The sequence below is a fragment of the Gorilla gorilla genome, chromosome 7, assembly GCF_029281585.2.
Source record: "Gorilla gorilla gorilla isolate KB3781 chromosome 7, NHGRI_mGorGor1-v2.1_pri, whole genome shotgun sequence".
Classification (NCBI taxonomy): domain Eukaryota; kingdom Metazoa; phylum Chordata; class Mammalia; order Primates; family Hominidae; genus Gorilla; species Gorilla gorilla.
This window is the reverse complement of record NC_073231.2, coordinates 141,056,559-141,200,737: the sequence shown is the minus strand read 5'-3', so window position 1 is coordinate 141,200,737 and position 144,179 is coordinate 141,056,559. Positions and strand designations below refer to the sequence as shown.

At 42.2% G+C, this 144,179-nt stretch overlaps 1 long non-coding RNA gene across 3 annotated transcripts; it reads right to left on the bottom strand.

Annotated features, from left to right (window-relative positions):
* Positions 1-67,788: 67,788 nt before the first annotated feature.
* On the bottom strand, positions 67,789-133,075 carry LOC101154107 (uncharacterized). Of its 3 annotated transcripts, none has more exons than XR_002007023.4 (6): positions 132,692-133,075; positions 79,377-79,393; positions 76,141-76,317; positions 73,622-73,734; positions 70,743-70,998; positions 67,789-68,081 (listed from the first exon to the last, which is right to left on the bottom strand). It is a non-coding gene; the product is annotated as an uncharacterized lncRNA (long non-coding RNA). The 3 variants fall into 3 exon arrangements; XR_010134900.1 differs by having other exon boundaries at positions 73,622-73,698; XR_010134899.1 differs by lacking the exon at positions 79,377-79,393.
* Between the last annotated feature and the right edge of the window lie 11,104 nt (positions 133,076-144,179).

Genomic DNA, 144,179 nt, shown 5'->3' with positions numbered 1-144,179 from the left:
TTCTGACAGAATTGTTTTAATTAAACTAACTGTAGAGTATAATTAATCTATATTGTATTATTTTTAACGTTTTCCTTTGATCCTTTTCTTCTCATAGCTTACATGAGAGAAAACAATGCTTGATTAAGTCATACAAGCTTGCTGGGCCTGTTTGCTTATGTGAAAAAATGAAAGCTTGGGTATGTTAAGAAGGACTCTGGGGCTCAGTCTAGACAATGCAGGCCAGAAATGTCCGGTGTATGGCACAGGATGGGGTAATGGCAGCACACACCTGCCCTGGGTGATCTCCAAGGGCCTGTTCAGATTTCCCTCTGTGAAGACTATAGGATAACATCAGTGAGCCCTTGCAGGTTAGAGTAAAATCGATTTCTCTGCTGCTTATTGGCCATGTAAATAAATAGCAAAGGTGTTTTTAAGTGTGTTTCACCGCAATGCCTGTACCCTTGTTCTAAGGCGTATCTGGTCCTGGTTCTTGGATAAGCTACATTGACAGCCTGAGTAAATAACTGGCAGCTTTTTCATTAACTGGAATTTGTTTCTCATTTGGATTTAGATTTTTTCCTCTCTCTGAGATTAGGATCTCTCTTGTCACCAGGCTTCTATTTCTCGTGTTTGATCTTATGTGGCTTAGTTTATGTTTTCTAAACTAAAGTCGATAGTGTAACAAACAAACAGCCCTGAAACCTCTCACCCAACTCCCACTTAAACATGTTTCCTGAGTTATCTAAAAAATAAGTCAGTATTATCATTTCTGCATTCTTTGCAGTTTGCAAAGCATTTTCCTGTGCATTTGATCCTCATATATCAACCTCCAACAAAGGCAGGCAGAGGCAAGTCATTATTCCTGATCTATAGAGAGGTTTTGTGATTCTTCTGGGGTCACACAAATACCCTTTTAACCTGGGCGTGGGTCTGGCTGACTCCAACTTTGGGCTTTTTACAGAGCATAGCACTGTGTCTCAGGAAGTTGCTTCTAAGTAGGATGGTCCTGGCTGACTCAGCCCAGTAGTCTCCCCACTGTGTTCCTTATGAAGTTCAGAATCAGCCTGGGTCATACGCCATTGAACAGGCTCTGGCCTCATGTCTCCCACAGTCTTCCCTCATTGATTCAGAATTGGACGGGCATCTCCAAGGGGACTGCTTGCTCTCCATGCCCTCAGACTCCAGGAGCCTGGGAACTAGGGATTTCCCAGGATACGGGACTTTTCATTACTAAAACCAGGAAAGCCCTGGGCAGAGAGAGACAAGTTGGTCACCCTGCCAAAGAAGGACTATAGCATCTCATCCTTGAGAAGTGGGAAGAGGACGGAGATGGGATGGGACCAAAGGCACTCTCATTGCAGGTTACAGTGTGGCCAACTCCATGGGAGGAGTATCTCAGGTTCAGTTAGAGACCACTGAGTCCAACTCTCTTGTTTTGTTAGAGGCCCCTGAGGCTCTAAAAGAAGGGCTTTCCCCAGGGTGAACCAGCTTATTATGGCAGACAGAGCATCCAACACAGGCCTCCTGACACCCACTCTGGGCCTCTCCTTATAACCATGGAAGCTTTGGTATCATGTTGTCATTTGCTTACGCTGCCTCTTTTAAGTCTCCCACCCCTGTGAGACAGGTATCCCTTTCTCATTCACACTCAACTTATGAGACAACTAAGACACAGAGCGCTGAGATAATTTGCCCCAGGTCACACTGCTTGTAAGTGTCAGAGACCAGACTCTTAGTCTAGGGCTCATTCTGTTATCATCTCAATAGCTACAGTCTATACAATGCAGAATTTACTTTTTGCAGTCTTATATTATATGACTTACATTATTTCATGTAATACTATTAACAACCTTGAGGTAAAAGAACTGTCTGGCATGATTGAGAAATAAATAAATGGATGTTGTTTTAAACCATTCAATTGTGTGTGGTTTGTCATACAGCAAAACCTGATACTGGGCATTATCTAATTTGTTTCTAATAATAACTCAATGCTGGTTGTTATTAGACTCATTTGATAAATGAAGACTCTAAACTTATTATTGTTAAAGTGACTGCTGATGCGGTATGTCACAGAGCTGGCAAGTGACAGTGCTGGAATCAGAACCAATGTCCACATTACTCCAGAGCTAGTACTTTTAACCACTGTAATATGCTAGTATGCAAAAAAAAAAAAAAAAAAGGCTTTCAAAGATGTCCACATCCTAATCTCTAGAACATGCGAGTATGTTATTATACCTTACATGGCAACAGAGAATTAAGGTTCTAGATAGAATTAAGGTTACTAATCAGCCTGCCTTTAAATAGAGAAATTATCCTAGATTATCAGAGCAGGTTCAATGTAGCCATGAGAGTCCTGAAAAGTAGCAGAGAGAGGCAGGACAGGAGAATAGGAGAGGGTGCGGCTGCACTAGAAGGGCATAGAGAGCTGCAGCAGGGTTGCTGGGCTTGACTGTGGGATTTGGGTTCCCTCTAGAAGCTGGAATAGGCAGGGAAACAGATTGTCCCCTAGAGCCTCTGGAAAGGAACTCAACTCTGCTGACACCCTGATTTTAGCCCAGTTAGGCTTATGTCAGACTTCTAACCTCCATGTTTGAGTGTTTTTGTTTTGTTTTGTTTTTGAGACAGAGTCTTGCTTTGTCAGCCAGGCTGGAGTGCAGTGGCATGATCTTGGCTCACTGCAACCTCCATCTCTGGGGCTCAAGCAATTCTCCTGCCTCAGCCTCCCGAGTAGCTGGGATTACAGGTGTGTGCCACCACGCCCGGCTAGTTTTTGTATTTTTAGTAGAGATGGGGTTTCACCATGTTGGCCAGGCTGGTTTTGAACTCCTGACATCGTGATCCACCTGCCTCGGCCTCCCAAAGTGCTGGGATTACAGGCTTGAGCCACTGCGCCCAGCCAAGTTTGAGTGGTTTTAAGGCTCTGAGTGTGTGGTCACTTGTTACAGCAGCAACAAGAAATGGATACGACTGCAATGTGGCACAAACCTGCCACTTGCCTGCTCTCCCAGGGTCTCAGCCCTGTTCATGCTACAGCCCTTATGGTGCCACTCATATAGTGGGGGCTCAAAAAAGTACTAGAGTACTAATTATGACCATTTATTGAGTACATCCTGTGTTCCAGGCTCCAAGCTACGTGTTTTACAAAAATACTTCATCTAGCTACCATAATTACAGTATGGTTATTCATTTCACTATGTGAGGATTGAGGCATAGAGAGGTTGAGGTCACACAGCTGGAAGTAGAATAGCTAAGATTTGAACCCAGGCCTGTTAGCTCCAAAGTCTTCCCCTTTTCACTCTGCCATGCTGTCAGCAACACTGCAGTTTGTTGAATTAAAGTGGGAAAGGACTTGAAAATCCTATATGGAGAACTTTCATTAACTTGGAGAAATGGCACCTCAGGAACCAATGTCCCATCATTAACACCTCCCTCTGCTTCTTTTCCTCCATTTCCACTAATTTTTTTGCCCTCTCTCATCCTTCCACATACATTTACTGAACACCTGTCCTGGGATAGAAAGACAAATAAGACACAGCCCCTGTTCTGAGCTCACATTTAACAGAGGAATTAAGACACAGACACATACAGCATCCTTGAGAGGCAGATATGACCAGTGTCAGGAGAGGGAGATGAGAGAAGAAGAATGGAGGGTTTCCTCCTGCTCAGTCTGGGAATCAATAGGAGGAGAGAAATGAAATTTGAGTTCTGGCCCTGCTCTCTTCTAGCAGTGTAGCTTTGATGATACCAACAAATATAATAGTAGCTAACAATCTCCCTGTGTGCCAGGCAGTGTTCTAAGTTACCTCTTGTAACTTGATTAAATCTCTTTGCCTCTCTGAGCTCAATTAATAAAAAAATTTTCTATAAGAAACAGTGAGCAAGACAGATGCAATTCGTCAAACAGGTAAGACAAGCGTGAGGAATGTCACCAAACTGCTCTGTGAATCCCGAATCCGGAAAGCTGACCTCTCCTGGGATCAGCAAAGACTCTTTAAGATGTTCAAATATACTGAGACCTGAGGATCCATGTGGTCAGCTAGAGGCTGCACAGGGGGTGGAGTTAACAGTAGTCACAGAAGGTCAGGCCAGATAGAAGGCCTAGAAACAAAAGGAAATGGCGCATTCAAGGACAGAAAGAAGTTCTGTTTCTCAGGGGCTTAGAAAGTAGACATTTGTGAAATGGAGCTAATCACCCACCCCATAGAGCTACAGGATGATTATCTGAGATAATGTGTGAAAGAAAGAAACATAAGCTTTTCTGAAAACCTATACACACTATTATTTTAGCATTTATTGAGCACAATTTATATCATCATCTTTTTTCTCCCCATCTAGACTGAAATCTCCTAGAGGATGTACTAATTAAGTTAAAAGCATCAGCTGCTGTATCAAACAGACCTGATGGCATATGTCTTAAAGAACTATACCTCTGTTTCTCTCTCACATAGCAGTTCTGAGATGAGCAGCCCATGGATACAGGCAGCCTTTGCCCCCAGGTCGTTCAGGCACCCAGGTTCCTTTCATTCTGTGACTCTTTTTCTCCTAGCACATTGGCGTCATCTGAACGGCTGAAGCTTAATCACCAGGGGTCAACTAGTGGAAGGTAGCCAGGCACCAACCTTGGGGCAGAATTTGATTGCTAACAAATCAATAGTAGGGAAGTAGGGAAGAGAGACAGGGAAGGAAAGACAGGCAATACAGGTTGTGTTATCTATTCATCTACCACTATGCATAATGCAGTTATCCCTCTGGAGAACTCTGGAAGTCATGTTAAACATACGCACCTCAGAGTTATCTCACGCAAGTGCTGAGGGAGCTGGGGCATTGATACACCAGCTCCTGTCAGTCATTGGTCGACAACTCCCAGAGGCATGCCAATTCCCTGGTGCTTTTCCTGCCATGCCAGCAGCAAAATGGGTTCCGGGAGCAAGGAAAATCCCTCTGGAAAAGAGATGCAGATGCTGGCAGTTGGAAGTGAAGCTGACATGAACAGGAAAGATAAGCGGGATGAGATATGGGTGTGGCACTAACAGCATCTGCTACAGTGGGCAACTAGCAGTGCTTGCCAGAAAAGAAAAGCCAAAATTGTAGCCCTGTTTACATCCCTGAGCATCAGCCTAGATCACAATGAAGGCTCAATAAATGTTTAGAGAATGAATGAGTAAATGAGTGATTGATGAGTACATTAATATGTCTTTAAATGATTTACCTATTTCTATGGTGGAAGAAAACATTTATCTACATTTATGTCTATAGCCATAGCTGTTTATATTATATCTACAGCTATCTATCTGTATAAATAGGTAAACGAATAGAGGGATGGATGGATGGATGGATGGATGAATGGATGGATAGTGTATAGGCAGGTAGGTAGAGGGATAGATGGATGGATAAGCAGGTAGGTGGGTGGGTGGGTGGATGGATAGATGGATGGATGGATGGGCAAGTAGGTGGATGGATGGATGGATGGATGGATGGATGGATGGATGGGCAGGTAGGTAGATAGATAGATGGGTGAATGGTTGGATGGATAGATAGATAGGCAGATAGATAGATGGATGAAGAGATGGACAGATGACACAGAGAGAGATATGTGCATACATGTGCATCTCTGGAATTGTGCCAGGTACTCTACATCTATTACTTAGTTTAAGTTTCACAACAACATTGCGGAAAGTGAATTTACCTGCATTTACTGATGTGGAACCTGAGAAAATGAAAGGCTAAGTTACTTGCCCAAGGTCACACGGTTAGTTAGGAAACTGCAGAACAACCGCGGAACACAGCTTCACTGAACGATCAAGCATAGGCCCCTGTGGCTGCATCTTCCTTTTCCCCTTCTGCACTACCCAGCTGCATTAGCCAGTGCATCAAGCTGATTTGAGTTTTGAGGAATTCTCTTTGAAAGTCTTCACACATGGTATTTTTACAGAGACTTGGTGGAAAGGTTCTCACAATTGATCTGTCAACCTTGATAGATAGAGAGTATTTGCTGCAATCCCAGCTGAAAGCAAGAAAAATAAAATTTTAAAAGGAAAAAAAATTGGGATTTTATGTGCCTTCTAAAATTTCTAAGCAGGAATCTAATTAAAACAGGTTAACAACACAACTCTGGCTCAAGAATGCAGTATGAAAAGTGTCTCTACCTGAATGAATCAGGAATAAACAAAGGGAATGAAGATTTATGACAGAGAGAAAAAGAGAAAAATAGGAACTGTTAAAAGAAAGGGGCCCGGTGTTGGAGAGTTATTTGAAGCCATGGGTGTCTTCTGGCAGATTCATCTTAAAAGGTTTTGAGAATTAAAAAAAATAGTGCTATGTTTCCCTAAAGGTTGAAAGAGCAATAAAAGATAAAGCAATTTCTATTTGATAAAATAAAACTGCAAGATCCATTTCACACAAGACTCAGAGAAAGAAGAATCTGGTTTGTCACATAGTCCTGTTGGGTGTGTGTTGGAAATTGAATGCTATTCTTAACCCAAGAGCATCTTTCCCTAGCTGAAGCAGGTGGGGATGTACAAGCTATGAAAGGAGCATCATGGCAAGGGGATTTACCAAGGGTGTGTGTTCACACAACCCCTACCTACATGCCATGCAAGAAGATTCCCAGAGGCTAACTAGTATATACTGTTCAGCTTCTATTTTCCGCACCCTGTGCTAGATGCTTTCAAATGTATCACTCGATGTACTCATACCAGCAATCCTAACAGGTAAGCGTCATTATCCCAGTTTTAAGGAAACCGAAGCTCAGAGAGGTTCAGGTTGTAGTAGGCCCAGTGAAATCCAGGTCTAATCCCTGGAGCCTCTGATTGTTACCATACATGGCAAATGGGACTTTGAAAATGTAATTACAGATTTTGAGATGGGGAGATTATCCTGGATTATTTGGGCGGGTCCTAAATGTAATAATAAGTGTTCTTATAAGACAGAATCAGAAGAAAATGTGACCACAGAAGAAGCTGCCAATGGAACAACTGAAGCAAGATGGTACACTGACAACTTAGAAGGTAGAAGACGGGGCCAAGAGCCAAGGAATGTAAGGAATGAGGTTCTAGAGCTGGAAAAAGCAAAGAAACAGATTCTTCCCTGGCCTTGAGAAGGTGAGCAACCCTGCTGACATCTTGATCTCAGCCCAGTAAATGGTTTCACACTTCTGACCTCTAGAAATACAAGAAATAAAATGTATGTTCTCTTAAGCCACCGAATTTGTGCTAATTTGTTACAACAGACATTGGAAACTAATGAAAATGTCTTACTTAATGAAACACAGCCAGGAAATGGAAGAACTGGGACTTGAACCCAGGTCTTTTGACTCCAAATCTAGTATTATTTCTAAGGTAACCTGCTACTTCTTGCTGTGTGGTCTATCCCACTGTTACTGGTACTCCTCAGATGTCTATATAGCCTCTACCTCCTCACAGTGATTCCCAAAATGTGACTGCACATCAGATCTCCTGGGCCCTTTGAAATAAGATGTGACATCCTGGATCCCGAAGAAGAAAGACAGGACTAAAATTTCTTATTTTAAAATTCAATTTGGGAATCATCACTCTAGCACTTTTTTTCTCTCAAGATGGAGTTTTGCTCTTGTCACCTCGGCTGGAGTGCAATGGTGCGATCTCAGCTCACTGCAAACTCCGCCTCCCAGTTTCAAGTGATTCTCCCGCCTGAGCCTCCTAAGTAGCTGGGATTACAGACATGTGCCACCACACCCGGCTAATTTTGTATTTTTAGTAGAGACAGTGTTTCACCATGTTGTCCAGGCTGGTCTCGAACTCCTGACCTCAGGTGATCTGCCCACCTTGGACTCCCAAAGTGCTGGGATTACAGGCATGAGCCACCGCACCCAACTGCACTCTAGCACTTTTAATTTCTAAAATGTATTCTATATACATGTTAATAGAAAATAGAAGGTCAGTATTGTATCTTCCTTTTGAACACATGAACACTTGAAGAAGACGCAGATTTGGGGGAGGCTACTATGTGGGAGGCACTTGTACCTAACACGGCATCTACCTTCACAGCACTTGCCGTATTAGTTTCCAGGGGCTGCTGTAACAAAGCACTACAAACTGGGTGGCTTAAAACAACAGAAAGACTCTGCCTTTTAGGGACACCCATGGCCAGATCTTTGGTTATGCAAATATACCTTAGAGACCACAATAAGAAAGACACCTCTCTGAAATGCTCTGGTCCCAAGGAAAAAACTGCTGTATGAAAAAATGGAAAATCTTGTCTGTATATCATGCTCAGCTGCATTTTATTTTGTACCCTTGAGAGAGCTTTTATTTTCTGATAAATAAGGATTGGAATTGTAAAACAAAACAAAACAAACCAAACAACAACAACAACAACAACAACCACCCAGGAATTTATTGGCTCACAGTTCTGAAGGTGAGAAGTCTGAAATCAAAGTGTTAGGAGAGCTGTGCTCCCTCTGAAACCTATAAGGGAAAAGAATCCCTCCCTGCCTCTTCCTGTTTCCAGTGTCTGCCAGCAATCCCCGCGATTCCTTAGATTTTTAGATGCATCCCTCCAACTTCCACCTCTGCTGTCTACGGCCAACTTCTTCTTATGTGTCTCCATGTTTCTTCTTCATTTCTTGTAAGACCACTAGTCACATAGGTTAAAGCCCCGCCCTACTCCATTATTACCTCATCTTGATTTAACTAATTACATCTGCAATGACCCTATTTCCAAATAAAGTGGCACTCTAAAGTACTGGGAGTTCAGACTTCACTGCATCTTTTTTGGGGACTCAATTCAATCCATAACACTTGCCAAGGCCATTTAGCTAGTAAATGTCAGTGATGGGCTCAAATATAGATCTGGCTCTTTTCCATTCTCCAGACTTGATGGAGTCTGCATATAAGTAAGTGGGTACTTACTTACCAAAATGGGAATCACGGATCACAGCTTTTCTGTGCCTTCCTAAGTCCTTCCAGTAACTTCTTGGTGCCTGGAAGTATTCCAGGTAGCTTAACTTGGGAGCTCTGTTTTGCTCCACTGAGCTCAAATCAGAGAGAGCTCACATTTGCACCCCTTTTGTCCCTATTCCAAGTGGCTTAGCCACTTTATTTCCATTCTATTCGGCATGAAATTATTCTCCAATGTGCAGAAGAGGAGGCTTTATATTGAAATGAATCAGTTTCTATCCAGAAGCTGTTATGTCTATTGGCATTTTGGATAATCTCTGCTTTGAATTAACCATTCCTATCCTTGGCCCATTTTTTTTCCCTTTGATTTGTTGGCATTTCTTGTTAATTTGTAAGAGCTCTCTCTATTAACCTTTATCTATCATAGGAGTTGTAAATATTTCCCCCAATCTATCATTTGTCTTTTGACTTTGATTTATACTCTCTTGACATGCAAAATAATTTAATTCTTCTGTGGTCTATGCACATTCTTTTCCTTCCTTATAATTTCTGGGGCTGCTGTAACAAAGCACTACAAACTGGGTGGCTTAAAACTTGCTTAGAAAGTTCCCTCTGACTCCTTTATGATATTAATACATATGTCATCCTCAATTTCTAATTTTTGTTGTTTCTTTTAATTCTTTATACTATTATGCCTATATGGAATTGGCAAATAACTGGAATGTTGGTGAATCTACTAACAGCATTAATTGTGCTGAAGTCTGTTTAGTCTGTACAGTTCCACATAATTTCTGGATTTCAGTGAATGGATTCTTACCTCAGTGAATCCATAATATTGACCACTCAGATGTTATTGTAACTCTGGGTAAACTGAAGTGAAATGTGCTTGTACGGAAGAGAAGGACAATCCTCATTCTTCCCTTTTCTGCTCCTGCTTCCCTTTGCCAAAGCTTAGGATGAACTGTTGGACAAATCTAAACAATTAGATATATATACACATATGTATATGTATCCATGTACATGCCAGAGATTGCTATGTCTTCACCAAAACTCACATGCCTGTTGTAGGGGCAAAGAGATAATACCTTTTCCTCACAAGGGTCATGCCTGACAATCCTATAACAAAAGATAGTGTAGCAACAGAAAAGCATTGCAAATTTATTTAACAAAGTTTTGTGTGACACAGGAGCCTCCAGAAGTGAAGACCCAAAGAGCCAGGGAAAAATGATGTATTTTTATGCTAAATCTTAAGAAAGAAGTGGACAGTTGTGGAGAAACATGATTGGATAAGAAGGGTCTGATCTAATGTTAATGCACTTGGGAGGAGAGCCTAGCAAGGCCTGTTTGTTTAGGTTCTTTTTGGCCTCTTTGTGTAGCATTCCTTCCCCCTGTGTATTAGTCTGTTTTCATGCTGCTGATTAAGACATATCTGAGGCTGTGTAATTTGTAAAGAAAAAGAGGCTTAATGGACTCACAGTTCCACGTGGCTGGGGAGGCCTCACAATCATGGTGGAAGGTGAAATGCACATCTTACATGGTAGCAGACAAGAGAGAATAACAGAGCTTGTGCAGGGAATCCCCCGTTTATAAAACCATCGATTTCATGAGACTTACTCACTATGATGAGAATGATATGAGGGAAACTGCCCCCATGATTCCATTATCTCCCACCACGTCCCTCCCACAACACATGGGAATTGTGGGAGCTACAATTCAAGATCAGATTTGGGTGGGGACAGAGCCAAGCCATATCACCCTGGGTATGAGGCAGGACCCCCTATAATGAGGATCATATGACCCATTTTCAGGGGAGGTAGCTCAGAGGGTAAGCTTCTAGGCTATATGGCTTCCATTGGGGGACAGGAGGAATTCTGGTTTCTCTGATTCCCCTTGGGAGAAAAAAGGGTATGGAAGAAAGAAAGGAGGGTTGGAAGATCAGAGAAACCTTGTGCCTGAGGCCCTCCCAATAGCCTTCAGTTCAAAGTATTTAGCATGTCATAGTGCCATACTTTGGGGTATCATTTTCTGCACCCCTGACACTGTTAAAGGATGGAAGATAAACTCATGGGGAGTCTGGTGAATGCCACATCAGTGAAATTAGGTGTCTAATCATCTGGGGCATATCTGGACACGCCCTCCAAACCACAGGTCAAGTTATTGCACCTTGAGCTTCTTACAGATAAAAGATGGGCACAGTATTTAGTGGGCCTCTTTGAATTTCGAAGGTGCATGGACCATGTTTGGGAATACTGCTCCAACAGTTTATTGGATGCCTTGGAAGTCTGCCAGTTTTGATTAGGGCCAAAAGAAAGAGAGGGCTCTGCAACAGGTTCAGACTACAGTAAGTTTCTCTGCCATGAAGCCACGTAATATGGCAGATCTTATGATACCAGACCCATCCAAGGTAAATAAGGACACTGTGAGGGGAGTCTGACAAACTCAACAGGGTAATCTCAGAGTAGACATCTAGGTTTCTGGATCAAAGATGTGTTTCTATCATAGAGAATTATACACTCTTCAAAAAGCAGATCCTGCTATGTTACTGGATCTCAGTGAAGACTGAATATCTGATCATGGAACATCAAATAACCCTGCAGTTGGAGCTGCTCAGCAGAAGCTGGGTATTGTCAGATCTACCAGGTCATGAAGGTGGGCAGGTGTGCAACAATCATCCTGTGATGAAAACAGCCCATGCTGGTCAAGCTCAGGCAGGTCTGGAGGGCACAGATAAATTGCACGAACAGCTGACCCAGATCCTCTGTTGCAGCAGAATCTCTCCCACCTCTCACACCTGTGCTGTCCTATGGGGCTTTCTATGACCAGTAAAGGAGTAGGAAAATCCCAGTTCTAATTATTCGGCGGGCCACCTAGATTTGCTAGTATGCTGACTACAGTCTGCTGCCACACTCAGTCCCACTCAGGAGTGTCCGTGAAGATGGGGAGGGGACATCTCAGCATGCCTCCGCTTTGTGTAGAGGTAGAACTGGTCTGAGGAAAGGCTATACACAGGGGTGAATAGCGTCACTGGTTGGATGAAATCTAAAGACATATGATTGGAGGATTGAAGGCCAGGAAGTCTAGGGAAGACACATGTGGATAGACCCATGGAGTGGACATGAAGAGCATCGGTCATGTTGGCCTGTCACCATCACTCCCTGTAAATCTGTTTGGAAAATTTTTTACCTCCCAAACCCACAACTGTTTGCCCTGATGGACTAAAGGTCATATTTCCTAGGACAAGGATGTTTCTTCCAAGTAACACATTAATAATCCTATTAAGCCTAAGGTTATCGTTGCTTCCTGGTTATGTTGGACTCTTCATGCTGGTGGACCAGAAAGAAAAAATAAAAATAAAAACAGAGAGTTCCTGTACTTGCAAAGGTAAATGACTGATTATCAGGAAGAGCTGGGGCTGCTGGTTACAATAGGGGCAGAGAGGAGTAAGTGTGGAGTTCAACAGATTCACTGGCGTGTTTCTTGGTGCTTCCATGCCCGGTGGTCATAACTGTAAATGGGGAGTGCATCAGCCATGATGTGACAAGGACATTGCCACATTGTCATACTGTCAAGAGCTCCTAATCCTCAATGATGAAACTCTCAGTTCCCCACTGGAAAAACAACTTATACCAGCAGAAGTACCGGCCAACGCAGAGGACAATCCTGAATGAATGGTAGAGGAGGGAGATAAGGAATATCCAGTATTCCTTGCAGAGCCAGTGGGAAGACAAAGTGTTCTTAATGGGTGGCAAGAGTGGATCTGAGTGGTGCAAAGGGTGAACTGTAGCAGCCGCTTATATATCCTTAGCACTGAGATCACCACAGCCCTGTGGACGAGCCTTCCTACTCTAACATCCGTGTCCATCTCTGCCTGAAAGCATTTTCTGGTTACAGCAGCTTGCTAGGCTGAAGCTCAGTTGTAAATGCCAAAGAGGTAACCATGTTACACCCCACCACAAGTAACCATCAAGTCACGGTGAGCAGGAATCCATGAGGAATACTTTATGAAGTCTCCCAGAGGGTCTTCTGTACGCTGAGCCCCAGAAGCTAGTCTCAATAACCCCCTCAATTACATACCCTTTGCTTCGTTTCCTCCATCCCCTCACTGACCTTCCGCATAAACATCATGTGCCAAATCCTCACCTTAGTGTGCACTTTTGGGGGAATCTCAGCTGAGATACCTAGTCAGTAGGCAATAAATCCTGGTTCTTCTCCTATACATGTTAGAGACATTTATTCTAAGCTCATTTATGATTTAGAAAGAAGGAAAAGTTGATTACATTTCAGATGCTACCAAATTCCAAACAACAACAAACAGCAGAGAGACTAAAAGAACAGAGAAGAATGGGAACTTTTGGAAGCAAATGAGATGAGATTTAATATAGATAAGGGTAAGATAATGCACCTGGAAAAGTCCTAATCAGCATTAATTTAAAGTGGGAGCCTGCAATTTATGAAACAATCAGGCCGACAAAAAGCTGGGGCTAATAATGTATAATCAATCATGAATCAGGAAATGTGATGCTTATTAGAAAAACAAAGTTCACTATCTTACAGGGTATAGATTAAAATACGATCAGACATGGTCATATCATTCCAGGGTCCTTCTTAAAGGCAGCTGGAAACCAAGACTGGGGCAGTTAAGGTAGATGAGGAATGAGACATGGGAGACAACAGACTCGGGGAGGGGGTTTCCAGACTTACGGGCTTGAGATTAAAAGCTGTGGAGGAGTCCAACATCACACAGGGCGGGATGATTAAGATCAGAGGTCAGTGGCTCTCAGCCAGGCAGGCGGGCAGGGCAGCAGGCATCACATTGTTTCTGGAGACTGTGGTTCTGTGGTGGCTCTAACTTCACATTGGACACCTCAGTGACAGTACAGAAATGAATTCCAGGGAGATGTGGAGCCCTCCTTCTCCAAGGTGCACAGGTAAGTGAAGGCACATCTCATAAGGAAGGCAACTCATGGGTGTCCTGCATGGTGTGCAAAGTCGCTTCTCACTCTGCCACAGGTCAGTTGGGATTCTGTTTGGCTAAAAGTAAGAGAAAGCTGGACACAGTGGCTTACACAAGTATATGCCTTGTTTCTGTTATATAAAGAGACATCTGGAAGTTGCCTATTGCTCGTATTGGTTCAGCTGCTTGTCAATATCAGAATGAAAGTCTCTGAGCGTATCTTGGTCTTTCCTTTATGGCCACAGGATCGCTGCTGGAATGTGAGGCGCCGTGCTCTGTGTGAGTCAGGAAGGTTGAGGGAAGGGAAAACAGGGTTGCCATGGGCTAATTTCTTTCATTAGATAAAAAAGCCATGTGCTGAGTAGAAGGAATTCCATGAAGAAATGCACAGGAATAGGTAATAGAATGATATGTGTAGCAATCACTGTTAGCCACCTACCCAATATACATCATCTTTTTCTTCTTTGATGATCAAAGCCCACTCTCATTTGGAAGCAATGTGATCAGCTGAAATGAGATCCTTGCTTTCTCATCATCCATTGCAGCTGGGCAAAGCCAGGTCACACGTATTAATCTAAAAAAAATCAGAAATTTCTCCTCCGGTAATAATTGTTTTCTCATTAAAAATAAATAAGCACACGGCATCGCCTTTGTCCCTCCTCTACCCCTTCTTCCTGACTTGAACAGAGCACGATACCCCACATGCAGCAGCCATCCTGTGATCACGAAGAAAAGACCAAGACAAGCTCAGAGACACCACCCATCAGCTTTCGACTTTGGCGTCACTTGTTGATAAAGGTTTCCCTGACCACCTTCAAGTAGACTCGACCCCACTCTTCTTTATCTCTTCCTTTGTTTACTTCCTTCCTTGAAATTATTTCAAACAGCAATAGTTTTTATTTTTCAGTGTATTATTTTTGTTAATATTTTTCTAACTTTCATTAAAAAATAAGCAACTCCTTGAAGTTAGGCATGGGTCTAGGCACAGAGTAGCTGTTCAGTAAATATTAAATACTCGAATACATTTCCTAGAAGGCAAGAGTTCTCATTTCTAAGCTCGTCTTTTTCTGGTTTAGTGCCTTATCCCAGAGGCCAGGCTTTGAGAGCTGCCGCTGCCATTTCACAGCAGTAAGACCTTGATCAAATCATGCCTTCTCTCTCTCTGGACTTCAGGTTTCTATCTAGTCACTGAGGTGGTGGGATTCGACCATCTCCAAGGTCCGTTTTAATCACTGGTCTCTAACATTGCTAGGTTTTTCTTCTGATTGTAGAGATTTTAAGAGTTTTATGATCAAGAGCCTTCAGCAGTGCTAAATTTTATGTCACAATTCATTATGAGGAACTGTATTCTCTTACATTAAAAAAAAATGCCACCTTGTTTTCAGGACCTGTGATTGGATTGTGACCTGAAGTTTGAAGAACTCCTCTAAGCTATGGTATTTTGTCCCAAGCAACCGCTATTAAAATATATTTTCATTGTGAAAATATTTTTATTAATGATACATATATGACATTAGCATATTATAACATAATATATACTATGATATATAATAATAAAATACAATAATAAATTCAACATGTATACAGCTCTTTAGAGCATACAGAATACCATCACAGGGAGTATCCTATTATTTCATTGGATTAACTCTGTCATGGGAGTAAGCCCATTTTTCATATGAGAAAACTAGTTCAGCAGGCAATTAGTATGTGTAAGATTACTCTGCAAACTAGTGCCAGGACCAGGGCTCAAACCAGGATTTTAAATTCCTCAATAAATTCCAATTAAAGATGCAGACTATTTAGATGAATCATTTCCACAACTCTGGCTGTTGAGCCTCTCTGCTGTAGCACCTGCTCTAACTCAGCTCATTTCACTATAAGCTCTGGATGTCCAAACAGACCTGAAAGGTCAAGGAACAAGTGCAGATCTATTCCAGAAGATGGAAAAGACCTGAGAAAACCTTGTTGAAAAGATGGCAAACCAGGCTCTGTTCCATGGCCTTGAGCAGGTTATCTGACTTCTTTGAGTCTCGGTGTTCTCATCTGTACACTGGGGATGATTCTAATTGCTACTAACTGCAGGGGCTTGTGAAAATGCCTGCAGAGATTCTTGGGTAGTTTGAGGTCTCAGATTTTTACATGCACCTTTCTGCTACCAGGGATGTCTGCCCTTCTGCTTGGCACAAACTAGACATCCTTTAGACCCAATTCACATTCTTCATGGCAAGAATGGATCAGTCCTTTCTTGTGCTCCTGCCGAATGCAATTCTCACTTCTATTCTGGCTCTTTCCATGCTCCATTAATATATGCTTCCCATACGTAACATAGTGCCTGACATATAGTGGGTGGTCATTAATTTATTTACAAAGCAAGCATTTACTGGACTCTGTGTTCTATGCCTTGGCTATGCTCTGAATAGTTATTGAAAAGCAAGCTGAATTGCCCAGGATGATATCAGTAAGCTTCATCATCTGCCAGTTTTGTGAGAGGAATCAGAACACACATTCAATGGGGAAAGTGTTTCATAATGGGAGTTCTCCTAGTGGTTTAATAACTTTTGATGGGACCCATATGGATTGTAGCATCTATGGGAAATGTTACTCATCCCCGCACATTGCTACATAAGGAATGAGCTATAGCTACAAGAATGACTATGGGTAGAATTTTGTAGTCAGGTGGGCTGAAGACAGTGCAATGCCCAGTAGGATCATTGAAAGGGCAGGGTTTTTTATTTGTGTTCTGGCGAAGACCTGCAAAATGCAGAAATTGTTACTCTGATGCTGTATCTCCAGAAGCTAGAACCAGTTTGCGGTGAGCAAGCAGGGTTCCTTAGGAGATTCTACATCTCCTAAAGGGACAAGAGTGAGGGTTCTGGAGTCAGAATGGCCTGGGCTGGTCCATTCCATTCTCCTCCCTCTTCACTCCCCCAATATTCACCAAGTGCCTACTCAGTGCTGGTTAAAATTACAAAGCCCTTGAGCCTACTTGCTTCTAGTAGAAGACAGATAAGAATTATGTAAAACAATAAATATGGCAATTTCAGATAGTTGTAATTACTATGCATTAAGTAGGACAGGGTAATGGGATAGAGTAACTGGGCATACAAATGGGCTTTCTTCACTGGGGTGATCAGAGAAGTCCTCTCTGAGCAGTGGCCCTTGGGCCAATTCCTGAATGATGGGAAGAAGGGAACTATACACACACCTTGAGGAATAGCATTTTGGGATGAAACAATAGCAAGGAAAAAGGCCCTGCTGAGGGCATAAGCCTGGTGTGTTTGAAGAACAGCAAGGAGACCAGTGTCACTGGACCAGATGGAGCTAGATAGAGAGTGAAAAAAATGCCAACTTTCACGCTAGTGTGTAGACAGACCCAGCTACATGACTCATAGTGCCCAGTGCAAAATGAAAATGCAGGCCCCTTTGTTCAAATATTTTTAAGAATTCCAGGACAGTGACAGCAGAGCATTAAACCAAGGGGCCCTTCTGAGCATGGCTATATGGGTTGCACACCTGCAAAGCTGGCTGTGTACAGGGCTGGGTAAGCCAGTACTTACCATGCAGTCTCCTCAGTAAGAAGCCACTGGGGAGTAGAAATCAGAGGGTACAATGAGTAATTTCACTTAAATCACTGACTGCTCTGGAGGAGTGGGTTGGAGGGGCTGCGGTAGGGAGGGATGGAAGCAGGGAGACCAGCTTGGAGGGTGATGCTGTCCTCTGAGGAAGAGGCAATGGTGGCTTGGAAAGGGACCTAGTAGTGGGACAGTGAGTGGCCAGATCCGTATCATTATTTGGAGGTAAAGACATCAGGACTTGCTGATGGATGGGAAGGAGCTTGAGAAACAGAAAACCTGAGGCATCTTCTAAGTTTTTGTTGTTGTTGGGTGGATGCTGATGCCATTTACTGAAACAGGAGACTTGGGGAGAAACGGTTTGTGAAAGAAAACACTCCTGGAATCCATATTAAATTCAACATGTGTATTAGACATCCCAGTGAGGATGGTAGGTAGGCAGTGCGGAGCAGAGGGAGTGCAAAGGACCACAGATACAATTTGTTACAGTGTATGAATGGCATAAACAGGCACTATTCAATAAGGAATGTATAAACACACAAACACACAAAGCTATGCTGTTGTGTTGAGTTCCAGCTCTGCCACCTACCAGTCATGTGCCCTTGGACACATTTCTTCACCTCTTTGCAGACATACAGTAAGAACAAGCACATGCATCCCCTCCCCTACGGCAGTAGTGGAGATTAAATGGGACAATGTATATAATGCCTAGCACAGTGCCTGGCAAGTGGGACGGACCCTACCCATAGTTGTTATTATCAATATTAATGTGAATCAGTTTATCTGCAAGATGAGATCAGCTGTCCTGAGGATACTAGGCTTATGAAAGTTTAGTGTTCAAACAGAATAAATTAAGCTGTGCAGATAGGCAGGAAGTATTTAGGACTCTCTTCCTCCTTGCCCCTATTTGACTTCATTTAAAGGTAGAATAGGTTTAGGGGACCAGATACTTGCATAAAAACTTGCCTTTGTTTTCTCTTTTATCTTCCACAAAATTGCTATAGAACGCCTCTGTTGCACTTCCTCATTTTGTTTGTATATAGCCTTTTAAGGTCCTGGCTAAGAATCCAGTCTACCTGGTATATAAAAGTAAATAAAATAATATCCTTAAAAGCCAGAGGCAATCTTAGATCTATTAAGAGATGGCCAGAAATATCTGGGGTTTGGCGTGGAGGTGCTGATTATGTTTTAAATCTCAAAGATGAAACCCAAGAAAATGAGATATGGTGAACCAGGAGGAGAGGCCAAACCTCACTCCTTAGAAAAGGGTGGAGACCTCCTGTCCTAGCCAGCTGAGGACCAGTGGTTTCACTGGGTCCTCTCACTACCCAGGCGCTGACAGCCACACATGCAAGCATCTGCTCATCTTTAATTGCCTAAATTATAAAATTACACTAAAAAGTACAGCAAATGATAAACAAAAATTCTCCAATCAGATATTTTCTTCATATACTACTAAAAGGTAAAATAAATAAACATAAGTAAAATGGAAGCCCCTCCGTCCAGCTCTCATACCTGGTGGTAATCAGGTTCTAAAACTTGTACCCCTCCTATTGAACCATAGCTTCATGTTTTTACTATGTATGTGTGGTTCTGGAAGCAATAATAGTTTTGTATATGTTAAAATATTTACATATATATTTTTATGGTTTTATACTTATGGATCTTGCGATTTGCTTTTCTCATTCGATATCATGTTGATAGATGTATGTCTAGTTCATTAATGGCTAGGTATTGCATTTTACAACTGTATTCACAATTTATTCATTTCTCTACTGATAAATAAATAGGTTTCTTTTCTTTCTTTAGTCTTCCCTCACCTCCCCTCTCCTTCCTCCCCTCCCCTCCCTTTTCTTCCTATTTTCTTCCTTCTCTCCCCCAACTTTCCTTCTTTTTCACTTGTTACAGACAATGCTGGCTTTCCCATCCTGGGCATGACAGCTTGGGCACACCTGTGGTGTTTCCCCAGGGCACTGCTGGCACTGGAGTTACAGGACAGTGGAGCAGGCTTATTTCAACATCACCAGATATCATCTTTCTGCTTTCCTATGTGGTTTCCTAGTTTGCGTCACTGCCAGTGATGTATGAAAGTACTTTTTTCTCCACAGTCTCACAAATATTAGCTCTTTACTAGTCTTCTAAGTGAGAAAAATAGATTATTGTTGCTTTAATTTTATTTCTCTGCTGTCTAGTAGGATATACTTCTCTTCAGATGCTCATTTGGTTATGTCACCCTGGCTGGGTTCTTATTTCATGCAGCCAAACGTCAGCCCTAACAGAGGCTGGCATTTTGGACCAGTGTTAACTAGCTTTCCAGGAATTGCCTTGGGAGCTCAAAAAGAGAGAAAGGGGAGATGAAGATAAGAGGAGCAGGTGCCTTGAAGGACGAACTTAATCAGCTCCACAATTTTGCCCAGGGATGCTAACAAATCTTACAATCCCATTTCATAGTTAACTGTTCAAAAGCAAACCTAACAAAACTATGCTTCTCCAAATTTGGATCTGTTTTACTTCTGATACATGGATCCTTCCCACCACTCACCTCCAGGTGATAAACTTGGAGGAACTCTCTGAGCTCAGGCATCTTGCCCAAGACTTCTAGAGAGTCAGTCTAGACTTAACAGAAACCTTTATGCAGTTCAATCTTGAAGATATTTATTCGTTGACTGCTATGAACAATACACTGTGTTCTCCATGAGGAAAGACTCATTCCCTTCATGACCCAATTAGCGAAGTGATGAAAGAAAGGAACAGCTGTGTTCGGCCCACCTCTCTCTCCTCTGGAGCTCAGAACCTTAAGAAGTGACAGTTTCTTTTCAGATCCCCAGCCAGAGTTGACCCTACAGCCCTGAGTCACCAGGAAAGGGCCCAGACTCTTCAGACTTCTGTCTCTAACACCTGGCCATGTCATTGCCTGGGATCCCCCTCAGGTGTCATCCTGCCTGTCTCCGCATCTTCAGAAGAGCTCCTGCCGTCAACTTCAACCACATTTGGGTGTTAAAAAAACACAGAGGGCATTGTGGTTCCAAGCTAATTGCAGCATATTTATCTGATAAGCGATTCTCATTATGTGCTCATCAAACGATTATGGAAACAAGTAGTGGCTCCATCCTTGTGCCTGTCAGGTCTGGTTAATAAAAAATGAAAAAAAAAAAGAGAGGAAAATTGCTAAGCTAAGAGTGGTCTTGGGACCAGAAGGCAGGAGGTAAAAGAAAACAGCACTTCTAGGCAATTAGTTAGGATGGCTCTGGGCCCAACTCACTGTGCCTGACCAGAAAAGATTTATCTCTACCTGGGGCTTGAGGATCCCCAAACCCAGGAGGAGGAGCAGAGAAGAGCTGCCTGTCCAGTATCTGGCCTTTCTCCTCCTTGCACTTGACCCCCCTGACACTGTAGTGGTAGTGAATTTCCTCACATAGACTTTGCTTTTGTGCCTTGGCGCATTGTACATACTGTTGAAAGGCTTTTGCTTTTACTCTGGCTCCCATAGCTTCTTGGACTTCTCTAACATAGGACTCAATCTGGTCTAGGTGTTAAGAACATAGGCAGAAGACAGACCACACATGTTCAATCCCAGGTCCAACTGCAAGACCACCACTGATTAGCTGTTTCCTTACACTGATGGCCTGACCCTTCTGAGTCTCAGTTTGAACAATAATAAGACAAGAAATGATGGTAGCACTTGCTTTTGCACAGCTCTTGTGAGGTTGCAATGAAATGCTGCACGTAGGGCCCTTGGCACGGTGCCTGGCTTCACATAAGCTTTCAATCTATGTTGGTTTCATCACAGCCACAGCTGTGGAACCATTTACTCACTGCCTGCTCATTGCTTACCTTCTTTGCTGGCTGGTAAGCTCCATGAAAGCAGAGACACTCCACTCACAGACTATCCCAACACAGAGCACATATAGATGCTTAATGAACTTGTATTGAACAAGGAAACTGGTGAAAATCACCCCTGAGAACTGGAGACACCCTCAGATTGAGAGGATGGAGCCATGAGTGACCAGTGATTCTCAAGAGGGGAAGGATGGCAGGGTCGGGGGGTAGAATTTATAGTTTATAAAATCATACTAAATATTATCACATAACTTTACATTTATGAAGTTAACATAATTTGGGAGGGCAGTACAAGCCACAGCAAAAGCAAATCTGGATAAAGTTTTGTGATTGGTGGGGCAAGGGTTAAAAAATCATAAATTCTACCCACTTTCTTACTTTATAGATGAGGATACTCAGACTAGGAGAGGCCAACCACATTGAGCATTTCATGGCTAGTAACTGCTGGCTCCGAAACCCATCAGTTATTCATTCATCCAACAACTATTTTATTTTATTTTATTTTATGTTTTATTTTATTTTTATTTTATTTTTATTTTATTTTATTTTATTTTATTTTTATTTTTATTTTTATTTTTGAGATGGAGCCTCGCTCTGTCACCCAGGCTGGAGTGCAGTGGCGCAATCTCGGCTCACTGCAAGCTCCGCCTCTTGGGTTCATGCCATTCTCCTGCCTCAGCCTCCTGAGTAGCTGGGACTACAGGCGCCCACCACCACACTGGGCTAATTTTTGTATTTTTAGTAGAGATGGGGTTTCACCGTGTTAGCTAGGATGGTCTCGATCTCCTGACCTCGTGATTTGCCGGCCTCGGCCTCCCGAAGGGCTGGGATTACAGGTGTGAGCCACCATGCCCAGCCTCATCCAACAACTATTTAGCCACATGTGCTCCAGTTTCTGTCCTCAGGAAGCCCCCATGCTAGAGGGTTAAGACTGCAACTACATTACTCCATCAGGGGGAGTGGGTACAGCGTGTTCCTGGAGGGAGGCTCTGCTACCTGAACATGAAGGGTGAGTAGCCTCTGTCCACTGGTAGAGGAGGGAGAGCACAGCAGCAGAGATTCTCTGCACAGGCACAGAATCCTAAAACAGTTGGTATGTTTGTTGAGTGAGACTCCTACAGCATTTCCTTGTGCCCACACTCTCTGGATTGTTCTGTCATGCTGTGTTTGATGCTGTGTTAGGCCAGAAGTCCTGTGAGGGCTGGGCCAGGCTTTCCATTCCTGTTTCCCTCACTGGGATGGACTAGTGCTCACACTGTTGGTGCCTGACACCTGCTGACAGACAGAAGGCCCTAGCTCTGCCTAAGAGCTTTACTGTCATCTAGTAAACGGGGTAGGCAGGGACTGCCGAGGACAGCCTACCATGGCTCAGATGATGGATTTCAACCTTACAGAATCAGAGCTTCTATCTCCTTTGTTGTTTATTACTTTTATTTTAATATTTTCCATCGCAGCTTATTCCAAAAAGGACTTGAGACATCAATGCTTTCCCCCTAGGGTCCCACCGCAGCAGGTCAGATGATGGGATCAAAGCTTGGACCACCATTACAGATATAGATAGTTGATGCTATATTATCCTCCCTTCAATTCACTCTCATGGCCTAACCCACCCCTGGTACCCACCTTCAGCCCCTCTGAGTGTGGGACCTTAGCTTTGGGCTCTTTGGTTTCCTTTTACATCACCTTTCCCCTTTTTCCCCCAACTCCTTTTCTCCGTTCCCACCCCGTTTCTCATCCACCATCTCTGTCTGTGTTCTGAAAGGTCTCTCTCTGTTTAGCTTACCTTGAGATTAAAAATTGTCCTTCTGGGCTTCATGTTCATCCTCCTCTCCATTTAAGGCCAAGGTTTCTCCAGGCACATAGCAGTCCTGAAACTTTAAGGAAGCTTTCTAGTCCACTTCTGGATTCCCATCATCAGTTTTAGAGGTTATGATTAACTGGTGAAAGCCTTCACTTATGTATTTATTCATCAAATATTTCTCAATGATATTGTTAATTCTTCTCCAGATGGAAGCTTAGAAAACAAAGGCATTACTAATAATTAGGGGATTAAAGTCTCTGGACAAGCAGAAAGTTCACAGTGAGCATAAGAGAAAAATCAGAGGAGGAATTAACATCTAAATAGATCTAAAATGGTATCATTGACTGGATAAAGAAAATGTGGCACATACACATCATGGAATACTATGAAATACTAAAAAAGAATGAGATCATGTCCTTTGCAGGGACATGGATGAAGCTGGAAGCTATCGTTCTCAGCAAACTAACACAGGAACAGACAACGAAACACCGCATGTTCTTACTCAGAAGTGGGAGTTGAACACTGAGAACACATGGACACAGAGAGGGAAACAATGCACTCCGGGGCCTGTCAGGGGGTGGGGAGCAAGGGGAGGGAGAGTATTAGGACAAATACCTAATGCATGGGGGGCTTAAAACCTAGATGATGGGTTGATACGTACAGCAAACCACCAAGGCACATGTATGCCTATGTAACAAACCTGCGTGTTCTGCACATGTATCTCAGAATTTAAAGTAAAATAAAAATAAATAAATAAAAATAAAATGCTATCCTCCATGTAATTTAGTTATTAATACAATCAAAGTCTTATGGAAGCAGCACCTGATCTTTGGAGAGGATAAGTGACTCTTCCAGGATGAACAGCTACTCTAATTAGCAGGGGTGGGAACCCCGTATCTGTGCAGTTTTTCCATTAGAAGAGGTGTCTACAGTTGGAAAGGCGAGGGCCACTCATGGGCTAGAAGCAACTCATGTTGTCTTTTGAAATGGCAAAGCCATACAGGAGTGAAAGTAAACTATTTCCCTTTTGGCCTTTCCTTTTGCAGTAGGCAGAGTTCAGGGTAAACCACTACTTATAATCCTTCAACAATTTCTCACCCTTGTGTATTGATCTGACAAGGCTCTGGAGTACTTTGCCTCCCAAGGGCTCCAGGAACTGTTCTGAGCGTATCGATAAATGACGAAGCTGGCAACAGCCAGTTACAAACAGACCGGGAAAGGCAGGGAAATTTGCAGGCAAGGAAGGAGAGAGTGGCTGGAGACAGTCCTGAGAGCAGGGGGTTCCTGGGTTCATCCCCTCCCTGATAGCCCCCAAGGAATTCTGAGCCAGTGAGGCTGTTTGTCCTTCCCTTGTTCATATCTGTGAAAAAATGCTTCCTAGCTGCAGGAGAAGGAGTCCCAATCCCCTTGGGTGGGAGGCACCAGGGTCTGGTGGTCCTGTCTGGAAGGGTCTCTGTTTTGGGGAACCTGGCACTGTCAAGCACCTAGGTTCCCCAAGATTCCTGGCCCCTAGATTCCTGGCTTCCTTCTGTGGCACCACAGCTCAGCCCCGTTCTACTTCCTCCATCCCCTCCTGGCCCCTCCCCTCCTCAGTCCTGCTCTCTCTCAAGGTGGCACAGAGCGTTGGACTCCATCACTGTCCTATCCCTGCCACATTCAATGGCAGGGCTATGGGCCCTCCTGGTCCCAGGGGCCTTGCTTCCTGATGGAGAAACTGATGAGGGGGAAGAAGGAGTTCTCCAGAAAGTCCAGCCCATGGTTCTGCTTTGTGATGCTCTCCCCTACCAACTCTAATTCCATCTCTTCATCTGTTTATTTTTATTTTTATTTTATTTTATTATAATTATAAGTTTTAGGGTACATGTGCACATTGTGCAGGTTAGTTACATATGTATACATGTGCCATGCTGGTGTGCTGCACCCATTAACTCGTCATTTAGCATTAGGTATATCTCCTAATGCTATCCCTCCCCCCTCCCCCCACCCCACAACAGTCCCCAGAGTGTGATGTTCCCCTTCCTGTGTCCATGTGTTCTCATTGTTCAATTCCCACCTATGAGTGAGAATATGCGGTGTTTGGTTTTTTGTTCTTGTGATAGTTTACTGAGAATGATGATTTCCAATTTCATCCATGTCCCTACAAAGGACATGAACTCATCATTTTTTATGGCTGCATAGTATTCCATGGTGTATATGTGCCACATTTTCTTAATCCAGTCTATCATTGTTGGACATTTGGGTTGGTTCCAAGTCTTTGCTATTGTGAATAGTGCCACAATAAACATACATGTGCATGTGTCTTTATAGCAGCATGATTTATAGTCCTTTGGGTATATACCCAGTAATGGGATGGCTGGGTCAAATGGTATTTCTAGTTCTACATCCCTGAGGAATCGCCACACTGTCTTCCACAAGGGTTGAACTAGTTTACAGTCCCACCAACAGAGTAAAAGTGTTCCTATTTCTCCACATCCTCTCTAGCACTTGTTGTTTCCTGACTTTTTAATGATTGCCATTCTAACTGGTGTGAGATGGTGTATCATTGTGGTTTTGATTTGCATTTCTCTGATGGCCAGTGATGGTGAGCATTTTTTCATGTGTTTTTTGGCTGCATAAATGTCTTCTTTTGAGAAGTGTCTGTTCATGTCCTTTGCCCGCTTTTTGATGGGGTTGTTTGTTTTTTTCTTGTAAATTTGTTTGAGTTCATTGTAGATTCTGGATATTAGCCCTTTGTCAGATGAGTAGGTTGCAAAAATTTTCTCCCATTTTGTAGGTTGCATGTTCACTCTGATGGTAGTTTCTTTTGCTGTGCAGAAGCTCTTTAGTTTAATTAGATCCCATTTGTCAATTTTGGCTTTTGTTGCCATTGCTTTTGGTGTTTTAGACATGAAGTCCTTGCCCATGCCTATGTCCTGAATGGTAATGCCTAGGTTTTCTTCTAGGGTTTTTATGGTTTTAGGTCTAACGTTTAAGTCTTTAATCCATCTTGAATTAATTTTTGTCTAAGGTGTAAGGAAGGGATCCAGTTTCAGCTTTCTACATATGGCTAGCCAGTTTTCCCAGCACCATTTATTAAATAGGGAATCCTTTCCCCATTGCTTGTTTTTCTTGGGTTTGTCAAAGATCAGATAGTTGTAGATATGCGGCGTTATTTCTGAGGGCTCTGTTCTGTTCCATTGATCTATATCTCTGTTTTGGTACCAGTACCATGCTGTTTTGGTTACTGTAGCCTTGTAGTATAGTTTGAAGTCAGGTAGTGTGATGCCTCCAGCTTTGTTCTTTTGGCTTAGGATTGACTTGGTGATGCAGGCTCTTTTTTGGTTCCATATGAGCTTTAAAGTAGTTTTTTCCAATTCTGTGAAGAAAGTCACTGGTAGCTTGATGGCAATGGCATTGAATCTATAAATTACCTTGGGCAGTATGGCCATTTTCACGATATTGATTCTTCCTACCCATGAGCATGGAATGTTCTTCCATTTGTTTGTATGCTCTTTTATTTCCTTGAGCAGTGGTTTGTAGTTCTCCTTGAAGAGGTCCTTCATGTCCCTTGTAAGTTGGATTCCTAGGTATTTTATTCTCTTTGAAGCAATTGTGAATGGGAGTTCACTCATGATTTTGCTCTCTGTTTGTCTGTTATTGGTGTATAAGAATGCTTGTGATTTTTGTACATTGATTTTGTATCCTGAGACTTTGCTGAAGTTGCTCATCAGCTTAAGGAGATTTTGGGCTGAGACAATGGGGTTTTCTAGATATACAATCATGTCATCTGCAAACAGGGACAATTTGACTTCCTCTTTTCCTAATTGAATACCCTTTATTTCCTTCTCCTGCCTGATTACCCTGGCCAGAACTTCCAACACTATGTTGAATAGGAGTGGTGAGAGAGGGCATCCCTGTCTTGTGCCAGTTTTCAAAGGGAGTGCTTCCAGTTTTTGCCCATTCAGTATGATATTGGTTGTGGGTTTGTCATAAATAGCTCTTATTATTTTGAGATACGTCCCATCAATACCTAACTTATTGAGAGTTTTTAGCATGAAGGGTTGTTGAATTTTGTCAAAGGCCTTTTCTGCATCTATTGAGATAATCATGTGGTTTTTGTCTTTGGTTCTGTTTCTATGCTGGATTACATTTATTGATTTGCATGTATTGAATCAGCCTTGCAAACCAGGGATGAAGCCCACTTGATCATGGTGGATAAGCTTTTTGATGTGCTGCTGGATTCGGGGTTTGACAGTATTTTATTGAGGATTTTTGCATCAATGTTCATCAAGGATATTGGTCTAAAATTCTCTTTTTTGGTTGTGTGTCTGCCCAGCTTTGGTATCAGGATGATGCTGGCCTCATAAAATGAGTTAGGGAGGATTCCCTCTTTTTCTATTGATTGGAATAGTTTCAGAAGGAATGGTACCAGCTCCTCCTTGTACCTCTGGTAGAATTTGGCTATGAATCCATCTGGTCCTGGCCTCTTTTTGGTTGGTAAGCTATTGATTATTACCACAATTTCAGAGCCTGTTATTGGTCTATTCAGAGATTCAACTTCTTCCTGGTTTAGTCTTGGGAGGGTGTATGTGTCGAGGAATTTATCCATTTCTTCTAGATTTTCTAGTTTATTTGTGTAGAGGTGTTTGTAGTATTCTCTGATGGTAGTTTGTATTTCTGTGGGATTGGTGGTGATATCCCCTTTATCATTTTTTATTGCGTCGATTTGATTCTTCTCTCTTTTCTTCTTTATTAGTCTTGCTAGTGGTCTATCAATTTTGTTGATCCTTTCAAAAAACCAGCTCCTGGATTCATTAATTTTTTGAAGGGTTTTTTGTGTCTCTATTTCCTTCAGTTCTGCTCTGATTTTAGTCATTTCTTGCCTTCTGCTAGCTTTTGAATGTGTTTGCTCTTGCTTTTCTAGTTCTTTTAATTGTGATGTTAGGGTGTCAATTTTGGATCTTTCCTGCTTTCTCTTGTGGGCATTTAGTGCTATAAATTTCCCTCTACACACTGCTTTGAATGTGTCCCAGAGATTCTGGTATGTTGTGTCTTTGTTCTCGTTGGTTTCAAAGAACATCTTTATTTCTGCCTTCATTTTGTTATGTACCCAGTAGTCATTCAGGAGCAGGTTGTTCAGGTTCCATGTAGCTGAGCGGTTTTGAGTTAGTTTCTTAATCCTGAGTTCTAGTTTGATTGCGCTGTGGTCTGAGAGACAGTTTGTTGTAATTTCTGTTCTTTTACATTTGCTGAGGAGAGCTTTACTTCCAACTATGTGGTCAATTTTGGAATAGGTGTGGTGTGGTGCTGAAAAATATGTACATTCTGTTGATTTGGGGTGGAGAGTTCTGTAGATGTCTATTAGGTCCGCTTGGTGCAGAGCTGAGTTCAATTCCTGGGTATCCTTATTAACTTTCTGTCTCATTGATCTGTCTAATGTTGACAGTGGGGTGTTAAAGTCTCCCATTATTAATGTGTGGGAGTCTAAGTCTCTTTGTAGGTCACTCAGGACTTGCTTTATGAATCTGGGTGCTCCTGTATTGGGTGCATATATATTTAGGATAGTTAGCTCTTCTTGTTGAATTGATCCCTTTACCATTATGTAATGGCCTTCTTTGTCTCTTTTGATCTTTGTTCGTTTAAAGTCTGTTTTATCAGAGACTGGGATTGCAACCGCTGCCTTTTTTTGTTTTCCATTTGCTTGGTAGATCTTCCTCCATCCTTTTATTTTGAGCCTATGTGTGTCTCTGCACGTGAGATGGGTTTCCTGAATACAGCACACTGATGGGTCTTGACTCTTTATCCAATTTGCCAGTCTGTGTCTTTTAATTGGAGCATTTAGTCCATTTACATTTAAAGTTAATATTGTTATGTGTGAATTTGATCCTGTCATTATGATGTTAGCTGGTTATTTTGTTCGTTAGTTGATGCAGTTTCTTCCTAGCCTTGATGGTCCTTACAATTTGGCATGATTTTGCAGCGGCTGGTACCGGTTGTTCCTTTCCATGTTTAGTGCTTCCTTCAGGAGCTCTGTTAGGGCAGGCCTAGTGGTGACAAAATCTCTCAGCATTTGCTTGTCTGTAAAATATTTTATTTCTCCTTCATTTATGAAGCTTAGCTTGGCTGGACATGAAATTCTGGGTTGAAAATTCTTTTCTTTAAGAATGTTGAATATTGGTCCCACTCTCTTCTGGCTTGTAGAGTTTCTGCTGAGAGATCCGCTGTTAGTCTGATGGGCTTCCCTTTGGGGGTAACCCGACCTTTCTCTCTGGCTGCCCTTAACATTTTTTCCTTCAAATTTGGTGAATCTGACAATTATGTGTCTTGGAGTTGCTCTTCTCGAGGAGTATCTTTGTGGTGTTCTCTGTATTTCCTGAATCTGAATGTTGGCCTGCCTTGCTAGATTGGGGAAGTTCTCCTGGATAATATCCTGCAGAGTGTTTTCCACCTTGGTTCCATTCTCCCCGTCACTTTCTGGTACACCAATCAGACGTAGATTTGGTCTTTTCACATAGTCCCATATTTCTCGGAGGCTTTGTTCGTTTCTTTTTATTCTTTTTTCTCTAAGCTTCCCTTCTCGCTTCATTTCATTCATTTCATCTTCCATCACTGATACCCTTTCTTCCAGTTGATCGCATTGGCTCCTGAGGCTTCTGCATTCTTCACGTAGTTCTCGAGCCTTGGCTTTCAGCTCCATCAGCTCCTTTAAGCACTTCTCTGTATTGGTTATTCTAGTTATACATTTGTCTAAATTTTTTTCAAAGTTTTTAACTTCTTTGCCTTTGGTTTGAATTTCCTCCTGTAGCTTGGAGTAGTATGATCGTCTGAAGCCTTCTTCTCTCAACTTGTCAAAGTCATTCTCCGTCCAGCTTTGTTCCGTTGCTGGTGAGGAACTGCGTTCCTTTGGAGGAGGAGAGGCACTCTGCTTTTTAGAGTTTCCAGTTTTTCTGCTCTGTTTTTTCCCCATCTTTGTGGTTTTATCTACTTTTGGTCTTTGATGATGGTGATGTACAGATGAGTTTTTGGTGTGGCTGTCCTTTCTGTTTGTTAGTTTTCCTCCTAACAGACAGGACCCTCAGCTGCAGGTCTGTTGGAGTTTGCTAGAGGTCCACTCCAGACCCTGTTTGCCTGGGTAACAGCAGCGGTGGCTGCAGAACAGCGGATTTTCGTGAACTGCGAATGCTGCTGTCTGATCGTTCCTCTGGAAGTTTTGTCTCAGAGGAGTACCCAACTGTGTGAGGTGTCAGTGTGCCCCTGCTAGGGGGTGCCTCCCAGTTAGGCTGCTCGGGGGTCAGGGGTCAGGGACCCACTTGAGGAGGCAGTCTGCCCATTCTCAGATCTCCAGCTGCATGCTGGGAGAACCACTGCTCTCTTCAAAGCTGTCAGACCGGGACATTTAAGTCTGCAGAGGTTACTGCTGTCTTTTTGTTTGTCTGTGCCCTGCCCCCGGAGGTGGAGCCTACAGAGGCAGGCAGGCCTCCTTGAGCTGTGGTGGGCTCCACCCAGTTGGAGCTTCCTGCCTGCTTTGTTTACCTAAGCAAGCCTAGGCAATGTCGGGCGCCCCTCCCCCAGCCTCGCTGCCGCCTTGCAGTTTGATCTCAGACTGCTGTGCTAGCAATCAGCGAGACTCCGTGGGTGTAGGACCCTCTGAGCCAGGTGCAGGATATAATCTCCTGGTGCGCCATTTTTTAAGCCCGTCAGAAAAGCGCAGTATTAGGGTGGGAGTGACCCGATTTTCCAGGTGCTCTCTGTCACCTCTTTCTTTGACTAGGAAAGGGAACTCTCTGACCCCTTGCACTTCCCGAGTGAGGCAATGCCTCGCCCTGCTTTGGCTCGCGCAGGGTGCGCTGCACCCACTGTCCTGCACCCACTGTCTGGCACTCCCTAGTGAGATGAATCCGGTACCTCAGATGGAAATGCAGAAATCACCCATCTTCTGCGGTGCTCACGCTGGGAGCTGTAGACCGGAGCTGTTCCTATTCAGCCATCTTGGCTCAATCTCCCCTCTTCTTCCTTTTAAAAGTCCTCATTCTAGGCCTGAAGGCAAAGTTAGGGCTTATTGCTAGGGAAGGACAGGGAGCCCCAAACTTTTCCACGTACCAGGCACTGTGCTGGGTCCTGTACCTGATATTCTCAGATTTTCACACAGGATCCTCAGGAAGATGCACAGCAGCACTTGTACTATCCCCATTCTATGATGAGGATGGAAGAAGAGGTGAGGCAAACCAGGTGTCACAGCTTGTGAATGATGATGACCAGTGTTCCAGTCCTAGTCTGCCTGGGACTCAGCCTCTTTCCAAGTATCCATCCAATCCCCTCTTATCCCATATCTGGAGCCTTCCAATGAGGGGACCCCCACCTTTAAAGGGTAGGGTTTGGGGACACCTTCTCCACACTGGCCTACGGCATCCCATGCCTTCTGTTATCTGTACAAGGTGCTGGGGCTTGCCTAAGAGGCTGCAGGGCATGGGGAGCCCAGCAGGACCCTGAGCTGTTGATGGATTTTACAGCTTTATTGTCTACTATTAAGAAAAGCAATTAGCCAGGAGGCAGTGCCCAGACAAGGCTGCAATTCAGGACATGGGTAGGCTGGTTTGTATTCGTTTTCAGACCTCATTTGCCCAATGTGAGCAATTGGTACTGGGAAGCATTTTGTTTGTGAAGCTGCACACCCGCTCTGGTCCTGGGCTTCTCCAAAGCACAAAGGGCCTCACCTACCTCTCCTAAGCCTGTGTCCATACCTGGGGTCACAACACAGAAAGCATGCAGGGTGGACACGGGATGAACTGACAATTTCTGAAATTTTCTGACAAAGGGCTTCTTGGAGCGCTACATCTGACTTGATGATGTGCTCCATGAGTCCATGAGGCAGTGAAGTTCTGGGTCTGGGAAGACCTCAGGCTCCAGTGTAGGCTCAGCCCCTTGCTCACTTGTTGCCTTTGGATGCATCTGTAAAATAGTGATAATAATTAGGGAACCAGAGAGAATAGATGTACAATACCCAGTACAGAGTAGCTTATACATAATAATAGTAATTATTATTACTATTACTATTATTTCATCTTGGAGCAGCCCAATTATCAGCCGAGGTCTAGCACACACCCTAGGAGGACAGCTGCTGAGAGGAGACAAGGGCATCCCTAGAGAGATTGGCCCCAGGGAGGCATCAGACATCAGTGGGCTCCAGGGGAGCTCAGCTGGGCTGAAGCGGATGTGAGAGGTTACTTGAAGTACAGGCCCCTGTCACAAGTCTGGGGTTCAGGGTCAAGAGTCTGCTCCAGGGCAGAGCAGGCAGAGCTGCAGAATACTCCAGCAACCCACAGCAGCAGACTTTACTTAATCTTTACTTGTGAACACCAATCCTGAGCACTCCCTTCATGCCAATTTCCCCTTCAGTCCGCAGACTCACCCCCTCACTTAGGCACTGTTATGTTCCCATCACACAACTGGGGACTGAGGCTCAGAGATGCCAAGTGACTTACCCGAGATCACACAGCTTGGAAGCAGAAGATTGAGGATGCCCAACCAGGCTTGCTGGGAGAGCAGATCTGCATTTCCACATGACAGGACCCTTTGAGGCTTGGAGATGTGATTTCTCAACTTGCAGTCTTCTTTCTTATCCTAAAAGTAGCCAGCAGTTCAGCAAAATAAGGTCGGCATGTGAAACCCGTAACCAAGTGCTTAATAACTCCTAGGTGGTCAGAACTGTGCCAGGTGCTGAGGGGCAGGCGACAACAGCAGGTGCTCATAGTGTGAGTATCTGAGGCTGGTTTGCAGCAGATAATCAGGAGAGATTTATGGCTGCCTTGCCCCTCACCCACAATCTTTACTAGCCTTCCCCTGAGGCCACCCCCAATAATAACATTTAAAACTAAGTAAACATTGCAGCTGGACCTGGTGGCTCATGCCTGTAATCCCAACACTTTGGGAGGCTGAGATGGGCAGATCATAAGGTCAAGAGACAGAGACCATCCTGGCCAACAAGGTGAAACCCTGTCTCTTCTAAAAATACAAAAATTAGCTGGGTGTTGTGGCACATGCCTATAATCCCAGCTACTTGGGAGGCTGAGGCAGGAGAATTGCTTGAACCCAGGAGGTAGAGGTTGCAGTGAGCCGAGATCGTGCCACTGCATTCCAGCCTGGGCAACAGATAGAGACTCCATCTCAAAAAAAAAAAAAAAAAAAAAAAAGTTGCATCAGGGCAAGGCTCCTAGACCCACTTTCCTTCCAGATGTAAGTCCCTCCTCATGGCCCTTGTCTAAGTTGAGTTCCCCTAGACAGACCTGGACACAAGGATATGTGGACACAAGTAGGTGTTTTTTGTTTTCTTTTTGGAAGTGAATACAAGGAAGCAGTCATGGGGAGGGGCCCAAAGAAAGAGAAGGAAGCTAACACATGGTGCATCCGTGAGCAGGGCACTGCTGTGGGCAACTGAAGCCCAATCCCATGGGGACTTCTGGGAGACCAGGCAGAACATGTCTCTGGTGTATTCTACCCAAGGGGTGAGGAAGCTGGGGTACTTATCCACCAACTCCAATTCGCACGGGTCAAGGGCCTCTCCTGGAATTCTTCACCCTCCATACTTCTGGCCCGCCCTTTGCATAGGGGGGCCATGCTCTGAGTCCAGAGGAATCCCTCAGCCAGAGAGTCCCACCCCCTTGGAACAAAAAGTTTCCAGTGGGGAAGACAAGCACTAATAGCATGTGGGCAGGCGCCAAAGGTGTCTGTTACTGTCTGTCCTGTAGAAACGCTGGAGCTGCCATTGGTGGGCTGCTAAAGAGGAAGGGTCCAGGGAGCCCAGGAACGTGTCAGAGCTCCACTGTTAACAGATGTATGGCCTCGGATGAGTTACTTTACTTCTCTCATCTTTTATTGCTTCATCCAGAAATGGAGTATAAAAGTACCTACATACTTAGGGTATTGAGAAGATTGAGTAAGATATTCTATATCAAGTGTCTGACTTCTGGAAGGCACTCAATAAATGATAGGTATCAATATCATTATTCTTAACCACAAGCCAGATCATGTCATATAGGCCATAAATCACCTAAAAATTTGGAAAAGTGAGAGAACAATGTAGCACGGGGGATTATTCTGGATGGGTGTCAAATGGAAGTTGGGACTGGCATTGAGCTTTGAGAAGTTACAGGATATTTTTAAAAGTATAAAATGAATATATCAACATTACAGAAAATTTGGAAGCACAGAGTAGAACATCCTATGCACCCACATCCCAGCAGTCTTCTTTACAGGCCTGGTCTTGTTTGCATGTCCTGATGACTGTCATGCTGAGCATCTTCTCGTAGAGTTATGGGCCATTTGTATGTCTTTGGAGAAATGTCAACCTATGTCCTTTACCCATTTTTAATTGGGTTGTCCTTTTCGTATTGAGCTGTAAGAGCTCTTTATATGTTTGGTTTAATGTTAATTTGCTTTTGTAAATTAATAGTGACATTGGACATTTTCCAAGCATCTATTTACTGGTTGTAATTAGTAAAAGAATTTAGATGGAAGCATGGTAGGGAGGATATCTTAGGCAGCAAGGAGAACAAAGATGAAGGTGCCCAGGTGGTCATCATAAAAAGATAATCGTTTTATTATTCTTCAATTTTTTCATTTAACACATTTGTTGCATACATTTCCTGTTCCAAAAACTACATCATGTCACAAAATAGTACACATGATAAAAATAGCCTCTGCCTTCACAAAACACACAGCCTAGAGGGGCTGAGAGAGATTTATAAAGTTAAAAAAACGCATATGGATTGGGCTATGTGCCTGGTGTCCTGGAAACAAAAAGGATGCAGAGTTAGGCAGCACTGCAGAGGGACCTAGTTCAGCTAGTTCAGAGAGTGATTCACGATGGGTTTCCCAGAAGTTGACCCTGAGAAGAGCTTATGAGTGACAGCCCTGTGTTATGAAGTCTTCTCAGGGCAACCTGGTGAGTGGGGAAGTGGGATGGTGGGTATAATGGAGAAGGGAAGGCAACGAGTAAGTGAGTGAATTCAAGCCAAATCCTTGTCAATCAACAGGGGAGCTCTGGACATAGGATAGGGCAGAGTTTTCCTGATTGAATGAGGGTGCTGAAGCAGGTACACTTCTGCACCCTTCAGCCCTGGGAACAAACATCCCCAAGCCCTTGCATTCAGACAAGGTGGCTTCTGGGAACCAGAGAGCAGACTGAGGCTGAAGAGGTTCCGGCACCGGCTGTTGAAAGTGAATACACCCAGGAAGCCAGTGTGCCAAAGACTGCCAAGAATCTGATCTAAGGAAATGGGAGCCTAAAGGTGGAGCACTGAGTGCATCTGCGACAGATGGGCAGATCAGGGAAGGCTCCTCAGAAGAAGTGACATTAAGGATGATGAGGAGCAGAAGAAGAGTCTAACAGGCAGAGGAAGGCAGGTAGGCGAAGGCCATCAAGTGGAAAGGGATCAGGTTTCTCCAGAAACTGAGAGAACTATGTAGGGTGGTAGATTGGAAAGAGGCCTTAGTAAGTTTTGCTAAAGCCTTCTTGTTTTACCAAGGGAGGACAGAAGAGAAGGGGGAGGCTCAGAGAGACTGAGTAACTTGCCCAATGTCACACAGCTAGCAATGTAACAGAGAGCTCAGGGCAGACCTCAATTCTGACATGCATGACCAGTTGTGGGGAGTGCAGGATGCATGCAAGACCCTTCTGCCTAAGGGCTGTGGGGAACTGGAGAGGCAACTCAGGGAGAGCAGAGAAACAGCATAAGCAAGAACATGCTGACCATACCCCCCGCCCCACCCCAATGCACCCCCCATGCTTGCTGTGGTTCTTTCTTAGAGCAGAGAAGCTTCTCAAGTATATGGATGCAACCGAACAGGCACAGTTATAAATAAGGTGACAGATACCATAGCAACAGGGGAAGCAAAGTGAAATACATCATTTTATTGTAAAGGGCAAAACCTACGCTATATATACAAGCGAGCGTCTCCTTCTTTCCATCGCTTTTCTGCACAAACATTTCAGACTTCACATGCAACAGGCCTGCCTCCTCAGCCAAGGCAATTCTGCTACAGAATGTATACTTATCTTTATACGTGTCTCTATTTGTGTTCAGTTATATAAAGTTATTCCTAAAGCTCTGTCTATAGAGATATACTTTATATTATTGATGTGTATATTTTATATCTGCAAAACACTGAGATGTAAGATATAGGTTCTGTGGCAGATTATATTTTCCAAAGATGACAACAACGGTATTTTTAAGGGAAGCCAGCCCCATGTAAAAGGTCCATTTACCCTGAGGCCATCATACTAGAGAGGCCAAAGATCGGTACTCCAATCAAGAGTTTCAGCTGAGCCCAGGCTTCCAGCCATCCACACCAAGGTGTCAGACTCGGGAGTGAAATGACACTGGGTGCTCCAACCAGCACATTCACCAACTAAGCACTTCTAAATAACCCCAGCAATGCTACAGAGAGCAAAGAATCAGACAAGCCCTGCCCAAATTTGGGACCCATTGACTTTGTGAGACGTAACGAAGTGGTTATCGCTTGAAGCCACTTAGTTTTGGGGGAGTTACTTATACCACACTAGATAACTAGAACAGGTACCCTCATAAATATCAAGACTGCTGCCATGCGCTAAGTATCTAGAATGTGCCATAGTCTATGCTGAGACTTGACATGCACCATCTCATCTAATCCTTAAGTCAATAGCAAAAGATAGGAACAGCAACAGCAATCTCCACTTTTCAGATGAGGAGACTGAGGCTGAGAACTTGTCCATGGTCACGAGCAAGAACTGAGTGGGATCTAGGTCCCCTGGCTACAGCCCTCCTTCATTACCACTGAGCAGACTACCTCATTGCTGAGGTTTGATTTCTGGGTCCTTAGTCTTTTTTATGTGGACTCACTTACACTTTTTTATTTTTTTGGAGAAGCGAGATGCTATTATGCATACTGTTGTGTAACTTGCCATTTTCAGCTAACATATTTCCGAGTCAGTACATATAGATCTATATTATCATTGTAAATGGTCACAGTGCAGTGCATCAGATGGATTTACTCTAATGCATTTAACCAGTCCTCCTGTAGATGGATATTTAGGTTGTGTAAAGCATTTTTTAACTGTTACAAATAATGTTTTAGAGAACTGCATTGCACATATATCTTTGTGTACTGCTATAATTATTTTCCTAGAACAAATTCCTACACATCAATAAATTGAGTTCTGTAAAGATTGTGCTTAAATGCCTATAGTAGTATATACGAGCTCCTGTTTGCCCATGCCCTGGACAACATGGGAGTTTCTTCATTGTTTTTAATTTCACTGCCACCTTTTCAATATTGGTTGAAAGTCCTGTGGAAGTTACTTTGGAGGTTAGGGTATAGACCTCATCCTTGCCTCTGTGAAGTGTCAGGAAAGGCCCTAGAATGGAGTGACATAAGCCCTGTGTCAGACAGTGCCAGGGCTGAATCTTCAACTCTGCTGCCTGCTATTATCCTAACCATGGACAAGTCATGTGACTTTTCTGAGCCAGTTTCTTTGTCTATAAAATGGTGATAAAAATAGAACCTCCTCACAGGATTCATGTAGGATGGCACAAACAAAGCATGTAGCCTTGTACCTGACATATTGATAAATTATCATGGGATATCATTCTGTGTAAGCGGAATGCCTCTCAGCATATCAGATCACAGAGGGTCTGGAGTACTGGAAGGAGGAAAGTAGTCTTGGGGTATGGAAGCACGTGAGGCAAGCAGCACTAGCTCATCCGCAGAGTTCCACTTTTCCTGAGGTCCGTCCACAATCTCTGATATTATCTCTGATATTCACTAAGTTACTGTTGAGGTCTGAGATGGCAGAATCCATAACATCACTTCAGTTCACAACAGTTGGCAAATTGAGAGATTTAAAAATAAAGTTTTATTATGGAAAAGCAGGATTGAAGAATGGACATTAGCTGTGTGAACATACCTGGGCTTCTTAATCTATCTCCCTTTGAACTGAACTTGAAAATCCCAAATTGCAAGAGCAGCATTTGACCTGGCAGGGTTCCCCAACAGAGGAACAAGATGCCCGTTGCCTCCACCCAGTCTCCCCAATTAGATAAATCTCTCTTCTGTCTTGGGCAGAAAACTAAGTACCTGGAGAACAGCTGGAAGTGCATGTTTGATCCAAAAGGGGAATGCTTTTCCCTCGAACAGTTACTGAAGACTCCTTGTCCTCCAGATCCAGTGAGATGATCAGACAGGGCTGCAGCTCTCGCATTTGGAGGAGGAGATCTGAAAGCACTGCCCCCATCTTTATAGGTTCCCCCAAATTCTTTTTTCTTCTTCCTCCTGGGACTGCTGGTAGAAGTTAAACCTTTTCCACAGAAGACCCAAAGTGAGGTTCCCTGAACTCTAGGCAAAAAAATTTACTCTGTTATTCACTCCTGCATCTTGTCCAATGGAAACCCCCAGATGTTCTGCACTGAGATTAAATGGTGACATAAAGACCCTGCAAGGGAGGTGACTTGGACAACTGAACCCTCTGGCACCAGCCTACCTGGGCTTGCTCCTCGGCAACTTTTCACTAGAATGGGTATACGCCCATATAGTCCACCACGTTCATTGAAACCTGACTCTCTTCTTAAATGTGTCTTACCATTTAAGAAGTCTAAATAGTTAAAACAACAACATCACAGTGCCAATCTCCCCCAACTGTTCCAAACCTCCACCCCACAATCAATTTAGAAAATCCTAACTCCTGTACTAGTTTTCCCTAGAAAAATGATATTCCCAGGGCCTTGTTCCTAATCTAGACTATATTATCTCTGTTGTCAAAGACCAGAGAAAAATCTCAGGGATATCTTAGGGAAAGTGAAGAAATACTTGGTTTCTGGATATTGACAAGACTAAGCCAGTTATCCAGATTCCTTAGCTGTGAGCAAATAACTCTCCCATTAGGAGGTTAACTTTGGGGCTGTGTTAACTGTATCCCCCTATACACACTGCCTTTGCTCTTGGAAGGCGGCACCTGAGATATTTCTGTCTGCTTGTAAAGTTGAGATACTCCCGTGGTGTGTTATACTTTTTCTTTTGCAGGCCACCTCCTAAGACTCTCTACTTTCTCATGCTGCTTTGCTTTCAGACTCTTCATGTTCATCCCTCTTGTTAGTTCTGGGGTAACCTTGTCCCACTCTGCCACGAGGAGTGTGAGCTCTGTCCAGGCTTGAGCTGCAGTGGCTGCACCCCTGCCTCCACTGTGACATCCTTTGGTTGCAGCTGCAGAAGCATCCTTAGCAGATTCCTCAGCTGGAGATGCAGGTTAGGCTTCTGAAGTTCTGAACCTACAGGCCTGGGGAGTTTTGGTGCCTCTGCCATGGCCTCATGCCCAGAGCTTTGCTTTTCCCTAGCTCTGCAATTGTTCAGGTCTGGGTAATTGGTACGACTTCAGTAGCAGCTAAATATGCCCTCTCTCATGCATTCCCTGCAGTTATGGCATGTGCCTCTGATGGTCCACTTTCTCCTTGTTTCTAAACTCGCTTCAAAATTGATTGGCTGAACTTTTAACATATTTAATCTTAAATGGATTCCTTTCCTTTTATGCCTTCTTGGCTGAAATTCTTCCTTTCCTTTTCATTGGCTGTCTTACTGACAAGGGAATTTGGTTTTCAAGCATCGTCTAGATTTTCTCCTGTGAGTACAGCACAGCAAAAACAATGAAGTCAAGGAGAGCTGGGCCTTCCAGAATCATCCATAGTTCGAACAACTCTTGACCAGATGCACCCTGCTGAATTTTGCATCCCTTCTAAAAAAGGTTCCTCCATCAGGCCAACAGGTGGCCTACGCCTTGAAGTAATTTTTGATCACTTTCCAGTATTCCTATCATGACGACCTCTTCCCTAGGTCCCAATTCCATAAATTATTTTGATTTTCACCCTCAGGGCACATTTCTCTACACCATTTCCACCTGAACTTACCTAATAGTGCCAGCTGTCTCAGTTTACCCCTCTCGGACCTGTGTAACCACTTGGCATGGCTATCCTGGAGTCCAAGAAATTTCCCCAACTGTGGTCTGTACCTGGAACTTCGGGAATTATATTCTGAACACTTTATTGGACCTAGAGTCCTTTTCTAAGAGTCACTCTGGTTTTCTCTCTCAGTTCTTGACTCTCTTTTTATTAGATTTATTTGGTCCCTACTGCTTTCTATGACCTAGTAACAACAAAACCACTTATTTCCCATTGGCTCCATCTTTAAGAATGTTGGGCCTAGGTACATCTCTGCCTCCTTTCACACCTGTCCAGCTTGTCCTCTGGGACTTAACCTTGTTGGCTATCTAGACTTGACCCAGATCTCAAACACTGCAAAAATCACCTGCATTTTCCCTGGGTTTTCATCACCCTCATTTTTCTTTCCTGCTTGACAATAAAGAAAAAGATCATCCTCATTTTTCTTTCCTGCTTGACAATAAATCTGGTGTTTATTATCAAACAGTTGAATTATTCTATGATTTTGGAAGGAAAGGTTCCTATATACAGAACTTTTTAGTATCTTTATTGTCTATCAGATTTGTGAAACTGTTATTACATTGTCTTCTAACTCAACCTGAGACATTGACATTAACCCTATGCCTTACGGGGCTCTGCTCCTCCTTTTGTCATGGATGAATCCATCACTGGTTAGTGGGTGGAGCAACAATCTGGGACTCTGAAATCCAAATCACAGCCTGGACTAACGTATCCGTGTGAGGGTGCAACTGATTCGCAGAACATGCGTGGGGCAGCTGATTCATTTAGCCTCAGCATTTCCATTTTAAGGTCTAATCCTCATCTATTAGTGCCTCTGTCATCCGTGTGGAATTTTGTAGCTTTTCCAATTTTAAGTCCTGGCTTAGAGTTCTTGCTAAGAAATATGGTAAAAGAACCATATATATATTTCCTCCCACTGCAGACTAAAAAGCCCATAAACTGAAGCTCTGCCTGCACTGAGCTAGGCCTTCCCTGAGCCTAAAAGACTCCTGTTCCTATAAGTTGATGTTTGCCTCAGTGGTACTCTTCTAGTCAGAATCAGCCAGCAAGACTCCAGGATCAAGGTTCACCAATAGTCTTTGGCTGGTGTCATTTAGCAGTCACACAAAAAGCCATAGTAGAAAATGCTGCAAACCACAGGTGAAAATCCTGTAAGACCAAGGTTTTCTGAAGCACCAAAGCCTCCAACTTGGTTGTGCTAGAAACGGTTTCTCTCTGCACTATTTGGGGCTCCAAATGACAATTCCAATGACTATCTCTGAAGCTTCCACACAAATCTTTAACATGCGGAACTTTAAGAAGGATGACAGATAACACCTGTATATCCTTCGAATTTGGAATAGAACAGGAGGTGACATGCAAGAGTCAGAGAAATGAAGATAAAAATATCAGGTCTATAAATGAACAGGTGGGTTTGGAATCTGTGGCTATGACAAACTGAGTTTCCTATTCCTTCCACTCCCACCAAATTTAACTTGTCCAGCCCAACCTTCAGGCCTTCCCACCACAGGGGCAGAGAGTCAGGTACTCTTCTGAATTAATCACATTGATTTGCAGAAAATGTGGGTGTCCTGAGGCTGGCAAGAAACTCAGTGGCCTCACCCCATCTCACTCATTGGATCCTTGGCTTTCTCTCCTGAGTTTCCTCAAGGTGGAGGTGGATGTTGAGGCTTAGGGTGGGTCAAAGAAATGCCTAAAGTAGAACTCAAAGAATGGGAGTAAATATTGCTCCACCACCAGTTCCAAGGCACTGCTGTCCTGTCTTCAATGCTCTAGTTTATGCCTGGCTAGAACTCCACTTCTGTGCTCAGAGCACAGCTGAGCCACAGTGGAATCTTCCAAACCTCCAATAAATAGTAAGTTGAGCAAGAGATAAAGACACAGAAAGAGTCCAGGAAGCATACGAAAACTTTCTGGCATACACTGTCTGGACTTCTGCTCAAGTGATAGCTAGCACACAGCCAGGGCTCCTTTGTCCTGCTGCATTCTGCCAGAGGGGTGCCTACACTCTAGCTCCTAAGAATTGGTGCATCTGCCTAGAAGAACCAAGAAGATAGTGGAGCCTGGGGGTGGACAGAGCATCATCCAGTACAGGGTAAGAAATCCAGAGCTCAGAACTAGGGGGAAGGACTCAAGTAGATCTCATCAGGATGAAAATAGGGGTGGGATATGAGTGGAAGGAGAGTTTTAGAACAATGACTCAAATTTCTGCTATAGCAGACAGTATACTTCTATTGACTAGGATGGCATAGGAGTGGGTTTATTAGACTCTTCCGGAGAATTTTTGTTTGATAGTTGAGGCAGAGGTGAAGTAAGCTGGTCAAGGTCACAGTGACTGAGCTAGGATTTGAACCCTTGTCTCCTGACTCCGAAACTCTTGTTCATTAGTAATAGGAGGCACCTTTGGCCAAATTTGGCAAAGCCCCACTTGACCCTTCCATCTCACAGAGAGGTGCCAGGGACAGCTCTGGTCTCCTGTAATGCTTCAACATTGACTTGCAAATCTTCTTCCGCCAGACCTTGGGTGGCATACACATGTTCTTAAAGAACACGTGCATGTACACACAAATACTCCCCCATGTTTGGAGTTGGAAAGAATCCTTCTGGCATAAACTAAAAAGGAATAAACAAATAGATGACATGTAACATCATCAGTAATAGAAAAACAAATTCTGATTTGTTTCTGGATTGAAGGAGAACAAAATCTTAGAACAGAACTCAAAACCACTTGAAGAAAATGTCATAAAAACAGCATCCACCCACTGCTTGCTGCTTCCACTCTACTTCTTTGTCAGCTCTGGCCAGATGGTATCTCTCTTGGCTCCTCTTGCCACAGCTTTCAGGCCTTGTTTTCCATTCTGTCAAACACACCACTCGCTGTCCTGCAGTGTCCTCTGCCCTGGTCCTGGGAGACTGCGAGTTTTCAACCTTGATGTCGCTCTCCCCGCGATGTTCCTGTGACTGACCCTCCTTGTTATTCATGTCTTGAGTTTAACTATCATACCCTCTGAGTGGACATCACTTCCTGCCCAGAAACATGCTATGACATAGTATTCTGCAGATTTGTATGTGTACATGAGGGAGGAAGTGGTGGTAATGTACATAAAAGAAATAGTAATTCCCAGGAGCCAATGCAACCCTGTGTCAGGTAATTTTCCATTACTGATGCCGTCACTGAAATGATGTGCAAGGGGCTGTCAGAAATGATTTTCAAGGGCACCCTTATGGACAGTCTGTTACTCACAATGTACTGATATAGATGTGGAGCTGGATGAACATTTGTGCTCTATTAATGGATTCATTTCCACCTAGAAAGAGGCTTCATGTGGTGTGCCTCAACTATGATCCAGCTAGAGGCTTAGAAGACATACTTAGTTTTGACCCAGTGTTGGGAGGGGGAGATCATATGTTTGAGGCCATAGCAAAACTCTAAAGGGCAATTATGGTGATGGGCTCACACTGGTAAGAGTGCATTTAACAAGGGTAATAAGGGTAACCCGATGTGCTAAATGAACACAGGCACAAAAAACCAATGGCACAAGTAGGGGGTAGGGAGGATTTGGTTTAACAGCAACCCATATGCAAAGTATTTGAAAAGTTTCAAAATTGTAGAGGTTGGAAAAAAGTTATTCAAAAATTTTTAACAATGCACATCTCCACCAGCTTTAAAACTTTTGACTGAGTAATCCACTCTTAGAATACGCTTCTAAGTAAATAATAGATTTTTATAGAGATGTATATAAAAAAGTATTAGTGCAGCATTAAAGTAGTAGAAAATGGAAATAACCTTAATTTTCAATAATACAAATATTCAATGGAATATTATGCATTTATTAAATGTCATATTTGCAAAGAACATTTGATGACATAACATGATCTTTTCACTTTACAATGCTGTCTTTCCAACTAAAGTCGTGCCTCTAATGACAACATTTTAGGTTTCATGGAGCAACTGTGGGGAAAGTTAGGGGGTAAATCACATCAGTCAGGAAATCACTTTCTTTGCCTCTGTATGAGATCATTCCCTAAAGTATCCTCATGTCCCTGAAGGAAGTTAGGACAAGGAAAGGCATGTGGGAATAAATGGAGTCTTGGATCAAGCCTCTGCCACTTGAGTAGGGTACCCTGTCTCATCTAAATATTCAGCCAACCATATCATTTCCATGGTCAGTGACCTCCAGGGGGAAAGATGCTCAGAGACATCATCTTTAATATTTATTCCTCAATTTTCCACAGTATGGAAATTACTTTAAAAGCTAGTAGTTTGCCAGATATTATTATTTGCAGCTTACAGGTTGCATCAATCAAATGATGTACCTGTCACTCTCTCTCCATCCCCCACCAATACCGGTGGAAATCACAGTTTCCACTTTTTCCTCCTGGTCTCTTCTGTGGTCACCTGCAGGCATACTTATGGGAAAGGAGTTTAAGATGAAAACCTCCAATAGTGTCCTCTGATTCAATTCCAAGACACCTAGGTAAATGTTATTAAGGCATTGATCCACTAATGACAAAACACGAATGAATTTCTGGAGCAGAGTCTATAAAGAAAGGCATTCAGTCCTAGGATCGTGCTTACAGTGAAAAAAAAAAACAAGACAATTTCAAGATGAAAGAACTTTAGAGTTATCTATTTTGAGGTTGGTTAAAGAACTATTGAGGAATGGTAAGAGCAGAGGTTTTGGATAAAACTAGAACTTATTTGAATCCAATCTCTACCACTCATCAACTGTGTAACCTTAGACAAGAGCTTGATTGGCCTCTTCCTTAATTTTTTTAGTGTCATGTAAATAATAACAATGTCTACCTTCTAGTGCTTTGGCAGAAATGAATGAGGTGATACATATAAATATTTAGTATCATGGCCAACCTTGCTAGTGCTTAATAACTAGGAATCATTTTATCATTATAAAGGAAATTAAAGGGCCTTTAGAATCAGCTAGGCTTGGGTTTAAATCCTTGTTCTGTTTATTAGTTTTGTTTCAGTGTGTGCAACCTACTATCTCCTGCACTTTGGTTTTGTAACCTAGAAAATGTGAGTAAAATACCTATTTTTTGTAGTTCTTCTAAGGATAAACTGTGATACATATTCAATATATGTTTATTATCTGCCTTTCTGTGTTATTCTAATAAGAATTCAGGTACTGTGCTATCCTATATGATATGTGCTCTCAGACCAGAACTTTTTGCTTTTCTAGAGTGCTCTTTGTTTAAATTGGACCACATTTTATTGACCCAGAATTCTGTTTTTAAGAATACCTGCCCATACTTGTTTTATTGTTTGGAAAAAAGTTCCAAGATAAAGTATAGTAGGAGCATTTAGGTGAATTTCTTTTAGGGTAGGAAAGAGAAAGATATTCTAGATAGAAGATTAATAATTTATTTATTTAGAAACTCATTCAGGACATTTATTAGGAAAAGCTGAAAGGAGGTAAATTATGTACTCCCTAAACCTTTTTTCTTTCAGCCCAATTTTTGTAATTTTCTCACTTCTCTTTTCCCAAGAGACACAGGTATTCTAACATGGGAAACATGTATGTACAAGGTATCATTACATTGTTACATACCCAAGTTACACAAGGCTTGACTCAGAGACAAAGACTTAGACAACAGGGGTAGGCAGTAGGCTGAGCCAGACAGAGAATCACTAGCATAATTTTTTCAATTATAGTCATATATAAAAACTAGGTTGACCACCTATTTCTTTCTAAGATACAACCTCTGCCTTTAGTAAACACTTGTGGTTAAGAGCCGTCACAGAGTAGGGTCAGACAGGAAGGTCTCTGCCAGCAAAACCAGGATCTATGGCAGGAAAGACGCCAGAGGGACTTCTTTTTCAGCACCGAGGAGAGCTCCACAGTGCCTCAGAAGGTTTTATTGTGAGGGATCTGGTTAGATGCTCCTGAGGAGACAGTAACTCATTTCAGGCTTAAAAGCTTTGGTCCTCTAGGACTAGGGGATTTTACTCCTTTTTAAGATCTATGCTATATCTTCTGACAGAGCCTTGCAAGATTTTACATTTAATTCACCTTCTTTTCCAGGTTGAGTCTAAGCCAAGAATAATTGTACCCTTCAACAATCTGGGACTGTGGCTAGCATAGAGGGAAGGGCAGAGGGATCAGCTCAACAAACATCTAGAGTATGAGGCTACTTTATATCACATTGATAGTGGGTCAAAATCCCATACACTTGCAATAATGTTTAAAATTAAGCCTTAGGGACAGGTAACATATTAGTTCACATTACATTGACATCATCATTCAGTTTAAGATTCCATTCCAGTTTATTTTTCCTCTTGTTCCTCAATCTCTTCATTCCCCTTGAACAGTTAGTTACCCACCTTAATGTGTGATACATGTTCCTTAATTATGCTTGTATCCTTGTGAAAAATGTATAGCATTTTGAGTGTGTATATTTTAAGTATATAAATGTTATTGTGTTGTAAATCTTGTTTTTCCTTTTATTAAACTGACTACTTCTCTACTGTGTTCTTAAGACCATCCATGTTATTGTAAGCCCATCAAGTTCATTGCTTACTACTGATTATAATTTTGAAGCATGTATCCACTATATTATATTAGTCCATTTCCTTAGTAATACACACTGAAGTTAGATTCAGCTTCCAATTAGCACAACACTGCCAAAATATTGATAGGTCATGTGGCAAAGGCATATCAAATCTTAATATTTCAAGGTTGCTAAATCATGATTAGGTTATGAAAACTGAAGGTGTTGCTCTGAGCTCACAACAACCAAGCCCATCTTAATATATGCAAGAGATGGGGATGGAACGCAGATTGACAGTCCGGTAGGAAAATACAGATTTCGATGGAGGGGCCTCCATTCTGTCATAGTCACAACCTTCATTTTCACTGAGTAATGCCTTTCTGCTATCCCTTGGCTATAGAGCTATTACCACTGGAATGCCCAACTTGAACCATCCCTCTTCTGAGGAACAACATTTTTATGCCATCTTATTCATCACATTAACCAATTTTGTGTCTCATCAGAGCCTCAATTACTGGTAAAAACTAAGAAATTATTAACTTCTTATTTATTCATCTCACAAACATTTATTCACTATCGACCACGTTGAGCTCAGTGTGGGGGCTGTAAGATGAATCAGGCATGGTCCCTTTCCTGCATGATCTGTATGGTTTTGTTTACATAAGCCAAGTAAACAGAGACAAGAATAGAAGTGTGAACAAGCACAGCAGGGCATAAAGTAGGGGAAGACATAGCAGAAAAGGTAACATTTAGGAAGGCAACCACAAGCCTCTGGTTTTCCCCCAGGAGATTCCAAATTATCAGGGGTAATGCCCATGTTAGTCTCGTTCAACAACGTGCTCCTGTTGCTGGGTACAGGCCCTGGCATTTAGTAGATGGCCAGTAAATACTTTTATAAATAGGTGAGATAAATCTTTGAAGACAATGTGGTGTTTACAAGCTAGGACAGAGAAAACAAGGAAAGGCAGAGGCGACTGCAGGCAGAAAGAGCCATATTTTTAAAAGCATAAGAAAGCCCTGCAGCCCTGAAGTATTTGGGAACCTAAAAATGAGATGTGAAGAAGGTAGAAACTGATGAACATGAAGCTGAGGTGATGACTCTGCGGGTCCGGTCTCAGAGGGGTCTGTTTGCTATGTTGAAGTGGTTATATTTTATCCTGAAGACAATGGTTATCTACAGAAATATTTTAACTGAGAAAGAGAAAAGATCAAAGAGATGTGGAAGCAGAAAGATGCTTCTTGGGTAGAAAACAGGCCAAACTCAAGACAGAAAAATATTTGGGGAGGGTCTTGTGATAGGAGCTTGATTAAAAGATGAGAGTCTTAGCTGAGCTGCAGTGGGATTTGCAGACTACTAAGCATTGGTGAGACTTTGTCCTCATGTGGTATTGAGAGATCAAGAGGGGACTTTCAGTCATTTAATAAATATTTGATAAGTGTCTTTTCTGGTGCTGAGAACAGAGCTATTACCTTACAGACAAGCCTCCTCTTCTCATGGAGATTACTATCATGTCCAGGCTCTGGTCAGTAAACAGTAGCAGTCTGTTAAGCTCTGTGACAGGGAAGACACAGAAGCATATGCGAACAATTAACAGGGCACCCAGTCCAGTTTCTGTGTGGATAGACTTCCTGTACAAAGCAGAACTAAATCCAAGGCCTGAAAGATAGGAAAAATTAGCTGAGAGAAAAAGCATTGAGAGAAAGGAAAATGCACCCACATTTAGAGATGAGAAAGGGTATGCAGAGCATTTGAGAAACAGAAAGACGTTTACTATGCAGAGAGCAGCCTGTGTGAGGAGGGGTAGTGAGAGCTGAGGCTTCAAAGGCACCTGCTATTGTTCCTGAAGGGTCTTTCCTGAAGGCAGGCTGAGAAGCTTGGGCTTGATCCTAGGAACAGTGGAAAGCCATAGGAATGTCTCTAGGAAAGGAAGGTCGTAATCAGATTTGCATTCCAGATCTATCACTCTACTCCCATGAGAACAGTGGATGGAAGGGACTCAAGCCTGGGACAGTCCTGGGAGACTGGGGTAGTGCTCTGGGTGGTAAAGGACAGTGGTCTGGGTTAGGATCATGACAAGAGAATGCACAGGAATGGAGGGACATTTCTGCTGTGGCATCCATAAGGGCTGGTAATCTATTTGTTGTAGGGAGAAAGGGAAGGGAATCAAGGGTGAGAGCCAAGTTTTGACAAGTAACTGGATGAATAGTGGTGACTTTCTCTGAAAGGGTATGCTGGAGGAAGCCCAAGTTCTGCTGAGTGTGACTGCTTGCATGGATGTCTGTGTGTGTGTGTGTGTGTGTGTGTGTGTGTGTGTGTGTGTGTAACAGAGACACCACAGTGTTTAGTTTGGGACATTTGAATTTGAGGCAATTGGATAGCCCGAATCAGGAGCTTAAGCCTGGGACCAGAGACACAGATGTGTGAGCCACTGGGATGAAGACATAGATGGACCCATGAGAGTGGATGAGCTAACTAGCATAGAGTAAGAATACAGAAACCAGCAACTACAGAGTTGGAGATAGACTGACTCATGGCTGAACCCATCCAGCATTCTGAAATTCATGGCCTCTGACTTTGCCTTTAAATCGTCGTATTCTTGGAAGAGCCAGTAGATCTCTGGCCCCCAACCTTGATAACAGTGAGGTAAAAGGGACAGGAGAAAGAACAGAAAGTATAAATGATGAGGACAATTATATTTTACAGGATTCCAAGGAAAGAGATTCAGAGATTCGCATCACTTTTTAAAGGTGTAATGGCAACTACTGCCAGATCCAAGATTCACATCAAAGTCTCAGATGCTCCAGTCAAGAGCATTCCACTCCCCCATGCTTTTAGCTCTGGTCACTTCCTATAGATTTAGGGTTGGGAGAGGAGAGTTTGAGGAGGAATGGCTCAAAAGATATACATAGGCAAGTGGTACCCAATGCAGATCTGGAAAGAAAGTTCTTGAGAAAAGTTTACATCTTGGCTCCACTTCTTGCTTTTTCGGTATGACTCAGTTTTGGTGAGAAATGCGTGTTTTGGCTGCTCCTCAAGAACAGAGCCTGTTGTTGATGAGGACTTGGGACAGCGTGCTCTCCTTCCCGCCAAAGACCGCTGTCCTCTCTTCCCAAATCCGTCTGCTCTGGCGCAGGAAGGAACACTAAGCCCAATACGTATGTGTCAGATATGCGGCACTGTGTCTGCAGCAGCCCAGCCATCTGCAGGAGGCCGGATCTGCCAGCTTGTCACCAGGCAGGGAAATCCATTTCACACTCGGTGAAAATTTTCGCATCCTCCCCCACTTACCAGTTGGAAGTTCTTCTTTCTCTGATTAAGCATTCTGGGGGTTTATGACCAATGTAGCCCTATTTGTCAAGTGAGAGTTAAGATCTCTTGTTTCACAAAGTAGTCCCTTTGTGTGACCTTTGAGTATTTACTGAGGACAATGCACATAGGTTGAGGTGAGAAAGAAATTTTATCAGGCAGGGCTTTCACCCCAGGAGGAGTTTTTAATTTAATTGTGTCTGTTTCCACTCTCAGATATTCTGGAGTAATTGGTAGGGGCTGTAGCCTAGGCATCAGGATTTTTAAAATTCTGCCCTTTCCCCAACGCAGGCAATTCTAATGTACCACAAAATTTGAAAGCCACTAGTTGAGAAAGGGCTTCTCAAAGTTTAGTTTGCATAGGCATCACCTGGGCATCTGATTTAAATAAACATTCTGACTCAGTGGGCCTGGGGTCAGCCTGAGAGTCTTAATTTCTAATAAGCTCCCAGGTGATGCTGACATAGCTGGTCTGCAGACCATACTTTGGGTGGCAAGGCTATGAAGTAGAATATCCTTCAAACTGGAAGATAGGCCTCCTCTTTGTTTGCTCAGAGAATGAATTCAAGGCTCAGGTTAAGTACCCTTTGCTTCTCAAAGACCTCCTTAGCTTCTTTTGCCATCCCCTTCCCCTCAGTAGAAGGGACCACTCCCTTCTTTCACCTTTACTTGAATTGGCACAAACATCTCCTGCAGCCCTTGGTCTCTGCTCCTCCCAGCCTCTGAGCCTCTTGAAGTCCAGATGTGTTCCCGTTTCCTTCTGAGTCCCTGTGCAGTCAGTGCTCACAACTCTATTGAATGAATGGGTATGACTCACCAGCTCTACCTACCTGGCCTCATTTCTCTTCGTAACTGTTATGGTTATTTGTTTGTTGCCTGTCTTCCCACACTAGAATGCAAGTACCAAAAGGAAAATAATTTTTATTTTTTTGTTCCCTGTTCTATCTGCAGTGGCCTGGAACATAGTAGATGTTCAATAAATATTTACTGAATGAATGAATGAGCATTAGACAGGCACTGAATCCAGTTTAAGGTAATATCTAACCACAGATGATCAGGCACTTGTCATTTATTGGGTTGGGGAAGATGACAAGTGTAACGGGAGTGGGAAATTAGGTGGGAGGCGGGTGCAAGAGAGAGGGGAGACAAATCTATAGGAAACTATCATGCAAGACCAAAGAGTCTAAGCTCACTTGTGCATTTTGAGAGCTGTCCACATGTTTTAGGGCCAGTTAGGGTCTAACACCCAGGTCAAGGACTAGCTAGAGGGAGACCTTCACCCTCAGGGTCTGAGGAACAGTTCAGATTCCTCAAGTAGACTTTGAGTGAGAACCAGAGGGGACATGGCAAGTTGCCTCTAACAGAATATCATAGAAGCCATCACCAATTCATTCATTCACTTCTTTGTCCTTTCAATTAATATTTGTTGATCTCACTGGGGACCATGACTGTGTCTTGTCTGCAGACATTCAGCTGCTAGGAGAACACCTGATTATTTTACATCATTGACCTTGTCTTGCCACATGGCTCTTGTAGTGGTTTTATATAATCACACTTTGCATTAGTTATTGGTAAAGAGAGAATTTTTGAATGTCCTTTTAGTTTTGTTCTTTCTGTTCTAACCTTAAAATTCACAGGAGAGAGGGTTGGATCTTCTCTCTGGGATCAAAAAGCTGTGGCTGGGACTTAGGGTTATATGATATAGACATGGCCACTGGGCTTTCATCTAGTATGTGGTGGTGGAGGAGAATATTTGTAGGCTACATAGTCATCCACAGCATGGGAAATTCTCAGTTCATTCTCTCAAGGAGCTTTGAGCCTGGTGGGAAATTAATAAAGTAGAACTCACAATAAACCGTGATATGCCAGCCTGAGAAACATGGAGAAACCCCATCTCTACAAAAAATACAAAAATTAGCTGGGCATGGTGGTGCATGCCTGAGGTCCCAGCTACTCAGGAGGCTGAGGTGGAAGGATCGCTTGAGCCCAGGAGGTCGAGGCTGCAGTGAGCCATAATTGTACCACTGCACTCCAGCCTGGACAACAGAGAGATACTTTGTCTCAAATAAAGCAAAACAAAACATGATGTGTATAACCTTATATTAAACTTATATAATTTGCACTGACCTGTTTTGTGTATTCTAGGGCCATTTTCCAATTCACTGGTACTAGAATATTTCAAAGGAGCTCTGACAGATATGAGGGGTATCACCAAACTATTCCAACTACTGAGCTTTATTCTTCCCATGGAGCCACACTGTGGAAGGAAGGATGAGTTTACCGAAGATGTCTGTCAGACTGGGAGTGAGAAGTAGGGTTGTTACAACCAGATGGACACTGAATTCAAATATAAACATAGTATCAATGACTGTTATCTGCTCTTGAGTTCCCTGGAAAAAAACTGCCACAGACGAGGATTAAGTATTAATGCTTTATATTTGGAAGTTGCACACTCAGGGCAGTAATGCTGAAGACAAGGACAGAAAGGTAGAAAGAAGGACAGAAGCAATGCAAAGCATGCAGTAGCATAATGACCATTGCATTTAATGATCTGCATGGAGGTGCAGCAGGTTGCTTAGCAGGGGATCTGCTCCACTTGTTGGTTATCTTGAGATGATGAGTGATATGGTTTGGCTCTGTGTTCCCACCCAAATCTCATCTCGAATTGTAATCCCCATGTATTGAAGGATGGGGTGATTGGATCGTGGGCACATTTTTCCCCATGCGTTCTCATGATGGTGAGTGAGTTCTCATGAGATCTAATGGTTTTATAAGTGTATGGAAGTTCCTCCTTCATTCTTCTCTCTCACCTGCTGCCTGTAAGATGTGCTTGTTTCTCCTTCACCTTCCACCATAATTGTAAGTTTCCTGAGGCCTCCTCAGTCATGCAGAACTGTGAGTCAATTAATCCTTTTTTCTTTATAAATTACTCAGTCTCAGGTATCTCTTTACTGCAGCATGAAAACAAACTAATACATTACATTGGTACTGAGAGTGGGATACTGCTATAAAAATAATCTGAAAATGTGGAGGTGAGTTTGGAACTGGGTAATGGCAGTGGTTAGAACAGTTTGGAGGGCTCAGAAGAAGAAAGGAAGATGTGGGAAAGTTTGGAACTTCCTAGAGACTTGTTGAATGGTTTTGACCAAAATGCTGATGGTAACAAGGACAATGAAGTCCAGGCTGAGGTGGCCTCAGACGGAGATAAAGAACCTTTTGGGAACTGGATTAAAGGTAACTTTTGCTATGATTTAGTAAAGAGACTAGTGGCATTTTGCCCCTGCCTTAGAGATCTGTGGAACTTTGAACATGATAGAGTTTATCTGAAATTGGAACTTATGTTTAAAGTTGAAGCAGAACGTAAAAGTTTGGAAAAATTACAGCCTTGACCATGTGGTAAAAAAGAAAAAACCATTTTCCAAAAAGAAATTCAGGCTGGCTTCAGAAATTTGCATAAGTAATGAGAAGCCTAATGTTAACCACCAAGACAATGGGGAAAATATCCCCAGGGCACATCAGAGATATTCACATCAGCCCCTCTTATCACAGGTCTGGAGGCCTAGGAGAGAAAAATGATTTTGTGGGCCAGGCCCAGGGCCCCCCTTCTTTGTGCAGTCTCGGAACTTGATGTCCTGCATCCCATATGCTCCACCTCCAGCCATGGCTAAAAGGGGCCATGGTACAGCTCAGGCCATTGCTTCAGAGGGTGTAAGCCCCAAGCCTTAGCAGCTTGCAAGTGATGTTGGGCCTGTGGATGCACAGAAGACAAGAGGTGAGCTTTGGGAGCCTCTGTCTAGATTTCAGAAGATGTATGAAAATGCCTAGATGTCCAGGAGGAAGTCTGCTGCAGGGGCAGAGCCCTCATGAAGAATCTCTACTAGGGCAATGCAGACAGGAAATGTAGGGTTGTAACTCCCACATAGAGTCCCCACTGGGGCACTGCCTAGTGAAGCTGTGAGAAGAGGGCCACTGTCTTCCAGATCCCAGAATGGTAGATCCACTGACAGTTTACACTGTGTGCCTAGGAAAGCCACAGGCACTCAATGCCAGCCTGAGAAGGAGCTGCGCAGGGTTGTAGGAGTCCACTGTTTGCATCAGCATGCCCTGGATGTGAGACATGGAGTCAAAGAAGATCATTTCAGAGCTTTAAGATTTAATGACCACCTTGCTGGATTTTAGACTTGCATGGGATCTTTGTTTTGAACTAATTTATCCCATTTTGAAAAGGAGCATTTATCCAATGCCTGTACCCCCATTGTATCTTGGAAGTAACCAACTTGCTTTTAATTTTACAGGCTGCTAGGTGGAAGGGACTTGCCTTGTCTCAGATGAGACTTTGGACTGTGGACTTTTGAGTTAATGCTGAAATGAGTTAAGACTTTGGGGGACTGTTGAGAAGGCATGATTAGTTTTGAAATGATATGGTTTGGCTCTGTTTTTCCACCCAAATCTCATCTTGAATTGTGATCCCCATGTGTCGAGGGAGGGAGGTAATTTGATCATGGGGGTGGTTTCACTCAGGCTGTTCTCATGATAGTCAGTGAGTTCTCATGAGACTGGTGGTTTTATAAGAGTTTGGAAGTTCCTCCTTCATTCTTCTCCCTCACCTGCCACCATATAAGACATGCTTGATTCTCCTTTGCTTTCTGCCATGATTGTAAGTTTCATGAGGCCTACTCAGCCATGCATAACTGTGAGTCAATTAAACCTCTTTCTCTTATAAAATATCCAGTCTCAGGTATTTCTTTATAGCAATGTAAAATGAACTAATACAATGGGCTTTGTAGGAGAAGTCCCACTGTGGAGCAGCTTATTGCAAGGAGGATACAGGGATAATTTATTAGCTAGGCTTCCTCTGTCTTTTACCTCTGTATGGTAGATGGACTTCACAGCAATAACTTGACTTGAGCATAACCTGAGAATGACCCTGTATGGCAGATGCACCTGAATGTGTCTTTGGAGTTCGGACCTAGGCAATCCAGGAGTAGCCAACTCATATATCCAATGTTTATCTGTGAGGAACATCTGAGCCCCTGGACCCTCCCATGGAACCTGGGCAGTACACGGGATTGAGGTCCTTTGTTTTGGGTTAAATGAAGGTTGCCAGATGGAGGTGGTTAGGGGAAAGGTGCTAAGTGAAAATGCTATATAAACTGCATGATTTTGCAGGCAGGTGTTGTTCTCCTGCCCAGCTCACCACCACTGGACTTCTTCGCATGTCCGTTTCCTACTAGTAAAACCCTGTCTATATGCTGACTCTAGGTCTCTTCTTCACCCTCCTGAACCTGGTGCCATCCCTACTGGAGTTAATAGGGTCCAATGCAACAACCTCCTACTGGGTTAGAATTCCCACAGTACCAGTGAATGGATAATTTAAAAAACTGTCCCAGAAAATATAAAACAGGTTAGCACAAACTATTTAAGTTTAATATAAGGCTATATTTGTCATGGCTTTTGGTAAGTTCTGCTTTTATAATTTCGTACTAGACTGAAGGCTCCTAGAGGCAAAGGAGTGAGGATTTCTCATTCTTTGGATGACTGTATAACTCACAAATATGCCTCCCAACCCTGTTACTGGATGAAAGCCCTAGAAGCTAACTAACCTGCCCTTCTGAGTTGTAGCACCTGGCTTCTTTAGTGGCTGTTCAAAATGACAGATCCCTCATCCTAAGGGATGGTGTCATTTCATCCAGTGTAGAAATGATGGAAGGAACCAAAACCCCATGAGTGCAACTGATCAGACTGGCTGTGTGGGAATGGCCAAAGCAGGGTTTGGGGTCTGTGCTCTCAGTGACCAGTTGACCCTCGGAACTACAGTATGGCCCAAGAGGCATGTAGCCAAGGACAGTGGAAGTGGTGCATGAGATCTGATTCAGTACAAATGTTTATAAATCTTAGAGAGATTGCAGTTCCATTTCTTTACTTCGTGAAGAATCAAATCTCAAAAAGGTATGGCTTGTCCAAGGTCCTGAACCTTATCAATGTCACAACTGGGATATGAATATAAGGTTTCATGAGTATGAGTTTCATGGTTATTTTCCCCATTGAACCAAGGGCTCTGATTACATGATGGATGAGATCTATTGTATTTCAGCAAAATAAATACCAATTATCATTTGGTAGAAGACAGTAGGACTTTATGGATAAGAGCCTGTGCTGGGAGAGGTGGGGTGGATATAAACTAAGATTAAATTCTGGCTCTGCCAATTACTTGCTTTGTAATTTTGGTGTTACCCAATCTTTGAGTTTATATTTTCTTATTGATAAGAGAGTACAATAATAGTACCAATTTCTGGGGGTTATTAAGAGTCCTGTAAAGCCTCAGACACCATCCCTGGCACATAGTAGACACTCAAGATAACTAAAAATAACTGTAGTTTAGTGATATTCTAATAGTTTTTTTTCTCTGACTCAGTACCAGACTTCAATGCCTTGGTAAACCTCAAGCTCCGTTGTGTATATCCCTACACTCACCATCCATCCATCTGTATATTTTGATAAATGTTCAATGATAGGGAAAAATTTTGTTTTATTAAGCAGGGGAATCTGCTGATGTTCTTTGTTCTATTGTTAAACACAAACAACAAATGTATTAAAAAGCCCTCTCTCCTTGATTAGTGAAAAATGTAAGCTCCAAGATCAGTCAGGAAAAACAGGTTTTCAATGTCAAAGATACAGAAACAATTCTACCCTTTCCTGTATTTTCCCATCAGCCTTAGCATACATATATGCTAAGGATAAATAAATAAATGTATATATATATGTGCTAATAATATATGTATCTTCCTCTTTGTTTATAATATATAATATAATACATATAATAATATATAATATATATATATCCCTCTTTGTTTATAATATACAAGAATTGATCAGAAATGAAGTATGTGGCTCTTTGAAGAATTTGTTTTGAAGTTCTCCTGGACAGAGTGGGAGGAGTGAGGAAGCAGAGAAAGGAAAGAGGATTAACTCCTCAGGCAGATCCAGGGTAGCACCTTGTGGTGAGATGATATTGAGTAGATGGTTCCACAGAGACCTGCCAATAATAGGATTGGAGGTAATCGGGATGGACAAGGCTTAGCTGGACAATCATTCTGTATTGCTCACTGGTCTGAAAGTGTTCCCTGAGATGTGCTTTCTAGTTATTTGTCCAGATTTCTATGGTCTTATCTGATTGCTCCTGGGTAGAAAATAGCTTGACTTTCCCAAGTTCTGACAACCCTTAATTTGGCCTTGTTAATTCTTTTGTAGCCTGTATGGATTCCAGAGGGAGTCACACTTATCTGGCTGATTCAGTCACTGATTTCCCCAGGATGGCCAGAGAAGCTATACTTGAGGAATTCTAATGCTGCAGAATTGCCAGAGGCAGAGACTTTTGCTTCTCATGGGTGCTTAGCCTTTGAAAACATCAAAACCATACTGACGATATCCCCAAGGGATAGGCCATCCAAGCTGTTTTGCCCACCAGAGCTGGTGGCCTAGGGATGGTGCGAACAGAAGAGCATCAGTCAGGCCTTGTTGGGACAGTATTTTGCAGCTTCCAGTAGTTATGAGTAGTGGCTGTTCAGTTGCCATCCTCCCCTTTCTCACTATTTACACTTGTCTTCATACATCTCCTTAAAAATACTAGAATCTTTATTTGCCAAAATAGTGGCTATTTGATCATCTTGACTAATGAGACAAAGAAACTGCAAACTTGCCCTTGCTCCATCACTAACTAGTGAGCAAGCCTGGCTAAGTCCCTACGCCTCTTCGTGTTTGTTAGCTTATCTCTACAGTCGAAGGGATGTGAAAGTGTGGTTACAAGCACAGACTCTGGAAGCTCTGGGTGCGTGCCCAGCTCTGGCCTTTAGTAGCGAAATGACCTGTTAGTTTCTCAATTTCAGTTTTCTAATCTGTAAAATGATCACAGTGGTATCTACCTCATAAGGTTGTTGTGAAGATTAAATGCATTTTTTGTGTAAAGTGCTTACAACAGTGTCTGGTGCATGGTAAATGCAATGTAAACACCTGTTATTTTTAAAAACTGAAGATCTCTATTTAAGGTTGCTCCAGATTTAAAGGACAAGTGATTACCTTAGTAAGTATTTTTGGCTGCTCACCCAGCACTTACTTCCTTATTTTCCCTTTTCCAAAGCCCAAAATATTCTTTGGGGAAATACCTTCAAATACTCTCCCTATATGACGATGGAGTGTGATTATAGATTGCACTGGCTCTACTCTAATGCCAAGCAAATGGCTTATTAAGTAAACTTATTAAAAATAAATTACGCAAAAATATTTAGCCAAAGCATTCTTAACAAATTTGGAAAAAAAATCGTCCCTGCACTCCTTTATCAGGTTGTTTCTGATGCACGTTGTAAGCTACACCATATCAGAAAACGTCTCCCTTTGTTCCCATCAATAGCTTCACTTCGTTATGGTTTCAGTAAAACAAACAAACCATGAAACCAAAGTCTGGACACACAGCCTTTCTGGAGGGCATAATGATGATCTCTTTTATTCATAAAGCAATTTACAAAGATATTCCATATTCATTCACTGATTTTATTCTCACAGCAAACTTCAGGAGTCCTATTTTTACAAGAACAAATTAATCCACTGGGAGATAAACCGAGTTCCTGGAAGCTAGTGACCCATTTCCCTGGAAGGGAGTGGTGAGGCCAGAAGTTACATCCACATCTCCTGACTCAGAGGATTGCTCTCTTTGTTTTGAAACACTCATTTCATTGGGTTTCTTGGAAACTCCCCTCTTGGTTCTCCTCTTATCCCATGGCTGTTCCTCTCCAGCCCCATTGCTGGATGCTGTTCCTCTTTCCAATCTCTGAATGTTAAGGGCTCTCAGAACTCTGTTATTTCTCTTCCTCCATTAGAATGTTCTTGCCACTGTCATTAGATAAGCTCCTTCAGTTCTATGGCTTGTATACTGCCTACCTACCTGCTGGTGTTATTACTGGCTGATGTATTTATTGATGGTATATTAATTAGAATATCAATTCCAAGGTGACAAAATTTTAATGGTTCAATTCTGTATTATCAGAGTCTAAAACAGTGCCTAGAAGTAGTAGCACTCAATACATGTGTGACTAGTGAGTGAATGCATACTTTCAAATACAAAGCACTTGCTTCAAAATATATTGTTTTTGACACCAGCAGTGTAGACCAAGACTTCTCAACCACAACATGGTCGTCATTTGGGGCTGGCTGATTCTCTGTTAGTAGGGGTTGCCCTGTGCTTTGTAGGATGTTTAGCAGCATCCCTGGCTTCTACCCACAATATGCCAGTAGAAACATCAGTTGCAAAATATCCCCAAAGATTGCTAAACACACCTGGGAGGGAAAACATCACCCAGAATTGAGAATCCTTAGGCTAGTGAAAAGATCAATTTGCTAGAAATAAAAGATCAGGATTTCAGTTTCACTTGTGTGACAAGTTATTTACCTTTCTAAGCCTCAGTTTCTCCATATACATATCAGTGGTTAGAATACCTAGCCCACAATGCATTTGTGAAAATTAAATAAATTAGCGCATCCAAAAATAACCAGCATGGTGTCCAGTTAATATTTGTTTTCCTCTTAGCTCTGGGACTGATCTGCCTCCTGTGACATGGCCTCATTATTGATTTCAAGCCCCACTTCTTCTCATGGTTTTGTCTCACTACTCTCGGCTGTTTCCAAGGTCTTAGGACTGCCCTCTTTTTTGCCAGTACCTGCGTCTTCTTATCTGTTTTTTTGACCATCCTCTTCTAACCTCTGGATATGTCTCCATTCTGAGTTCTTCATCTGGTTCTGGAAGTACAGATCCATCTCAACTATTTTCTCCAAGGCTTTTTTTATACTTCAGCCATTCCTATCCTTCCCCCTTTCCAGCCACCTGAGCTTAAACAAAGCCATCCTTATGCCAGCAACTCACACTGCATCAACAGCTGCAGGGATGGGACAGAAATCAGTGTGCCTGGGATTAATTCATGGTCTTCAACATACACAAAGACATTACCTCTCTGGGCTCTGGACTTCTCATCTGATAAATTGGAAGGTAAGATTAGTTAGCTGTTAGGTTGGAATTACCTTTCCCACTGGCCATGCACACATACCTACTTGCCTTCTTAGAACCAGATAATCTCTAAATCCCCTTCCCATTTTAACATTGTATGCCTAGATTTTAAGCATGGGAGTGAAAAAACAGTTAAAGGAGATACAGCTTCCCACTCAGAATTATGGCTTCCTCCTCTTCCACTATTTGGTTGCTTCCTGGGGATAGTGTGACCTAATGAATAGGGTGTAGGTTTGGGGGTCAGGCTGGGGGCAGAACCCCTCCTCTGTCACTCACTAGCACTTGCAGTGTGAGCTTGGGTAGGTTAGTCAGCCTCTCTGAGTCCTCAATGTTCTTCTGTTTTCCACCAGAAGTGACTCTTATGAGGGTTTACATGATAATATGGGAAGCACCAATCAACAGTATCTGGTACAAGATAGGCCTTCATTAAATGTCTTGTTCTCCTCCCTCCACCCCACAGTCTAGTACATCTACTGAATCCTTATACCACCTAGTATAAAACTGTGAAACTGTCAGCTCCTTCTGGGCAAGGATTCTGTTTTATTTGACGTTTACATATAATCCATTCTATTATATTGTGTTTACATAGTTATGACTCAATTAAACATCCACTGGGTTAAACAGACTGAATTTGACATGTTAGAGGAAGGAAATAAAGATACTTAAAATATAGTTGAAAACAATGAAAATATAGTTGGAAATAATAATTAATACAGAAAAATCAGAATCCTATAGAAAAATTAGCCCAGGAGTGCAATACATGTGTTTTCAACTGGGGCTTTGCATGAGTGAGCACTGATTTGGAATAAAGACAGAGCTCAGTTTGTGGTTGGACTGATCTAGTATCTAGCAGAGTATTTAGCAAACAATAAATGCTCCAATACAAGCTACTTAATGCAGCTTGTTTAATGTATTAACATGTTTGAGTCCTAATTATATCACTTAGGAGCAATTATTTACTTCTCTGAGACTTGCTTTTTTAAATCTGTAAAATAGGAATAGTAATGAAGATGAAATGAAGGAATGTAAACAAAGAAAGTGTCTCGGTCCCTGGAACACCCTTTTTGTGTTATACATCGTAGATATTATTGTTCCAGGGTTTCTTTTTTACCTTAAGCTAACTGACATTGGTGTTTGTGAACATGGTTAATATATACTCCTGGATGTTAACACTCACATCACACCACACATTGGTCAACCTTTCAGATAAGGTGAAGGAAATGGTGGTTGTGGAATCAACAGTTGGGTATAAATCTGACCAGCTCTAATGCCTATAAGCTGTGCAATGTTGGGAAAATCACCTTTGCTTTCTGATCCTTTGTGTCTATCTGTGTATGGAGAAATTATGATCTAGGATATCTTCCATTTCTAAACATCTCTGAGTAGGACTAATTGATCTCAAAGGTTTGTTTCATTCTTAAGAGTATCTGATTAGAAGATTAGGTTCTATTTCCCTGATTATTGACCAATGAAAAGAAAGTTAACTGTGTGTGTTTTGGGGGAGGAATGTGTTTAGTGATGGAAAACGGTGAGGGAAGTGGAGTAACATGCTGATTATCTACTGCACCAAGTATATGTGAATCACTCTTCCTATATTTTATATATTTCCCACAAAAACCCTGTGAGTATAGTGTTCTCAGCTCTGCTCTCCCAATAAGGAAACTGAGATTGAGTGAGACAACTTGCATAAAGTCAGAGAACGTAAAACTCTTTTCTTTCCTTCTGTGCTGCCTCTTCCTCAATTCAGACTCTCATCGACTAGGGCCTGGATTGTTCTCTCAGCTGGAGTGGCTGGTCTCCGGGCCTCCCCACCTGTGACCCTCCAGTCCAGTCTCTGTGCTACTGCAAATTAGATCATTTCATGTTCCTTCAGGAACCTGGACCAGCTCTCAGGGAAAAGTTCAGGCTTCTTAGGACAGCTTATAAGATCCCATGTCATTCTCCTACCTTCCCAGTCACATCTTCGCATTCAGTAAATGTAGCTTTCAGTCTACATTTATTAAGCACCTTCTCCATTCCAGACACTTTTCTAGGCTGCCTCCATAATAGTAACATGTGTTCTTGCCCTTTCTTATATTGTAGTATGGTAGATATACCTTAATCAACTAATCTCACAGATTATTCATCTATCTATCATCTGTCTCCATCTAAATATAATCTATCTGTATATTATCTATCTAACAATCTACCTAACAATAGCTAACATTTACTAAGCAGTAATGATCAAGACACTATTCTAATCACTTTAAGTGATTTTTTTCATTTTGGCCTTCCAACAAGTCTATGAAATAGACACTTTTATTTTCATGTTCCAGATGAGAAAACTACCTTATAGAGAGTTTAAGTGATTTGCCAGAGGTCACACGGCTAGGAAGTGTCAGAGCTAAGATCTGTGCCCAGGAAGTGGGCCTGCACTCTTAATCTCCATGCACTAATTCTCAATTGTATGGTTAGAAATGGTAATAGGCACCATATAAGAAAGGCATCAGCTATTAGCATTATACCTGATGGGGGGCTTAGAAGGGCATTTGAGGAAGTACATTTGAGTGGTGGTCTTCTTGACCAGCCGCCTTCATTTCCTCTGCCCCAGTATGCACACTGGCCTCCAACAGAGATGAATTTACCCCACCTCCTATATCTTTCCTGATGCTGTTTCCTCTGCTTAGAAGAGCTGCTCCCCTTCATCCGACTAACACCTGCTCATTCACTCATTTGCCAAGCAATTATTGAAACTGCTATTGTGCCAGGCCCTGCTGGAGTCTGAGTCTATGGAGATAAACAGACACAACCTGTGCCCTCTGAGGCTCACCATCTGGAAAGGAGATGGACATGCAAACAGCACAGACACCTGGAATAATGGGATGAGTGTATGAAAAGGGCATACAAAAAGAGAAGCATAGCCTGTTTGTTCCAGAAAACATCACCACCATTTTATTCAATAATAAAAATACTATGTATATAAATATTATAAAGTCTAAGATCAGTTATAATCATTACCAGGTCAGCAATCTGAAAGCCTCTAGTGACTTTTTAAAAATGCAATAAATTCTGTTTTCCCATTTCTTCCTCCTCCCTTTTTTCCTTCCCGCCTTCCTTGCCGGGCACTATGCCCGTTACTCATCTTTCAAAATTCAGCTTGAGACCCTCCTACAAAGGGCCCTTCTTGAGCTATAAGAAGGCCAAGAAGGTGGAATAGGGTCCCTTTTTTTCTGCTCCCACTGTCTTCTATGAGAATAGATTATCTTCTGCAGGAAGGTCTGTTGTCTGCCTCCCCAGTAGACAGTAAACTCCCAGAAAGCAGAGCCTCTTTATATAGAGTTTAAAACAGTGTCTGTGTACATAGTAGATGGAGGTGCTCAATAAATAATTAATTCTATATATAAATAAATTCAGGAAGAAACCACAATAGATGCTGTAGAAAGATTGATGGAGACCAAAAGGACTCAATTATACAACTCTTGAGTTCTTTTGCAGCCATATATTCTATTAGATGTTCTAAGTTCTGTAGTTACACAAGGCAGCCTATAAGCCAAATTCCCCTTTACTTAGCACATCTCCTGTGACAGTGGGCAGCTCTGACACATCTCTCAAGACTTACATAGAATCCCTGATTTTGGCTAAGACTCTTTGTTGCCCTGGTCTTCCACAATGTTAGAATCTCTGATTTTTAGCTGAGCTCACGGCCACTCAAAAGAGTGGCTGCATTTTCCACTCTTTCAGCCAGGTGTAGTCAATAGGAAGTTAGCAGCAGTGCTATGTGACATTTCCATTTCTGTCTTTATAGATGGAGGCCACTCCCCTTACTTACCCTCCCCTATCCCTGTTCTGCTGGCTAGAATATCCATTGATCCATGTGGTGAAATATCCACTCAGATAAGGGCCCTGCCCAAGGGACAGTGGAGCAATGAGACAGAAGCAGCCGGAGTCTCTGGCAGCTTGGAATCCCTACCAGCCTTGGAATGCTCACCTCCAGACCTATAGGGAACAGGAACAGAAATGGTCCTCAATCTTGTTTAAGATACTGTCGTTTGGGGTCTCTGTTACATGCAAGCATATCTAACCTTGACCAGTACATGGGCCTTCCTTTTATACAAACACAGATTATCAGAGGCATATGAGACTTTAAAGTTAACCTAAACCAATGTTTCTTAACCTTTTTTGGAGTAAAAAACATTTTAAAATTTGAAAGCTAACTACCCCACGATAAGATAAGATGGACATCCATAGGGGTCATGGCCCTTGTAGTTAAGTACCCCTGAGTTGGTTGCAAACCCTCATTTTAACTACAAGGAAGCTAAGGTTCAGAAGGACTCTGGAATTTGCCAAGGGTCATGTGGGAAATTGGAAACAGATCAAAGACCAGGAGAATCCAGGCTCTCTTATTTCCAAGCTTTGCTTTGTCCTCCCGGAGACAATGCCTGACTTCAGAGCAGACTCCTGGTTCTACAGGCAATGCCCCAGGGAGAGCCATCTGATGGGAGTTTGAAGATATTTTGGATATTCATGTAAATATTGATGACTTAGCCTCCTTCACTTACTCATGCATTTATTTATTCATTTATTCATCCATCCATGTATTTAAGAAATAATTACTGGACATCTTCCAGGGCCAAGCACAGGGCTGTGCACTGTTATGATATGGTGAACAAACGGATTTTACTCCTGTCATTCTGGACCGCACATCCAATGGATGAGTCAGACACCAAACAAGTCAAATCATAAATCTATTTACAATAACAAATTAGGGTAAATACTAAAGGAAATGAATGGAGTGGTAGCAGTGAATGATGAGATCTATTGGAATCAAGGAAGACCACTTTGTGGAGGTGAAATTTAAATTAAGATGAATGATAAGGGGGAACCAGACATGTAAAGGGTAGGGGAAAGGGTGGTTCAGACTGAGGGAACAACTATGCAAAGATCCCGAGAAGGAAAGAACTAGAATATTAAAGAGGTGGGAGAAAGTTCAGTACAGTGGGTTTAAGTAACTAGAGATGAGGTTGAGGTATATACAGACAAGCAGGAGAGCAAACAGGCCCAAGTGGACCCCTGATGACCCCTTAACAATTTTGAGTTTTTGTCTTAACTACAGTGATAAATCATTGGAAGGCTTTTCAGCCTTCTTTTCAGAGAGACATGTGATGTGGTTCTGGGTTGTAAAAAACCACTGTAGTTGCAATGTGAAAATGAATTGGGATGGTGATGAGAGTAGATGCAGAGAGAGCATTTAAGAGGCTATAGGCTGGGCATGGTGGCTCATGCCTGTAATCCCAGCACCTTGGGAGGCTGAGGCAGATCACTTGAGGTCAAGAGTTCAAGACCAGCCTGGGCAACATGGTGAAAGCCTGTCTCTACTAAAAATACAAAAAAGTTAGCTGGGCATTGTGATGCATATCTGTAATCCCAGCTACTTGAGAGGCTGAGCCATGAGAATTGCTTGAACCTAGTGAACCTGGGAGGCGGAGGTTGCAGTGAGCCGAGATCATGCCACTGCACTCCAGCCTGGCAACAGAGTAGGACTCTTAACTAACTCCAAAAAAAAAAAAAAAGGCTATAGTTGTAACCCAAGTTGCTGCTGATGGGGTTGTGCAGATGGATTTGAAATGTGTTTTGGGTGCAGAATGTACTTTGGCTTAGTGGGGACTGATTCTAGCGTGTGAGGAACAGAGACAGAAGTGATGAGAGCTCACAGGTCTCTTTCAAATCTTGAAGGATTCCTCTATGGGATTTTCTAGCAAAGAGAGCCCCAATTTATTCCAATGTTGTTGGAAGAGCTTTCTCAAAAGCTACTGACCTGCTCGCAGACCTTTATGGAGATGTAGAAACAAAACAACGTTATACTGCAGTTTGCTTTGGTAAGCCAGATTCTACTCCTAAGGAAGAGTGGAAGCTGTACCTTCACAATAAGGCTGGAGAGGATTTCATTCACTTGCTTCTGATAAGATTGCCACAAATAACTCACTGATTTGATTTGGAGCAAAACAAGATATGTGCTGCAGTGTTTAACTTATGCTTATATGAATTGAGTGAAAAGGTAGATATTTAGACTTTAATTCAAAAAGATTTTAGAAAACACTTCCATTTAATTACTCATAATTATGTCTCTATGGCAATAAAGTAGTATTTCAGTGCACGAGATAAATGACAGTTGATTATGCTTTTGTCTTTAAGCAACATGAGGGTGAATGTGGTATAGAGTCTCTGTCATTACCTTTTTTTCATTTCAAGAAAGCTGAGTCCTTCCCTGACTGAGTCCAAGGCTCCCAAGTTTGCTGGAAAATTAAAGCTCCCTCCACCCTCCCTGCCTCTCCAGCAAGATAGATGGGGAAACAGACATTGAGAACATCTAGTACCAATATGTAATATGTTAATTTATGTTAATTTTCACAACCTGCATAGATTTTATCTTGTCTTTACTTTGGACAAAAAAACACTCAGAAGTTAAAAGAACTGTGACAGGGTCCCCAACCAGTAAGTGGGGGACAGTAGGATTGCTAAAATCTATGCTACGTATCATAGCACTCTCATGTTGATTTTCAGGTTTAACTTACTTCTCAAGTGTTTCTCAGTTCTAAAAGGAAAAGAATACTCAACTATTTCCAGAAAGTCAAATATTCTCAGCAACACTTAGTTCTTAGATGGCTCTAGTAACTTTGTGCCAGTACATAGTAGATTTGTTGGCCACAATTTTTATTCCTTTGCTCATGTCCTTTCTTATCTGACTTTAAAGTTCCCCCCGCTAGAAACTGTGTATTTCCCTGCTCCTGACTTTAGGCTCACCCATGTTACCTGCTTTGGCTAATGGGATGGTAGTATTCACAAAGCAAGAAAACTTGACATGCACTGCCTGGTTATATTGCGCCTCTTGTGCTTTTGCTATTACCTGAGAGGAGCTTCCTCAGAATGGACACTGCCCCTCAGCCTGAGTTCCAGAATGAACCCAGGTGGCATAGACCTGAGTCTAACTTGCCGCAAGAAACCCAGCCCAGCTGACCCTGACCCTGAAGTGGAGCTGTCCAGCCAAGATCAACCCATTCTCAGTTGATCTGCAGACCCATGAGCAAGAGAATAAGTGGTTGTTATATGGATTTAAGTTTGGAGGTGGTTTCTTATACACTATTATTGGGGAAATAACTGATTGATATACCTTATGACAGTTACCTTTACTTTCTGGGTGTTCTGCTTTGTAAAATGTTTGTAACCAGCAAGCACAGCTTGAGCCCTGGCTACGTGAAAATCAATGTGAACTTCAAACAGTGCCCGTGAAAATGTTAAAGAAGATTAAAGCACAGAGTTTCTTTAACAGAGCTCACAGTCTAATGGGAAAGGAAAGGGAAAAAGATACTAAACACACGAGGAATATATAAGAGTGATGGGAGAAGTTACCAAATGTAGGTTGATTATTGAACTTACTAGATTCAGGTGCCTAAATTAGAAGGTACCATTTTCAAAAGTCAGATTTACAGGCAGACTGTAAGAGTGCTTAGGCAGACTATCTGGGCAGGATAGTCTGGTCCCTGCTTCTCTTGAAATAGTGATGCTGGAACACCCTCCTGCCACTTGCACCAGGGGAGGGCTCTGTGGCCAGCACAATACTGCAGAAGTGATGGCATGTCACTGCCAAGATTAGAGTATAAAAGTATAAAAGACACTGCAGCTTCCATTTTGGTTTTGTGCTTTCTCTTGGGCTACTTGCTTTGGGGGAAGCCAGCTGCCATGTCGCATGGACTCATGGCAGTCTGTGGAGAGGGCTAAGGCCTCCTGTAGACATCCAGTGAAGGACTGAGACAGGTCAACAACCATGGGGCAAACTTGGAAGAAGACCTTCCAGCCTTCAGATGACTGCAGCCCTGGCAGACAGCTCGGCTGTTTGCACTCCCAAACTCCTGACCACAGATAATGAAAGAATAAAATCTGGTGTTTCAAGCCACTTAGTTTTGTGATTATTTTTATGCAATGATCGATAATGAATGCAAATGGTCACGGTTTCCAAAGCCCATAGGGTGCAACACTGCCTTAACAATTTGTAATAATAACATTTAAATATAATTATACATATTTGTCACTTTTATAGTTTATAAAAAGCTTGCTCACTTACGTTCATTTAATAGAAGAGTCCATTCTTTTTTTCTCCACAATGCACTGCCTCATTTCAGGATAGCAAAATTTCCAGGTGTTAACTTTTGCCTCATATTCAGCATAGCGTGGTAGAACAAATGTGGTCCTTGGAGTCAAACAGACTGGGTTATCTTAACTGAGACAAATTTATACATAAGAAAACAGATTTTAAAAGGTATTTTTTAATGAGTAGTGTCAAATACATACCCCCCTCTAAAAAATACCAGTAAAAATAAAGGATGTTTTAATCATCCTAGAAAGTTGTCTCACGGTTCTTCTCATTTAATCCTCACTGCCCTAAAGGCAACCAGTGTTCTAATTTCAATCACCATAGATTAGTTTTGCCTGTCCTTGAACTTCATATAAATGAACCATGGAGTATGTGCTCTGTCTAGCTACTTCACTCAGTACAATGTTCTTAAGATTCATTCATGTTGCTGTGGATATCAGTACTTCATAGCATTTATTGCTAATTAGCAGTTCATTGAATTAACATATTACATGCATATACATTCTCCTATTGGTAGACATTTGGGCTGTTTCTAGGTTAGAGATATTAAATTTAGCTTTATAAACATGCTAAGACAAGACTTTTCATAGAAATGTCTTTTCATTTACCTTGGGTAAATACCTAGGAGTGGAGTTGCTAAGTTGTAGGACTGATGTACATTTAACTTTGTGAGAAATTCCAGAGTTTTCCAAAGTCTGTCATTACATCTCCACTGCATGTGTGAGGGTTTCCATTGTTTCTCATTCTAGCCCACATTTTCTTTCTTCTTTTGTTTTTAATTTTAGCCATTCTAGTAGGTATGTGGTAGTATTTTATTGTGACTTTAATTTACATATTCCTAATGACTAAAAATGGTGAGCTTTTTCTGCAACCTCATTGCCCATTCATATATCTTTTATGAAGTGTCTACTCAAGTCATTGGCCTATTTTTATGACATCATTTTTTTTTTTGAGGCGGAGTCTCTCTCTTGTCGCCCAGGCTGGAGTGCAATGGCACGATCTCGGCTCACTGCAACCTCCGCCTCCCAGGTTCAAGCCATTCTCCTGCCTCCGCCTCCCGAGTAGCTGGGATTACAGGTATTACAGGCATGCACCACCACACCTGGCTAATTTTGTATTTTTAGTAAAGACAGGGTTTCTCCATGTTGGCCAGGCTGGTCTCAAACTCCTGACCTCAGGTAATCCACCCACCTTGGCCTCCCAAAGTGCTGGGATTGCAGGCATGAGCCACCGTGCCCAGCTGACATCATTTTTTAAATCGTTAATTTGCAGATATTATTTTATATTATTAATATGAGTCTTTTGTAAGATATAGGTCCTGTGAATAATTTCTCCAAGTCTATGATTTGCCCTTTCATTTTATCAACAGAAGTGTGTGTGTGTGTGTGTGTGTGTGTGTGTGTGTGTGTGTGTCTAAGAGTCTTCAATTTTAATGAAGTTCAATTTATCAGTTTTTTTCTTTTGGGTTATTTTTGTAGAGTTTCTAAGAAATCTTTCTATCTAGAGCTTGAAAATATTCTTCCTTCTCTTAAAGAAGATTAATAGGACTGGTTTTTGCATATATGTCCATGATCCATCTTAAATTGATTTTCATGTTTGATTAGGAAAGTGTTAGAATGTCTCTTTTCCCTCTATTTCTTGAAAGGAATTTTCTTACCCTGTTAAATTGCTAGCATAATTTTTTTAAAAAATCAATTGATCCAAATGTCTGGATTTTTTTGTAGATTCCCTCATTCTGTTCTATTGATTTAATTGTCTGTCCTTATGCCAATACTACACTGTATTTATTGCTGTAGCTTTACAGTAAATCTAGAAATCAGACAGTATGAGTTTTCCAAATTTTCCTTTTCCAAGACTATTTTGTTTTTCAGGTCCTTTGCTTTTCCATATACATTTTAGAATAAATTTTCAATTTTTAAAGGACTTGTGTGACTTTTGTTACATTATGCCTTTCAAAGAATTTGTCCGTATCTCAATTTTATCTAAGTTGTTGAATTTATTACTAAAATATGCTTATAATATTTTTTGTCAGCTCTTTGTTGTCTTTAAAATCAGTACTGTTATATCATCTTCTACCACAGGGTTTCTTTGTATTTACCTTGCTTTATGTTTGCTGAGATTCTTAGATCTATAAGCTGATATTTTTATAAAATTTGGGACGGTCTGGAAATTGTCTTGAAATATTTTTCCTGCATATTCTCTCCTTTGGAGGCTTCAGTTATGCATAAGCTAGGCATTTGATATTATCCCGTGTGCCAATGAGGTGCTTTTCCTGTTTTCAAGCTTTCCTCCCATTTATTCTTCAGGTTAGATTATTTCTATTGATTTTATCTCAAGTTTATTAATCCTTTCTTTTGTTATCTCTAACATGCTGTTAAGTCATTACACACATTTAATTATTATAATTTTCAATTTTAGAATTTTCAAATCTTTCCTTTGTAAAACTGGTTTTCTAATTTGTTGAAGCCTGGTTTTGTCTTCATTTTGCCCTTATCCTAAGGATTGATCCTCAATCGAGGGCTGGGTCCTTATTCCTATAGTTTGGCCCTTCTGAAGTTGGTCCTTGAGGTCTCAGCTGAATACTTGAGGTGCTCAGTGAGGTATCTACTCTGGCTGAGCTGAACCTCCAATGTGTCACAGCTCTCCATGACCTCAGCAACTTCCCTTCAGTTTTCAGCTCTCAGCAGCTGCTCTCTGTTAGGCTTTGTGTAGTCTTGTGGCGCGCATGCAACGGGAACCCCCAAACATATGTCTCACCTGTGTGCCTCTTACAGATCCTATCTCTTGGGTACTCTTGAACAAACATGAGCTCTGCCTCCTTGGTTTAGCAATACTCTTTCACTTGGGTTTCACTTCTCTGTGTTGAAGTTGAGAGAGTGCTCCGAAGCGGAAAGCCAGGATAAATATGAGGCCCATCTTGGGTGATTCTCTTTCCTTCAGGTTGATAGTCCTGTGCTGCTTGACATCCAATGCCTGAAAACATTTGCTTTACACAGTTTGTATAGGTTCATCACTGTTTGGGTCAGGAAGAGAAATTTGTATCAGTCATTTCATTGTGGCCAGAGCCAAGCTAACTTTTGATCCCTTGACCTAACATTGTCTTACTGAATACCTTGGGCAAGTTAATTCATCTTCTGTGTTCTCAACTTGTTTATTTACAAATGGAGATTATAATACTTAGACCATAAGCTCAGTGATAATGGCTGCCTTGCCTATTTTGCTCATTTCTATATCTCCACTGCTTAACAAAATGCCTAGCATGTAGAAAGCATTCAACAAGTGTTCATTATTTAACTATATTAATTTTTTAATGTGTTCATTCATTCAAGTAATGTTAAGTGAATATCTGTTTTAAAGAGATGTTGCAAAGAATATATTAAGTGAGAACATTTGTGTAACATGTCTAATATGAAACTTGTAGTAAGGATGCAGGACATTATAGATAGTTTTAAAAAAAGATTGCTGAATATAGTTATATTTCCAGATCCTAGGGTCTACAGATGTGCCATTTAAGAAAAAAATGAGTAATATTTTAGGAAAAAAAATGTATAGACATGCCTCCTGTTAGAACATCACTGAATAGTCTATGAATGTCACTATTGACTTAAAAGGATATGAGGTCAGCTCATCCTCAAGGTTGATTCTGCCCTGGAGTATTTGTGAGCCCTGTACTTGCAGTGTGTTAGGCAGAGTGTTGACTGGCTGGCTGGTTGGTTGACCAAGTAGGTATTAGGGCTTTTGTCCAGGTGGGGTGAACAGGATGGCTGAGTTTATTTGGCTGAATCTCTGCAGTAGTCCCCAAGGATGGGTGTCATTGCCTGCATTAATGAGTCTCTGCATTCAAATAGGTTGTAAACAAGCCATGATTTCTGGCCCAGCAAGAACTACAGCCACAGTGGGGAGGGTGGGAGGGCACAGAGTAGGAGGAAGCCAGATTTATAAAACTCCAGAGGGGTGTTCATGCCTCCGTTCTCTGGAAATGCAATGGCCACCTGATTAAACAGTCTCTTTTATGCATTCTGCTTTGCTTCCAAAGTGCTTCTCACATCATCTGTGACCTCATTTGATCCTCACCCCTCAATGGGTAAAAGGAAGAACTATGTGTCACCATTTTACGAATAAGAAACAGAACCTAGAAGAGATCACGTGACTTGGCCAAGACCACCCATCTGGGAAGTATGAAAGTCTGGTTTGGGATCCTTATGGCAGAGGGAAAGCAGTTTTCCATGATCTAGAAACAATGATTTTCCTTCCCTTTACCCAAAAGGTGGTCATTTCAGAGTACGCTGTTGAAAATTGAGGAAAATACTTAAAAATACAGCAGGACTTTCTGCCTCTACACAGAATCTTAGTACTTCAGAGCTCAGTGGAGTTTTAGATATCAACAGGTCTGGCTGCCTTAGTCTATGGATGCTGAAACAGAATCTCAGGACGTGAGCCACTCACTGAAGCTCAATAGTCAGTTCTTAGTACAACTGGGCCAGGGGCTCACATACCCTGATGTGCCATTACTGATTTTGCCCTCACACCATGCTGTTTTCGTAGAAGCCTCTCTGGCCTCTGGATTCACAGAATCAAAGAGAACAAGACAATGACAGCTTTGGGGCTTGAGTAGAGCTCAGGCCCTGACTCCACTAAGAGGCCGTGGATCAGTTTGACAGGTCACCATCAAAGAGACCCTTTATGAAGGAGGTGCTTTTAGGCACCCTATGTGCGCCACAGTTGTGCTAGTTTCTCTAACCTTAAGCCAAGTCAAGCTGTATTGATCAGAACCAGTTGGGAAATGAATTACTAAGGCTGATCTATAAAGAAATTCAATCTGGAGATGGTGCAAACTAGTGTCAGGATTCCTTATTAGGCACTGTACAGCACAAGGTAAATAAAGCAAACACACAGACATGCACACAAAGGGCAAACTTTTTCATGGGATGAAAGTGACATTGTGGTTGGGGAATATGGGTCCATCTAATACCGTGGTAATTGACCATTTTTTAATAACCAACAAACCAATTCTCTCTAAAATGCTTCCAAGAAATGAGAATAAGAAGTGTCTGTATTAACAAAGAGGGAGGCAAATGAAATTAAGCCCCTAGGGCCGCTTTTTCAGTAGCCCTAAGACGCGAGTACGATTCTGTCAGCCACTGCAGTCTACAAATAATACAAAATGGTTACCTCATTTAATTAGGAGAAGGAAAGTGTGTTGGGAGACAGGGAATCTTCTGAGTGAGAAAAAGCCAGCAGAGAGATCGAACCCTCAATTTCAAAAATTGCTTAGCAAAAGCAATTTCAATTGCTGCCTTTGTTATAAAAGATTAAAGGTAGTTATGTCCCAGTGTACCTCACTTAAAGCAATCAATATGTTCCTGAATAGTTACGTGCAAATCAAATTTTTGTAAATCAAATCCAATTTTAAGTGCCATCAGAGAACCTACTGTTTCAAGGAACCCCTTTGGTGAATCCTTTCGTAAGGTCTAAAACCATCCCCTAATTTATTGGATTGGTTGGCTTAAATGTTTATGATGATGATAAATCAGGTCAATAGAATTTTGTCCCTCTCTCCCGTATTTGGGAGAAAGGGCTTAAAAATGGAAATGAGATGAGACAATGAACACACTGTAACAACAAATGGTACCTACCATGATAGGTTAACAAATAGCGAAATCTCAGCATTTACTTCTTGTATCTTCTATGTTTGAAGCTGTAACATTGAGCACTGATGATATATATTTAACATTAGGACAATGAGATTCTAAAAGGGAATCAAAGTAATACTTAGAGCTTTAAGAATTATCTAGTCCAAACTTCACAGCAGAAATTTCTCTTTGCAACATTTCAGAATGATGACTATTTGGCCTCTGCTTAGACACTGCTTGAATGCGCTGTGACATTTGTTTATAAACTTATTCATTAAATATTTACTGAGCATTAACTATATGGGGAACTTGGTTCTGGAGAAATGGGGAGAAAACTAGACACAGTATTTACCATTTATAGAATTTAATCTACCTGGGAGAATAGACATAAAATGGTAACACAAATAATTGGTATATTCAAGTTGTGATAAACATTATGAAGACTAGATGTAGGATGCTATAAAAGTTGTCGTGGAAAATTGACCTGTTGCAGTTGTATTTAATCCAAGATCTACAGGATGAATAGGGACTGAGATAAAGAGGAGCAATTGGAGGACAGCATGTGTGGGATCGACCTTGTATTTTGAAAAGATCACTCTGCCAGCTATGAGAAAAATTGGCGAGAGCAAGGCAAGAATGTAAACTGGTAACTCTGCAGTTGGGATGAGAGATGCTGGTGGCTTGGGCCAAGGAGCTAGCAGTAGATACAGAGAGAATCAGATCACAATAATTATCAGAAGTAGAATCAGTAGGACTGGGTGATTAGATATGGGGTGGGGGTAAGGAAAAACAGACTCAGGCATGGCCTCTGAATTTCTGGATTGGGAAAATGGAGAAATCGTGACGCTATCTACTAAAACTGAGAGCACTGGAGAAAGAGCAGATTGGGAAGAAGAGATTTGGTGCATGCAATTAATTCTGGGCATGTTGATTCGGGGGTGGTATCAGTGGATATGTTTAGTAACTGAGCTTGCGACTCGATGACTTTCACCGATATGGCAGACTATGGTCATCCTGCAAGAATGCCAGCACACAGTAGCTCTCCAGCACTGGCTGGGGGTTCAAGGATACAGCTTCAATCTCTAGGGGAACAAAGTCCTAGGGGGACTTATGTATCAGGCCAGGAACCAAAACTATAACTGAAACATTGGACCAAATGACCTAGACTGGGACTGAGTGATAAGAATGGAAGCCTAGGTCATAGGAATGCAGCAGAAGCCTAGTTATTACTGTTCTCATGTCATATCTTTCATGTTTCTTGAATCATTGAGAGTAACCAGGAGATTTTTTTTTTAGAGATGGGACCTCACTGCCCAGGTACTGTAAGCATGTGCCATCACACCCAGCTAATTTTTATTTTTTACCTTTTTGTAGAGACTGAGTCTTGCTATCTTGCCCAGGCTTGTCTTAAACTCCTGGGCTCAAGTGATCACCCTGCCTTGACCTCCCAAAGTTCTGGGATTACAGGTGTGAGCCACCATACTCAGCCATAAGGAGGCTTTTTTGACTTTTGATGCCAACTAGCATTGTGGTAGAAATCAATGTAGTATCAATCTCAGTGCTCATGTGTAAACTTCTACAAAATGTTTAAACTCTAAGCCCATTTGACCACCACAGGGAGGAATGCACCATACCAGGTGCAGCAGTTGACAGAACTTCCCACTAATGCAATATTAGGCAGGAGTGACTTTTTCTAAAGAGATGAGAGAGGTGAGCTGGGGTTGAGTTCTGTCTTTTTATCATCTCCCCAAATTCACATGGGTTTATGCTCTGGTATGTCTTCCGTTAGCCTTAATCTCCTTTCTATGGGTTCTTGATATGCCAAGGTCTAAGTCAATGACCCCTCAGAAAGGAACCTATTAGTCCATCTCTCACAGTTGCATATGACAGAATTCCATCTAAAGGTGGCTTAAGCTATTTGGTTGTTGTATGAGGATTCTCCAGAGAGACATAACCAGTAGGATATATGTACATATAAAATGGAGTTTATTGGGGAGAACCGGCTCATATGGTTACACAGGTGAAGCCCCACAGTAGGCCATCTGCAAGCCGGGGAATGAGAAAATCCAGTAGCGTGGCTTAGTCCAAGTCTGAATGCCTCAAAACAAGGGAGGCCAATAGTGCAGCCACCAATCTGACAGTGAAGACGAGAGCTCCCAAAAGGCTTCTGGAGCAAGTCCCAGAATCCAAAGACCAAAGAACCTGGAGTCTGATGTCCACAGACAGGAGGAGAAAAAGCCTCCAACTGGGGACAAAGAGGAGACTCTGCAAGCTGAATGTTCCCTTTCTTCTGGCTGCTTTGTTCTAGCCATGCCCCATGCAGGCAGCTGATTAGATGGTGCCCACCTACACTAAGGGCAGGTTTTCCTCTTTCAGTCCACTGACTCACATGTCAATCTCCTTTGGAAACACCCTCACAGACATACCCAGAACAATGCTCCACCAGCCAATGAGGCATCCCTCACTCTGCGAAGCTGGCACCTAATGTTACCCATCACACCTGGGATTAGTCATAGGCTCACCTGCACAAGCTGGGCAAATGAGAGCCAGTCCTGGGACTGAATCAGTTGGAGAAAAAGTGCTCGGCTTCCTCCAGATTGCCAACATGATGGACCCAAGCCTGGTTTGTCCACGGGCATCTTTGCTATCACATCGGGAGGAGCCACATGACAGTGAAGAACGCGGACAAATGCAGAGACCTGGATATGGGGGTGAAGGAAAGGACAAGGAGTCCATGGAGAGAGGCCCATACCTGACTACATCCTCAAAGTCCTTGATTTGACTCTTTTGGAAGTAAATCTACTCTTGGTTTTCAGTTTACATAGGCCTATGTGTTCTATTTTGGGGGTTGGAGATTTTGTCACTTGAAACTGAAAAACTCTGGCCAGTTCTGAGCATGTGACTTGATTATCCTCACTTTAGTCCTGTGAAATGCTTGTCTGATTCCAGAGGTGGGGTTGTGCTCACATGGTCACACTGACGCTTGGAGGTGCAGAGGATGTGTGACTGTGATTGGCATTCCCAACAGAATGACATGAGATGGGAGAAAGACAATGCAAAAGAAAAGGTGCTGCTCTCAGAATTCTGGCAATAAAGGAGTATTGACCAGGCACCCTTACCTAGTCAGGGCATCCTCTATCTGCAGGAATGAGGACTTCCTAAACAGTGTGCTTCCTCCCTTGAGATTGGAGCACCATGATTCTGCAGGCTTTCTAGATCAAAGGGAACACAGGATACTACCCCCAAATTAAAGATTTTCCAGGTGCCAAAAGGCCCTTTTGGGGGGATGTAAAATATGAGACAAATTATTTAGGTAGATTGGAAACATCTAAGGCAGACTTTTGTGTTAGTGCTCTGATTTCCAGAAAGAAGGACCCCAAGTATATTTGCATATCCCCATTCAAAGTTCCACAACAACCTGAGCTGAGCCACAAAACCAGAGATCTGCTAGATAAATATCTGAGTTTTGCTAGAATTTCTCAGAACCCTTTTATTGGAGGCAGGATTGACTCTGCAGGCTGGTGCCTGGGCTACCTTCATGTTTAGGGTGAAGGAAGTGGTCTGGTGACCGTTGCTGTGGGGAAGAGAAGAAAGGCTGGAAGCCAGGTAACATCTGGCAGAGCAAACAGGGAATCAGCATCTTACAGTCCAAAAACAGTTCGTTTGATGCAATGGGGATCCCATCAGACTAATTATCTGCCCCACTGCAGTCCTTCTTTGTATATTGTTAACCATGAAGAATGCAAAAGATAATATTCATTGTAGAGAAGCCGACACTAAAGTCAAGTTCTCCAATGTGTCATGTCTCCCTTCCTTTCTGCCACTTGTCTTTTATCACATCTTACCAGAGCTATTTCTGTCTATGGGGAGTTAGCAGGAAGATCACATATTGTACAGAGAGCAGGGTGTTAAATTTATGCAAAGAAAGAAATGTGTTATGGCAAAAATTATTTATTGCATGGCGTCTCCCTTGAGGGTTAGTCTCTTGTTAGAGCTTTAAGGACAGCAGCTCTATATTTGTCACATGGCAGAGCCGCACTCCTGCCTGCCTCCCGCTGTCAGTGCCAAGAGCATTTATGTAAAGTCGTGATGCAAACTTGCCACCTTTAGGAGGCACGATCTGGTCCAACAAAGTGCCTTGCCTCATAGCCATTTGTGTTTTGAGAAGAGTGAGACTTCAGCCAGTGAGAAGGAGGAAAGGCAAGAACAGAACAGTGTTACATATCTTGAAACTGGGCAAAACAAATTCATAGAACAGTGGGACTTTTTATTGAGCTCTGAGGATTTCAGAAGGTGGCGTGCCGTAGTGTAGCATCGAGAGTCCATCAGATCTAAGACTGAGTCCTGTTTCTGCCATTTACTCACTGTGGGTCTCAGAAAGAGTTAGCTGGCAGCTCTGAGCCTTCGTCTTCTTGACTGGAAAATGGGAGCACTGTACTCATTTGCACTGTGTTGTGAGAAGTTAGTGAAATGAAGTGTATGCTCAGTGGTAGGTGCTAAAATAATATTAGCTTTCTCCTTCTTTTTATAAAATTAAATATCGGTCCAGTGTTTCTCCAAGAAGATCTATTCTCTGGATCATAGGGGTGGCTTTCCCTAGGACAGGGATGACAAATGCTTGGTATATAGAAGCATAGCTTCCTTCTTCCTTCTTTTTATCAGACATTGCTTGTGGGATATGCCACTGGATTATGCCTCCAGATCCTCCTTAACACAGGGCTCAAGTTGGTCACTTGGAAAATATCAGTTTATATATAAAACAAAATGTTTTTTTACATCTGTGATCCAGATCATGTCCATAAATTGCTCTGTTGATGACTGCACTCAGTGTACAGTTTTAATGTACATTAAATGCATAGAGGGCCTCCAGGTGCTTGGAGGACACTGCATTTCTGAAAGATGTGCCAACATATTCTTATTCTTGATTCAATTGTTGTATCACAGAATTTCTTCTTACTTTTGAACATTTACATCCCACAGCATATGCTCTTAAAAGGAGAAAGGCATCAACTCATCTCAGGCTTCTCCTACATATCCAGGGAACAGAGCTACACAGGGAGACAGTGCCTGCTTTGGAGGTTAGGAGCTGAGCTTTATAGACAGCCTATAAAGCCGAACTTTCAGACAGCCTCTGCTGTGTGCCAGCTGTGTGACTTTGGTTAAATTAATATAGTTCGCTGAGCCTCTGTGTACCTATCTGAACACTTGTACAATGGGAATAATAACACTTATCCCCAGGACTGTTGTGAGGGTTATAAGAGATGATGCCAGTAAAGGACAAAGCATAGCCACAGACATATTCACCAGCAGTCATTATGGTTATTAATATTCACATTAACTGGAGCATATTCCAAGGAAGAAAGATCCCAAGAGGCTCAATATCATGTCATAAAAGAATAGAAAAAGAACTGAAAATGGGAGAAGCTGGGGAAAACAAGGCTGTGGAGCACATGGCAGCAGTCTTCTAATGTTTCTGACACAGAGATTTGACTATGTGATTGACTGTATGGTAGTTCTTAAATACCGGCCGTCCTGTCCTCGGAAGGCCCATACCTTCCCGTGCTCTGATAATCGCCTGGGCCGTATGACTTGTTTTGACCAAGGAAATGTGAGAGAACATAGTGATTGCCACAATTAAGCTTTGATAACCATGTGTGGTTCCTCTATCCATTTTCTCCTTGGCCACAAAACCAAGACAGAGGGTGCTTCTTCAGTATGTGTCCTGAAATAAAGATGATCAAAGAGCAGAGCTTCTCACCCGGAGTTGATACATACCTGAGCAAAAAAGAGAAAAGTTTGTTGTAAATCACTGAAATTTAGTGGTCATTTGTCACTGCAACATAAATTAACCAGGTTAAGACATTTACTTTGTAATCTTACAAGGTATGATTAGTACCAATGGGTAGAAGATGAAACACTTTCCCTCAATATTTAAAAAAAAACTTTCAATAAAAGCTATCTAAAAGCAGAGAGGCCTACCTTAGCCAGTAGCGAATTATCTAAAAATTAAAATATTCAAACAGAGTTGAATAATTATTTGTGATATTGTACAGGGCTGTGACACACAGTCTTCCGAAAGTCAATAGTTTTTGGTATTTGGGGAGAAATGGGTTCTGGAGTCAAACAGATGTCTTTGTTCCAGACATATCAGAAAGTTTAATATACTAATATTTCCTATGCCTCTACAAAAAGATACACCATATATAGTTGTTTTCCAAATTTATTTGATCAGAAAACTCTCCCCACTCCTACTTTTCACCATCCTCAAAAGAACATCTTATGGAACAAATTTAACAACAACAACTACAAAACCACACATTTAGAAAATGTTGGCTCAGCAGCTTCATGATTGTAATTGGATTTGAGCCAGATAGAAAATGACTCTTGTTACAAAACTAAGGGTGCTATGAGTTAGTCACAGTTTGAGCTCTCAAGGAAGATACCGAAGATTTGCTTACACTTTAGGAATGCTGGTTAAAATGCAAAACTTTGCATTCACATTGAGTCTATATGAATCAGACTCCACTGCTTATTAGTTATTTTGCCTTGAAAAGATTCATCTAACCCTTCTTACTCAGGGCTTATGTTCTAAGAACTTACATCTTATTCACTCTGGAAAGTTCATAGTTGTGTTAGTAAATATCACCTTTACTTGATCTCTTTATTTTCTACTTCTACAAACCCTACTAGTGAAACAATGGATTTTCTTATCCTACCCACTAGATTTCCTTATGCTTCCTTTGAATGTTTCATGTCTTGATTCCCTGTGTGGCATTCTTCAGACTGACCTTCAAGTTTGTGTATTATCTCTTCAGCTGTGTCTAGTCTGACAGTCAATCGATCCATTGGATATGGAATTTCAGGAACAGTTTTTAATATCTAGTCATTTAACTTCCCAATCTTTCAAAGTAATCTGGTCTTTTAAAAATATCTAATTGTCCCCAACAGTTTACTTGTTTAATAATTTTTAAAAGTTATTATTTTATCATCCCTTTGGACAGTTCTATTGTCTCAACTTCTTGGGAGCATTGGTTCACCTAATGATTGTGATCATTAAAACTCCCTGTGCTGAGTCACTTCCTCATATGTTTTGTACATTTTTATTGTTAATACATATTTAATAAGAGCTAATTTTTCTGCTTTGTGGGACATTCATGCATTTTGGAGAGTAAATTTGTGTTTTTGAGCACTTTGTTTTGGGTCCAAAGGTACCATAAACCAGAAATTATTTTTTATATTAATTTGGTAGGTTGAGATTTCTGAACTATTCACACTGTGTAGTTCAGTTTCCAAACCCAATTGCAACGAAGGGTTAGGGTTTTTATTTTCCATAGAATCCTGGATGGAGAGAGGTGTTTTGTTTTTTTTTTTTTAATAAATATCCAAGGTTGGTGGTTAGAGTTTTCCTAAGTCTACTTTCTTTAAAATTGTTTCTTTTCCTTTTTTTAAACTGATTTAATTCTTCTTCTTCTTCTTATTATTATTATTAAGGCAAAGTCACACCCTGTTGCCCAGGCTGGAGTGCAGTGGCTCAATCATAGCTCACTGTAGCCTTAAACTCCTAGGCTCAAGTGATCCTCCTGACTCAGCTGTCCGAGTAGCTGAGACTACAGGTGTGTACCACTATGCCTGGTTAATTTTTTAAATTTTTTGTAGAAAAGGGGTCTCACTATGTTGCCCAAGCTGGTCTCGAACTCCTGGGCTCATGTGATCCTTCCACCTCACCCTCCCGAAGGGCTGAGATTATAGGCATGAGCCACCACACCCAGCTTCTAATTCTATGTTCACCAATAATTCAGGCTTGTTTTTTGTTTTGTTTTTTACGGTTCCAGCTTTATGCAGTCTTGGTTCCAACTTTCCTCCTGTCATAGACTTCAGACAATATCTCCTATGTCAACATGAGATTGAAATCTAGGCCCATAAACATTTGGGCATTTTTCTGAGTCCAATACTACTCCCTACCCTTCAGTGGCCACACTATAAGATTTTATATTTAACACTTGAGCTTTCAATTTCTTTTTTGTTTCTGGTACTTGCTGATTTTCTTTACTTGAAAACCAAGCTGTGTGTATGCATTTTTTGTCTTTTAAATTATAACATTTTATTCAACATTTCTACTTGTATGTTGTATGTAGTAGCAGGAAGGGTTCTGGATTATTTCAGACTGCCAAGTAGCCACCACTAGAACAATGTTTGTGTATATATATATATATATACACACAAACATTTGTATATATATGTATATAATATATGTTTATATATATGTACATCTCTATATGTGTGTATATACATGTATATATGCATATATGTGCTTATATATGTGTGTGTGTGCATATATATGTATATATGTATATGTATATATGTATATCAGTCTTATCCTCTATAAAATTGATATAATAACTTCTACTTCATTGGTCTGTGCGGAGATAAATAGTGGATCTTATGCATTCAACATAAGGGCAAGTATACATTAAGTGCTCAATAAATGTTAGACATTATTGTTTTTATTGAAATAATATATAAGCACTTAGAAAAATAATTATGTTGAAGATCCTAGAAAGGGACAAAATGGGTCTGTCCCTTCAGCTAACAAATCTGGACTTTTTACAAAAGGACAGTGACCTCCTGGAAAAAGTCATTCAAGGAGCTTAAAATTGCCCATTTGTCCTGGGCAACAAGGCTCCAGAGTTTCAAATCAGAGGGAAGTAGAACAAAGTTCACTTCATGACCTCTTGGGGATGCCCGCGGGCTTAGAGCTCTCCTAAGGTGGACAACCAAGGCCTTTCCTTGACCTTTGTCTCAGGATCTCACTCTTTTTTTTTTTTTTCTTCTTTGAGGTGGAGTTTTGCTCTTTTTGCCCAGGCTGGGGTGCAATGGCATGATCTTGGCTCACTGCAACCTCTACCTTCTGGGTTCAAGTGATTCTCCTGCCTCAGCCTCTCAACTAACTGGAATTACAGGCACACGCCACCACGCCTGGATAATTTTGTATCTTTAGTAGAGATGGGGCTTCACCATGTTGGCCAGGCTGGTCTCGAACTCCTGACCTCAGGTGATCTGCCCACCTCAGCCTCCCAAAGTGCTGGGATTACAGGTGTGAGCCACCGTGCCCAGCCAGGATCTCACTCATTTTATGACGATGGGGAAACTTTAGAGTCCAGTGCCCTGTTGGCTCCTCCCACCACACCACAGAGGACTTGACCAACTTCTTTGGAAAAGGAATGTACATAGTAATGATGATTGGGGTAACAAGAATAGCTCACGTTCATTGAGTCTTTCCTATGTGCCAAGCTGTGTTCTAACACCTTTCCACACATTATCTCCTTCACTCCTAATAAGGAATCTGAGTTAGGGACCATTATTACATGCTTGTTTACAGTTAAGAAAGCTAATTATAGTGTTGAAGTATTAGAAAGGGTGATAAGTGAAAGAATTGGTTTAGCCTTTGTAGCTTAATAATGGCTGCAATATTGGTGGTGTGCAATGAAGAGAAATAGGAATCAATAATGTCAATGGGCAAGGATTAACCCCAAAGTTGTGTGTTAGTCCAGGCAGCATGGTGGAGGAAAAGAAAAGTGAATTAACCTTAACTGAGCACTTTCTGTGAATAAAACATGTTGCACACAAGCTGTCCACTTATAATGCATTATTTAATTTAATCTCCTTAACAATTCTATGAGGTAGGGTTTGCCATACCCTTTCACAGGTGGGTGAGTTGCGAGCACATATAGGTAACTTGCCCCTGATTACCATTCAGTGGATAGTACCCACGTGGGCATCCTGAGTCAAGTCTACAAAACCTGTCCTCCCTCCAGCCCCAAGACCTTTAAGCCTGTGAAGGGGTGGGGCATGCACTGACATCTGTTAACTCAGGGAGGAACTTAAATGCCCAAGAAAAGAATATGTGATACTCTCAGTTGTCTATCAGAAAAGGGGAGACTTGAAGAATTTGATGCTTAATAACTCTGTTAGTCATAATCAAATATAGAAAAAATATGGTGGCTGGAGGAGTAAAAGGAAGCAAATGTAGATGGTAAGGGACTGATGTTTTCTATTATAGGCTCTGAAGTGGTAAAGGTGAGTGAACTTTCCTTTCTATGAGCATAAAAGCTAAACCCTCAGCTCGGGGGTTGGATGCTCTGTTTCCCAAAATCCCATTTCCTGTATGGTTCTGGTTTAGAGTTAACCAAGAGGGGGACTTGCTGGTTGGAAGGAAAGCAGAGTTTCAACTCTTAGAAGGTAGCTGTGGTAATAAAAGGCCATGAACAGGCACAGAGAAGGCCATTAGGCACCACTTGTTCATAATCCACTGCATCCAGCTCACCCTCCTAGCTCCTGACCACAACTCAGAAACTTGGCTGCAACTCCATAGGCAGCAGTTCCACAAGTGCTACTGCTATCCAGAGACAGCAGCTCCCAGAGACCCATCCTGAGCGCCCCTTCATGGTTTTACTTTAGGCGTCTGACATGCTTCTGAATTTGGGTTTTTCTGCCAGCTCTAACCTGTCCACCTTGCTGGAGTTTCAGTGACTGTTGCTGTCATTCTTCAACTCCCTGCTTCTATACATCACTTCCCAGTGCCTCCCACATGTATGTAAGGAGCAACACCTATACTAAATCCCTTATTTCCTAATACTTGCAGTGGCTCTACTTCCCAACCAAACCCTGGGAGGAATACCTGGCCCTCTAAGTCCCACACAAGCAGGACTAAACCTGCCTCTCCAGCCTCACTCTGAGCCATTTTCCCCTTACTCACAGTATTCCACTCTCCCTGGAACATGCCAAGTTCTTTGCCAATTTAGTCATTCATGCTGATGTTCTCCTTTTCTGAACATTCTTTGGGATTGTTCCTGGAGAGCAAGAAAATGTCAGGATGAAGAAAAGAGTTTAATGCTTCACTTCATCCTTCAGATTTCACCCTAACTGCCCCATCCTCATGGAAGTCCTTCTTAACCACCCTGTCTAAAAAAGTTTCTCCTATTTCCTATCAAAACACTATTTCTTTCCTACACTGAAGTCCATTTATACATCATTCTATTTATGTGTGCCAGTTTCTATGCACCAGAATGTGAAATCCATGTAGACATGTGTTGTTCAGTCTTGTGCTACTGACTAGCACAGCGTCTGACATAGATAAGATCTCTCAGTAAATATTTGTTGAGTAAATGAATAAATGAGTAGGCCCAGGCCACTGAACAAGCTTCTAGAGTCACGTCTTTTTGCTGTTGTCTTGGTTGTGAGGATGGAGGTGATACTGATGGTGGAACAATTGGGTAGAATTGGCTCAGAATGCTCCTCTCTGTTCTACTTTGGAGGTTTTATAGGCTCAGCTCTTAAAACAGAAAAAAGTTTTAATATAAAGGTCAAGATTTAAGAGGAAGCAGCTGAATCACACTGGATGATAGAGGCAAGATGAATTTGAAGGACCTAGTAACATCTGTCAGAGGTGAGAAACGATCCAGGGAGACTGGGTGTAGTGGAAGGAAATTGGAGAGGGAAAAAACTCCCAGAGATTCTGTGAAGGAGATGGGAATTAGAAAAGAGAAATGTCTAACAGGGGATATATATTTCTTCTTAATTTTGCTGAGGGTTGTGCTATGTAAATTTTTTCCATTTTGTAATTGTCAATTAATCCACATCGCTCACTAATGCTTTGGTACAAGTGGATTCTTTAGGGGTAATGGAACAGCTGTTGAAGTCTGCAGCCAGATGGGTAATAAGATAAACTCAGACACAGTACATGTGGGCAGTGGATTTGAAGGATAACAAATGGCTTACACTCCATAGTGCTATGTACTAGGGATAAGTTTGGAGAAATCTCACACTGAGAGGCACAGAGACTTCTACTCTAACTTATACCAAAGAAAGCCAATTACTGAAAACTTCCTAATGTTTTCCAAGTCTAAGCATCCTAGTTACTTTGTATCTCCAAACCAGAAGTAGCCTGGGATGTGAGAGTAAGCAGATCCCAATGGCAGGAGTAAGAACCAAGAACTCCTCTTCCTTACCAAAGTTATGGGTGCCCACAACTTGATGTTCCCAAAAAAGACTAATATTTCAGGGTAAGTAAAAATTAAAGCTTTGAAAATAATATGTATTCTTAGAATCCAGTTGCCATGTAAAAGGCTTAGTCTAGATTCCTGGCTGATGAAAGAACATCTGGAGAGAACGATATTTGGTAGAGATGAAGCAAGGCTTTCAACTGCATGTGAGTGAGGCCACCTTGGATCCTGTAACCCAGTGGAGCTGCCTGAGCTGATACCATGTGAAACACAAATGAACCATCCCTGCTGAGCCCAGCCTGAACTCCTGAGCCATGGAAGAAGCATGAGCAAAAACAAGTTGCTGTTTTAAGCAACTAAAATAAACAAACAAAATTACATAATAATACAACAAATGTTGTAAGGCCATACTTTCTTTTTTCCCTAAGCATCTTTTGCTGTTCTGAGTTCCTTCACATGAACTAGTTGTGCCATCATTTGCCTCTTGCTCTTTGATAGGAGAGCTCTGAAAAGCTTACTGAAAATTGAGCATTCTGTTCAACTGGGGCCCAGTTAAGAGTTCATAGGTTCCTCCTAATAATGAGCTTGAGGAAATTGAAATAACAAAAGACCAACTCCGGAGAGTTGACTACATTATGGAATCAGCTTCTGGTTAGGATCCCTCTCCTCTTTCCTCCAGAGGATAATTAGCACTCAAAGTTGTGAAGTGTCCTTCACACAAGGTTACCATGCAAGAACATTCCTCAAGACACCACAGAGGAGGTGGTCTCCAAGGAAGTCCAATTAAAAACATTTTTGGTTGTAAAAGCAGTCGGGATTTAGTCATTAAGATGCCCGCCAGCACCTATGACTTTGTCTTTCTAATGGATTTTTTATCAGGAAGATTGCTCACAGCATCAAGGACTTCAGGTTATGAGTGGCTTTCAGGTGCAAATACTTTGAAATGATGGTTCATGCACACTCTGGGTAGAAATTTTAAGCCATTATTTAAACTATTTACACATTTGAAGGCAACCTGTGAAGGTGGTACTAATGTAGTGAGAAGACGCTAGAATGGCCACAATTCTTTGACCTAAAAAAGCCTGGTTTTCATAGAATTAAAAAGCATGTTTACCACAGAAAGAATTTTTGACATTATTGATCCAAAAATGCCCAGGTGATCTCTGGTAGGTTTTCAAACACAATGTTGAGGAGGGTTCTGAGGCAGAATCTGTGTTTAGTAGATGAGAGTGCTTTGACCCAATGACAATTCCCATCTTTGCTATAAGAGCACAAATGTTGGAATCTATTCTATGCATGTACCATATTCTATCTTGTACCAATCCTTTAATTTTACAAGTGGGGAAACTGAAGCCCAGTGTGTGGAAAAGACTTGCCAAATATCACTTGGAGAATTAGTGGGAGGGCCAGGTCCTGCCTAAAGGACCCTCCTTGATTTGTTTTGCACTATTTTCCCATTCATATTTGGCATGGGGCTCAGATTTGGGAACTTACAGATGCCCATTACTCTGAGATTGATTTCCTTGGCTTTAATTGACAGCATGTTTTAAGGACCTGGGTTCAGATTGCTCAAGTCCTGGAACTCCGAGAAGACAGCCTATTCTATCTCCAATCTTGGGTAACATCTTTCTTTGTTAGAGCTTCTCTCAGGTTTTTGAAAAGGGAATTCTCTATTTGAGACTTTTTTCCTTCACCTTCAGACTTGATTGATTTCGGAGTCAATCTTTATAATTTCCAGATGAGTACAAGTACATAAGTGCATATGGTCAGACTTATCTCTAGATGAATTTAATACGTCACCTGTAGGATTCAAACAGGCTCAAAGACTTGGAAATATTGCAGGTAGAACTGTTTTATTTCAAGTGCTCTGTTTCTTTTCCTTTGGAAGATGGACTCAACTACTGATTGTCCCACATGGAGGGACCGGACTGAAAAAGTAAGTGTCTGATTTGTTAGTATCTGATTTCTCAGGGACTCCAGGCAGCGTTTGGAGAAGGAAATGTTCTTACAGTTTTTCTAGTCTAACCTCTAAACAACCAAGCAGATCCAGTTGACATTCTACCTCTGGGCTATTGACTCACACTCAACCTTTGGGGACCTGCTTCTCATTACAGATGGAAATACTCTTTCTGAGTAGAGAACACCCTCAAGCTCTGACCCCACAACCTTCCTTGGGAAAAGATAATCTCTCCTTTCTCTAAACTCCTTCAGCTTGCCTGGTCTCTTACACTTATTTAAACTCTTGCAACATAATGTTTTTCAGTTCTAATGCACACATTAGAGATAGATAGATAGATAGATAGATAGATAGATAGATAGATGGATAGATAGATAGATAGATAGATAGATAGATAGATAGATAGATAGATAGAGAAAGAGAGAAGAGTTTGTAGAGATGTAGCTCTATACAGAGCATTGAAGCTATAAACTTCATGGAGTAAAGTAGCCCCAGTCATTCTCTCCTTAATTACTCTTATTTGAAGCATTTGTAGCACTGGTTTTTGTAAGCATTGTGACAGAGACTATTAAAACAGTGCCTGCTACAGAGAGTGAACAATACACAGCAGCAGGTCTACACCAAGTAATGCCAGCAGAGCTCCTCTGGGTAGGGACAGAGACACATGTGCTTACTTTCCTCGTTTCTACATGTGGGAGGAATCTTAGCGTCAACATCTAGACTGACTCAAGACAGCTCTGCTAACAAGAAACTGAGGCACAGGTGTTCTGTTACCTGCCCCAAGTCACACACCTGTGATAAAGACAGGTCCAGATCCAGTTTGTCTGACTTTCCACCAGAGAGCTCATTCTACCTGTCCACCATCTTGACCTTCTTCTTAGGACTGGAATTTCATTACTGTGCACTGAGGGGTGAACCACAGTCAATCATTTAAAATGAATAGTTAATCATTAAGATCGTACAACAGAAGGGTTGATGTTAATGTAGAATTACTAACTGTATTAGTGATTAAGATAAGAATACGAGTTAAATATTTATGGTGATGAAAGATGATTATAGTAATGAGTGGATGGCTGATATCAGCAGACAGAACTGCATTCCCCAAAGTGTCCCACCAGACCTTTCGTAGTAAAGGGGTTCTGTGGTCAAATACATTTGGGAAATATTCCAAGTCCCCCTTGGGAATTCATAACAGTCATGAACTTATTAAAAGCTGTGAGAAATTCTGCAGCAAACAATCTATTTTTTCTGTATTTTTATTTAGATAACCCCCTCCCAAACCATCTTGGGGTGTATCACTTGTTAAAACTCAGTGAATGTGTTTGTAAAACAAACTTTGTAATAAATACTAGACAACAAGTTGTGAGCCCACACTAAATATATATGCCAAAATAATCCAGGGCTTTCAGGGACTCTGCAGCTGTGGGTTTTAAACTATGTTCATGAGGTCCTAAAGAGAATATCACTGAGGGAGAGGGGAAGAGTGAGCAGCCTGGGTGGTCAGCCCTTTCATCTGCTTCATCCACAAAGGTGTAGCTTTTCTCTGCTTTGGACATTCATCTATGTCTTCAGCAAATGTTTACTGAACATCCGCCATGTGCCAGCCCTGTTCAAGGCACGTGGGATAAATCAGCTTTATGTAGAACGGGGAAGAGAAACAATAGAAAATAAACAGGATAAATAAGAAAATTGCATTGTATGTTCACAGATGAGAAGCGCTGCAAAAAAGGAGAGATAAAGAAACAGAATAAGGGGGACTATGAGGGCCAGAGGAAGGGCAGAGTGGCTGCTATTTAAGTAGGGATTGAGGAAATCTTATTAGAAGGTGATGCCTGCACAGAGGATTGGAGGAGGTGAGAGAATTAGCCCTGCTCACATCTGAGAGAAGAGCTTCCTTGGCGGACAGAGCAGCCAGTGCAAAGGCCACAAGGCAAGGCAGAGTATTGAGGAGAGATGTATCAGAGAGGCCAGAGGGGCCAGCTTTCAGGGTAAGAGCATGTTTATATTTTGATGGGAGATCGGGAGCATCAAAAAAAAAATGAGGATGTAGAAGACAACAGGGATGGCTTATTTATTGCAACAGGAGATGTATCAGTCAGAATCTAACCAGCAAAACAGAAATTATTTTTCATAGAGGGAATTTATTGTGGGCATTTAATTACACAACTGATGGAAGAATTGAGGAAAACAGGACTGTGATGAACAACAGCAAAAGCCACTCCCAACCCCAGGCTGGAGGGATGAAGGGGACAGGCAGTGTAATGGGGAATGGGCTGGGATTGCCTTACAAAACCAGAAGCACAGAGAGTCTTTCTGGAAACAGCTTGAACCAGAAGAGCAGCAGCTTCTGCCAAAGACACACCTTGAGGCTCCTCTCTCCCTTTAGCCTGTCAGTCTCCTTCCAGAGGCTCCCACTGGCCAAACTCTGCCTGGTGAAACAACGCCTGCAGGGGCAAGCCCTTCTCCGATGGTGCATAATGGTTATTCCAGTTATCTTTGGCTGTGTAACAAACTACCCCACAATCCTGTGGCTTAAAACCTGTTGCCAGTGAGGCTGTGGATAAAAGGGAATGCTCATACACTGCTGATGGGAATGTAAATTAGTTCAGCCACTGTGGAAAGTAGTGTGGTGATATCTCAAAGAACTTAAAAGAGAACTACCATTTGACACAGCAATCCCATTACTGGGGATATACTCCCAAAATAAAAATCATTCTACAATAAAGACATATGCACACATGTGTTCATATCAGCACTGTTCACAATAGCAAAGACATGGAATCAACATAGATGCCCACCAGTGGTGGACTGAATAAAGAAAATGTGGTCCACATTACACCATGGGATACTATATAGCCATTAAAAAGATGAGATCATGGTCTTTGGAGCAATGTAGTTGGAGCTGGAAGCCATTATCCTAAGTGAACTAATGCAGGAACAGAAAACTAAATACTGCATGTTCTCACTTACAAGTGGGAGCTAAACATTGAGTACAGATGACACAGAAAAGGAAACAATAGACACCGGAGCCTATTTGAAGGTGGAGGGAAGGAGGAAGGTGAGGATCAAAAAACTACCTAGTGGGTATTATCCTTATTACCTGGGTGATGAAATAATATGTACCACAAACCCCTGTGGTGTGCAATTTATCTATAGAACCAACCTGCCCATGTACCCCTGAAACTAAAAGTAAAAAAAAAATAAAAACTATAAAAACATAAAACCTGCTGTGTCTGCTCATTATTCTACTACTAGGGTAGGGCTTCATTACCACTGCTTGTTGGTGCCTCAGCAGGCCTCAGCTAGGATGGCTCACAGGGCCCCCTGGAGGAGGCAGCTCACTCATGTGGCTGGTGGATTGCTGCTGAATGTTGGCTGGGAGCTCAGCTAGCACTGTTGGTCTGGGGACCTTGGTTCTCCTTGTCACTGAGTTCCTGGATTTTCCTCCATGAGGCCCCTCCCAGTGGCTAGCTTGAACTTTCTCACAGCATGGAGTTCTCAGGGTAGATAGACTTTCACATGGCGGTTAGATTCCAACATGGTGAAAACAGAAATGCCAGGTCTTCTTAAGTCTCATTTCTATAATTTGCATGGTATATCACCCACTGCAATCTATAGGCTAAAGTGAGTCAAGGGCCAGCCCAGATTCAGAGGGAGAGTATGATTCACTAGGAAGCCGCCAAAGTAACATTTAGCACACAAGAGAGGGGCAAGGAAGGAAGGGACTTGATGTCAAACAGTTTTAGGGCCGGGACAATCTATTCCTTTCGCTCCTTTACATTCATTTATATCTGTTTGCAGCCATCAGATGATAGCTTTGTTCTCTCGTGTTAGGTGGAAACATGATCTGTTATTAAAAAGAGAATATTCTCCCCTTCTCCCCAGCAAGGGGAGACACAAAGTTCCATCGTCACCACATCCTTCTCAAGACCAGGATCTCCCCCAGGTCTGGATCAGACTCTTCCTGGTCTGGGACCTAGGAACTAAGTTGTAAAGTTAGGCAACATCCGCTGTCTTCAACAAAATAGTAGGGGAATTAAAAAGAAAAGCATATCCATTGCTTGTTATACATAAAACAAAGATATGCAGAGCTACTCAGGCTTCTGTCTGAGGTTATGGTTGATACTTGCAATTTCTTTTTTCAGCTCAACCATTCTTGCCCTCAATCAGCATTTTGGTTTTTATTTGTTTTGTTCTTTTATTTTCTGGAAGTAGGGGATTATGTCTGAGTCTTCAGCAAGCCTTCCTTTATTCAGTTGCTATAGTTTTGCATTGACTTTTACTGTTAGATATGAAAGTTCTAAGAGACGCCCCAATGAATCCCCTGGTAAAAGGCATAACCCTCCCCTCTCCAATTTTGTAACAAACACCCTAAGTCCCCTTGGTTGGTAATCAGGATCACTACGGGCTCACTATATTCATCCAGTATAGTGAGCCCCTTCTTGGCCTGTTGGTTTAGTGGAAAGAGGAGACCCAACTAACCTGGAGCACTGTGACCTTCCAGGTTAAACTAACCAGTGTTTTGTCCCCTGGGAGAAGTGTCCTCTCCTGGGAATAAAGAACTCTAGACCAGCAGAGACGAAGGTTGAGCGGACATGACAAAAAGACCCGGTAAGCAGGTCATATAATTACTAGCGAGAGGGCTCATTCCCAACTCCATCACTCCATCCTGTGATTCTTAGACTGATGTTTTCTGATTATAGTCAAAATAGGATCATTATTTGTCACTGGATGGAAGCAAATACCTCATCTCTGGGAGAATTACAAAGATGAATGCCATCGATGATGACTTGATAAAACAGGGAGGAGGGGGTAATTTATATCACAACTCCTCATATTTTTACCTGATTTAAGAAGCAGGATCTTCCTCGAGAATAACTTCAGGTTATCATAAACTTAATCATATGCCTTAGTAAGACACTTATATGAGACCTTCAGAGGATAAACCTCACTTCTATTTCCAAGAATTGAATCATTCAGGGATTAAGCAAGAAAGGTGGTGAGTTTATATATTTGCAACAGCAGGAATTTTTAAACCACTTTTGGAAGGTATGGTTGACACACAAAAACTATAGATATTTAATGTATGCAACTTGATGTGCTTGGAGATGAGTACACAACCATGCAGCCATCACCACAACACCACCATAAACTTATCCATCACCTCCAGACATTTCCTCCATGCCTCTTTGTTTTGTTTGTTTTTCCCTTTTGTGGTAAGAACACAATATAAGATCTACCTGCTTAGCAAATTTCTAACTGTACAATATAGTGTTGTCAATCATATGCCTGATGTTGTGCAGTAGATCTCTAGAACTTATTTATCTTGCATGGCTGATGCAGGGAATTATTTACACAGATGGTGGGTGAGGTGAGAAGACAAGTGATCTGAGGTAACTCAGAGATGAGAAGAAGCCACTGCTACCCCCAGACTTGGGGATTGAGGGCAGAAATGCTGGATGCCCTGGGCTAGGGCAACTCCGGAGCCATTAGAGCCACTGGAAGATGAAGCAGTGTGGGCTGGAGCACAGGAAGTTCAGGGAAAAGCTGGATCCACCTGGCTTCTCACTTCCCCTGCCCTTCCACCTCCTGCCTGTGCCTCCCTTTGGCTAGATGTACCAGGAAGCCAGCCAAGGTGGGACCCTGAAAAGCAGTCTGCAGGGATGGCCCCGTCTGTGCAGAGAACATCACAGCAGAATGGCAAAAACAGAATGTGAGGAGTGACGGGTCCAGGAGCAGCTCCGGTGGGAAGGCAGACTGGTGGGTGCAGGTGCCCATGTGTGGGTGGGTAAGGTTGCAGTGACAGTTGAGGCAGCTGGGATATGAACTGGGGTGTGGGCTGGGGTGCCGGGGTGCGGCAAGAGATGCATGGAAGCTTTTGTTTTTTTTCTAACCTCACTATTCTGAGTGAAGTAGGGAGCAATGCTGTCCACTGGGAACCAAGAGTGGGGCGAAAGTGATGGGGCTTGTCGGGCAAAAAGGCGAGGCTGGTTGCCTAGGAGAAGGGAAATGAAAAGTCCGGAAGTTTAGGGCAGTTACCCAGCAGCAGTGAAAAGCCACCTGAGGTGCTAAGGTTTGAGGTCATAGATTTCAATGAGACCAGTCAATGTGGCTGTGGGTTTGTCTCCCGCCAGACCACACTGGGTGCTGGGGAGGAATAGAATGGCAGCTGAATTTTACTAGAGTTAGAGTTTTTCGAAGTGAATACAATGGGGTGGGGGGAGAGAGAGAGAGAGAGAGAGGGAGAGAGAGGGAGAGAGAGAGAGAGAGGAGAGAGAGAGAGAGGGAGAGAGAGAGAGAAAGAGAGAAAAGGAGACCTAAACTTATGCAAAAGGGATTATAGTGATTGTGGAATTTCCCTGGGGAAAGGAGGGAGGAGAGGACATTAATCGGGTAGGGAATGGCTTTAAACGCAAGAGTTCCTATTGCCAGAGCACCGCTGCGGTTGGGGCACAGGTAGGAATGAACTGGACGGTGGTCAGATGCCAGAATGCATGACATTAAGATCATGGGGGAGTAAAGTTCTACAGTATGACGGTGGGTGCGAGAGGCTGAGGTCAGGTATAGGACAAGATCAGAGGAACAGCATTTGGAGGAGAGGCTTTGGGGCTCAAAGGCAACTTCCAAAACCACCTCTGTTAGATGTATTTTGTTTCTGTCCCCCATTTCAGTCACCACACCCTGGGTTTAGTTTGTTGGAATGAACCTGACTGTGGTCTCAGGGCACAAGTGTCAGGTGGAGCTGCTTCCAGACTCAGGGAATAGGAGATTTGGACCACGTTGCGTACCTGGCTTTCCCCAGCCTCTCTGAACCCTCCACTTCTTCAGGGCCTTTCATGTTCAAGCTGAGTCCTGCTCAGGTCTTCAGCCCTTCTCTCAAGGTGCCCTCTCGCACCTCCATCCTCTAGGAAGGCAGCACCCCATCGGAGCTTCTCCTGGGAGCAAGTAGCCATCCACAGGCAGGTCCACAGGTGGGACCACAGGCAGCTTCTGGCCCTGTGCATGGTGAAGGGAGAGTACACATCTTGAAGGGACCCTGCTAAGGCTGGATGATGACTGTGAAATCAACAAGAGCTGGGCTTTCCTTGATGGGTGTCAAGATGTGCAATGCAAGCACATCTAGTGTCTCCTCCCACCTTGCTTTTAAAGTCAGCAATAGTTTACAGGATCTTTTTCTGGTGATAAAGCAGCAGTTTTGTAAAAAATAAATATCAGGTGTCTTCTGCATAGCAGGTACTGTTCTGTGCACTGTGGCCCTACATGAGGCCAACTTCTGCCCTGCTCTCGGGACTTTTAAATTCAGATGTGGGTAGGAGGGGATGAGAATGAAATACAATAAGCAAGTATGCAAATAAATATACAAGAAAAGTTTAGTAAGTGCTATGAACACAATTAGACAGCAATAGATTAGAGACGGCTAAGTCTGGGCCTGGTGTGACCATGCAGGCTGGGAAAGCCTCTCTAAACACCCCATCTGAGACCTAAAGAGAAGAAAGAGCCAGGTGAAGACTCAGGGGAGCTGCATTGCAGGCAAAAGGAGCAACAAAGTCAAAAACCACCAGAAGGCAATAAACATGGCATGTCCGAGGAAGAGAAAACCAGGCAAGTGACTGTTGCTGAGTGAGCAAGTGATGAGCTCTGGAGTAAGTTGGCCAGGCCATCAAGACCTTGTCAGACAAAGCGAGGGTTTATGCTTCATTTGGTCAGCAGCAGGGTTTAGAGCTAACCAGGGGTGCAGGAGGAGGCCTGAGGGGACTCAGGCTCATTTCCTTGGGTCTTCCAGATTCTGAGCCTCATTTCTTTACTTTCTGTCTTGCTAAGTAACATGATAGAATGAATCAGCTTCTCCATCAAGTAATTACTGCACTTTGAGTTTTGAATCTCAAAGAGGTGAGCTCAGGGCTCAGGGGGCTATGGGGACAAACCAGCATTCTACTGCATTTCCCTGCATAGTGGATATGCATGGTAAAGTGGTCTGTTAGCAAGTACTTCCATAAAAATAATAAAAAATAGCCAAATCCATTTTTTTTTTTTTTGAGATGGAGTCTCACTCTGTCACCTAGGCTGGAGTGCAGTGGCGCGATCTCGGCTCACTGCAAGCTCCACCTCCCAGGTTCACGCCATTCTCCTGCCTCAGCCTCCCGAGTAGCTGGGACTACAAGTGCCCGCCACCATGTCTGGCTAATTTTTTGTATTTTTAGTAAAGACAGGGTTTCACCGTGTTAGCCAAGATGGTCTCAATCTCCTGACTCGTGAGCCACCCGCCTTGGCCTCCCAAAGTGCTGGGATTACAGGCATGAGCCACCGCGCCCGGCCTACCCAACTCCATTTTTACAAACCAGTGCAGTTCGCAAAATGTTTTACCATTAATTCCTGCACCTGACCTTCACGTAATCCCTCCAAGTGATGTAAACATGCATTTTATTCCTCTCTGGCCTTGAATAAGTCATGGGCCTTCTCTGGGCTTCCATTCTGTCAATTGTAATTTGAGAATTATAGCCCAGTTGCAAAATTATCTATATAGTATCTGGTATACAGTAGGAACTCAACAAATATGTGTTGACTCAAAATCTCTTAAAATTGAAGTATTCTCTGAATCCAAACCTTGGTATCACTAGTGTGTGATTATAGTATACGTTTATTAATTCTGACATTTCCTTTTTTCAATAATAAAAAATATAAATGGATTACGTGTTTGCCGTTTCCTCCAATTTTCTAAGTCAAACTTCATAATTTGGACAGTTTGAAGGAGATTTGCAACTCCAAGGAGCAGGGTAACATTTGCAGTATATGAAATTAATTGCCTTTGGTTTGCTTTGCCTTTTCTTGCTCTGAAAACTGGCCTCTGTTTGTTTAGCAGATCTTTGCTAACATCAAAATTGCTTGCATTTTCCTGGGGCTGGGTGACCAAACCTCTCTAGAGCTTTGAAATGACAAGCTGACAAGCTCCCCTGGGACTTCCACCCAGAATGTACTGCCCAAAATTTGACATGACCATGACTCTGAGCAGGTAGATTGTGTGTTACTTCAGCATAGCTTGTTAGCAGCTCAGCAGGCCCAGCATGGGAGAAACCAGTGCTTCCCTGGGATCTCACAGAGTCACCCCAGCCTGCAGAGCCCAGGGACCCCGAGCCTGCAAACATGGGCCCATGCCTTCATCCACCACAACCGACCAACCTCCACATCAATTATATTCTACACGTAAAAGGATTTTACATCCCTTCTGTCCTTCCCAGCTCCGGGACTTTGCCTCATAACTAAAGAGGAACATCCCAAGAGCCCCTGGCTTCCTAATTTCTCTTTACCCCTCACCATGACCCAACTAAGTCATCCTTTTCTTGCCATCAAAGGGATTTTTCAAAAACATAAATTGGCTGCTCCTGGCTCCTGCCTACCATCAAGATAGAGTTTACCCTCTGTCACGATGAGCCCCTGTCCACCCCTCCAACCTTCTCTTTTCCCAGTCCCTGGTGCTCTCTAAAGTAGATATTGTGGTCTGTTTGTCTAGTTGTCTTTCTCCCTTCTTCTGAAAAATATCCAAATTCTTTTCAGAGGACCACCCTCCCCCACTCTCAATCGCTGTGATTTAGGTGATACCAACTCTGTCTGTGTGCCTTCAGAGCAGTCACATGACCCAGTCCTGGCCAATTGAATAGTGCATCCCTCTGACTGCAGAGATTGGTTCAGAAATGTCAAAGTGCACAAACCAGAGCCAATTAGAGCTCATTCTACAAACTCTGCCAGTGAAGTTGAGTCTTATCTTGAACCTAAGAAAATGGGATATGAGTGCAGCTAGAGGCCACAACATGGAGAGACAGTACTTGAGAGCGAGACCAGCGGGAAAGAAAGGAGAGCCACAGACAGAGGCAGATTCTTGCAGCTCTGTTTGTGAACCTGGACCAACTTATCCCCATGCTTGTCAACTGCATGGGCCAAAACATTACTTCCCTCTGCTCTCGGTGCCATTGGAGCTGGGTTTCTCTCACTTGCACCAGAATGAGTCATAACTCTCTTCTTATGTTTCAGTGCTACTGAGTTCTGGCAACCCCCTGTGGGCTTCATGCTCATCCATGCCTTTGTCATGCCCATTTCCTGCACAAATAAAGCCCTTACAGAGATTATTCTCAGGTGTCTCTCAAGCATCACCTGTGTAAGTTCAGTAGGCATTTTATATGTATTTGTTAAAGTTATGAATGCACGAGCAAATGATCTTGTGAATGCATGATATTTTCAGAATGTAGGACTGCCTTAGCAGTCCTATACCTGAGAAGAGATGGCTTGATTGTCTTGCCCAACTATCACTTGGGGTGTATGTTAATAGAAGTAATATCACACTATCGAGTGAAAATTTTCTGTTATCCTGTAACTGGGTACTAGAACTCAATGCTGAGGTGGGGGGCGGGGAGTGGGGGGCGCGCGGTGGGTGGAGAGAGAGAGAGAGAACAGTCTATCTATAGAAAACCAAAAATAATGGCAAGGTCAATGAGGAGACAATGCCTCCAACAATTATTGAGACACAGCTGAGCTGGCTGTGCTTCATCCCCTGTCCTCCCATCCCCTCTCCAGCCGATAGAAGTAGAAGACTAGCACATCAAGGGAATTTTCCCAGGGAAGCATAGTTGGAATTCAGTGTACATAGCAAGAGATGAGTCTCCGAGTCCCAAAGCCAAAAGAAAGCAACTCCATGAGAATCTCTCATAGAAGTTACAGGTGACTGGCCAATCAAAATAGTGCATCCTAGGCATCACATTCCAAGGTTGGATCTCAGCTTTTGTAGTCACCTGCTGATTTGCTTGGGCAAGTAGGGGATTAGTTTGCCGAGGTGCCAAATGACTCCTACATCTCAGCAGCTCACAACAATAGACAATTTCTAGCTCACATTACAATTGGCTGCTGGTTGGCAGTGGCTTTAATCTAATGCACATCAATGGTAGCTCTACTTCACATGTCTCCTCCTGCCAGAAGCTTGCAGATGCAGCTCCCCACTCCTTACATGCAATTCCTCATGACAGGGAAGCAAAGAGAGTTGTTGAAAATGCATATCTGAAGCTCCTTTTTGGAAGAAGCAGAGGCCAGTGACAGCCAAGCAAGGGGCTTGGCAGCACTGGTTAGAGGCCGTCTTAGCTCAGGCTGCCATAACAAAATACCATAGATGAGGTGGCTTCAACAACAGACACTTATTTTCTCACAGCTCTGAAGGCTGGAATGCCCAAGACCAGAGTTCAGCAGCGTTCAGTTCCAAGTACAGGCTCTCTTCCTGGATTGTAGATGGCTGTTTTCTCGCTGTGTCCTCACCTAGCTTTTTCTTAGCATGTGTATGTGTTTGGTGAGGGGGTGGGCAAGAGAGACAGACAGAGAGAGAAAAAGCACTTTGGTCTCTCTTCCTTTTTTATAAGAACACTAATCCCATCATCCTCTGAAGGCTCCACCTCCACAAACCATCTCTGTGGGAGTTAGGGCTTCAAGGAGTACACCAAAAACTGGCCCATTATAGAGGTGTTTTCCTCTCCTCCATCCCTTTTCTATGGCAGGAGGGGACACAGAAGAGAAAAGAGAAGAGGAATAAAAGTGCACACCCTCCAGCTTCCTCACACCAAGGCCCTAAGGTACACATAAGCTTGGAGCTGCAGGTCAGGGAAGAAGCGAGGGTAGCATTTGGAAGGAGATTGGCAGCTTCAATCGGACTAGCCAGCCTGGACTTTATTCCTGTTGTGGCAGGAGAGTGATGGAGTCTTCCTAGGATGCCGCCAAGGGACAAGATGGGGAATTCAACAAAGCACAAATCTAGGCAGTGATTGGAGAAAAATAAGTCTGTTTTAGTTCTTTGTCTAGGTTAGAATATTCTCAGACTAAAAATGATAAAGCAACTTCACGTGCTTCACTGCTCACGAAGTACGTCCACATGTATGGTCTGCCCTGAGCTGCATGTGTATACAATGTGTTAGGCAGTTTGTTTCTTTTTATTGCTGAGAATGACTGCATTGCTTATGCACTTATGCATATGGTACACAAACTATGCACCATAGTTTGTTTATTCATTCACTAGTTGAAGTACATTTGACTTATTTTTAGTTTTTGGTAATTATGGATAAAACTGTCATATTTGTGTACAGCTTTTCTGTAAACATGCATCTTTCTTTTTCTTGGGTAAATAGGAATAGGATTGCTGGGTCATATTGTAAGTGAAGTTTAATTTATAAAAAATTGCCAAACTGTTTTCCAAAATGCTTGTTATTTTGCATTCCACAAGCAATGCATAAAATTTTCAGTTGCTTTGTATTCTTGCTAGTCCTTGATAATATCATTTTGAGCCATTCCAGTAGGTGTGTATAGTATCAATTTCATTTCCATACACAAAATATCTGTGCAAAATTTATTTATAAGGGCAGCAATTTTAAGAACAGAGAAAAGGAGGAGAAAGAATTTCATTTGGCAATAATTTAGAGGAAAATCAGAAATAAAGCTTATTCCCTCTGATCAAATGGAAAAACACTTTAGTAATTGCCTAATGAAGACTTATTATGCCTATATATTTTGAAGTGTGCTTGGGTCAGACAGAGGTTTACAGACTGGATGATTACTTAAATTTATTTAAGAAATGTTTACTTTTTTTTTCCTGACCCTTATGGAGATACCAAAATAAGTAGATATTTGGTGTTTTCCCTGAAGAGTTCCCAGTCAAATGGAGAAGATGGTCATTCCTACAGATGTTCCTACCCAGCGTGCCAACAGCCAGGACACAGGTGCGTAACAAGGTTCAGGGTAAATAGAGGGGAAATAGCACTTAAGCTTTCCTGGATGAGTAAGAAAATGTTTCATAGAAGAGCTTGAACTTGAGATGAGATTCGATGAATAAATAGAAATTTTTCTGAAGGACAAGAAATAGATGGGTGCTACAGGCAGAAGAAATAGCACACACAGGCATCAAGAGATGAGAGAGGCTAGAATTCTTGGGTGGTGCAGGCAGTTCGGGCTTTCTGGAGCCTGAAGTTCGAAGATAGCAAACATAGAAGATGAGAAAGGGAAGGAAATCAGAAACAAGTAACAAACATCCTTTAATCACATGCTGCATAGCTTGGATTTTAACATGAAGTTGAAGAGAACCACAAGAAGGGGCATGGTACAGCCAGATATTCATTCCTTTCCTTTTAGAAAGATCATTCCAGCATTACAATGAAAAGTTGGTTGGAGATGAGAAAAGAGTAGATGCTAAAAGACCACCTATCAATCTATTGGAACTGTTATAGGTGAGAGAGAATGGGGGGCTGACATGAGGCTGGCATTAGGACCAGAAGGAAAAGCATGGATTCAAGAGAACTTTGGGAAATAGGATTACCCGAACCTTGATGAGTAATTCAGTGTGGAGTGCAAAGGAGAGGGAGGAGTCAAGACTTAGGGTTTGACTTAGCCCAAAAGAGGGGGTGTAATCTTGTCACCTTCACTTATGCTGAGTAGGACATGGATGTGAAGCAGACAGGTGGGCTGCTCAGACTGTTGCATATGGAAATTTCTAGGTCAGGAAAGAAGTCTGGTGAAAAAGACACGGTGAGAAGTTATCAATAAGAAGGGGGCAGTTGTAGCTATGACATGGAAGAGATCACTGGGGAGGGCTGTGGATCAAGCAGATCAGAGTTGAGCACAGATTTCTGGAGACGCACATTTATGGGACAAGCTGAGCCTGGGCAGACAATGTACCAATGACTGGAAGGATCTTTGCAGACTTGCAGGTTGAGCCATATTCACTCTCAGCCTTTACCTTCATGGCTAAATTGTCATCTCTGTGGCCTGTTGTTCTCCAGCTAACATGACCTGGCAGATGGAAGTAATAGTAGGCAGATGGAAGTAATAGTAAAAAGAATGTAAATACTGATTACGGAGACACTGGGTGGAGCTGCACAACTTATCTAGTGGAGTTTTAGGGTGAGTTGTCTAGTCTTTCTGGGTCCTAGTTTTTGCATGCGCAACAGAGGGGGTAATTACACCTACCTTGCAGAGTGATTTTGAGCACTGAATAAGAGAGACCTTGTGAGTTGTATTACTCCATTTTCATAAAGCTATAAAGAACTGCCCAAGATTAGGTAATTTATAAAGGAAAGAGGTTTAATTGACTTAACCTCCCCAGCATGGCTGGGGAGGCCCTAGGAAGCTTGCAATTATGGCAGAAGGTGAAGGGGAAGCAAGGCACCTTCTTCACAAGGCGGCAGGAAGGAGAAGTGCCGAGTGAAGGGGAAAGAGTCCCTTATAAAACCATCAGATCTTGTGAGAACTCACTATCACAGGAAGAGCATGGGGGAAACTGCCCCCACAATTCAATTATCTCCACCTGGTCTTGACATGTGGGAATTATGGGGATTACAATTCAAGATGAGATTTGGGTGGGAACACAAAGCCTAATCATATCATGGGCGAAACACAGAAACTGTGCTAAGTAAATAATTATCCTTTGGTCTTTTTCCCCACTGGCAGCACCAGCCAGAATAAACAGAGGAAGCCCAGATTCTTTTCAGGGAACCCACTTCATTAGATTAAAATAATGAATAATGAATAATGAAGAGAGGGCAGAAGGGACCAGGGAAGCAGGAAGGGAAGGATGTAAGAAGAAAGGAAACAGGGTCTGGCAATTTTCATTGCACGGATCTAATTTAACTGGTCTGTCAATTTCTTTAATTACCCTCAATGCTCCCCATGTCAATGTATAATTAACAGGGCTTTGCTGTGGGCTGGAAGGACCAGAATTCAAGTCTCAATCCTGCACTAGTGAGGGTAATGTGCGACCCTTAAGCAAGTGATTACACTCTCTGACCTCAAGTTTCCATACTTACATACTTGGATGTTTCTTCCCTCTTAGGTTTCTGTGCAAATTGAATGAGGCAATATATGTTCAAGTGCTTTGCAAAGACAGATAAAAATGTAAGGGATTAATTATAATTTCTATTACTATCACCATTAACGTTTTGGACTTTGATTCCAATTCCTTCTTCCTTTGTCTTCTGGGATGCTCCCTGCTTTGCCCAGAAAAACTCATTCATGAGGCACTGAGGATAATTCCCCTATGGCCAAAGGATGTGCAGCTTCCAGATCAGCTAAATTAGAAATGTTTAAATTTTTCATCTATTCCCTTGTCTGCTCTTTGGTCAATAGCTTATTCTGACAACTTCATTACCTTCTAATTACTCTAAGTTCCTTTGCTCATTTTCTGTGTGTGATAAAAAACCTGCCCAAGAAAGAAATGTGACATGCCAAATCACTTGACTCATGACTGACAACTAAACCATTCACTTGACGGGGATTTTCTTTTCCTTCATCCAGAATATATTTGCAAAAGCACTTCTGCTGCCTTGCTTGAAGATTGCCAGCCACTTCTCCTTTTCTGCACACTTTACCTTCTACTGCCAGATGTGAGCAATAAGATGTATCTTCTTCTCTCTCAGAAGAGCTGATTTATCCTTTGCCTGTAAATCTTTGAGCAGCCATTCAAGAAGCTACATCAGATATGCCTTAATCTTTGTGTTACTCATTTCTTAAAGGAATCTTAATCTATTGGGCTTTAATTATATGTCCTTAAAAAGTGCCAGCCTTTCCTTAGGAAGACACTTTATTCTTACAGTTTAATCATCATTTTCACTCTCATTTTCTCATGAGGCTCTACACAGAAAATTGGAGGTAGAGAGAGTTTAGAGGTCACTCAGCCTGCAATGGTGTCCGAGTCTGACAGTTCATGCCCATCCCAGGGCTTCCTATTCAAAACACAGATTCATTGTTGATTCTAAGCCAAGCCTGGAATTCTGGCAAGTGTATGTTTATAAAGCCACACAGATGATCCTAATGAAGAGCCAGCTGAGGAACCATGTACCCAGTGCATGGATTTCCACACTAAGATGGCTTTAGGCCAAAAGGAAAGAGCAGAGAATTTGGAATTTCAGGGACATGAGCTCAACTACTGCAACCTTTTCATATCCATTGAACGTCTTGGGCCAAGTTCCTGAACCTTTGTGGCCTTAATTTCTTAACATCATGATATAGAGAAGGTTTTTGAGGCTTAACATGAAAAAACATGTATAAGGCACCCAGCATAGGACCAGCCACCTGGTAGGTATATGTTCTCTTTCACTTCCCCAGGATCCCTATTATTTTCAGTATTATACAGTCTAATAAAAATTGTTCTTTCATTCTTACTAATGCTTCCTTGGTTATGCTAATGCAGTCCCTAATGTAATCCTCACAGCACGAGTATGAAGGTAGTACTATTATTATCTCCAATTTACAGATAAAAAAATTTATAGTTAAATTACAGGAAGTCCCATAACTCAAGTGGTGGTGGTGTTGGAATTTGAACCTGGAAGGCCCAACTCTAAAGCCCACTCCTTCAAACATTCCCATCTAACATTTCATGCTTTTATTCAATTCTTTCTATACTTTCAGGACCAGGCTAGATGAGGCAGGCAAGGAACTGAGGACTACATTTAAGGAGGCCCTCACTCTTAATTGCAGGATGGGTGCTTGCAGGATGCTGGGAGTGAGGTCCCCCTTAAATTTTGTGTCCTAGGAGCCCTGATCAGGCCTTGGGGGGATCCACTGGGGAAGAGGAAATAGCTGGGGAAACCTTTGAGACACACCAGCTGTCTTCCTTCCCAAGAGCATGCATAGTGGGGACATTTATTCCCTGAGGTACTAAAGGTCCTAAAGGGGCTGAGGGAAAACCAGACTCCCAAGAGTTCTAAGGAACATTCGGGCTCTGGCCTCCACTTCCCTACCCCCCAGGATGGAGCAAACTAGGAGGAGGAGGTAGTCAGGGCTGCTGCTGAATGAATTAACTCATCTTTCCCATCTCCACCCTCCCCAACCCCAACACACACAAACACACACACTCACACACACACAGACACACATGCTGGACCAAGATCTAACTCTTTTATTTGCTTGGAAATAATGGCCCTTCCCCAACTTATGCTGACTAAGTCTCAAAACTGGGGAGAGGATGGAAGGGAAACTGAGGCAAGATAGAACTTCAGCTTAGGGGCACATTGGTTTAGTTGTGCACAGAGGACAGTGATGAGGGTGAGAGTCAGGACTTGTATTCATTTATTCATTTTTTGAGACACAGTCTCACTCTGTCGCCCAGGTTGGAGTGCAATGGTGTGATCTCAGCTCTCTGTAACCTCTGCCTCCCAGGTTCAAGTGAATCTCCTGCCTCAGCCTCCCAAGTACCTGGAATTACAGGTGAACGCCACCACGCCTGGCTAATTTTTGTATTTTGAGTACAAAATACCTCAAACTCCTGACATCAAGTGATCTGCCCACCTCCAAAAATGCTGGGATTACAGTTGTGAGCCACCACACCCAGCCAAGACTTATAATTTCTTACCCCAATATGATCAAGAGTTGTCATATGCAAGGGGCAGCACTTTGAAACTCCAAAACAACCTCGTGAGAACAGCACTATGCATAATATTTTACACATGGTAAAAACCGAGAATCAGAGGAAAGACCTGTTTAGAATTGGAAGGGCAGGGGTAGAAAAGGAGTACTATCGGCCAGGCGCTGTGGCTCACGCCTGTAACCCAGCACTTTGGGAGGCCGAGGTGGGCGGATCACGAGGTCAGGGGTTTGAGACCAGCCTGGCCAACATGGCGAAACCCTGTCTCTACTAAAAATACGAAAATTAGCCAGGCGTGGTGGTGCATGCCTATAATCCCAGCTACCTGGGAGACTGAGGCAGGAGAATTGCTTGAACCTGGGAGGAGGAGGTTGCAGTGAGCCGAGGTCATGCCATTGCACTCCAGCCTGGGCAACAAAGCAAGACTCTGTAGTGCAAAAAAAAAAAGAAAAGGAAGGAAGGAAGGAAGAAAAGAAAGAAAGAGAAAGAAAGAAAGAAAGAAAGAAAGAAAGAAAGAAAGAAAGAAAGAAAGATGGAAAGAAAGAAAAAGAAAGAGAGAAAGAAAGAAAGAAAAGGAAAGAAAGAAAAGGAGTACTACTATGTATATGTACTTCCATGATATTTAGTCTTGTTTAATTATCACAGGAAACCTGGGAGTTAGGCAGAAATATATTCTTTATACAGATATGGATGAGTACTCTCATTTAAGGAGACTGTCAAACTTGCTCAATGTTTCAGAGGAACCAGATTCAAACCACATTAGTTTTACTCCAAAGCTGTGCTATTTTTTCCTGTAATAGCATGTAGGTTTCAGCTTCTGGCTGATGGTCAGTGGCTTGCAGGTGCCCTGTATTGAGGAGAATCCTGAGATGACGTTGGGTTGATCAGTGATTTCTGCCATGGGTTGGTGGACAAAGAGGCACGCATGCCACAACCGTCCCTGCACCACAGTGCTCTCCAGGAAGTGAACCTGACCCCATGGATCAGGAAAGCATAGGTCCTGAACATGGACAAAGTATCCTCTGGAAAATAATTCCACACTTTGGTCGTTATTCCTCACTGCCTCATTTAATCCTTCCCACAAACTTTGTCTTAGGCATTTCTGCAGCTGCTGCACCTACCATCAAAAAAGATGTGATGCATTTCGCTGAATTCATGACGTTGATGCATTTACCTGAACTGACTGCATAGTGGAAGAGATGACAAGGACTTTGCCCTATTTCACAGATAAAGAAACCGAGGCAGAATGTCACAGAGCTAGCCTGTAGTGAAACCATGACTCACACCCAGAACTGTGATCTCCATTTGGTATTCTTGGCATTAAAGCTGTCTGAGGGAGAAAGAAGGAAGGAAGGAGGAAGGGACAGTTGTTCTAGGAGGTAGGTGGTGATGAAAAGAAATCGCCTCAGGTCTGTTTGTTCACACTTCCTGCCAAATAAAGGCTGTGTCTCTCAGCAGGTAAACAACTAAACAAACTGCCTTTGGCAGACCCAGGATGGAGATATCAGCGTCAGAAGAGGGCCTTGCTGAGATCTTATGGTTCTGGAGGGTCACAGGAGGGGTAGAACTCATGGAAATAAAACTTCTGAGTTACTAAAAGAAGCCATCCTGAGGCATGGGCACGAGGGCTAAATGTCTTTTCAGAGAAGCTGACATCCTTTAGCTTTATTTTTTCCTCTCTTTTCCCCTCCCTTCTCTTCTCTGCTGCTTCTGGATGCACGGTCCTGAACAAGATTTTAATTCTTCAAGGAGAGAAACTTAAAAGTTAGCATCCCTAAGAGGCAGGCAATGCAGTCAACTTCATATTATGGTGTAAATGACTAATAGAAACAATTTATCTCTGAGCTTTTTGTTTCATATTTTGAGAGCAACAACCTGTACAGAGCATTGTGCTGAGCACCTGCCATCCACAAGGAATTTACAGCTACAGGGAGCCTGCGACGGTTACATTCTAGTCCTCTCTGTGCTCTCACAGCCCTTTTCATTGAGCTGTGAAAGTCTCACATTTTACAGTCCTCTGTGACCATTGCCGGGAGCTATATAGGTGTGGCCCTCTTCTACCTGGAGCTCACAGTCTCGCATGGGAGAGACTGAAGGAAAAAGCATCATCATCCAGTGGGAGAGACAAATTAAATCCAGGGCGTACCAAGAAGGTAGGAGGTGTGAGTGAACCTGACTGCGGGAGGCAGGAGGGCTTCAGGGAGAAGATCCCTGATAGAGATTTTAAAGGATAAGAATAAGATGGATGTAGGCAAAGAAGAAGGAGTAGAACATCTGAAATTGAGAACAACCCATGTGAAGATATGAGCCTTTTAAAAATCAGATCACAAAGCTAGTCAGTGACATACCAAAGCTTTAAACTTAGATCTGTTTAACCCCAATGTCAATTCAGTAGAGACCACTCTCCCTGGAGAGGTAGAAGTGGGGAGATAGTGGGAACTGGGGTGGTATTTCTTAGAGCTTCTTATTGAATGAACTGGTGAAAAGGGAGAGTTCCCTGATTTCCCTTGCAGGATGTGCAACAGGGGTGTGGCTCACCTGCTTGTTTGCCCTGCAGCTCAAACCCCTAGGAGAAGCATGCAGACAGGCAGGTGCAGAGGCTGAGGTGAGCACTTTTGGGCTCCTGCCCCACCGCAACATCAAGAGGTGGGTGCCTGTGACTCCTGAAGCCCAAGTAGGTGTGTGCTACAAAGCTCTTTCAGATTTGCCATCTGCAGACAGCTTGTGTGTTAATCAGCTCAACAGACCCTCTGCCTTATCCCAAGGGCAGAGAGCCAGTGTGACAGCCTTTTGTATCCTGAGCTCTTGCCCAGTGTCCTGAAAGAATTACATCATACATGAGCTTGAGGGATGAGTGCAAAGTTTTATTGAGTGGTGAAGGTGGCTCTCAGAAAGATAGATGGGGAGCTGGAAGGGGGGATGGAGTGGGAAGGTGGTCTTCTCCTGGAGTTGGGTCACCCAGCAACCAGACTGTTCTGTGACCGCCCCCAGCCGAACACCCCTTGTTGTCCAGTAGTCCCTCCTCTTCTTTCTTTCCCTACTGCATCTTTCCACCATTGCTGGTGTGCTGGTCCACTCATCTGCTGATCTGCTGGTCTCAATGTTCAGCCGCTTGTGTGTGTGCCCACTAAGGTCTCAGGTTTATATGGGGGCAGCAGGGGGAGAATGGCAGGCCAAAAGCAACTTTTTGGGCACAAAAACAGAAATGCCTGTCCTCATTTAGGGCAGCAGGTCTTCAGGCTTGAGGGAGGGGCCTTTGTTGGGTAAACGCCCTCTTCTACCCAGTATTTCCCTGTCTCCTGTTTGTATCACTGGCACTCCACCCCCAACCCAGCCACATGACCTTGGGCAAGGCAGGTGACCTTCATCTCTGTAAGAACCTTTTTCCCATCAAGGAAAGGAGGCATTTGATCTCTGTGATGCTGATGTGGCTGCATGCTGGGGTGAGTGCAGCAGCGTTAGTTCCCTCGTGGTCTCTGCCATAGAACAAACCACTGCCCAGCCGTTGCCCAGTGACTGAGAAACTCTCTGTGTGCGCAGCAGGGGGCTGGAAGTTTTGAGCTCTTGATATGAGACACAAGCTGTTTTGCAGGGCTCTGTGCTTTCTCTATGACCAATGTTTTTGAACTTCAGTGTTCACTCATTGCCTTGGGGTCACAGATGGTCATGACAGGATGGGGTCTTCAGGGATCTCTGCACTGTCCTCTCCTTGTTGTTAGCATGGAATCTGAGGCTTGGGGAGGGAGAGTCCCCAGGCCAGCACTGAGACAGGGCCAGAAGCCTGATCCCCTGATCCCTGTGGCTTGTTTCCCACCACCTATTACTGTCTTAGGGGAGTCATAGATAAAGCTCTTTGGCTGTAAGCAATGTCTCTGGAGGCTCATCAAGCAGCAGAGAAGAAATAGCTTCAGCAACTAATTTTTGTCTGAAAAGAGGAAAACAATAAAGACCTTAAGAGAGAAATAAACTTGGAGGCTTGGTGAAGAAAAAAATTAAAGAAAAACTGCCAATTGCTGGCAAGAAAAATGAAGAAAGTATGTAAACACTGGAAAGAGTAGGTGAGGAAAATAAAACAACAAAATAAAGAGCTGTTTATTCAAAAATTCCTGTGACTGTGACCAGGTCAATCACTCCTCAAACACCATCCATAGCTCCCCAGCACCTGGAGGATAGAAGTAGAGACTTGGAATCTTTGAGTTAGAAGCATGTCTAGTTGGTGCATATAGGGCTCAATCCACATTGTTTAATTTTAAAATATTGGGTTTTTTAAAATTTATTTTTGGTGGGAGCAGGGAGACAGAGTCTCACTCTGCTGCCCGGGTCGCAGTGCAATGGTGTGATCTCAGCTCATTGCAACCTCTGCCTCCTGGGTTCAAGCAATTCTCCTGCCTCAGCCTCCAGAGTAGCTGGGATTACAGGTGGATTACACAACCATGCCCAGCTAATTTTATATTTTTAGTGGAGACAGGGTTTCACCATGTTAGCCAGTCTGGTCTCCAACTCCCAACCTCAGGTGATTCGCCAGCCTTGGCCTCCCAAAGAGCTGAGATTATAGGTGTGAGCCACCACACCCAGCCAAAAATATTTTTTTGAGTGCCTAAAGAAATATATATTGTACAAAAATATAAATACTAGGATTAAGATGGTGAGTAGGAGGTAGGACTAGCTTGCAGCTCCTGCTCTGATGCACAGAGCAGCATGTGGAGATTCACAGCATGAACTTTTCTCCAAGAACTACCACAGGGACAAACCAGGAAAGCTGAGAGAATCCACAGACCCTTTGAAGGAACTGGATCACTGCTGCAGTCTCCCTGAGATGCCAAAAAACTGTGAGTCTGCTTGCTTTCTCAGTGGAGAAACTCATGGACTCAGCCCTGGTCACCGGCTGCCTGGAAGTAGACTCAGTGCTGTTATGGGGGCACAGTGGGAGTGAGACCAGCCTCTGGGACTGCAGGCTGCATCGGAGAGGGGTGAGACCTGTGACTGCCAGCTTTCTCCCCACTCTCCTGGCAACCTGTATAAGTCAGCAGAGACAGCCATAATTCCCCTGGGAATATAACTCCACTGGGCTTGGAACCACATCCCCATTTCCCAAAGCAGCTGCAGCAAACCCTGTCCAAGGAGAGGCTAAGCTCAGACATGCCTGTCCTTCTCTGCATCTGGTGGTCTTTCTCTACCTGGCCTGGTAGCCAAAGACAAAGGTCATAATCTCCTGGGAGCTCTACAGCCCTGCCCACTGGCTGAGAAACCTGAATACTTAACTAGGTATTGGAGGCAAGTTTGCATCCTCCCTATAGGACCTCAACTGATGTGCCTTGGAAAGCGCCACCTCATGGCTGGAGGCCAACCAACACAAAAGCAGCACACTCAACAAAAATACAGGGAGGAGCCAAGATGGCCGAATAGGAACAGCTCTGGTCTACAGCTCCCAGCATGAGCGACGCAGAAGACGGGTGATTTCTGCATTTCCATCTGAGGTACTGGGTTCATCTCACTAGGGAGTGCCAGAGAGTGGGTGCAGGTCAGTGGGTGCACGCACCGTGCATGAGCCGAAGCAGGGAGAGGCATTGCCTCACTTGGGAAGTGCAAGGGGTCAGGTAGTTCCCTTTCTGAGTCAAAGAAAGGGGTGACGGATGCACCTGGAAAATCGGGTCACTCCCACCCGAATATTGCGCTTTTTGGACCGGCTTAAAAAATGGTGCACCACGAGATTATATCCCGCACCTGGCTTGGAGGGTCCTACGCCCACGGAGTCTTGCTGATTGCTAGCATAGCAGTCTGAGATCAAACTGCAGAGTGGCAGCGAGGCTGGGGGAGGGGCGCCCGCCATTGCCCAGGCTTGATTAGGTAAACAAAGCAGCCGGGAAGTTCCAACTGGTTGGAGCCCACCACAGCTCAAGGAGGCCTGCCTGCCTCTGTAGGCTCCACCTCTGGTGGCAGGGCACAGACAAAAAGACAGCAGTAACCTCTACAGACTTAAATGTCCCTGTCTGACAGCTTTGAAGAGAGCAGTGGTTCTCCCAGCACACAGCTGGAGATCTGAGAATGGGCAGACTGCCTCCTCAAGTGGGTCCCTGACCCCTGACCCCTGAGCAGCCTAACTGGGAGGCACCCCCCAGCAGGGGCACACTGACACCTCACACGGCAGGGTATTCCAGCAGACCTGCAGCTGAGGGTCCTGTCTGTTAGAAGGAAAACTAACAAACAGAAAGGACATCCACACCAAAAACCCATCTGTACATCACCATTGTCAAAAACCAAAAGTAGATAAAACCACAAAGATGGGGAAAAAACAGAACAGAAAAACTGGAAACTCTAAAACGCAGAGCGCCTCTCCTCCTCCAAAGGAACGCAGTTCCTCACCAGAAACGGAACAAAGCTGGATGGAGAATGACTTTGATGAGCTGAGAGAAGAAGGCTTCAGACGATCAAATTACTCTGAGCTACAGGAGGACATTCAAACCAAAGGCAAAGAAGTTGAAAACTTTGAAAAAATTTAGAACAATGTATAACTAGAATAAACAATACAGAGAAGTGCTTAAAGGAGCTGATGGAGCTGAAAACCAAGGCTCGAGAACTACGTGAAGAATGCAGAAGCCTCAGGAGCCGATGCGATCAACTGGAAGAAAGGGTATCAGCGATGGAAGATGAAATGAATGAAATGAAGTGAGAAGGGAAGTTTAGAGAAAAAAGAATAAAAAGAAATGAGCAAAGCCTCCAAGAAATATGGGACTATGTGAAAAGACCAAATCTACGTCTGATTGGTGTACCTGAAAGTGATGGGGAGAATGGAACCAAGTTGGAAAACACTCTGCAGGATATTATCCAGGAGAACTTCCCCAATCTAGCAAGGCAGGCCAACTTTCAGATTCAGGAAATACAGAGGACACCACAAAGATACTCCTCGAGAAGAGCAACTCCAAGACACATAATTGTCAGATTCACCAAAGTTGAAATGAAGGAAAAAATGTTAAGGGCAGCCAGAGAGAAAGGTCGGGTTACCCCCAAAGGGAAGCCCATCAGACTCACAGCGGATCTCTCGGCAGAAACCCTACAAGCCAGAAGAGAGTGGGGGCCAATATTCAACATTCTTAAAGAAAAGAATTTTCAACCCAGAATTTCATATCCAGCCAAACTAAGCTTCATAAGTGAAGGAGAAATAAAATATTTTACAGACCAGCAAATGCTGAGAGATTTTGTCACGACCAGGCCTGCCCTAAAAGAGCTCCTGAAGGAAGCGCTAAACATGGAAAGGAACAACCGGTACCAGCCACTGCAAAATCATGCCAAAATGTAAAGACCATCAAGACTAGGAAGAAACTGCATCAACTAACTAGCAAAATCACCAGCTAACATCATAATGACAGGATCAAATTCACACATAACAATATTAACTTTAAATGTAAATGGACTAAATGCTCCAATTAAAAGACACAGACTGGCAAATTGGATAAAGAGTCAAGACCCATTAGTGTGCTGTATTCAGGAAACCCATCTCACGTGCAGAGACACACATAGGCTCAAAATAAAAGGATGGAGGAAGATCTACCAAGCAAATGGAAAACAAAAAAAGGCAGGGGTTGCAATCCTAGTCTCTGATAAAACAGACTTTAAACCAACAAAGATCAAAAGAGACAAAGAAGGCCATTACATAATGGTAAAGGGATCAATTCAACAAGAAGAGCTAACTATCCTAAATACATATGCACCCAATACAGGAGCACCAAGATTCATAAAGCAAGTCCTGAGTGACCTACAAAGAGACTTAGACTCCCACACATTAATAATGGGAGACTTTAACACCCAACTGTCAACATTAGACAGATCAACGAGACAGAAAGTCAACAAGGATACCCAGGAATTGAACTCAGCTCTGCACCAAGTGGACCTAATAGACATCTACAGAACTCTCCACCCCAAACCAACAGAATATACATTTTTTTTTCAGCACCACACCACACCTATTCCAAAATTGACCATATAGTTGGAAGTAAAGCTCTCCTCAGCAAACATAAAAGAACAGAGATTATAACAAACTATCTCTCAGACCACAGGGCAATCAAACTAGAACTCAGGATTAAGAATCTCACTCAAAACCGCTCAACTACATGGAAACTGAAAAACCTGCTCCTGAGTGACTACTGGGCACATAACAAAATGAAGGCAGAAATAAAGATGTTCTTTGAAACCAACGAGAACAAAGACACAACATACCAGAATCTCTGGGACGCATTCAAAGCAGTGTGTAGAGGGAAATTTATAGCACTAAATGCCCACAAGAGAAAGCAGGAAAGATCCAAAATTGACACCCTAACATCACAATTAAAAGAACTAGAAAAGCCAGAGCAAACACATTCAAAAGCTAGCAGAAGGCAAGAAATAACTAAAATCAGAGCAGAACTGAAGGAAATAGAGACACAAAAAAAACCCTTCAAAAAATTAATGAATCCAGGAGCTGGTTTTTTGAAAGGATCAACAAAATTGATAGACTGCTAGCAAGACTAATAAAGAAAAAGAGAAGAATCAAATAGACACAATAAAAAATGATAAAGGGGATATCACCACCGATCCCACAGAAATACAAACTACCATCAGAGAATACTACAAACACCTCTACGCAAATAAACTAGAAAATCTAGAAGAAATGGATAAATTCCTTGACACATACACCCTCCCAAGACTAAACCAGGAAGAAGTTGAATCTCTGAATAGACCAATTAACAGGAGCTGAAATTGTGGCAATAATCAATAGTTTACCAATCAAAAAGAGTCCAGGACCAGATGGATTCACAGCCGAATTCTACCAGAGGTACAAGGAGGAACTGGTACCATTCCTTCTGAAACTATTCCAATCAACAGAAAAAGAGGGAATCCTCCCTAACTCATTTTATGAGGCCAGCATCATTCTGATACCAAAGCCAGGCAGAGACACAACAAAAAAAGAGAATTTTAGACCAATATCCTTGATGAACATTGATGCAAAAATCCTCAATAAAATACCGGCAAAACGAATCCAGCAGCACATCAAAAACTTATCCACCATGATCAAGTGGGCTTCATCCCTGGGATGCAAGGCTGGTTCAATATATGCAAATCAATAAATGTAATCCAGCATATAAACAGAGTCAAAGACAAAAACCACATGATTATCTCAATAGATGCAGAGAAAGCCTTTGACCAAATTCAACAACCCTTCATGTTAAAAACTCTCAATAAATTAGGTATTGATGGGACGTATTTCAAAATAATAAGAGCTATCTATGACAAACCCACAGCCAATATCATACTGAATGGGCAAAAACTGGAAGCATTCCCTTTGAAAACTGGCACAAGACAGGGATGCCCTCTCTCACCACTCCTATTCAACATAGTGTTGGAAGTTCTGGCCAGGGCAATTAGGCAGGAGAAGGAAATAAAGGGTATTCAATTAGGAAAAGAGGAATTCAAATTGTCCCTGTTTGCAGACGACATGATTGTTTATCTAGAAAACCCCATTGTCTCAGCCCAAAATCTCCTAAAGCTGATAAGCAACTTCAGCAAAGTCTCAGGATACAAAATCAATGTACAAAAATCACAAGCATTCTTATACACCAACAACAGACAAACAGAGAGCCAAATCATGAGTGAACTCCCATTCACAATTGCTTCAAAGAGAATAAAATACCTAGGAATCCAACTTACAAGGGATGTGAAGGACCTCATCAAGGAGAACTACAAACCACTGCTCAAGGAAATAAAAGAGGATACAAACAAATGGAAGAACATTCCATGCTCATGGGTAGGAAGAATCAATATCGTGAAAATGGCCATACTGCCCAAGGTAATTTACAGATTCAATGCCATCCCCATCAAGCTACCAATGACTTTCTTCACAGAATTGGAAAAAACTACTTTAAAGTTCATATGGAACCAAAAAAGAGCCTGCATCGCCAAGGCAATCCTAAGCCAAAAGAGCAAAGCTGGAGGCATCACACTACCTGACTTCAAACTATACTACAAGGCTACAGTAACCAAAACAGCATGGTACTGGTACCAAAACAGAGATATAGATCAATGGAACAGAACAGAGCCCTCAGAAATAACGCCGCATGTCTACAACTATCTGATCTTTGACAAACCTGAGAAAAACAAGCAATGGGGAAAGGATTCCCTATTTAATAAATGGTGCTGGGAAAACTGGCTAGCCATATGTAGAAAGCTGAAACTGGATCCCTTCCTTACACCTTATACAAAAATCAATTCAAGATGGATTAAAGACTTAAACCTTAGACCTAAAACCATAAATACCCTAGAAGAAAACCTAGGCATTACCATTCAGGACATAGGCATGGGCAAGGACTTCATGTCCAAAACACCAAAAGCAATGGCAATAAAAGACAAAGTTGAGAAATGGGATCTAATTAAACTAAAGAGCTTCTGCACAGCAAAAGAAACTACCATCAGAGTGAACAGGCAACCTACAAAATGGGAGAAAATTTTCACAACCTACTCATCTGACAAAGGGCTAATATCCAGAATCTACAATGAACTCCAACAAATTTACCAGCAAAAAACAAACAACCCCATCAAAAAGTGGGCAAAGGACATGAACAGACACTTCTCAAAAGAAGACATTTATGCAGCCAAAAACATGAAAAAATGCTCATCATCACTAGCCATCAGAGAAATGCAAATCAAAACCACAATGATACACCATCTCACACCAGTTAGAATGGCAATCATTAAAAAGTCAGGAAACAACGGGTGCTGGAGAGGATGTGGAGAAATAGGAACACTTTTACACTGTTGGTGGGACTGTAAACTAGTTCAACCATTGTGGAAGTCAGTGTGGCGATTCCTCAGGGATCTAGAACTAGAAATACCATTTGACCCAGCCATCCCATTACTGGGTATATACCCAAAGGACTATAAATCATGCTGCTATAAAGACACATGCACACGTATGTTTATTGCGGCATTATTCACAATAGCAAAGACTTGGAACCAACCCAAATGTCCAACAATGATAGACTGGATTAAGAAAATGTGGCACATATACACCATGGAATACTATGTAGCCATGAAAAATGATGAGTTCATGTCCTTTGTAGGGACATGGATGAAATTGGAAATCATCATTCTCAGTAAACTATCACAAGAACAAAAAGCAAACACTGCATATTCTCACTCATAGGTGGGAATTGAACAATGAGATCACATGGACACAGGAAGGGGAATATCACACTCTGGGGACTGTGGTGGGGTGGGGGGAGGGGGGAGGGATAGCATTGGCAGATATACCTAATGCTAGATGATGAGTTAGTGGGTACAGCGCACCAGCATGGCACATGTATACATATGTAACTAACCTGCACAATGTGCACATGTACCCTAAAACTTAAAGTATAATAATAATAAAAAAAAATACAAACAAGGACCCTCACAGAGTCCACTTTACTCCTCTCCTACCACCACTGGAGCAGGTGCTAGTATCCACGGCTGTAAGACTTGAAGATGGATCACATCACAGGACTCTTTGCAGACACTTCCCAATACCAGCCTGGAGCCCAGTAGCTCCACTGGGTGGCTAGACCCAGAAGAGCAAAAAGTATCACTACAGTTTGGCTCTCAGGAAGCCTCATTCCTAGGGTAAGGGGGAGAACACCACATCTAAGGGAGGACTCCAAGGACAAAAGAATCTGAACAGCAGCCCTTGAATTCTAGATCTTCCCTCTTACATAGTCTACCCAAATGACAAGGAACTAAAAAAAAAAAAATCTGATAATATGACAAAACAAGGTTCTTTAACACCCTAGAAAAATCATACCAGCTCATCAGCAATGGATCCAAGCCAAGATGAATTCTCTGAATTGCCAGAAAGGTAGTTCAGAAGGTTGATTTTTAAAATATTTTATTTTATTTTAAGTTCCAGGATACTGTGCAGGACGTGCAGGTTTGTTACATAGGTAAATGTTTGCCATGGTGGTTTGCTGTACCTATCAACCCATCACCTAGGTATTAAGCCCCTCAGTGCATTAGCTATTTATCCTGATGCTCTCCCACCCCCTAGCTCCTGGACAGGCCCCAGTGTGTGTTATTTCCCTCCCTGTGTCCATGTGTTCTCATTGTTCAGCTCCCACTTATAAATGAGAACATGCAGTATTTGGTTTTCTGTTCCTGTGTTAGTTTGCTGAGGATAATGGGTTCCAGCTTCATCCATGTAGAAGATCAACTATTAAGTGAATCAAAGACCAGGAAAGGTGAAGTCCAGCTTAAATAAATCAAAAACATAACACAGGATATAAAAGGAAAATTCTTCAGTGAAATAGATAGCATAAATAAAAAGCAATCACAACTTCTGGAAATCAAGGACACACTTAGAGAAATGCCAAATGCACTGGAAAGTCTTAGCAATAAAATCAAACAAGTAGAAAAAAAGCCTCAGAGCTTGAAGACAAGGTTTTCTAATTAGCCCAATCCATCAAAGACAAAGAAAAAAATTTAAAAAATAAACAACACCTCCAAGAAGTTTGGGACGATATTAAACGTGTTCCTGAGGAAGAAGAGAAATCTAAAAGTTTGGAAAACATACTTGAGGGAATAATCAAGGAAAACTTCCCCAGCCATGCTAGAGATCTAGACATACAAATACAAGAAGCTCAAAGAACACCTGACCTGGGAAATTCATCACAAAAAGATCATCACCGAGGCACACAGTCATCAGGTTATCTAAAGTCAAGAGAAAGGAAAGAATCTTAAGAGGTATGAAGCAAAAGCATCAGGTAACCTCTAAAGGAAAACCTATCAGATTAACAGCCAATTTCTCAGAAAAAAAAAACCCTACAAACTAGAAGGGATTTGAGTACTATTTTTAACCTCCTTAAACAAAACAATGATCAGCCAAGAATTCTGTATCCAGCAAAACTAAGCTTCATAAATGAAGGAAAGATAGTCTTTTCCAGACAGACAAATGCTGAGAGAATTTGCCACTACCAAGCCAGCACTACAAGAACTGCTAAAAGGAGCTCTAAATCTTAAAACAAATCCTTGAAATCCTAGAACCTTCTTAAAGCATAAATCTCACAGGACCTATGTAACAATAACCCAATGGAAAATTAACAAGGTATTCAGATATACAACAAATACATGATGAATAGAATAGTACCCCACGTTTCAAAATTAACATTGAATGTATATGGCCTAAATGCTCCACTTAAATGGATATGGCAGAATGGATGAGAATTCACCAACCAAATTTCTGCTGTCTTCAGGAGACTTACCTGACACAAAAGGATTCACATAAACTTAAGGTAAAGGGGTAAAAAAAGATATTGAATGCAAATGGACATCAAAAGTGAGCAGAAGTAGCTATTCTTATATGAGGCAAAACAAACTTTAAAGCAACAGCAGTTAAAAAAGACAAAGAGAGACATTACATAATGATAAAAAGACTAGTCCAACAGGAAAATACCACAATTGTAAATATATATGCAACTAACAGTAGAGCTCCCAAATTTATAAAACAATTACTACTAGACCTAAGAAATGAGATAGATGGCAACATAATAACAGCAGGGGACTTTGATACTTCACTGACAGCACTAGACAGGTCATCCAGACAGAAAGTCAACAACAAAACAAATGGACTTAAATCATACCCTACAACAAATGGACTTAACAGATATTTACAGAACATTCTACCCAACAACTGCAGAATATACATAGGCATCAGCACATGGAACATTCTCCAAGATGGACCATATGATAGGCCACAAAACAAGTCTCAGTAAACTTAAGAAAGTTGAAATTATATCAAGTACTCTCTCAGACCACAGCAGAATAAAACTGGAAATCAACTCCAAAAAGAACCGTCAAAACCATGCACGCTTGGAAATTAAATAACCTGCTCCTGAATGATCATTTGGTCAACAATGAAATCAAAATGAAAATTAAAAAATTATTTGAACTGAAAGATAATAGTGACACAACCTATCAAAACTTCTGGGATACAGCAAAAGTGGTGCTAAGAGCAAAGTTCATAGCATTAAATGCCTATATCAAAAAGTCTGAAAGAGCACAAATAGACAGTGTAAGGTCACACTTCATGAAACTGGAGAAACAAGAACAAACCCAAACCCAGCAGAAGAAAATAAATAACAAACATCAGAGCAGAACTAAATGAAATTGAAACAATAAAAACAATACAAAAGATAAACAAAAAAATGGTGCTTTGAAAAGAAATAAAATTGATAGACCATTAGTAAGATTAACCAAGAAAAGAAGAGAGGAGATCCAAATAAGCTCAATTAGAAATGAAAAGGGAGATATGACAACTGATACCACAGAAATACAAAAGATTATTCAAGGCTACTATGAACACCTTTGCATGCATAAACTAGAAAACCTAGGAAAGATGGATAAATTCCTGGAAATATACAACCTTCCTAGATTAAACCAGGAGGATATAGAATCTCTGAACAGACCAATAACAAGCAGCAGGACTGAAACAGCATTTAAAAATTGCCAACAAAAAACGTCCAGGACCAGATGGATTCACAGCTGAATTCTATCAGACCTCGAAAGAAGAATTGATACCAACCCTATTGACACAATTCCAAAAGATAGAGAAAGAGGGAATCCTCCCTAAATCACTCTATGAAGCCAGTATCACCCTAATACCAAAACCAGGGAAGGACACAACAAAAATAGAAAACTATAGACCAATACCCCTGATGAACACAGAGACAAAAATACTAGTGAACTGAATCCAACAGCATATTGAAAAGATAATCCACCATGATCAAGTGGGTTTCATACAAGGAATGAAGGGATAGTTTAACATACATAAATCAATAAATGTGATAAACCACATAAACAGAATTAAAAACAGAAATCACGCGACCATCTCAACAGATGATGAAAAAGTGTTTGACAAAATCCAGCATCCCTTTATGATTAAAACTCTCAGCAAAATCAGCATTGAAGGGACATACCTTAAGGTAATGAAAGCCATCTATGACACACACACAGCCAACAGTATACTGAATGGGGAAAAGTTGAAAGCATTCCCCATGAAAACTGGAACAAAACAAGGATACCCACTTTCAACACTTCTGTTCAACAAAGTATGGGAAGCCTTAGTCAAAGCAATCAGACAAAAGAAAGAAATAAAGGGCATCCAAATCAGTAAAGAGGAAGTCAAACTGTCACTGTTTGCTGATGATATGATCATATACCTAGAAACCCCTAAAGTCTCATCCAAAAGGCTCCTAGAACTGGTAAACGAATTCAGCAGTTTCAGGATGCAAAATTAATATACACAAATCAGTAGTTCTGCTATACACCAGCAGCAACCAAGCTGAGAATCAAATCAAGAACTCAACCCCTTTCACAATAGCTTCAAAAAAAAAAAAAAAGAAAGAAAGAAAGAAAGAAAATACTTGGGAGTAAACCTAACCAAACCTAACCTAATAGACCTCTATAAGGAAAACTGCAAAACACTGCTGAAAGAAATCATAGATGACAAAAGAAATGGAAACACATCCCAAGCTCGTGGATAGGTAGAATCAATATTGTGAAAATGACCATACTGCCAAAAGCAATCTACATATTCAGTGCAATTCCCATCAAAATACCACCATCATTCTTCACAGAACTAGAAAAAACAATCCTAAAATTCATAGAGAATGAAAAAAGATCCTGCGTAGCCAAAGCAAGACTAAGCAAAAAGAAGAAATCTGGAGGCGTCACATTACCTGATTTCAAACCATACTCTAAGGCCATAGTCACTGAAATGCATGGTACTAGTATAAAAATAGGTACATAGACCAATGGAACAGAACAGAGAACCAAAAAATAAAGCCAAATACTTACAGCCAACTGATTTTCAACAAAGCAAACAAAAGCATAAAGTGGGGAAAGGACACCCTGTTTAACAAATGGTGCTGGGATAATTGGCAAGCCACATGTAGAAGAATGAAATTGAATTCTCATCTCTCACCTTGTACAAAAGTCAACTCAAGTTTGATGACAGACTTAGATCTAAGACCTGAAGACATAAAGATTATAGAAGATAACATCTGAAAAACTCTTCTAGACTCTGGCTTAGGCAAAGACTTCATGACCAAGAACCCAAAAGAAAATGCAACAAAAACAAATGTAAATAGTTTAATTAAACTAAAAAGCTTCTGCACAGTAAAAAAAAATAATCAGCAGAGTTAACAGACAATCCACAGAGTGGGAGAAAATCTTCACAGTCTATACATCCAACAAAGGACTAATATCCAGAATCTATAAAGAACTCAAACAAATCATCAAGAAAAAAAATCAAAAAGTGACTAAGAACATCAATAGACAATTCTCAAAAGAAGATAAACAAATGGCCAACTAATTATCAGGGAAATGGAAATCAAATCCACAATGCAATACCACCTCACTCCTGCAAGAATGGCCATCATCAAAAAAATCAAAAAATAGTAGATGTTAGTATGGATGCAGTGAAAAGAGAACACGTTTAAACTGCCGATGGGAATGTAAACTAATACAACCACTAAGGAAAACAATGTGGAGATTCCTTAAAGAACTGAAAGTGGATCTACCGTTTGATCCAGCAATACCACTGCTAGGTATCTACCCAAAGGAAAAGAAGTCATTATACAAAAAAGATACTGGCACACACACGTTTATAACAGCACAGTTTGCAATTGCAAAAATACGGAACCAGCCTAAATGCCCATTAATCAATGAGTGGATAAAAAAATGTGATATATATATATATATAACAACTGTGGAGAAGCACCTGAACCCAGCTGATATATATATCTACCATGAAATTCTACTCAGCCATAAAAAGGAACAAAACAATGGCATTCACAGCAACCTGGATGGAATTGGAGATTATTATTCTAAGTGAAGTAAGTCAGGAATGGAAAATCAAACATCAAATGGTCTCACTTATATGTGGGAGTTAAGCTATGAGACACCAAGGCATAAGAATGATACTTTGGACTTCGGGGACTCAGGGGAAAGGGTGGGGAGTGGCGAAGGATGAAAGACTACATACTGGGTACAGTGTACATTGCTCAGGTGATGGGTGCACCAAAATCTCAGAAATCACCACTAAAGAACTTATTCATGTAACCAAACACAACCTGTTCCCCAAAACCTATTGAAATAAAAACAATTTTTTTAAAAACAAATACTAGTGAAGGTAAAATTTAAATCTGCCTTCACCATCATCCAATACATCCTCTTCCCCCAAAGTAGCTACTGTTAACAGTCTGATGTGACTCTTTCTTTAAAAAATTCAATGTATTTACAAATACTATGTTTGAAATGATTTCCAAAGATTGTATTATTCAAATTTATCTCTGATTTATTTATTTATTTATTTTATTTTTATTTATTTTATTTTACTGTTTGAGGCAGGGTCTTGTTCTGTTGCCCAGGCTGTAGTGCAGTGATTCAATCAGGGCTCACAGCAGCCTCATCCTCCTGGAATCAAATGATCCTCTCATCTCAGCCTCCCAAGTAGGTGGGACAACAGGCATTTGCTACCATTCCCAACTAATTATTTACTTATGTATTTACTTATTTTGTACAGAGATCTAGAGTCTCACTATGTTGCCCAGGTAGGTCTTGAACTCTTGGACTTGAGCAATCCTCAGACCTCGGCCTCCCAAAGTGCCGTAATTATAAGCATGAGCCACCATGCCCGGTCTATTTTGTTTTTTATATAATAATATATATTTAGTGGTTATTCTATCTTAATAAATAGGAGTCTGTCTCATTCTTTGTAAACTGTTACATAAAATAAATGCAACTTACTATAAAAAGGAGGTAGGCAAAATTTATGTGACTCCTCTCCTTTTAATTAATATCTATGTTGTTTTCAACATTTTACCATTACAAATATTGAAATGGTTATTCCTGAAGATCTAAATTTATGCTCATGGGTGGTTATTTCTGTAGGACAGATTCCTATAAATAAAGTTGCATATGCATTTCTAATTTTGATACTCTCACTGACAGTGGAAAAATAAAAGCTAATTATCACTGAGCACTCACGATGGGCCAGGTGCTATTCTCAGCATTTTCCATGGATTACCATATTTAATTTCAAAATAACTCTATAATATAGGCACTGTTATTGATGAGAAAAATAGAGCAAAGAGAGGTTCAGTAACTTGCCTAAAGTCACACAGGGCAGGATGCAATCCCAGGTGGTGTGACTTCATAGCCCATGTTTCTACCAGTTTGAATTTCTTGTCACTTAATGAGAATATCCATTTTTAAGCAATGTAGACACCAATGGATTTAAACAGCTAGAATTTTATTTATTTTTTACCTTAATACAAATTGTATCTTTTGATTTCCATGTATGTGCCCTTGATATCTTGTGGGATTGAGAATTTTTTCATATTTATTAGCCCTTTACATAACTCAGATTAATTGTCCTCTTATATTCTATGCCTATTTTTTCATGAATATTTTTAATAATTGATCACAAGCAGTTCTTGTATATTCTGATTGTTGATCATTTATTATATATCTATTGCTATATTTTTCTTACTCTGTCACTTTTCTTTGAATTTGTTGTTTTCTCCCACAAAAAAAGATATTAAAAATTTTGTAATCAAATATGCAAGTCTTTTGTTTATGGTGTCAAGAATTTTAAACCTTCTGTAGAACAATGTTTCCAACTTAAGGTAAGAAAACTATTTTTCTATATTTATTATAATGCTTTCTAAATTTTGTTTTTAAAACGTTTAATAAATCTGTGTATTATTCTTATATATAATGTGAATTTAAAAGATAACTGTTTCAATGGTTATTAAATTGTCAAAACTATTTCTTAAACTCTTACTTCTTTTCTAATTGATTTGAAGTGAAACTCATCACAAATTCTCAGATACCACAGATTGAATTCTGGACTCTCTTTTTTGTTCTTTTAATTGATTTGGCCAGTCTTTGGATAATGCCAGGTTTTGAGCAAAATTAATTCCTATATCTCTAGAATATGATGATTTTACTTGTGATAAGACAAGTTGATCTTATTGTATTTCTTATTCGAAATACTCTTAGCTATTTCTACTAATTTATACTCTTGGTAAATTTAGAATCAGATTGTCGAGCTCTACTTTTAAAAATGGGATTTTGATTATAACCTCTGTTTTGTAGAGCAGGAGACAGATCAGAAAGAGGAAGGCGCTTGCTCAAGGTCATGTGTGTAAATAATTTCCTTCTAGGGCAGGTATTGTGTCTTGACCAGAGTCATGACCCTAAGGACCTCATCCATATCCCTCTTCTCTGGGACCTCGTATCTTCTCTACCCCTGTCCAATGGGCAAACTGCAATGAACCCTTCAAGGTCTTGCCCAAGCCCTACCTCTTCCTTGATTCCACTCATGCAGCACATCTGCCCCAAGTCCAGTTTTGTGTCCCTCTTCTGTACCTCCACAGCACCCAACATCCCCCCAAACACCACCTTTTCCACCCTATACTGCCATGGACTGCTTCTGTGTCTGCGAGAGTGGGTATAATCTGGAGGTGGGGTCTGGTCTCTTCTTATTTTCTGTTTACTTGTGGCAGTTTGAAACAAAGGAGTCTTGCATTCTGAAACAACTGTAGAGAAGCACCCGAACCCAGCTGATGGAGGTCAAATTCTACTTTAAATCCACCTTGGGGGGGTCATTGGCAGGTAGATGATGATGATACATTTTGAAAACTGAAGGTCCTTTGTAAAATCACAAGTTTCAGTAGGTACTTGTTTGCTCACAAATATTCTAACTTGTCTCTTTCCTGGCATATGGAAGAATTGCTGTTCCTTGCCCTGTTGAAGTTAGGCCTGGCAATATGTTCTGCTTTAACCAACTAGATAGGAGCAAAAATGGTATGTGTCCCTTCCAGGTGACACTTTTAAAAGCCAGTGTATGGGCCACAGGTTCTCTTTGCTCTGCCCAAGTGATCATGGAAGCATGAGTTGAGATGGAGCCTCCATTGGCACAGTTCCCTGACTGACCAAGATGGATAGATCACTCTGCCCGCTATGATGTTCATGTAGCAAAGCAGTGTGTTTGCTGTCAAGCCACTTGGATCTGGGGATTGCTATCAAAGTGTAGTCTAGCCTGTCCTGACAGAAACTAGTTAATTCCATTGGTCAATGCAGATTCTCTTTTATTAGGAATGTGGGGGAGCTTTAAGGATCATTCTGGTGCCAACAGCCTCTTGGTTCCTTTAAACGTACTTCTTCAAAGATACTTGACTCAGATTTTCTTATACTTTAAATAATTTTTATTTCCTTTATACGCTGTTTGTCCTGAAGCCAAAAGAAGCTCTTTAAAATCAAAGCAGAACATTGTTGATTATAAAGAAATCTTCAGAGAATGTGTCATAGAGAATCATAAGTTTGGTTTTACACAAAATGCAAATTGCATTAAATTCATTCTCTGACGTTCAGCCAGAATGTCTAGTTAGTTAATTCCTTAATCCATCACAGGTATTAAGGGCCCTGCCATATGCCCTACCCAAGGGGTAAGTAGGGGAAGAGGGTAGTCCTGTGTTCAAGGAGGTCACATGATAGTTGTAGGCAGTTTTTAAACAATGCTGATGGATAAAATGTTAAGGCTGTAGTAGAGATTATGTGCAAAGTCATATGGAACACAGAGCAAGGTGAACCAGCCTTATTGAGAGAAATATGTCATAGAACAGGAAGCATTTAAGTTAAATTTTGAAGAATTTGCAGAGGTTCAGTAAAGTGTCCAAGAAGGAGATGCACATTCCAGGCAATAAGATCAAAATGTGTAAAAACATGACAGTACATGGTTACACCCTCAAACCAATGCTAGCCAATGTGTCATGCATACAACCAACTTCCTCTAATGTCCGGCAGGTAACATGCATAGGTGAAACAAGACAAGCATGCTACACCTAGGAATGATGGGACAGTGATGAACTGGCAGCACGAGCCCTGTGTGGACGATGAGCAGTCAATTCTCAGCTCCAGGTCATTCCTGCCCAATCCTAGTCCAACATTCCCAGACTTTCCCTATCCTCTTTTTTAGGCAAGCCATAAATCCAGATTTCCATGGAAAATCTTCTGATGTATACTTTGTGAATAGAACAAAACTTGTTCACAGGACCAGAGCTGATACTGAAAATATTTAGCAGTTAGTTAGTATAGCAGGAGCCCTGAAAAAATCAGACATACACTGAGCATAATCAACAAGTATGGTCTTTGCAGTGAATCTTGGCTGAACATTATTTCTTCATGGGACACACTGGCCAACCCTTGGCCACCAGTTTGTGAGCCCTGATCCCAAATAGAAGGAGAAGGAACAAGCAGGAGGAGTGGGAGGGTTGTGAAAAGAAGGCTAGAATCTGGCCGCAGTGGATTTTAAATATACTATGTCAGTTGGCTTTTTCTTTGTAACAAAACACTCCCAAAATGTAATAGCTTAAAGCAACCATTTATTTAGCTCATGATTTCTGTAGGGCAGCAGTTGGGCTGGGCTGACTCACTCATACATCTGTCATGTCCCACTTAAACCATGCCCCAAAGAGTTAAAGAAACCAGTAACTAACAAAAATTCTTGAGTTTACAGGATGGAAGATAAAAAAAAAAAAAAGAAAAAAGAAAGAAACAACTTGCTGAAATGCTGAAACTCCCTCCTCTTGTAAGAGAACAAAATTAGCTGAAATCAGTTAGAACCAATGTAGCCCCCTGAAGTCTGTGCAGAACAAGCTTGCTGACATCCCAGCCTGAAATTCCACCACGTTTCATACTAACTCCCCCTGAATCTGCACATAACCCATGAGATAGCGTGAAGAGATAACTGCTCATACCCAAGGACTTTCCATACCTCCTCTTTCCTTCCACCAATCACCTGCTAATCTCAGAATCCACCCCCTAAACCTTTTCTAGTCAAATTACAGACTTCAAGCCAGCACAAGAAGACAGATTTGAGCTGGATTCCTATCTCCTTGTTAGTCAACTTGCAATAAAAAGCTTTTCTTTTCTCAGAATCTGGTGTCATAGTATTGGCTTCTAGCACATTGACCAGTGAGCCCCTTTTCCTTGGGACTCCACCAGCTGTCAGGGCTGGTGGTCTAGAGGGGCCTCAGTTAAGGTACTTGTCTCTTGTCCATATGGTCTGTCATCCTCCAACCAGCTAGTCCAGCTTCGTTAACATGTCACAGGGTTCCAACAGCAGCAAGAGAAAATAATCACTATTGGTCAGTGCTTTTCAGTTCTCTGTTGTGTCACAATGGCTAACATCCCAGGCAAGTCACATGGCTGAGCCCAGAGGTAGAAGAGGAGATATGGTGGGGGAAAAGGGACAAAGAAATCAAGGAAGGGCAAGAGTTTGTGACCATCTTTGCCTTCTACCACATTTGCTATTAAGATTGCACAAAGAGACTGGGCGCGGTGGCTCACACCTGTAATCCCAGCACTTTGGGAGGCCGAGGTGGGTGGATCACCTGAGGTCAGGAGTTCGAGACCAGCCTGACCAACATGGTGAAACCCCACCTCTACGAAAAATACAAAATTAGCTGGGCGTGGTAGTGAGCACCTGTAATCCCAGCTACTCGGGAGGCTGAGGTAGGAGAATCGCTTGAACCTGGGAGGCAGATATTTCAGTGAGCCGAGATCACACCATTGCACTCCAACCTGGGCAACAAGAGTGAAATTCGATCTCAAAAAAAAAAAAAAAAAGATTGCACAAAGGGTTGAATTATCAAATCAGACTCATAAGAATTAGAGATCTTATTCAGTATCAAACTTTACTAATAATACAAAAAAGCTATTCTGCTTTTATGCAACATGCAGATGAAGCATGAGAAGTCTGAGACCACCAGTGCTGCATCTTGGGCCCTTTTGCATCACATCAGAATGTGCCCTGATGCATAACACAGGGGGCTTCTAAGTGATGCATACCGTTCATCACTGACCCAAAGGGAACTTTTAAGCATGAAATAAATCCATTTTATACTCTGATAATTAAATACCCAAAACTGACACTTTCTAGCAGGCCATGCCCCAGAAATCTATACTTTTCAGGTTTGTTTACCACACCAATTGATCAAGTATATCCTGCTGAAAGAATTCTATTGATAAGGACTCTCTTATTATCATTCAATCAGTAAAAACCATCAGAAATTTGAATAGAATCTTTCCACATTTGACCAGGATAACTCCTTTTTTCCGCTTATTTCTCCTTCTCCTCTTCTTTCTCTTCTTATTCCTCCTCCTCCTCCTCTGCTTCCTTTTTATTTTTCTTCCTTTCTCTCTTTTTTCTCTTCTTTCTCTCTTCTTTCTTTCTCTCTTTCTCTTTTTCTTTCTTTCCTTTTTTCTTCTTCTTCCTCCTCCTCCTGCTTCCTACTCTCCTTCTCATTCTTCTTCATAATCTCTCCTTGAAATTATCCAGCTTAAAAAGGATAGTTAACAGATCAGCTGCTAATCTTTTTCTTCCCAACCATACTTTGGATTTTCACCTTTAATATTAACTTCTGTAACAAAACATCCAAATATTTGGAGCCATTTATTTTCTCCCTTCACCATGTGTATGTGTGCATGCTATGCTTATACACAAGCATGGGGATTACTTATCATTTATGGATAAGGAACTATGCATTTAGATGTATTTAATTTCTGTGGAGCCAGAATTCCATCACTAGAAAGAATCTTATTTCATAAAGTAATCTGATTTCTGCATAAAGTATCAGGTAACTGTGGAGTGGTCTTCCCTGACAGGAGAAATGGGATCTGTTAGAGAGGAAAAAGGTAACTTGTTATTTGAACTAGAAGTTCCATAATGGGTTTCAGAAGAAATTCCAAAATATTCTAGGCCCAGTGTACCCTTATCTTGGAAGTCTCACTTGCATTATCAATACAAATGAACAAGATTATTGCTAAGATTTCTTCCAAAACTGACATTTATTTGATGAGGTTTAGGGTAGTTTAATAGGAAGTGCCAAATACATGTTTAGGAAGAGTGGAATGAACTCTGACTTATTTGGATGTTTCTGATGCCGTATGCAGAACATGTTGTCTCTAGAATTCTTGTGTAAAATTATATCTTGAACATTGGGAACATAGACTCCCTCACATGGCCTGGAGAATTCCAGAAAGCTACACTGTGATCAAAAGATGGCAGGATATCAAGGTCATTTGAAAGGTTCAGGTTCTTCTTTTTTTCAACTGCTTGCTACTTATCCTAGTAAAATGCAAAGATGTGTGGGTGCATGATATTCTCAACACATCAAAAATAAAGTGGAAGTGGACAGTCAACCTAAAACAGTAAAAAAATGGCTCTACACAGGTTCTGAAGCATCAGGTAAAGAATAGCTACCATGCAAATCAAACAAAAAAAGCCAAGGTCAGTGTTTTACAGAAAGAGACAAATGAGTCTATACTTTCCAAAATGGAAGTATTCACTAGTGTACAATAAAGGCCAAAGCTGCAGGATCCTTAGAGATCCTTAGAGAGGACAGTGCTTCCTACAGAGTGGTACATGGGGTTGATACATGAGTTTATGATGTTATGGTACACGAATAAACTTTTTATTTTCATAATTATGTATTTATTTTAATGAGTGAAATAAATACCTATTTTTTGTTTTGGGGAGTTTTTTTCTTTATTTTCAAGTTTTTACTACCCACCATTCAATCTGTCTTCCATTAGCACCTTGTTTTCCCTGTTGGAGAATCTCCCATTTTGTATCCTCCTGAGGACCTTGGCCAACTATGGAAGTCAAAGGGACCAGATTTTCATCCTCCTCACACCTGTCCCAAGGTAGGCAGGGTGCAAGTGTGACTTGAGCTTGGCCAACCATACACTGTCCCTGTGAGTTTGAATTCTGAGCAGATAGATGACATGGTGACATGGGTGTCTGATAGCCACATTCATTGTGGTGACAGTGGTGTGGTCGTGGTGCTTCGCAGAGACCAGTCATCCCAGTTTCATGCAGTTGTTCTGCTGTCTGGTCAACCAGGACAACTTCAATCCCTACTGTCTTCAAGCTTGATCTTCTAGCCTCCTAAAGTTACCTGAGCCCCGAGAATCTCTCCAATAAGATCTCACTCTGCTTAAGATGGCTGAAAGATTTTCAATTGCTTTCAACCAAGGACCCTCTGACTGATACAGTGTTAATTAGAAAACATGTAATTAGCAAATCAAAGCCATGATTTTATGGATATTATTCTTTCATAAATGGCAAAGTCTTAAAACAGGGTTGATTTAAATTAACTGGAAAGAAAAGCTTTAAGAGAACAGTGGTGTGTGATTACAAGAAAACAGTGATTATTAGGAAGACAGTGAATTGGCTCAAATCTCCTCATTTTATAGAAAATGAATGTGGGTCCTAGGGAGGCTAAGAGACACCAGAAAGTCCCCAGTAGCTCAGCTGCAGACCCTACCCAGCTTCAGGTCCCCTCACTCCATATGGGTCTCACTATCTACCCACATGTGAGGGACAGAGCCCAGCTCCCACACTAAGGGTCCTGCCCCATCACACAGCTGGGATCATCTTGGGTTCTAAATTCACAGAGGCCTAGGTCAGCAGCCAGCACTTTCATCCTTAATTATTTTTTTTAAAAAAAAAGCCTTCTTTTTTTCTGTTTATTTTATTTTATTTTTTGTCTTCAAACTTGGTATTGACAAGCCTGACAGCATGGAGCACATGTACCATGAATATTCTGTTTTTCATTGAGTCATTCACTGCTGAGGAATAACACCCCCTCCCCACACAGAAGTTCTAAACAGATTAATTGTGATAGTTTTATTCCTCAAGAAACCTCACACTCCAGCCCATCAATAACCCCCTTGAAAACAATAACCTGCTGTGAAAACACCCAGAACCCCTTGACCTATGGCTCAGTGGGAGAACTATTGTTTTTCTGAAGCCATCTCATCAGCATGACTCAGAAGTGCGGTAATTAGTCTGACAAGGGAATAAAGTCCTGTTTCCCTTACATTTAAAAATCAACTCGAAATAATTTTCCACAAGAAGCCAACAGAGACCTATTCCTTTATATTAACTACCAACTGAAGCATTCCCTGGTGGCGTTTCTCCATCCTGGTCCATGCCAATTACAGCATCGTAACCTAGAATGAAGTGAAAATTGTCCACGTGGGAGACAGGGCTCTGCAATGGGAAGGAAAAGAGATCAGAGTGAGATAATCCTGGATTCTAACCTTAGTCTTGCGGCTGAGTGGTGCTTGAGGGGACAGTTGGACAGAGGAAGGCATCCCAGGCAGAGGGAAGAACACAAATGGAGCCATGGAACACAAAACCATGTCAGGAGATGAGTGAACTTCAGGAAGGGGGATGTGTCTGGAAAGCAGGGCGTGAGAGGTGTCTGGAGGCAGGAGACGGGGGCTGCAACTGATATTAAGGAGACAAGATTTTATCTGGGAGGCTGTGTGGGGTATGAAGAGAGCACTGTTGTGCAGTCAGACAGATCTGTGTTGGAGGTCTAGCTCTGCTACTTTCCAGCTGTGAAACTGGGATAACAAAGCTTCCTTTGTAGAGTCACTTTGTGATTTAGAGCTATTGCGTGCAAAGACTGTGGCACCATGCCTGGCTCAGGCACATTTTTTCATAAACAGTTGCTTCTTTGAGGAACTGAGTGGCCACTGAACGTATCCATTGTGGTGTTGAAAGATCTTCCCACCAATGCATGGAGCATAGATTTACAGAAAACACCTTTAAAAAGGCAAACTGTTCGAGGTCATTGCACTTTACTGGGTGAGGAAGAGCCTGGGGCAGAGTAGTGGATGGGGGCACAGTTGGTACAGGGAGGAGGGGCAGGTGCAAGAGGTATTTGTTAAGTCAAAGGTACAGGTCCTGGCATTGATTGTACATGGCAAGGAGAGCATTGGCGACCGGAGGGGAGTGGGACACGGGTTAGGAGTAGTAAGAGTTCAGGATGATTGCCAGGTTTTGCATGAATAATGGGTCCGTAGTGCAGCCCCCAACAAAGATGTAGAATGTGACCAGGCGTGATGGCTTGTGCCTATAAACTCAGCACTTTGGAAGGCTGAGGCAGGAGGATTGCTTCATCCCAGGAGTTTAAGACCAGCCTGGGCAACATAGTGAAACCCCATCTCTACCAAAAACAAATTAGGCAGACATGGTGGTGCATGCCTGTAGTCCCAGCTACCTGGGAGACTGAGGTGGGAGGATCACTTGAGCCCAGGAGGCAGAGGTTGCAGTGAGTCATTGCACTCCAGCCTGGGTGACAGGGTGATACCCAGTCACAAAAAAAAAAAAAAAAAAAAAAAAAAAAAAAGAATGTAGAATGTCAGAAAAGAAGAAACAGTTGTTGTAGGGAGAGGTTGATTCTCAGGTAGAAGCTAAGCCAAAGCCAGAACCAGAAGGAAAAAATGTAATTAAGTTCCTGGGTTATTTACCTACATTCAGTTGAAAATTCATGTTTTTTTTTTGTTTGTTTGTTTGTTTTTTAATATACAGAGGCAAAACATCATAATGAAAGAACACTGAACTTGGATTCCCATGACCAGGCATGCAAACTTTGTCTGCCTCCTAACTACTGTGTAATTTGGGGAAAATTGCTAAGCCCGTCTGAGCTTCAGTTTTCTAGTCTGTAAAGTAGGGACAATGACAATCAGTCCTGCTGCCCCCATCAGCTGAAGCACAGTGTGCAATGTGCAGGACTTCTCACCAATCACAGGCTTGTCCTCAGGGTCTCGGTCCCTAGTGCACAGACCATTCAAACATGGGGCCCTTCCTGTGGTACCTCTCAATGCTGTGATTCTGAGGGTCATGGATGCTCCTCTGTTCTGCGAAAGTGGGTGCAGAGTTCCACATTCTCCTGGATGCCTTCCATGACAGGGCTCACTGAGAGACTCGGGAGCGGGGACAGCGCGCTCCTTTGTGGGAACACACAACACTCCCTGCCATCTGCCTGTGGCAGGGAGAAAAGAAGACAATGTTCTGTCCTCAGCAGGAACTGGCGCTATCGGAAAGAGATGGAACAAGAAGATCTGTTCCATTTCAAGCCCAAGAGAGTGACCACTGATAGCTGTCCTCAGGCTTCATTGAGGACTGGATGAGAGGGAATGTGGAAGAAAATTTTAGTAGGAAGGAAATAAATATGGAGGCTTTGGGGGAGAGAAGGAAGGGAGGGAGGGAGGGAGGGAGACATGGCTGGAGGAGGAGAGGAAGGAAGGAGTGGGAGGAAGGGAGGCAGGAAAGGAAGGAGAAGACAGAAAGAAGCCTACCATTTCTCAAGCTGATCCGATGTATTAGGTAAGGTGCCAAGCTTTTTCATGCCCTCTGTCATTTAATTCCCACAACAACTCTTATTTTACAGGTAAGTAAAAGTTATGAGGCTGACGCCAAGAATTGTCAAGTGCCTTACCCAAGGTTAAATCAATTTTCTGAGCCACAACCTGTCTTTTCCACTAAAACATGCCACTTCCCCTTTTGATCCTCTATGTACTCAGAGTGTAAGTGAAGTCCTGGAGGAACTACAAAGTTAGACACCATGAAGAGGGGCACAGCATCCCATTGGAAACATGGGATACCCCATGCTCTTCTGGGCCAGTCTCCCCTGTTGGTCTGCTGTACTCAGTTCTGGGCTGTGCCAGAGAGGAGAGAGGAGCCCTGACAACCTGACAGCCAGAGCGGGGCAGGCAGGGCGGTGATGGGTTTCCAAATCAAGTCCTATGACTGAAGAGGCTGGGAGCACTTGGCTGTCGAAGTGACCACCAGTAAGGACAGGCAGCTGTCTTGAGCCAGGTGCTGTCCTGAAGTGGGGATGGACGTGATCGCAGTTCCAGAGGCCTGAGCTCAGAGAGCTGCAATTTTGTTTCTCATGGAGCTGGGCAACCTTCTTCCAGACCAATAGTTTGGTTCATTTCCTCTTCTTCTTCTTCTTTTTTTTTTTTTTTTTTTTTTGTTGAGATGGATCTTGTCGCCCAGGCTGGAGTGTGATGGCATGATCTTGGCTCACTGCAGCCTCCACCTTCTGGGATCAAGCAATTATCCAGCCTCAGCCTCCCAAGTAGCTGGGATTACAGGCACCCAACACCACACCTGGCTAAGTTTTGTATTTTTAGTAGAGACAGTGTTTCACCATGTTGGCCAGCTGGTATTGAACTCCTGACCTCAGGTGATCCTCCAGCCTCGGCCTCCCAAAGTGCTGGGATTACAGGAGTGAGCCACCGCACCAGGCCAAAGGACTGCTGCTGCTTTTTTTCGAAGTGTTATTTAAAAATCTGTACAGAGTTTGCTTACAGAGACTGAGAGCTCTGAGGGGCATTCGATGACCAAGAGGCCCTGGTTTCATTATGCCGAGACCTAGTGAGTCTCTTCTGGACTCAAATGTGTGCAAAACTAAGTCAAGGCAGTCTGGAAACCAGCCATAGTTATTCACACTTGTCCTTCACTGTGAGCACATTATTAAAGCTCTTTCTTCAGTCACATGGGGTAAACTCTCCACCCTCGAGGAGTTCTGATTAGTAAATTGAGCTCCATCTCCTTGTATTCTTAGTGATCAAAACCTAGATGGTCTCCAAGGCAAGTACTAGTGGCCTGCCCTTAATCCAGTTGCACTTGCTCATGCTCTAGAATTCAGCTCAGCTGGCATCTCTTCGAGGCACCATTCTTGGCTCTCTTGGTCAGGTGAGGTTCTCCTTGTTGCTTCCATAACACCATCCCTCAATGTGTTCCTTCCTTGTATTGCAATGATGTTTAGATGTGCCTGCCTCCCTCACAAGACTTGGAGATACAATATTATTACCACCATCGCCCTCAGTTAAGAGGCAAGACTGTTTGGGCTCAGAGAAATTAAGTCACTTCTCTAAGGTCACAGAGCTAGTGTGTAATAGAGCTAAGATTTAAATCTACCTCACCTCGGTTTCACTCCAAAGCTTGTAATTTTTTTTTCATTTCAGACTGTTTCTACAACAAATAGATTTCTAAAGTGCCTCTACAGAAAATGTGTTTTCTCTAAAATGAACACCAAACTGGACACTTGTGAGTGCCCCCAAAGGTCTTGAGGTGATGGAATAGTCTGCCTTTCAAAGAGAACGATCTTACAATTTACAAGTTTGCCTCTCAATTAACTGAGCACTGTGGCTCTTTATTTAATGTTATTTCTACATAATCTAAATTTGGCTGCAGGTTAATGGACCCATAGGGAGTTACTGCTAGTTCAGTTTCAAACGAATTCAGCAGCATTCCCAGATTATTGGTTGTTAATGGGATCACCCAGCTGTTTTCACTTCCTCCCGATCCTTCTCGAGGTGACTACAGAGAAGAGGACAAAAACGGACACAGTGGGACTCACTTTTAGATCACTGGGACTACTGAGCTCTCCCTCTGCTGGCTTCCTGGCCACACTGGGTTCCAGCCCCTAGAAAACCACCTGGTCATAGCCAGAGCCAGCATGACCCGCACTATTATTCATCCAAACACATTGACTGAGCACCTAGTGTGCCCAAGGCACTATTCTGGTGCAGTTGGAGACACAGAGATGGATCAAGCATGGTGTGAAGGAAAAATATAAGTCAGTTGGGTTAAATCACTAAAATCACTAAAACTGAGCTGTGGTTTCCTTACATGCAGCGTTCATCATCAATATGCCTATCTTCAATTGTTTGTTTATTCATGTAATGTTGACTGAGAATCTGCATGCACCAGATATTTTTCTGAGGATACCTGGGTGATTCCAATCTTGCAGGTTTATGGTCTCAAAAGGGATATAGACAAATTAATAAGCAGCAAATAGTTCAGGGTGATTGGTCAACAACAGGGAAGTATGAGAGACCATGAGAACACAAAGGAAACATTCCTCTTCAGGACTAAGAGGTCAGGCAAATCTTCCTAGAGGATTTTACAGTTTAGTTCTGAGTTTGCCCTGAATATGAACACAGGCCAGCCAGAACACGAATAGCAGTCTCCCAGAGGTGGGAGAGGAGAAAAATTTTAGTCAAAAGGAACAACATGAGCAGATATGCAGGATGAGAAAAAGTAAGTCATCTTGGGAAAGTATGATGGTGAATATGTTTTGAGTGGAGTTCAAGTAAGGATAATAGTGAAGAGGGAGGGGTCTAGAGAAGAGGAGCATGTATGAGACATAAAGAGTCTTGAAAACCTGGAAAAGGAGATGGATTAGACTTCAACTTGTAGACAGCAGAGAGTGGAGGTTCCCAGAGATGTGTGAGGAGCAAATGTGGTCTTTCTGCAAATCACCCAACTGTTCTATGTAGACTTGACTTGGGCCTGGAAAAATTAGAGTCTGGGGCAACTGGACCACAGTTGTGGCCAGGACTATTGAGGAAACAATAAAGAGGGAGATAAGAGGGACCAATTTGAAGGAAAGTTGGCAATAAGTGCCAGCAGAACTTGATAGACATGAAATGAGTTCATGTAACTGCAAGCATTAGGCTTTTAGAAAACTACAAAGTAGAAAAGCAAATGCAGTTCACATAAGCCCAGATTTCCACATTGTATGAATTGATGACACCTAAATTAATGATGTTTTTCTATATTGGGATACTAGATCAAAGTCATTTTACTCAAGATTTTATAAATGTAATAGTGTTTGAAGAAGAAAGAGTTTGGAAGAATAATAGCACAAGATGGCTTTGATTGTAGGCTTTGGGGTGAATCAGGGTATGGTAGGTCATGGGACACTTCCCCAGATCATGACAGACAAGGTAATGAGTGGCTTTCACTTTAATGAGGGCCAGAGCTTCATTTTCAAAGGGTTATTAAATTAGGCTTCACTGATGGCATATTTAATTTGCTTTGGAAAGGGAAAAAATGGTTTCTCAAAGGCATGGCAACACAAAGTTCGATGGTCTTTTCCATGATACTCCACTCGTGACATTGCCTCAGAGCTGGAGATTAGCTACAGGAGGCAGAATGCCTTATAGATTTTTTAAAGCATGAAACGTCTTCATTCTGGAACAGGTGATGTTTCACGTTTTCTGAAAATCACACCCCAGGTTTTGTGCTCCAAATGTGTGAGCAGAAGTGGAAGAACACACTGTCTGGAGGCAGGCCAGCATGGCTGGAAACACCTGCTTTCGCCTAAGCTAGCTGCACAAGTTTGGGGAAAATAACTTAGTCTTTCTAGTATGCTGCTTTATCTGTGAAATGAGGCTGAGGGTGATAGCTCACCTTGCAGGGCAACTGTAAAGCTCAGATCAGAGCATTCCTTCCTCACTTCCCTGACACTGAGTTTTGTTTTCTGCACAAGATGCGGAGGATAAATCCTGCCTTGCCTGCCTTGCAGGTTGCTGAGAGCTCAAGGGACAATGAAGGCTTAGAGTAAAAAATGTGTTTGTGTGACGTCACAAGACAGATTGGCAACAGAATAGAAGCTAAGATCGAGGTGTTTAAACATTCCATGCCCTCTCCATTGTGCCAGGCAAATTAATGCCCAAGTCCCCGAGACACAAGGGAATGTGTTTCAGGGGTGGCAACTCTCTGGCTTTCCCTTTTGTGCCATTGGCTAGTTCAGGAATAATTGGAAAGTGAGCCCAGAACCCTCATACACAAACCCTCATGTACAATCCTTGATTCTGAATCCCAACCTCTTCTCTAACTGCAAGCTCCCCTTGGTGAATCTCCCTTCCAATCTCTCCTCAGCAGCTTCCTCCTCTGGGCCCATGTTTCTCTAGGCACCTACCCTCACAAGGGTCTTTGTCACAACTGGATCTGAGGGATCCATGTAAACACTGTCTGCTCCCCTTCAAATGAATGCCTGGAGGGCAGGACTACAGATACAGGACTCCTATCCGTAATCCCTCCTGACACTCAGCTCCCGTCCAGCACTGCAGGCACTCAATAGAGCTGCCAGAATTAAATATGTTAAAAGAAACAACTTCCAGATTGTTCACTTGACTAACTTAAAATATGCTTTATTTGGAAAGGTAGGAGGGACGTAATTAATGGTCTCTACCATCATCAAGGCTGAGCTGATGCTGTGATTTGAAAGGGGACTCTTCCTAGATTGCTTACATCCACATTATCCCAACAGCTCTTCCATTCTTCTGGTGCCCAGATCTGGGTCATCAGGAGAGGGTTGATGAAGAGGAAGCACAGGAAGTAAGTCAAACATTGACCGCTTAACCTTAATTCTTTAAAATATCCTCAGCAATAAGGTTGGGGATGGGGGTGTTTAATGAAGGCTAGCTAGGGGACAGGCATGTTTGTTTTAAAGATTAAGTGATAATCTTAATAATTCAATGATAAGTATATAAGACACACAGCAATTCACCTTAGGATATAGTAGATGCCCAAATAGATGTTACCATATCTCACCTTCATTTTTCAGGTACTTTTACCTGATTATAGCTACCATATTCCCAGAATAATGCAGAGGTCTCTTCCTTTAATTTTCAGTATGAAAAACCTCTCTCCATTTTAAATCTGCTTTACCTAGAATTCTAGAATTCTCAGACTTAGTTCAATATAGCCATCCTGTTTTTAGAGCTTTAGAGAGAGTACAGACCAGGTGTGAGTCATTCCATCTTGTGACTTAGTGTGTCTTAGAGTCTGAGTCATAAAACCACAAAGGCACAGAACATTTGGATGGGAAACCAAAGGGAGAAAAAATTAAAGTTTCTCTTGGCACACAAATAATCTTGAATCAAATTTGTAACAGAATGTTGAAACTGAAGGCTCATGGTAAGCCTCATGATAAGCACCAGGAGGTAACAGATGAGAGATTCAAATCCAGGTCTCCACATATGGAATTTACGAAGGAAATGTCAGAGGACCTGCCCAAGCAGTAGGCTCCTCTTCCTCATTGTGGTTTTTTTTCTTTTCTTTTCCTTTTTTTTTTTTTTTTTTTTTTGAGACATAGTCTCGCTCTGTCGCCCAGGCTGGAGTGCAATGGTGTGACCTGGACTCACTGCAACCTTCATCTCCCGGGTTCAAGTGATTCTCCTGCCTCAGCATCCCAAGTAGCTGGGATTACAGGCATGTACCACCACACCCAGCTAATTTTTGTATTTTTGGTAGAGACGGGATTTCACCATGTTGGCCAGGCTGGTCTCAAACTCCTGACCTCAAGTGATCCGCCCGCCTTGGCCTCCCAAAGTGCTGGGATTACAGGTGTAAGCCTTTGTACCCAGCCCTTGTGGTGGTTTTAAAGAGTGTTAAGGGAATGAAAGAAAGAAAATTGCTGATAAGGTTTCCTCAGAGATGCAATTGTATTTATGGGTGTTACCTCAAGTGTGGTGAGTCTTCCATGGGGTCACCCCAAGAGCTTTGGAATGTGTTCCCTGCAATTGAGATATAACTGCTAACCAGGAAATGCAGTGGGTGGAGGAGGGCTGATGTGCCATTTTGGGGGTAAAACCCAGGGCACCTGCTGCATGGGGATCCATTGTTTTTTGGAACAAGGAACATGGGAATGTTTTCCATGAGTCAGTATGGGACTGAGATGGGTTGAGAGAAAGCCAGGATGGGGACATTCCAATTAATAGGGCTGCCCCAAGTAGGAGTGGGATCCATCATGAACAACCTCGATTCCTAGAATCTGAGGGAGAAGGTGAAGCATCCACCCAAGTCAAGTTGCTTCCATCTGGGTTGGGGGAATGTCAGGGGAGTCCCAGTGGTAGGATTCATGAAGTGCTCAAGAATGTCCAGGCCTCCACCAGGTCCTCAGGTGCTAGGGTTGCTGATGATGGTGGTATTTGCAAGGGACTTGTCCTGTTCTTTTACCTTTTCTCCCTCTCCTCCAATCCTCAAGGGGTCATAAGGTGCTGAGAAGCTGGGGTTCAGGGGACTGTAGAAGCAAAAACTGAGAAACGGAGAAGCCAGGCCCCAGGTCTCCACCATTCCCTCCACAAGCTTTTAGCCTAAAGACACCTAATGTGGGGAAAGGAGGAACACTCACTATGAAATCTGGTTGAGATATAGGGCTAATATCTTTGAGCACTCAATTACTGAATCAAGGCAGTGGTGGAGACTTAAAATGACTGTAGAACCGCCAGTTACCTGAGTCGCCAGACAAGTCATGGACTTGCCTTATTTTCATCCAGGGGCAGGAGAAGGTTGAACACATATTAAATAGATGGCAGGAGAACACAATAAGGATGCATTTTAATCACTCTGCAAGCTGTGCTTTTTCAACCCGCATTTTATAAAACCTTGTCAAGCATCTCTTTCAAGCTCCAGGGAACAAAAATTACTTAGGAATAAGAAATGGTAAATGGATATCAGTTGTACAATATCCCTTATCATTCACTTAGAATGTGTGAAATATCCCTTGCATTTTCTCTATTTAGTGAGTGTCCTGGTCCCCATTTTTTAAAGTCGTGTGAGAGATATTTGTCAAATCTTTACGGTCACCTTGTTAGCAGCACCCTCATAACTTCCTGTTAGGAACTTTAATTGTTGCCCTGGGATTCTCATCCAAGAAGGTGTTTAGGAACAGAGTCCTCAGAATTGGGTACAGTAGGATGAGGAAGTTATGGCTTTCCATTGACCACCTTCATCCTGTGCCATTTTAAAGGACTCTGAGCTCTGTAAAATGCTGTAACCTGGATTAGCTAAAACCTCTTGGGTTGCCCCAGTGTATACTTAAGTCTGTTCTCAATACATAAGCATGAAAACACAAACTGACACACTCACAAACACACACATACACATCCTCAAAACTACCCCCTCTCTGCCACATCATACATCAACTCCTAAAACCTGGAAAAGAGAGGTAGATTTCTTCCAAAATTTTCTTCCTGAAGGCTATTTAAGTTTACAAAGAATAGAAATAAATCACATACATCAATGCCCAAATTTCTGAATTTCTTCCTTAAGCATTTTTTTCCCTCAAATTTCCCTTCCCTAAAGCAGCTGTCATCTCTCTCTCTCCTCACCCTATTGTCTGAAACCCTTGCCCCTACTCCATATCTCAACCATTTACATACCCTGTACCTCGATTAGCCAAACAAAGCCCAGCCTTTAGTCAGATCCTGAGCAGCTGCCCTTGCGCGGGCCCTGGCCCACTGAAATCTCTCAGGCAAGCCCAGGTACATCTGGATGGTGGGTGGGGTAGAAGGTGGGGTGATCATGAGGACCAATCTGGCTTAGCTGCTTTTGATGTCTGCCTCTTTCTAGGACACTGGCTTATCTTTGCCCCTGCAAGCCTATTCTGGTACTGGCCAGTGGGCTGATGCTACACAGAAGGATGACTTCCAGCTCCCTGTGAAGGGGGCCTTCACATGTGTGGAGGCTCTGAGAGGAAAAGAGTGAATAGGACAGATTCCATGGAACTTGGAATTTGCAGGCAAATTAGTTTGTCATTGTACTGCTCAAATGTTAGCTTCCTCATCTTCTTTTTCTGGAAGCAAAATATTGCCAATAACTTTACCAATTTAAGAAAGTGAGAATTTTCCTAGCTCCTCAATCACTGGCCTTGCTAACAACCTCATGTTTTCTCTTCCATCCATCTTCCATGCCTCACTGAAACACCGAATACACCTGACTGCCCACAATCAACAGTGTCTGAACATGCAAAAACTCATGAAGGCTGGCAACTTATTTTTAATCTGTACATTGCCTTCAAAAATTACATACACCTTGGCACTTTCAAAAGTCATGCTCCTTTGCCCTGAACTGCAGAATCAGGACTAAATGATAAATTCAAGCCAGTGTGTGTGTGTGTGTGTGTGTGTGTGTGTGTGTATGTTTCCATTCCAAAAGTGCGTCCTAATTTGGGTCGATTAAATTGTATTTTATACTAATGGCAATCTGAATAAAATGTGAGAAGAGGGCACCTGTCTTTCAAGACTTCAAAGGTAATATAAAAAAGCAAGCAAATAAAATATCCATATCCATTTTAAAGCACCAAGGCATTAAGAGTCCTATCATTGTTTCTGACAGCCAGGCACACATTTCACAACTCTGGGAATGCTTCAAACAAAACAAAGACAGCCTTTCTGAAGAAGAGACTAAGATTGTGTGAGGAATAGGGGGGAGTTTAAAGGGCTAAGCCCAAGGAACAGGCAGGGGGGCAAAAGCTAGATCTGAAGGGAATTTACAGTGACGCCATTAGACCCAGGTGGCAAATGGGAGTTGGGACAAGAGGGCGTCCCCAAGGCAATGCCATCAGAGAGGCCTGAGTAGACCCATGCATGGCAGGCAGGAAATGCATGGGAGTGGTGGCAAATGGGGGAGCCAGGTGGCAAATGGGAGACCCAGGTGGCAAATGGGAGTTGGGACAAGAGAGCGTCCCCAAGTCAATGCCATCAGGGGTGTCTGGGTGGACTCATGCATGGCAGGCAGGAAAGATATCAGAGGAGGATGAATTTGGCTATACTTCTTGGCTCCCAGATTTCCCTATTGCCTATTCCAGACTCCTCTACCTCTTTGGACCTGCAGGCCGAGATCACCAACCTAGGCTGAGCTGGCTGGGATGAGCCAGGACTCCCCATGTGGAATGCAATCAAATTAACTGTGCCTTATAGGACATGGGAATGAAAATTTTACACATTACTGCCAACTCAATCCTGAAACAGTGCTATTCTCCTGTCTCCTCCTCAGGAAACTTTCCTGACTCCCCATTAACCAAAGGTTGAAGTCCAAACTCCATAATTCGACTTTCCATCGATCTAAATCGTATACATCTTTCCATCCATTCATTCATTAATAAACACCTATCAGTCACATGTTATATACCAGGTATTAGGAGTAAACATTGAATGAAACACAATGTCTACTCTCAAGAAGTTCATGGCCATCCCTCAAATAAATGACAATCTGACCCAAATTATTTTCCTGGTCTAACTTCCACCACATGTATGTGAACAGTCCATTCCGGGCCAACAGGTGCACTCGTGTTATCCCAATGTGTTGGTTAAAGTTCTGGAGGCAGGTAAATGTTGGCTTAAAACCCATTTCCCTTGCTTTCTAGTAAGTTTCTAAATCTTTCTGTACCTTAGTTGCCTTACAAGTTTGAAGTAAGGGTTAAATAATTTAGTGTGGAACTCATACTGAGTGCTCTTACAGAGCAGTTTTTACTATTACTGTTGTTGCTGTTGTTCATTCTCCTCTCTAAGCCTTGTTTGCAGCCAGCTCTCAGGTGAAAGGGCCCGAACCCCTGCTCTGCCCACACCCTTCCCAGGCCTTGCAAGGCCAGCTTGCTCCTCCAGTAACCACTCCCTCTGCCTGAATCGCTCATGACACCTGGGACCTGGACTGTTGTCAGGGGATCACAGGTTGGGATTCCGCTTCCTGAATGGAATGTAAACTCTGGGATGATAAGAAGTCGTAAAATTATGTAGATCCTCCAGTGGAAAACCCAGGATGCTATGACCTATGAAATTTGGGACTTGCTGTGAAATAAACCAGCAAATGTGATGTTTCCTAGAATTACCACCTCATGGTGTTTGTCTGCTTTGGCTCATAAATTCCCTGGAGATAAATCCTGCGTGCATGCATTGCCCCACATTTTAGTCTTTCCAGCTCATGTCTTGTCTGAGGCAGAATGGGGAGAGTGCAATGGTTTAGGATAAGTACTGATCCGTCATCCCTAGAGGTGAAGAGAGCTAATAAAGTAAGAGGTTATTGTAATTCTTCTACCACAAAGGAACCCATTATTATTATTATTATTATTATTATTTATATGAAAAATTATTTTCATCTCTCTGTCTACAGTACCTAGCGTGGCATAAAGTAGGTTCTCAGTAAATGTTTTTTTGCATTTTGAATAAATGATTGACTCTCAGCTTTGAGAGTGTTTCCGTCAAACAAATTTTCTTTCTTAAAGAGTAAAGCAAATTTTTCGCTTCCTAAATTAATCATAGATGTGTATAAATCAACAGACAATAAGTGGAAAGCAGCAAACAGCAATACAACACTCTATTAAATTGAGCTTCTGTGGCAGATGCTGTGGGTTGCCAACAACAATTCTCCTCCCTATTCTTTGTCCCTAGCATACCCCCCTTCTTCCAGTGATGGGAATGAAGATACTGGGCCCTTACTCTCCAGCTTGCCTATGTGAATCTGTTTGAGCCAATGAGACATAAGGAGAAATTTCCCATGTTTGGAGGAGACTTCTAGAAAATATTCCTTCTCACTCCATGATAAAAATAGACTAAAAAAAAAAAACATAAAAAATGCCAAAGCGCTTGTGCCTCCCTTTTGCTTTTGCCATTGCTATTTTGGGACCATGTATGGCAATATGATTTATACACCATGAAAGATAGCTCCAAGACAGGAGAATACTTGAGTCCTTGATGACATTGTCAAGATGCTCAGTCAGT